Source organism: Salvia miltiorrhiza, chromosome 8, assembly GCF_028751815.1.
Source record: "Salvia miltiorrhiza cultivar Shanhuang (shh) chromosome 8, IMPLAD_Smil_shh, whole genome shotgun sequence".
Classification (NCBI taxonomy): domain Eukaryota; kingdom Viridiplantae; phylum Streptophyta; class Magnoliopsida; order Lamiales; family Lamiaceae; genus Salvia; species Salvia miltiorrhiza.
In genome coordinates this window covers 46,731,798-46,875,976 of record NC_080394.1, presented here as the reverse complement: position 1 = coordinate 46,875,976, position 144,179 = coordinate 46,731,798, and the positions used below count along the sequence as shown (strand labels likewise).

Below are 144,179 nucleotides of genomic sequence, written 5' to 3'. Positions count from 1 at the left end.
ACAAGGCGACCAAACACATAGAGAGAAAGTACCACATCATACGAGAAATCGTAAGCAGAAGAGATGTGCTAGTTGAGAAGATTAACACTTTGGAGAATTTAGCTGATCCTTTCACGAATAGCATACCGCAAAAGGCCTACGAGAAGCATGCTCGAGGAATGGGGCTGCGGTTGATGCCACCCACTTAGAGAAAAACTTTCAGTATAAGTGGGAGAAGAAGTAAAGAGTGAAGTGGATGTTGTAATAGCTAGTATTTAGACACATTGTATACTAAAAGTTTTGCTTTAGTATAAGTGGGAGATTGTTGGATTTGTATACTGAAAGCAAGAACGTTTTATGCTTGTATACAATGATTCCTGTTTTCACTATTTAATCTCCTATCTGATTGGGTTCATGATTGCATATGTATGTTCTTTATCTCTATATAAGTAGATTATATGGTGTGTTGTAGATCACAGAAGACCATATAATTGGATTAACCTTAAGAGATATAATATGATCACAACCGAAATAACTCTAGGACAAGTTATTGGTTTAGGTTGCTGTATAGATGGAAGTAGTTTGTCTTGACTACTTATCTATACTGGTACGTAATACGTATTGATAGGACCACAGTGAGATATATTCTTCTATCTGACTTAAGTGAAGAATTAGAGATCTCGGTGACTTATAAGATCTTAATACTAATAAGATGTCAGATATATATGTTGATTTGTCTATCACTTTGACTTACTATGAGCAAGAGTTATATAGTAACTTGAGTACTCTGTATCTTGGGTGATAGCAGTTAATATATGATATCTGATTATCTGTATTGGTACTCGTATCTGTATAGGATAATGACATCCCCTTAAGGAGCTCAATAATGTTTATTGCGCTAAACCCTGCAGGTTGATTAAGTTCAGGCGCGATAATAAGGTTTGAGTGGTACTGCTTAAGGATTACAAAGAGATTAATTAATTTAGGCTGTCAGAGCTCTAATTAATTAATGGATGTCGGATATTTTAAATACGAGGATTTAATAAGTCTAAATACAAGCCCCGACTCATCACCGGTAATAAAGGGGTAAGTCAATATTTGTTCTATAGTGGAATGAACTAATATTTATAAATTAATTATGGTCTGGGCTGACCATAGATAAATTAATTTATTTGAGGCCCATCTTTATTCCTTGTATTTGGTCCCTGGACTGGCCCAAAGTCTCCCAGCCCAGAGAAAGGCAGAAATTGCCCAACACCCTAGAAACTGGCGCCTCCCCCCTTCTGTATTTTTTAATACAGCTGTCAGTTCTCAGGAAATACACACACTGATAATTATTAGGGTTTTGAGAACTGAGAGAGGCGCAGGAGACGTGAGAAGCTTTCTGTCTTGGGTTTTCTCACAGTTCGTTGTCCATCCAACGGTGAGACTAGAGCGGGATACAGTCTAGAAGATTAGAACTAGAGTTGTTCGATACGATCATCAATCATCTTTGAATCCAATTCACAAGTAAGTAAATCCTAACACCTGTGTGCAGCTGTTAAATTCATAGGAGCATGTTAGGATTAATCGTTGTATGATAGATTAATAATAATCCAAGAAACGATCATCGGGCAAACGGAACGTTAATTCAATTTAATATTCCTTCAACTATTACATCGCCGACCTCGAGAGGCAGTGGGCCGCCTTCTCCTTGCAGAACCAGGACCAGTTCCGGCACCCCCGGGCCCCCATCGGGGCCCCAACTGAGCGTCATTTTTTCCCACTTTTGTACATATTTTCTTTGCTTGCTTTTCTTTCTTGTTTTATGCTGTTTTCTCTTGTGGGTTTTTGTGGTTGCTCGTTTTACAGGTTTGGGGTCGCCGCCCTCTCTACCGCCGTCGCCGTGTTGGCTGCACTTCGATTCAGGGATGTTCTGAAACTTTCTCTTTTTTGTGCCCTGAGGATAGTGCAAGTCTTTCTCTGTGGGGGAGGGGCGTTATTTATTCGTTGTGGGGGTCTTATGGTTTTGTCTTAGTTGTGTTGTTGATTGTGCTGCATGCGGAGTTTATGATGCTCTATCACTACGTTGCATGCTTGGTTGTGGTGCCCTGTTTGCTTGTCTTGGGGCGAATGGTCCCCTCCTCTTGTTTTCTTGCCGGTTTTTAAGTACATCGCATGATTGATGGTGATTCACTGGCGATTCTGGATTGTGTCTGTGTGGTTTGTTATCCTTGTTTTTCTTGATTGATTTGTTCCAAATTAAGTGTAATTAGTTTAAGGTTTTGGTGTAACACCCTGATGAGCAACTCTTGACGTGATTTGTCCGGTAGATGCTAAGGGGAGTGTTTTCATTGCAATTTCCTAATATCTTTCTCTGTGTTGAAATGTATGGTTGGTTGTTGAGTTTCTGATAGCTCTGGGTCTCTGCTCCTCTGATGACATCATTATGAGCATGGGAAACCACACGAGAACATTTTGGATCACCTCCAAAAGCGCAATTTCGTGAATTATGGCCCATCTATTAAGAGCGAAAATAACTTGACCCAAAAAAAAAGAGAAGTGTAGTGTGAAAAGTGAAAGAATATGAAAAATGAATGAGATATGATTGTAAAGGAAATTGCATTAGGAAATTCACCCTTAGCGGAGAATTGGGTCTGATCGGATTGAGTTGTATCACCTTGTTGTTGCACTTTTAAATCTTAGCTTTGAACACTTGATTGGGGGGCATTGATGTCTTGAAGGACTAGGATTGGTTTATGTTTGTTTGGTGAGAAGAATCGCTTGTGGATTTTCCTTCGATTTTGTGATTGTTGCTTGAGGACAAGCAAGGATTTAAGTGTGGGGGGGTTGTTTACCTCGTTTTTGGGTAGTTTTTGCGTGTGTTTCTGTTGTGCATTCGAGCATGTTTCATATATTTTTGCCCTATATTTCACGTGCTCGATGATCTTTTCGGGTGTACTATTGTCGTGTGCAGGATTCGTGATGTTGTCAAGCATTTTCGACATCGTTTGGGGCAGTTTCGAAGGCAGGCTCACGGCGGCCGCCGTCGAGACGGCGGCCGTGGCCCCACGGCGCGGGCCGTGCAATGTTTGGAGAGGATCTACGAAAGGCACTCTCGGCGGCGCCGTCCCACGGCGCCGCCGTCCCTGGCATTTTTCGGCAATTACGGATTTTCCGTATTTAAGCCCATTTTAGGGTTTTTCTTCACACCTTCGAACACAGCAGCCTCTAGGGCGAATTTCCACACTTTTTTATGGTTTTTGGAGTTTCTAAACATTTACTTTAGCTTTTGGAATCATTGGATCGATTTTGATGTCAATCAACATTCACCGGATTAGTTTTCTCGGATCACTACGTTTTTGTAAGAACTCACTTTAATTTCTTAGTTTATTTGAATCCTTGGTTATTTGAATTCCTTCGTTTATGCTTTTGATGAATGAGATGATTTGACATTGTTGTTATTGAATCTTGATAAATTACGTGAATCGATGCTTCGTTATTGTTGCCTACGGATTTCTCTTAGTGATGAATGTTTAGTACTTTCTTTTATGGTGATTTAAGCTTTCTTTGATATTGAATTGATGCTTGATTTAGTTTCATGCCTAGGTAATGATTAATCGTTGATGATTCATGAGTTTATGTTCGTTTGGTTAGAGTGCTTGATTGAAACCCTAGTTAATATGCTTAATGTTCAATCACGTTGTTCCTAGTTATTATATCTCTACTGCTTTAGTTGTTGTTTATTGCTTCCTTTCATTTACGTCTTGGTGATAGAGTGTGAGACAGTGCCAGACCCAACTACCCGATTAGAGTGTTTAGGTTTCTTTTCCGTTCGAGTGAGTAATACAATTAAAGCCCTGCTAAGCCTTCCGTGTGAGACGACTTGAGTCACCTTACCGCCCTAGGAAGACCTCGTATAAATTCGAGTCCATCCGCTAGGTGTTTTTGGATGAGTCAGCATGTCCAAAACTACGAAATCTGCAGGAAAAATAAACTGCTCTACCTGCACTAGAACATCCTCCACAATTCCCTTGGGATAAGTAAGGGAACGATCTGTCATCTGTAAAGCAATGAAGTAGGCTTGATTTCTCCAATCTCCAATCGATTGAAAATAGAGAGAGGCATCAAATTGATGCTTGCCCCTAAATAAAAAAGAACGCGGGAGAAATTCCGCCCTCCAATCACACAAGCGATAGTAAAGCTGTCGGGATCCTTCTGCTTCAATGGCAGCTTTCTTTGTAGCACAACACTGCATTCCTCGGAAAGATTAATCGTCTCATACTTCCGCAACTTCTTCTTGTTGGAGACTGCATCCTTAAGGAACTTGGCATAGCCTGGCATATCTCTCAAAGCATCAAGTAAAGGAATGTTAATATGCAGCTTTGAAAACATCTCCATAAACTTGGCTAACTTCTCATCCATCTTTGGCTTTGCCAGGCGACGCGGGAAAGGCGCTACAGGCTTGTACTCTGGCCTGGGAAACGTAGAAGTAGGAATAGGCTCCTTAACAGCAGAAGTAGGCGGCGAATCGCACACAGTCGTCTTCAAGTCATCCTCCTCCACAATTTCTACACCTTTTTCCTTGCCATCCTGCAGCTCTGGATGATTCTGATACTGAGTCCCGCTCCTTAAATGAATTGCATTACACTAATTTTTTGGATTGACCTCAGTGTTGCTAGGGAATTTTCCTGGTGTGTGCTGCGCAGCTGCTTGGTTGCCCATCTGACCAAGTTGAGTCTCCAATATCTGCACTTGCTTGGACAGTGTTGTATTAACAGTTGTTTTCATACTAGACACCTCTGTTAACACCTCCTGCATCATATCCTCAAGCGATCCCTTCTTCGGCTCATTTATAACTCCTCCACTAGACACAGAAAACCCAGGTGGAGGCTGCACAACATTGTTGGGATTTGAATAGGAAAAATTTGGATGATTCCGATTATTGGGATGATACAGTGGATTTCCGCCCTGGTGTCCCTGATAATTAGCATCTTCAAACTGTGACACATCAGATAAAATCGGCTGCTGAGGAATTTTTGCTAGCAGTGCTTTTCTCTCCAACTCATACTACTTTTGAAGAGCTTCATAGTTCTCCTTAAAATCATCTCTCTCCTCATGCATAGCCGCAATTCTTCTCGTAGAATTCTGTCATTCGGCCATTGATAACTATTGGAGGCCATCTCTTCTATCACACGATAAGCCTCATTTGTATTTCTATGGAGAAGACATCCACCTGCAGTAGCATCCACCATACTTTTTGTTAGACCAGTCAAACCATTATAAAAATGAATGATCTGCTGATCCTCCGTGAAACCATGTTGTGGACAGTTCCTGAGCAGCACACGAAATCTTTCTCAGGCATCATGAATGGTCACATCTCCTAGTTGGGAAACGTGAGAAATCTCCGCAATGATTTTCTGAGTTTTAGAAGCAGGAAAGTATTTTGCCAGGAAAGCTCTACACAAATCCTCCCATCCAGTAATAGCACCTCTGTCCAAACTCTTGAACCACTCATTCGCTCTGTCCCTGAGAGAGAATCCAAACATCTTCATTCTGATGGCATCTGGTGGCACTCCATTCTGCTTAATAGTGTCACAGATATCTAGAAACTGAGTAATGTGAGCATGCGGGTTTTCAGAAGCCGTTCCACTAAACTGTTCTGCTTGCACCATGTTTATCAATCCCGGCTTCAGCTCGAACGTGGTAGCCTACACAATTGGTCCCCATCTACCTTCTTGAAATTGATCAACCCGAGGCTGATACATGTGATTCAGTGGTGGCTCTGGTGGAGGAGCCCGGTTGCGCAAGCTCTCCTCTCTCTCTTCATCTAGCTGCCTCTGAAGGTCTGTCACTGTTCGCATAAGGGATTCAAGATCCAAGTTATTACGTTGCTCTGCCATTGCTTGCTTCTTCTTTTCGCGATTGTCTTTTTTATATTGCTTTTCGATTTCCAAATTCAAAGGTACAAGATGTTTCTTTCCTTTGGATCTCGTGATCATACACTCCTGAGACAACAAACGAAAATCAGAAACAGAAAATTAAAGCTAAAAAAACCAAAATAAAACTTATAACGCCTGAAATAATGCTTAAGTCTAATCAGAAATATTAAAGTAAATTCTAAATAGTCCCCGGCAACGGCGCCAAAAAGTTGATCGCTAATTTCTTAACAACAATAACTGCAACTAAACAGTATAATTGTAGCACGAAAACAGTAAGTAGAGTATCGTATCCACAAGGACTATTACAACGAATCACTTTAAGTAATCCTAAATAATCTCTAGTAATATTCAGGCAAACTCAAATAAGAATGAAGAATAAAACTTAAATAAAATCAAAGCAAATAAAATAGGATAAAAACTTAAATAAATAAAGACTCTGACCCTAGGGATGTACTTTTACTAATCAATTACATGCATTTAATCTATTGATTCAATTACCAATTTAATCCAACTCTGATGAAAGATCACTATATTATTCACAAGCTTCTCTAACGAACACCTATGAATGTAGATTAATTTACCCATTTTCACATTCAAGACTCCAAGGAATAAATTAACTCCAAATAGCACACAAAGAATAGCTTTCTATAGCTTCACCTGTCGCATTCAAGACTCAAGGCTAACACTATATCATGCATTCCTGAATCGGCTGAACAATTATCACATTCAAGACTCAAACTAAACAGCTAGACATGTAAATTATTGATCAAGTGATTCACAAGAAAACAGTCACAGGAATCATGAATCACAAGTTGGAAGGCAAATTGATATCAATAAATCATACACACATAATTAATCAGCTATGTACAAACCCTAGGTTCAGATTAATGAATTAGCCAGACATCATAAAATAAAACATAAACATAGTAAATAAAAGAACAATTGCAAAAACTAAATTATATAAAACCGTAGTAACTGAATGTAACAACTCGAATCTTCACTCTCGCAGAGATCAAAATCCAGCGCTCTAGGAATTGAAAAAGCAATGAAAACTAAAGCTATGAAACTCAAAAATAAAAGTTGGGAACCCTAGATAGGTCAAAAGAGGACCTATTTATAGTCTTAGGGTAAAACAAGAGTTTAAAAATTGAAAATAACATTGAAAAGCGTAAAAACGCGGAAACTTCAAAACACGCGGTCAATTCGGCGGCCCGTTCGGCGGCCGCTGAACAGGTCACCGAATTTGGCCTTAAAATCACCTAAAAATGGCAGTCGCCGTTTTTCCTCCATCAAGTATAAATCCGATCCAGGGATTTCGGCGGCCAACTCGGCGATCGCCGAGTTGGTCGCCGAATTTGCTCTTCAAAAGCCCAATTTTCGGTTGTCAACTCCTTTGATCGCCGAATTTCCTCCTTCTCGCCCTGACTTCAGAATCTTCGTCTTTTCTCAATTTTTAGGCTCAATTCTCTCAAAACTCTTCTCTTAAACGTATTCCTTACGCTCCATGCTCCAGTACCACTCATTTCTGCATCAAAACAACCAAAACTACACCCGACCGTGAAATCATGAAATAATAGTCAATGAACTCCAAAGGATAATAAAATGGGCGTAAAATCGACTTAAACCGCAGAATATAAACCATAAAAACCATGCAAAATGAGTGTTTATCAGTTAGTACCCATTTTTGTTCGTTGTGCCTCCTTTGCTCGTCTAGCATGTATCTGGGACCGCATTATTGCTCACTTCCCTAGATGGCAGGGCATGCAGCTGTCCATGGCGGGCCGTCTTTGTTTGGTTACCTCGATTATTGAGAGTGCGGCGGTACATAGTATGTTGATCTACAAATGGCCAGCGAAGCTACTGCATGATTTGGATCGTGTTTGTCGCTCCTTTATTTGGACGGGCAACACTACTTCCAAGCTGAATTCCTCTGTGGCTTGGAATCGAGTTTGTGCTCTTAAAGCCCAAGGTGGGTTGAACATCAAATTCTTCACTCATATCAGTCAAAGCTTCATGCTTAGGTTGGGTTGGTTGCTGATTACTTCAGATTCCATGGGCTTTCAGTTGTTCCGACATCGATATTTGGATTCTTGCTTCCGGCCTCATTCTCCTTGGTTTACCTCCACGATTTGGTTGGGTACGAGGGATTCTATTACTTCCTTGGTTAATGATACTCATTGTTCCATCGGCTCGGGCTCTTCTGTTTTATTCTGGATGGATAACTGGTTGGGTAGGCTCATTGACAGAATTGGGATTCCCAGTGTTGTCCATCCATATCTCATGCAGCCGATCTCTGACTCTTTCTTTGGTACGTCCTGGCATTTCACTTTAGATTTTTTGCAGGCCTTTCCGGATATTGCTTTTGACATTGTCTCGGTTCCTATTAGTGGTGTGGAGGATCGTCGGCCTTGGACCCAATCGCACTTTGGCGAGGTCTCTTATTCTCTGGCCATGGACCATCTGCGTCCTAGCTTTTCGATGGTGGATTGGGGTAAATGGATTTGGGCGCCGTTTATCCCGGTTCATAGATCTATTGTTACTTGGCGGGTTATTCTGGGTCGTTTTCCAACAGCCAGCTCGATGCGTCGCCATAGGTTTATGGGTCCTGGGTGGTGCTCGCTCTGCAGAGATGCGGGGGAGGACATTGATCACCTTTTTGGGGAATGTACGGTTGCTAGACATGTTTGGCGCTCCCTCTTCTCTTGGTTTAGTGTGGATGGTTATTCGATCTTAGATATTGGGAGTCTGGTCATCTGGGCGATGAGAGTGCCTGCCAGCAAGCAGGTGACCATTCTCTGGCGTATTGGTGTCATGTCTTTCTGTGGAGTCTTTGGAATCTTCAGAATAGAGTGGTGTTTGAGGAGTCTCCGATTTCTGCGGTGGCTCTCTTAGATATTGGGAGTCTGGTCATCTGGGCGATGAGAGTGCCTGCCAGCAAGCAGGTGACCAATCTCTGGCGTGTTGGTGTCATGTCTGTTCTGTGGAGTCTTTGGAATCTTCAGAATAGAGTGGTGTCATGTCTCCGATTTCTGCGGTGGCTCTGACCATGCAGGTCAAAGCTTTCATTTTGGAGGCCTCTTATTTCAATTTGGGCGAGATGGCTAATTCGGTGGAGGATCTGCTTGTTCTTCACGGCCTTGGGGTGCCGGGCAAGACTCATCGTCATACTTCCTACATCTATGTTTTCTGGCTTTCCCCTCCCCATCCTTGGCGGAAGATCAACATTGATGGTTCGGTTCATGGTTCACCTCCCCATATTCATGTTGACAGGATTATCCGAGATTCTAGCTCTGTGATTGGTTGCTTTCACTTCTTTGCTGTTCGTGGCTGGGCGTTCGAGGCTGAGCTTCTCGCTCTTATCATTGCCCTAGAGCAAATTGTGGTTAATGATTAGGATTACGTTTGGATTGAGACAGACTGCACTTACATGGTTGATCTCTTTCATTCTCGTTCGGATGCTGTCCCTTGGAGGTTTTTCAGCCGCTGGAGAAAGGTTATTCTTGCTACTGCTGATCTTTATACTATTATCAACATTTCCAGGGAAGGGAATCGAGTCGCAGATTTCATGGCCTCTACGGTTGTTGAGGAGGGTTTTTGGCCTTTTGCGATCCTTGATATTTATCAGCTGGTGTGGGACGACAAGCGGTCCCTTTCTTATGTTCGAATCGTCCCTTGAGGGTGCTCTCTTTGCAGCGAAGTTCCTGTCCCCTCCCTTTTCTTTTCCTTTGCTTAGGGGTGGGGGGTCTTTCCTGTTTTTATCTGTGGGTGGTATTTTCCCTTCCTCTGTTTCCTTTCTTGCTCCGGCGCAATTCTTTTGTTTAGTGTTGGTTCACTCGCAGTTCTGGTTTGTGACTGTCTTTGGTGGTTGTCCTTGTCGTTCTTTTCCTGCAATTTTCAGGTCGTGTAAGGGGTTTAATGTTTTGGTTGCAACATCTTGATGAGCTTTTTATGACGTGATTTGTCCGGTAGATGCTAGGAGGAGTGTTTTCATTGCAATATGCCTAATATCTTTTCTCTGGTTTGAATTGGTTGGTTGATCTTTATTTTTGATAGCTTATGGTCTCTGCTCCTCTGATGTGCTTTTCATTATGAGCATGGGAAACCCCGCAGGAAGACTTTGGTTACCCCCAAACGTTTTCATCCTGTGAAGTTGGCCTAACTGTTGAAAGCAAAGCTTTTGATCATATATATATATAAAGAATGAGATTTGATTATAAAGGTAATTACATTAGGAAATTCACTTCTAGCGGAGAACTTGGTCTGATCGGATTAAATTGTATCATTTTGATGTTGCAGCTCAAAGCCTTAGCTTTGCACACCTCTTGGGGATTGTAGTTTCTTGAGGGATTTGGTCTGGTTTGAGACTTGTTTGGTTGTTGGAACCACTTGTGTTCTTTCTCTGTTCTGGAGGTGGTCGTTGGGAGCTTGTATTGGTCTTGTTTGGAAGGGTCTTTACCCTCAACTGCTTTTCTGGGGTTTGTGGTCGAGCTTGTTCTTGTGTTTCGCTTGGCTGCTTGTGTTTCTTTTTTGGTTTGCAGGTTTCGGGAGTGTTACGCTTCGTAGTTGGTGTTTCTGGCTCCTGCTTCTGTGGTTCTTTGGTGGTCTGTGTGTGTTTTGGGCGGCTTCTTGGAGCGTCGTTGTGCTGTTTCTGGTACTTCTTGTTGCAGCTGGTTTCCAGGGTACTTGACTTATAGGCTGGTGATGCGTCTTCGACTTTTGGGCCATTTGGCCCTATTTTTCTCTTTATTTGTGTCGTACAGGTTTGTCCAGGGGGAAAACGAAGTTGTTGAGGAAGGAAGGTCCAGTGGAGCGGAAACGGAAATAACGTGGTCGGAATGGGCATTACCAAGTCCAGATTGCAATGTTATGTTTACCAGCATGGAGCTTCGGCCAACAAGTACCTCCCAGTCTAACTTGGGGCATGGGAACCTGAAGCAACCTATCTGGTATGAATCACACCGAAGAAAGCAATCCGTCTGATCACTACCATGAGAAGCAGACAGCCGAAGCCAAGAAAGGAAAGTGAATCTCGGAGATTTTGAAGCAAGCGGAAGCAAGAGGAAGGAACTGGAAAGATCTGAAGAATGGGAAAGGTTGACTAAAGCTTGCAGCTGGAAGCCATCTTCAATCGGATCAATCAAAGATTGAGCTAAAGAAGGAAAGAAGATCCCGGCGAAGATATGAAGCTGGCGCAGCTAGGGTTAGACCTCGACCATTCGGCAGTATAAAAGATTGATGATGTGCAGCGTGCACAAACTCTTGGCACCTTTTGGAACTCCTGTTTTATTTTAGTTTACTACTATAATTCACCGAAGTGTGGCACCCAAACAATTTACATTCCCATACTGTTTTCCTATTTTCGTTGTGTTTTGCATTCGAACAAGATTGAAGGCTCGAAACCTTAGCTATTATTTTATCTATCTAAGTATTTCCTTTTGTTCCATAATGTGTTTAATTCATTTCATATTTATGAATTCTGCTATGTGTGAGTAATTCCGTTGGTGAGGTTTTAGGGGTGGAAATAATTGTTGTTAACATGTAAACATTCGTGAGGCATTTGTTCTTTCGGTTGAATCTCGTGGTTCCGGAAGGATCTGTTCGACACCATGGGCAGTAGGGACCTAACGGGTGATCTCCGTTCGGTAAAACGCTGTCCATGTCAAGCAAAGGGCAGGGTGTACCAAGGTATAACAACCGGTGTACCCAAGACCGAGTAGCTGAGCAGCATCAACAAAAGGCGTTGTAGATCCGGAAGGTGGGGAAAGGATTGATGGGATACACTGTCCTTCCTCAGTCTTGGGCTTCTCTAGAGACTATCCATCAACTGTGACGAGGCATAAAGCCATGGTTATCAAACGAGGAAAGCAATCTCGGCGCCGTAGCATGTCTATGACTGGTCGGCTGACAAGCCGGAAATGGTTGTGTCCAGGAGGCATGTGTCACTCAAAGTGCGGAGTTGGGGACCTCGGGAGAGAAGGTTGGTGAGGGTCATACTTGGTGAGTAACGGGTATGACTACCATCTAAGGGGAAGTGAAGCACTGCCTTGTGACCGGGGAATGTGTGACCTTCGGACCAAGTGACCACAATGGGATCAACCATCCTAAATGTGAAGTATAACCCCTTGAAATGCCCCAATGTCTTTGGGCCACGCCTTGGGTTTATATGGATCATGGACGGATTATCAGTATGCCTATGACCGAAATGAATGTTAACAACAGTTATGACCTAACCGAATAACCTTACCCCTTTGTTATTATTGATCTTGTTAATTTCTTGTGCAGAGTATATAGATTGAGACTTGTGACACCTCCGTTTGTCGTAGGAGAACAAAGTGGTTCCTCACTCCTTGCGGGATTCGACCCTACACTTACCACTAAGACTGAGTTCTTGTTGTGGGACGTAGGAGCGTGTATTGTCTGTACTGGGCATACACAAGTATTTTGCCCACACCGCACGATGGGTGTGTGTCAGCTGGCTCCTACTGCGTCTGGCGTTTCTCTGCTTCAGCTTCTCTGGCTGTTGGCTTCTCTGTGGTTTCTGTTCTTCTTGTTTGGGTTTCTATTTCAGGGTCTGGGGCTGATTTTCCTAGGGGCAATGGTTCGGCCGGAGCCTCTGAGGTTTACTTTTCCACCCCACCCGTCTTGTTCTTTGTTGTTTTTCGCTATGTTTTTTGTTTGTTCGTTTGAGTTCTCTTTTCTGAGGCTCTTTCCTTAGTTTGCTCATGTGCTCTCAAGGGTTTTGAATTTTCTTTTTTCAATAAAATTTCTATTTCAGCATAGCCCCAACTCAAAATTTAAATACATCATCAACCGAACATACTTCATTTAACTTCCAAGAATTTAGTTTTTTCTCCTTTCTCTGTGAGCACACACAAATTCTCTCTCTTATTTCTCTCTGTCTAGCAAATCTAAAACTTTTTTCTAAATTCTTTTATTCTCTCATGAAGATGAAATTTCCACAATTTTCAAAACTTTGAAAATTCCTAATATTGTTCATTCCGATTATTTATGACCACAGAAGTCTAGAGGTATGGCGCCCAAATGTAAATTTCCCAGCACCACCAGCAGCTCCGACGATGACGCTCTAGACGTAAACATATCAAGTATTCAAAATGTAAATATATCGGATTTAGTTGGAAGCTGCGGCTGCCCGATCTCAAAGTTGGAAGGCTGGGGCCCTAATTGCGGAGAGGAGCTTCAAAACATGACTTAAGTGATGCATGGATTTATTTTCTCAAGAACTGGGGAGAAAATGAGAAGGTGCATCGTTTCTTGGATGCAGCAGACTCTGTAAATGCAGATCATCCTCCTCTACTGCATTACATCACTGCTCCCACCAGGAATGGGATCTTCGACCGAGAAGTGGTGGAACATGAAATCAAGGTCATTATGAATATCTGGAATTTCACCGAGAAATCTCAACCAAAGTAGGCGGAAGTTTTGAGAGAAAGAATTTATCGGATCTACGGACAGAAACCATAGAACTATCTTTCTTGTCTTATGTTCTTTCTCCTTGTTGTGAATGTTATCTGAAATTGATAACTCATCAGTTTCCTTATTTTATGAAATGACATCTTCTCTACATCCTAAAGACAATCACTAGTTGTCCAGGCACTGTTCATATCTTTACTCTTTTCATGCTTCACTCTTATGTTCTACTCTCAGTCGTTTTCTGATTGCAGGATAAAGATTATCGTGTTTGGGGGGATTTGGTGTACTCTATTTAGTTTTGCATTCCGAAATTCATGTTGTTTTCTTCTTCTTGCCTTAGGTACTCAATTGTAAGGTTTTGGCATCATCAAAAATGGGAAAATTGTTGGGACACAAAAAGATATATCCAACCTCCTTATTTTGATGATACCAAAACTGATAGAAAGTGTCTCTAGACTAATTGATATGGTATAGAAGTGGATGAAGGACCAGTTGGATACAATGACCCACGAACCCAATGTATGTGAGTAGTCAGCGGTCTCCCTAGATAGAGAATCTAGTTTGATCAACCCCTAAGAGCATAGAAACGTCAACCCGTTGGCTATAGAATCAGCCAAGAACCTCGGTATGGATGAACACCACAAGACCTTGCTCAAGTGTCTTGATAAGTTCTAAAATAAGTGAAAAACTCAACAAAGAGAATTCAACTCACTAAGCAAAATGCTAATTTTCGTTTATATATTGGGTGTGTGAAATACAAGTGATTACATGCCTATTTATAGGCTCACAAAGGTCTCTTGAGAGCCCCACTCCCTTACCACTACTTCAAACCATTAAAAAGATACATAATATCACAAATGTAACTCTCAAACACTTGGTATGACTCTTGGACACCAAAAGTGACTTACTCCCTCCGTCCATGAAAGAACTTCCTAGGAGGGAGTGGCACGGGTTTTAATAAAATGTTGTATAGTGTATTGAGAGTGGAGAAAAGGTTGTAAAGTGAATTGGGAATTGTGAAAAAGTATTAATAATTTATTGTGTTGTTTTAATTAATGTTATTTGAGTGGTGGGAATTGTCTTTGGTGGGGTATTGTCCCAAAATAGGAAAAAGTAGGAAGTTCTTTCGTGGACGTCCCGAAATAGAAAAATAGGAAGTTCTTTCGTGGACGGATGGAGTATTAAATATAAAACATATAACTTAAAATGTACTTTTTGTGGGCTGCACCCATTTAGACGAAAATGTAGTGTTTATTCTTCAATTTGGGCCTCCTTATTATAATGTGATATTAGTCCACACTTCAAGTAGCATCAAGCCCATCAACTTGAATAATATTCACCATTTGGCCCAAGCAGAATTGTCTTGGACTTGGGCTTTAATTTCAGCAGCTAAAAGCATCATGGACTCATTTATTCTTTTGGCTCTAGCTCTTGTGATTGTCCCACTTTGAATAATAAAAGGGTCCATCTTGTCCTTGGTCAGCTTGGATGCTTCTCCATCATTCCCTTCTTCTTCAAGTGGATTCGTCCTCGAATATAATTCACCAAAATAAGGAGACAAATCATCAACATTGAAAGTAGCACTTACATTATACTCACCCAAAAGGTTTAGTTTGTAAGCGTTATCATTCACTCTTGCGACCACTTGGAACGGTCTATCTCCTCTTGGCTGCAACTTAGATTTTCTTTTCGAAGGAAATCTCTCATTTCTCAAATATAGCCACACCCAATCTCCCGGCTCAAATATGACTTGCTTTCGGCACTTGTTGGCTTGCTTGACGTATTGCTTCGTTCTTTTTTCAATAGTGAGTCTCACCTTCTGATACGATCCTTGTTGGACCGTTTAAACGAACACGCTTGCGGAAGACTGAAGAACAAACTAACGAACGATAGATGATGGAAGATCCCAAAACCTCTGAATCTAAGCCATGAAATTATATAGGCGAATGAATTCCCTATATCCCAACGTGACATTGACGCAGCAACTCGGGGACAATGAATGACACCCGACGAGGGTTGGTTGATTCGCCATTAAACCGATAGATGAATTCGACTTAAAATTTCAAGAAGAATTCGAAAAGCTCTCAACTGAGAATAAAACTCATAGTTTTGATTAATAAAAGGTTCAATTTTTGTCCAACACTGATATGCCATATATATAGGCAAAAACTAAACCTAGTCTAAAAAGGAAACAACTTAAAACAAACCCTAATCAGCCAAACAAGGCCCTTATTCCCTAATTTTCGTGCATAACAAGCCCAATATATAGGGCATGTGAAAACCTAACCAAACTAGGAGAATAAACATGGAAAATAACTCCTAGTCTAATAAAGAAACAAGTCCTTGGTCAAAAAAAGGTATAAAACTCAAAACTGACTCAACTAAGTCCTAATTTCAGCCACCCTAATATAACACACGAAACTAATAAAATAAAAACAAATAAAAGACTCGATTAAATCAGCCCACATATGCAACGTAACTTGGGCCTCCATGGCATGCATCACCTTCTTATCCAACTTTTTCACCATTTCAGCTTTGGCTTTCCCGTCAAGACTTGCACGCTCCTCAATTGATATTGGAATTAGATAAAGTGGACTCAATGGATTAAAACCATAAATAACTTCAAATGGAGAAAAGTTAGTAGCAGAATGAACACTTCGATTGTAAGAAAATTCAGCAAAAGGTAAGCAATCTTCCCAAGTTTTCAAGTTCTTTTGAGACAAAGTTCTATTAACTACTTCAGTTTGCCCATCAGTTTGTGGATGACAAGTAGTTGAAAACAGAAGCTTAGTTTCCAATTTCTTACAAAGCACACACCAAAAATGACTCACAAACTTAGCATCATGATCACTCACAATTGTTCTTGGAACTCCATGCAGACAAACAATTTCTTTGAAAGATAAATCAGCAATGTGAGTTGCATCATCACTCTTTTGACATGGAATGAAGTGTGCCATTTTTGAAAATCTATCAACAACCACAAAAATTGAATCCTTACCCTTCATGTTCTAGGCAAACCCAAAATAAAGTCCATGGAAATATCCTCCCAAGGTGCACTAGGAATAGGTAAAGGCTTATACAAACCATGTCGATGTGATTTTGATTTAGCTTGCATGCAAGTTATGCATCTTCCACAAATTTTCTCAATATCAACATGCATTTTAGGCCAAAAGAAATGTTCATGTAAAACTTCCAAAGTCTTATGACCACCAAAATTCCCCATTAAACCACCCCCATGAGCTTCACGAATATGCAATTCACGCATGAAACACTTAGGAATGCACAACTTATTTTCCCAAAATAAATAGCCCTTATGCTTATAAAACTTATTAAATGCAGCATGCTCACAAGCTAAATTTATAGAACCAAAATCAAAATCATTGGCATACAATTCCTTAATTGACTCAAAACCAAGAAGTTTAGAACTCTAAGTAGTGATCAAAGCGTACCTTCGAGACAATGCATCAGCCACAATGTTTTCCTTCCATTTTTTGTACTTGATCACATATGGAAATGATTCAATGAATTCCACCCACTTAACATGTCCCTTGCTAAGCTTACCTTGACCCTTGAGGTATTTGTGAGATTCATGATCTGTGTAAATTACAAACTCTCTTGGCCACAAGTAATGCTGCCATGTTTTCATAGATCTCACCAAAGCATATAACTCTTTGTCGTAGGTTGGATAGTTCAATTGAGCTCCTTTCAACTTTTCGCTAAAATAAGCAACTGGCTTTCCATCCTGCAACAAAACAGCACCTACTCCTACTCCAGAAGCATCACATTCAAGTTCAAACATTCTATCAAAGTTAGGCAATGCAAGAATAGGAGCAGAAGTTAGGTTTTCTTTAAGGAAGTTAAAAGCATGTTCTTATTTTTCCCCCAATGAAAACCAACGTCTTTTTTCACAATCTGATATGGATAAAAATGGACGAAGGACCCGGTAGATATAATGACCCAAGAACCCGACGTATGTGAGTAGGCAACGAACTCCCTAGATCGAGAATCTAGTTTGATCAACTCCTAAGAGCGTAGAAACCTCGGCCTGAAGGAATATTAAATTGAATTAATACTCGATTGCCCGATGATCGTTTCTTGGATTATTATTAATTCATCATACAACGATTAATTCCTAACATGCTCCTATGAATTTAACAGCTGCACTTAGGTGTTAGGAAATACTTACTTGAGAATTGGATGCACAGATGATTGATGATCGCGTTGAATGATTCAGACTCCAGCTCTGATCTTCTCGACTGTATCCCGCTCAATTCCCAACGTTGGATGGACAACGAGCTATGAGAACTCCCACGACAGAAAGGCCAATCACGTTCCTGCGCCTCCCTCTGCTCTCAAAACCCTAATATTTTATCAGTGTGTTTTCCTGAGAGCTGACAGCTGTATTAATAATACAGAAAAGAGGGAGGAGGCACCACATTAGTGAGAGGGCCGAAAATTACTGTCTTCTAGGGCTTGGAGACATTGGGCCAGCCCAGGGACCAGATACAAGGAATAAAGATGGGCCTCAAATAAATTAATTTATCCATGGTCAGCCCAGACCATAATTAATTTATAAATATCAGTTCATTCCACTAGAGAACCGATACTGACTTACCCCTTTATTGCCGGTGATGAGTCGGGGCTTGTATTTAGACTTATTAAATCTCCGTATTTAAAATATCCGACATCCATTAATTAATTAGAGCTCTGACAGCTTAAATTAATTAATCTCTTAATAATTCCTTAAGCAGTACCACTCAATCTTTATTATTACGCCTGAACTTAATCAACCTGCAGGGTTTAGCGTAATAAACCTTATTGAGCTCCTTAAGGGGATGTCATTATCCTATACCGGATACGGGTACTAATACAGATATTCAAATATCATATATTAACCGCTATCACCCAAGATACAGAGTACTCGAGTTAGTATTTAACTCTCGCCTATAGTAAGTCAAAGTGATATACGAATTAACATATATATCTGAATACTTATTAGTATTAAGATTTATGAGTCACCGAGATCTTGATTCTTCACTTAAGTCAGATAGAAGAATACATCTCAACTGTTGGTCCTATCAATACGTAATGACGTACCAGTATAGACAAGTAGCCAAGACAAACTACTTCCATCTATACTGCAGCCTAAACCAATAACTTGTCCTAGAGTTATTTCGGCTGTGATCATATTATATCTCTTAAGGTTATTCCAATTATATGGTCTTCTGTGATCTACAACACACCATATAATCTACTTATACAGAGATAAAGAACATACATATGCAATCATGAACACAATCAGATAGGAGATAAGAATAGTGAATAACAGGAATCATTGTATACAAGCATAAAGTTCTTGCTTTCAGTATACAAATCCAACAATCTCCCACTTATACTAAAGCAAAACTTTTAGTATACAATGTGTCTAAATACTAGCTATTACAAGACTTCACTTCATCTCTCCCACTTATACTGAAAGTTTTTCTCTAAGTGGGTGGCATCAACCGCAATCCCATCCCTCGAGCATGCTTCTCATAGGTCTTTTGCGGTAAGCTTTTCGTGAAAGGATCAGCTAGGTTCTCCAATGTATCAATCTTTTCTACTAGCACATCTCCTCTGTTTACGATTTCTTGTATGATGTGGTACTTTCTCTCTATGTGTTTTGACGCCTTGTGGCTCCTGGGTTCCTTAGAATTTGCCACTGCACCCGAGTTATCACAATAAATTATGATACTCTTAGGCAAATTAGGGACCACTCCTAGATCCAAGAGGTAGTTCCGGAACCATACAGCCTCCTTAGCAGCTTCCGAAGCAGCTACATACTCGGCTTCCATGGTGGAGTCTGCAATGCACTTCTGCTTTGCACTCCGCCACGATACGGCTCCACCTCCCAAGGTAAACACATAACCAGAGGTAGATCTCTTCTCATCCCGGTCAGCCTGGAAATCCGAATCGGTGTAACCCAAAGAAAATAGACTGTCTGACTGGTAAACTAGCCTATAATCTCGAGTCCGTTTCAGGTACTTGAGAATATGCTTTACCGCAGTCCAGTGTCCTGGTCCAGGGTTCGACTGATATCTTGCAACCATGCCAACGACATAGCAAATATCAGGTCTCGTGCATAGCATCGCATACATGAGGCTACCTACGGCGGAAGCATAGGGTATCTTCCTCATCTCCTCAACCTCACTAGGCGTCTTAGGACACATGTCCTTAGACAGAGGAATGCCATGTCTAAAAGGTAGCAAGCCTTTCTTGGCATTTTGCATGCTAAAACGAGCAATCACAGTATCAATGTAAGACGCTTGAGATAAGCTCAACATCCTTTTCTGGCGATCACGAACGACCTTGATCCCCAGGATGTACGCTGCATCTCCTAAGTCTTTCATTTGAAACTATTCGGATAACCACTTCTTTATGTCCGATAATAGCTCAACATTGTTGCCAATGAGGAGGATATCATCTACATAAAGTGCAAGGAAAACCACGTCACCATTGGCATCTAAACGGTACACGCAACTTTCGTTCTCACAACGAGTAAATCCGTAGGATTTAATGACCTCGTCAAAACGTTTGTTCCATGACCTCGAAGCTTGCTTAAGTCCATAAATGGACTTCTTAAGCTTCCACACAAGATGCTCTTCGCCCTTCTTCACAAACCCTTCAGGTTGCTGCATATAGATGTCCCTTCCTTCTTCAAGGAAACCGTTTAGAAAAGCGGTCTTGACATCCATTTGCCAAATCTCAAGGTTCATGTGGGCTGCTATGGCAAGGAGTATTCGGATAGACTTGAGCATGGCAACCGGCGAGAAGGTCTCATCATAATCTATACCCTGTTCCTGGGTATAACCTTTCGCCACCAGTCTAGCTTTAAAAGCTGCGACTTCGCCATCCGAATCTCTCTTTCTCTTGTATACCCACCTACTACCTATAGCTAAGAAGCCATCTGGTAGTTCGGTCTTCTCGTATACATCCATAGCACCCATGGATTCTATTTCAGAAACCATGGCCTCGTACCAAGAATCTGCATCTTGATCTTTCATCGCTTGTCTAAAGTTGTCAGGGTCGATATCCTTTTGTTCATCAACAGGGAGAAGATCCGAAGATTCTCCCAAGAACATAAATCGATCGGGTTGAACTACAACCCTCCCACTACGACGAAGCGGTGGTGGTACAGTTGTGACAATGGTTTGTGCAGTGTCTTGTGGTGCATTCACTTGCACACTTGGCTGGGGTGATGGAATCGCCTGTCCATTGCCTTCGATTTCTTGAAGGACAATCTTGGACTTAGACTTGTGATTACTTTCATAATCGTGTTCCAAGAATCGTGCGTTGGTGCTAACAACCACTTTCTGATCCTTTGGATTATAAAAGTAACCACCTTTCGTTTCCTTAGGGTATCCTATAAACAGCATTAGTTCGCATCTCGGCTCCAATTTCCTCGCTTCCTTGTCTAGCACGTATGCAGGACAACCCCATATCTTTATATGATTCAAGCTGGGCTTACGCCCTGACCATAACTCAATAGGAGTTTTAGGAACCGATTTGGACGGTACCCGATTCAGCAAATAAACCGCTGTTTCCAAGGCATATCCCCAAAACGAAATAGGCAATGATGCATAGCTCATCATAGATCGTACCATTTCCATAAGAGTCCTGTTTCTTCTCTCTGCTACACCGTTCTGTTGGGGAGTACCCGGTGCAGTCAATTGGGATGTAATCCCAAGATCTGACAAGTATTGCAGAAACTCGTTCCCGAGGTATTCGCCACCGCGATCAGACCGCAATGACTTGATAGATTTACCCGTTCTCTTCTCCACTTCCGCCTTGAATTCTTTGAATTTCTCAAAGCATTCAGACTTGCGTTGAAGTAGGTAAATATACCCATATCTTGAGTAATCGTCAATGAAAGTAACGAAGTACTCATACCGTCCACGAGCTCTAGTGGACATTGGTCCACACAAGTCAGAGTGAACCAATTCTAACACATCCGAGGCCCTATTCCCCTTTGCCTTAAAAGGCCTTGCCGTCATCTTTCCCTCTATACAGGATTCGCAGGTTCTAAATGGCACAGCTTGAAAATCTTTCAAGATTCCATTTGAAACGAGCCTTTGGATCCTATTTAGATTGATGTGGCCTAATCTTAGGTGCCAAGTATGTGTATATTGTTCATGAGAATAATATTTTCTCTTATTTGGATTTGGAAGAATTTGTGATGTAGATGCAACATGGACAGAGTTATTCATTGGACATGTAATAGTATAGAGAGAGTTGTTCAAAATTCCAGAACAAATAATCTTGTTATCTCTCATGATAGAGACACCCCCATCAAAAGTAACAGAATATCCATTCAAAAACAACTTTGAAACAGAAATTATGTTCCGCCGAAACTCCGGCACATATAAAATATCTCTCAAAACTAAAATGTCATCACCAAAACATAAAGATAAATCTCCAATAGCAACAGCTGCGACCTTCGACGTATTGCCCATGGAGATGGTGATCTCATCACTTGCCAGCTCCCTTGTTGGGTTGAACCCCTGCAAGGTGTAACAAACATGGTCAGTTGCCCCCGTATCCACTACCCACGAATGAGTAGAAAACGAAGCTAAACATGTTTCTGTTACTAAAACTTGTGACGTACCTTGTCCCTTTGCCTTGAGCACTGGACAATCTTTCTTCCAATGCCCAACCTTGCCGCACTTGAAGCACTTTCCCTTGGCTGTCGGCTTGTTCACGCCGCCGCTAGGGCCATCAACTTTGGCTTTACCGCTCCCACTAGCCTCATGGTCATGCTTGCCCTTTGGACCTTTCCACTTCTTTTTCCCGCCTTTCGACGAAGAAGTAGATCCCTTGGCAGCAACAAGGACCTCTTTCCCATTGCGCGTGCCCATGACTCCCTCTGCCGAAACTAGAGCATTCAACAACTCATTAAGAGTATAGTTGGCCTTGCTCATAACGACATTGAGACGGAAATGCTCAAAAGTCTTGGGGAGAGTATTGAGGATGATATCGACCTTGGCTTCGCCTTCGATACCCCCTCCTAGCAGATCAAGCCTGTCAAACAGATTTGTCATATGCATGACATGATCGTGCACCGAGCTGCCCTCGCTCATTTTACAAGATAAGATTTCTCTCATCAAGTTAAAACGAGCAGACCTCTCGGACTCCCCATAAACCTCGCTGAGGTTTAACATGATGGTCGCTGCGTCATCCATGACCTGATGCTGGAGTTGCAAATTTTGCGACATAGTCATCATAATATAGCATTTGGCCATATTATTCGACTTGTGCCACCTTTTATGCGCCTCACGTTCCGCATCAGTCGACTCATCAGTTAAGGCCGCGGGACGTGGAGTGGTAAGCACAAAACTGTGCTCATCAGCGTCAAGAATATACATAATATGGCGTTTCCATTCAGTGTAATTTGGACCGGTGAGAGGATTGTTTGCTAGAATGTTAATAATCGGAGACATAGACATATCTGAAAGTAAACAAATAAACATGTAAGAACATGAAAAAACATATAGTTCGTAACAGTAATATTGTAACCTTTTGATAAAACAATATTAATGAAACCTCCAACGGCTCAAAGAATCCCATGTGCAAGCCACGTTGGGTGGACGTTTACACATGAACTCCTCAACCAGACTATTTACCTAGTCATTTAATTTCCATCCATGTCAACTTAACCTTTCGACAAAGGAAATTAATAGTTGGCACCTTAACTAGACCATATCATCATCAAGAAGGGATTCCTTTGGGAGTTGTACATTGTACTTGATATGATATCTAAGCAATGACCACATTTTAACCTTGAAAATTAAATTCTCGAAATTAGCATACTCACTAGGACCATGCCGCTTTCAATTTAATTTTCTTGGTTATCTTATTTAATTCCATTCTCCAAAGTACTTGTGAAAATTACACAAGTAAGCCACGTTTTGTGGACGTTTACTGCATAACTCCCACTACTTTAATGGTTTAAATATTTTTTATAGAAACCTCTTCTGACAAACTTATGAAAAACAAATATGAAGTAAGCCACGTTGGGTGGACGTTTACTCATATTGCTAATCACTTTGTCTAGAGACCGCATGTGGAGGTCTAAAATAATTTTTAATTACTATAAAAATTATTAAACTGCTTAGTCTTTTTCTTTCAAAAGGTTTGCTATGCTCAAGCACATAAACCTAAACATGCTTCTCTAGAACGCAACATGTAAATCATGCTCACAGAATTCTAAAACATGCTTAAGAAAACGGAAAACCTACTAACATGCTCGTCTAAGCGCAATTAATAAACAAATATTAACAAGCAAAGACGTGCAAAAAGGCAGGTAAAGAGCATAAGGGATTAACAACCACGACATGCAAAGAACAGTAAAAAAAGAATTAAAATTCTTCGTGACCCATTCGTGGAAACCCAACATCTATTCTATTACAAAATAAAATAGAAAAACAAGCCCAAAAACTGAAGATAAAACTCGGCCCGAACACATGGGCCCGTCAAGCTAGGGTTTGGGCCCCCTAGGGTTTGTAACGCAGCCACCTAGGGTTTGGAACCCTAGGCGCCGCCGCCTCTCTGCACAGCCGCCCCGGCGCGCGCGGCAGACCGGCGTATGCCGCACCAGCAGCCCGGCGAGCGAGCAGCCCAGCGGCAGCAGCCTCTGCGCGGCACCGGGCGAACAGCAACAGTCGGCAACAACCTCCGCGCGCCTCTAGCGCGCCTCCAGCGCACGCACAGCGGCAGCAGCATCAGGCCCTCGGCGATCTCGGCGGCAGCTGCTCCAGCGGACGTCAACAGCAGCAGCAGCAGCGGCAGCGCGCAGCGCGCAGAGCGCGCAGACGCAGCCCCGGGCGCACACCGCCCCTGCCCGCTGCTTCCAGCCGTTCGCCCAGCCCTAGCCGAGCCCGCCTCGGTCTGCCTCGCCTCGCCTCGCACGCAACAGCGGCAGCGGCAACCGCCCTCGGCATCTGCGGCACCCGGCGCTGCTCGGCAGCCCGACCAGGCGCGCGCGGCACAGCGCGCAAGCGCTCGTGCGCGCGCCGCCCTCGGCGCCGGCAGCCCGTGTCGCGCCGTGCAGTCCCGCCCTCCTTACACCTTCCTCGTCGTTGATTCGTCGTCATCCTTGTTTCGTTCCTCGATTTTACAGATTTACAACGGAAAAACAAATACAATTGAAATCCTAATCTAACCACGGATTTTCTCGTGGTGAAAAACGATTACAACGTCAAAACGACGTATTCCACGAATCAACGAATCACGAAGAACAACAGCAGTTAAAAACAACGCACATTATTAATCGTACACAAATTAATAATAGAGCCAAGAAATTAATCCTGGGCTCTGATACCAATTGAAGGAATATTAAATTGAATTAATACTCGATTGCCCGATGATCGTTTCTTGGATTATTATTAATTCATCATACAACGATTAATTCCTAACATGCTCCTATGAATTTAACAGCTGCACTTAGGTGTTAGGAAATACTTACTTGAGAATTGGATGCACAGATGATTGATGATCGCGTTGAATGATTCAGACTCCAGCTCTGATCTTCTCGACTGTATCCCGCTCAATTCCCAACGTTGGATGGACAACGAGCTATGAGAACTCCCACGACAGAAAGGCCAATCACGTTCCTGCGCCTCCCTCTGCTCTCAAAACCCTAATATTTTATCAGTGTGTTTTCCTGAGAGCTGACAGCTGTATTAATAATACAGAAAAGAGGGAGGAGGCGCCACATTAGTGAGAGGGCCGAAAATTACTGTCTTCTAGGGCTTGGAGACATTGGGCCAGCCCAGGGACTAGATACAAGGAATAAAGATGGGCCTCAAATAAATTAATTTATCCATGGTCAGCCCAGACCATAATTAATTTATAAATATCAGTTCATTCCACTAGAGAACCGATACTGACTTACCCCTTTATTGCCGGTGATGAGTCGGGGCTTGTATTTAGACTTATTAAATCTCCGTATTTAAAATATCCGACATCCATTAATTAATTAGAGCTCTGACAGCTTAAATTAATTAATCTCTTAATAATTCCTTAAGCAGTACCACTCAATCTTTATTATTACGCCTGAACTTAATCAACCTGCAGGGTTTAGCGTAATAAACCTTATTGAGCTCCTTAAGGGGATGTCATTATCCTATACCGGATACGGGTACTAATACAGATATTCAAATATCATATATTAACCGCTATCACCCAAGATACAGAGTACTCGAGTTAGTATTTAACTCTCGCCCATAGTAAGTCAAAGTGATATACGAATTAACATATATATCTGAATACTTATTAGTATTAAGATTTATGAGTCACCGAGATCTTGATTCTTCACTTAAGTCAGATAGAAGAATACATCTCAACTGTTGGTCCTATCAATACGTAATGACGTACCAGTATAGACAAGTAGCCAAGACAAACTACTTCCATCTATACTGCAGCCTAAACCAATAACTTGTCCTAGAGTTATTTCGGCTGTGATCATATTATATCTCTTAAGGTTATTCCAATTATATGGTCTTCTGTGATCTACAACACACCATATAATCTACTTATACAGAGATAAAGAACATACATATGCAATCATGAACACAATCAGATAGGAGATAAGAATAGTGAATAACAGGAATCATTGTATACAAGCATAAAGTTCTTGCTTTCAGTATACAAATCCAACACGGCCCGCTAGCTATATAATCAGCCAAGAACCTCGGTATGGATGAACGCCACAAGACCTTGCTCAAGTGTCTTGATAAGTTCTAAAACAAGTGAAAAATTCAGCAAAGAGAATTCAACTCACTAACCATAAGCTAATTTTCATTTATATCAATGGTGTGTCAAATACAAGTGATTACATGCCTATTTATAGGCTCAAAAAGGTCTCTTGAGAGCCCCACTCCCTTACCACTGCTTAAAACCAAAAGGCACATAATATCACAAATGTAACTCCTAAACACTTGGTATGACTCTTGGACACCAAAAGACACTTATTAAACACAAAAAAGTAACTTAAAATGAGGCTTTAGTTGGCTGCACTATTTTGCACAAAAATTGAGGTGTTTATTCTTCAATTTGGGCCTTCAAAATATGATGTGATATGAGCCCAAACTTCAAGTAGCTTCAAACCTATCAACTTGAATAATATTCACCATTTGGCCTAATATAGAGTTGTCTTGGACTTGGGCTTTAATTTCACCAACTAAAAGCATCATGGACTCCTTTTATTCTTTTGGCTCTAGCTCTTGTGATTGGCCTATTTTGAATAATCAAAGGATCCATCTTGTCCTTGGCCAGCTTGGATGCGTCTCCATCCCAATCTCATTCAAAGGTGCAACAATCGTGCTAAAATCCTTAACAAACCTTCTATAGAAACAAGCGAGACCATGAAAACTTCTAACTTATGCCACATTTTGAGGAATTGACCATTCTAAGATAACTTTCACTTTCTCTTTTTCCATTTCAATTCCATTAGTACTTACAACAAAACCTAGAAAAATAACTTTATCCATGCAAAAAGAACACTTCTTAAGATTAGCATACAATGATTCTTTTCTTAAAGTGTCTAAAACAACACGCAAATGATCAAAAAGTTCTTCAACATTTTTGCTATAGATCAAGATGTCATCAAAGTAAACAGCCACAAATTTTTCAATGAAATTTTTCAAAACATGATGCATCAATCTCATGAAAGTACCAGGTGCATTAGTTAACCCAAAAGGCATGACTAACCACTCATATAACCCATACTTTGTTTTGAAAGCAGTTTTCCATTCATCTCCTTCTCGAATTCGAATTTGGTGATAACCACTTTTCAAATCAATTTTACTAAACACAATTGCCCCATGTAACTCATCAAGCATATCATCTAGCCTAGGAATATGATAGCGATACTTTATCGTGATCTTGTTAATTGCTCGACAATCCGTGCACATTCTCCACGATCCATCTTTCTTGGACACAACAATCATCGGTACAATACATGGACTCATGCTCTTACGAATCTTTCCTTTCTTCAACAACTCTTGGACTTGTGTTTTGATGGTGTTTCTTTTGGATTGATGGAATATTTTGCAACTTGATATCCTCACGAGTCTTTCCTTAAGTCTGATAGTGGGAGGAGGAGGTGCAGTAGCAGGAGGAGGAACTGGAGCGGCAGTTGGTTCATAGAGCTTCAGTTGCTTTTTGGCTCATGGCTCTTTCTCATCAGTCCTTAGCCTCTTTCGGTACTCCTTTGACTGGGACGGAGAGACTGAGTTGCCTTTAGTTGCTCCGATAGATCCGACTGAAAGTTCAGCAGTTGGAGGAGCTTGAGATGGACCCCAGTAGTCTTTCCCGTTTTTGGCATCATCACCAGGGATTATGCCAAGCTTGTCCTGCATATCCTGAAGATCATTGAACATCTTCTGGATGACGACGGGTGGCTCCATTCATGAACTTCACGAAGTTTGGACTCTAGTTGATTTAAACGCACATTGACCGGCTGAAGTACTCCTACGACAATTAACTTCATAGCAGTTTCTGTCATGTATTCTTGCATAATTTTAGTTCGAAGTTTTTCAATTTTGATGGTTGCGTCCTTGAATCATTCCTTGGCTTGGAGCTCAGCTATCTTCATTAATACTTGAAGGACGTTGATGGCATTCTGCAGGGATGGAAGGGTGGCAATAACTGGTAGGGCCATTCGAGCATGATCGAAAAAACTACTGGAGAGACTTATGAACTTAACATTTAGGGTGGCAAGTTTAACTGAGTGCTCAATCATGTCATCAGTGAGAGTAGATTCAACTTCCTTCAGTTTCTTGACATATTTGTCTGCGTAAATATCTCTGCACTCCAGTTGGTGCTTCAAATTCTCGATCTCTGATTGTTGGTTGGCGACCAATACGAGCAGCACCCAGTTCTGTGTCTTCGATGGTCTCTGGCAACTCGAAAGAGATTCCACCCGGAGTTTATGCTTCTAGGCCGTGAGACGTACATCGATCTCTTCATCCGAATCATACTCTCGGATTGGTGGCCTAGTGATTTCAATAATCGGAATAAGCTTCTGAGGTTGAGAAGAGGATGGTCCAACCTTAGATGATTTTACTTTTGAAGAGGAAGCACCAGAAGAATGATTTGGAGTTTGATCAGGAGTGGGTGCAGCTTCAGTTGTCTCATGTGGCTTAACTGGAGGATCAGTTACAGTTGCTTCCTTGGCACGTTTAGTGGAAACGACGGCATTAGTAGCTTCAGTCGATTATTGAGGCTCGACTGGAATGTCAACTGTCTTCTCAGAGACTTGAGAATCAGTTGAATGGGCTAGAACCGTTGAAGCTTCAGTCGACTGGAGGGGCTCGACTGGTGTATCAGTTGCCTTCTCAGAAGCTTGAGATTTAGTGGCAGAGGCATCTTTCTCTGGTTCAGTGGGAGCAGGATGATGAACTTCTTCAATTGAAGCGGGAACAATACTATATATCTTGTCGGCTTCAGAAGTTCCTTGATCCATTATTTGTGGAATAGTAGGGGCTACGTCCGAGGCTTCAGTAATAACAACTTTCGGAGTTGCCTCAGGAATAGGATCAGCTGCTTCAGTGGCGATTTCCCAAGACGTTCCCGTTGCAGGAATAACTTGAACTTCATTAGTTGGGATATCTGGAATTAATCCCATAGCAGCAATCTTGGTTGTGTTGCCAGCCACGTCCATCGTATCAGCTACTTCGGACTCTTAAGGGGTTGTAGATTTAGCTGGCTCATCAGTGATATCTTCAGCATGACCTTCTGAAGATGGTGGACGTTCAGCTGTCATTATCTCCATCGCGGGAGCTTCTTCCCTAGCTTCAGTGAATGAAACTTCTTGTTGAGGTTCAGAAGTTTCATCAGTGGGGCCCAAGGTATCAACCGCCAGTAGTTGGTACTCTTCTTCAGATGCACGACTGAAGGGTTCAGTCGTCGATTGCTCTGATTGAGCTGTTGCTGCAACAACATCGGTTTCTTGAGGAGCAGGCTCAGTTGATGGTAGAACGAGAACTTTATCAGTGGCTTTGAATCCTGAGGATCCTGCACCTGCATCAGTAACTATCGGGACCCTCATGAACCCTTGTGACTTAAGATAGTCAAACGCTATCTTGTCAAAGTCATGTATGACATTCCAAAGTTTGGAAATGTCAAAGATATTGTACAGTGCTGCCTCTTCATAGACTAGAGTGTCTGTAGATTCGACGACATTGAGGTCGTCGATCTGAGAGCACAGAGCTATTTTGATGAAGGTGAAGGTGAGTAGACGATGGAGATTGTGGTATACTTTATAGGCAGGGTTAAGGCCATGGATGAGAAGGTCGAGGTAAGTAGTGGCCTGTTTAGACAAGTCTTGTCTGAAAGCTTCAATAGCTTTTTGTTGTTTTTTCAGTGCCTGAAAGAACTGGCACTAAAGGGAAAGAGGGTTGGATGGCTTTTACTTTGGTGGGAATCTTTATGGAGATTCTACCGGATTTGGGTAATGGTTTGGACTTTTTAGGTATGGTGCGAGGACGACGAGGAATGTTTGTGGGAGCAATGTGAGGAATATCTGAGGGGATTTCTGTTGTGGGAGAATAGGGTTTTGATACATCAGTTGGAGACGATTGAGCTTCAGTCTCAACTTATTTCGATTCAGAAATAACCTTCAACTTGATCTTCTTGGAGGTTTTAGAGCCTCATTTTACCTGCTTGAAGAGGCGGTAGTGATCTGTGACTGGAATTTGTTCAGGCCAGAACACAGTAACATGACTGGTGGCCTCGAGGATGATTTCAGAAACCCTATTCCCTTATCGGAGCATCGCCTCGAACTTTGACTGGAAACTTCTGAATGATTTTGGCCAAGATCTTGTGGCCAAGCTTGTAGAGTGCAAACTTTAAAGTCCCTTCAGGGGGTATCCTTCCGAAGCGTTGTCGCCTTCAGAATTTCATTTGCCTCCTTGTCTGGGATGGAGGAGGGCATATGGCCATTGTTTGGCAGGTTTTATAGCTTGCGGACTGTTTCAGAAACATTGATCCTCACTTTCTCTTGTTCCTTGTAGTCCGGAGACGTGAAAACATTGATTTTGGTGACAAAATCACAGGCAGTATCTATGGCGAGCTTCTCATAGAATTGGTTGATGGGAGTCTTTAGGATGAAAGGTGCTTCGGCAACGACGAGTGTCAGCCACCCATGTCTCGCTAGGATTTCATTGGCTTCAGTGTATCCCTGCTATTGTTAAAATGTTGGTACATCCAGTGATTGTTCATATCTCACTTGCTTCTCGCTGTAGCTAACGGATGCCATTTTTGTATGATCTGGAAGTACATGAGATGAAATTTCTCACAGAGGATGGATGTGGAACTTTTAGGGTTAGAGGCATGAGAGAATGAAGAAAATGTCTAAGTATAGAACTCAATATTTACGAGTTCTACACTGTATTTATCTCATGTACATATAGGTCCGCTTTTGACTATTTAGGGTTCCCAACACTACTACAGAAAAGCTAATAGACAATGGGCATTGCCTATTGTCTATTAGAGAAAATGTCTGTTGTTATAGGTGGTAGTGTCGTAGGTGCTTGAAAAAATGTTGTCAAATATTAGAATAAATGCTTCACTATGAAAGCTCGTGTTCGAACTTTGTGATTTCACTTCTGGTGATTCGCTACCAATATATAAACTATCAAAGAAACTTATAATGTAACATGCAAATACTTACCAGTAGGCCTTCTTGAAGAGCCAATTGCTTTGCAATTTCTATTGCTTCATCGCCCGATATCTAGCATTGACAAAAGTACTAACAAGAAATGAGGAATGTTAATATAATTAAACCAATAGTATACAAATAATTTTCAACTGACGCATAAATGTTTTTAAGTCATAAGGACTACTTATTATGCTTATGCATCTTAGATCAACAAACAAAATTGCACGGCTACTTGGCAGTTGACACCCATATATCGTGCACACATGCAGTGTAGAAGCTACGGAAAATGGTTGGGGTAAGAAGCAGACCGCTATAACTTCATCCACAACTTGTAGATCTAATTTTTTTGGCATAAAACCAGCTCCAAGATAATTAGCTAAGTCAAAGACTAGATCCTCACAAAAGCTAGGCAAAGTACAGCATATAATTTAGACAAAAGTACAGAAAAGTGTATAGATTCGCCAATCAGCTAAAATGAGCAGCATAAATAAAGAACTCCATTAAGGGGGAGTCTCTTCTCACCATAAACTGTCGTGCATCAGGCTAAGCAGACCTATTAAAAAATGTTATAGATTCATGCTATATAGCTTCAAATATTTTGCAATACAATCATAAAAGGCAGTACAAGATTCTAGATCTCTCATACATAAAAGCAAAACAAACTATCCTCTAAAAAGTTCAAGCTTTAAGTGAACCCCAGTACCCAACAACACTCAATATGACATAGTTTTGCACATAAGCTAGAATGTTTTTGCTTTTAAGAATAATCAGATAGCAGCAAACTAGACAAACTGAGCTTCAAGTACAAAACAATACAACATTGTTAAGCTAACTTTTTGACCCACAGTTTAGCCATGAGCACATTACTATCTGTAAACTAAACGGTATCTTCTACAAATTCATAAATTATCGCTATAATCAATTATAGGTTACAATACATCATTTATAGTGAGATTTTATACCAGTCCGTACTCTGGTGGAGTAAATGCCAAGTTTGTAATGTAGCTTTTCCCATCTCTACTATTCTTCATCAATCCAAAGCACGACAATCTGAGATTGCTATCCTATAAGATACAAAACACCCCAATAGGAGGAATAATTTCTTTCAAGCAAGTCATCAAACAGTTTGCAGGCATATACCAATAATAAAGGAAATAATGAACTGACCTTATAAGCACGATGGAAGTGACGGCAGGGCACGGTGGCGGCACAGACGGCGACGGTGAAGGCTGGGCAAGGTGACGTCGTCCAGGGCACGGTGGCAGCGACTCAAAGCTGGGCGAGGGCTATGTGAGACATAGTGAGAGAAAGAAAGAGATCTAGATAGGAGAAAATCAAATCCCTTACCTCTCTAGCAATGATTATCGGACAATGGTCTGGCAGCGGAGAGCTTCACCGGCGGTCGCGAGGAAGTGGAGCGGGAATGCTAGGGCAGTTTCTAACATTTCATTTCTGACGAGAACTCACGAATATTCTATAGGAAAAAATAAGTTTAATTAAGAAAATAGTACTATGCGTTTTCCTTCCATTTGAATTTACATATTGTTAGTCGTTAATTTTAGGAGAAAACAAGTTTAATAATTATTGATTTGGTTCGAATTGGATTAATATAAAAACAGACATGAATAATCATTTTTTTTTAAAATAGAAAGCGAGAGAATTTTATGATAGTTTTTCTTTTTAAAGGGTGTAATTTCATTATTTTTTAATTAATTTTTTTTAAATAACATTATACATATAACCATGGACGATTGGGTCCAGTGTTATAGATTATTTTTAACATTCCACCTATAACCACAGACACATGAGTCTAATGTCTATTAGCATATTTTCATGCTAAAAGACCACAGACAAACATAAGACCACAGACAAAATACTTACGACCACAGACTTTGACAAAAACCATTGTCGTATGTGTGATTTCGTATCCAATTTTTGTTGTAGTGCAACTTTAGTTTTTCAGTTTCATAACTTTAGATTTTTTATTGCTTTCTAGTTTTTAGAACTTGAATTGGATTTCTGCGAAGATTGAAGATTCAAGATTTTTCATTCAGTTTTATTTAATTTAGTTTTTATAATTGCGTTCTTTTTAATTATGTTTTTTATTCATTTTGCTATGTCTGACTAGTTTTCTTTATTTGAATCTAGGGTTTGTAAATAGTTAATTGAATTCATGTGATTAATTTGTTAATACTTATTTGTCTTCCAGTTTGTGATTATAATTCCTGGTGCTTGAATTCTTGTTAATTATCTGGCCAATAGTTTGCGTGTTTAGATATTCGGTTTGAGACCTAGCGGAGATAACTGTTTAGCGGATTCAGGAATGTATGATATGATCTAAACCTTGAGACCTATCAGAGATAGGTGGATCATAGAGAACTATTCTTATGTGCTTTTGGGAGTCAATAGATTTTCTCGAGGCCTAGCGGAGATAGAGAATTTAATAATCTACGATCGTTGCTGCTCTAGCGAGAGTAATTGATTAATTAAGTGAACTCTCATCATAATTGGATTAAACTAGTTAATAGGATTAATAGATTGATTATGTGGATTTAGTTAATGAATTTACTACCCTAGGATCGGTCGTTTTCATTATTTGAATTTTTCTCTTGAATTTTATTTGGTGCTATTTGAATTTAGCTTTACTTAAATATTCTTCATATTATGTTTGTTTGTCTACTGTGATAGTTTGTTTAGAGAGTAGTTATGGTTATTTCGGTTTTCAATCCCTGTGGATATGATACTCGGTTACTGATTATTTGCTACAATTGCACCGTGTTAGTTGCGGTATTTTGTTGCTAAGAAATTAGTGATCAACTTTTTGGCACCGTTGCCGGGGACTGTGTAGAAATTTCTTTAATATTTCTTATAGAACTGAGCAGTACTTTAGGCATTTACTGTTTTATTTTTATTTTTTTTAATTCTCATTTTTTTCAGGCACACTGCATACTATGGCTACTGCCGAAGACGTTCATGCTCTAAAGGAGCAGCTGGAGAAATTACTGGAAGTTCAGAAAAATCTGGAGGAGCAGAAATACCCTCCAATTAATGAGGCATTCATACCACAATATCACTACCAGGAACCTCATCGCGTCAATGCAAATAATTTCGAGCTGAAGACTGGTTTGATCACAATGGTCCAGCAGAATCAATATGGAGGACACGCGATAGAAGATCCTAATGCGCATCTGGCGCATTTTTCGGAGCTATGCAGCATGGTGAAGATGAATGGTGTTTCTGATGACATTATCCGTCTTCGTCTATTCCCTTTCTCACTGCGAGATAAAGCGAAGTCGTGGTATTATACGCTGTAGTTAGGAGAGACTACTATGTGGGAAGACTTGCCTCACGCGTTCCTATTCAAGTTTCATCCTCCTAGCCTCACCTTGAAATTGAAGATGAATATTGTGAAGTTCCAGCAGTTTGAGGGAGAGAAGCTGGCAGAAACGTGGGAGAGGTATCAAGAAAAGCTTAGGAAGTGCCCGAGCCATGGATTCGATGAAGGCACGCTCGTAATTATGTTCTACAATGCTTGCGGGGAACGTACACGGATGCATATAGACACAGCTCCAGATGGTTCTCTGCTCCAGAAAGGCAGTTACGAGGCGTGGGGCATCATTGAGAGTATGGCTGCTACGAGCTATCATTGGCTATCAGAGATAGTACAATTGAAGAAGGTGGCAGCTGTTTCCAGCTCTGATCCTATGGCAACGATTGCTACCCAGCTGGCAGAGTTGAATGCGAAGATAAATGCGTTGACTGTTGGCAACCTGAGCAAGTTGTGAAAGACCCATCCGACGTAGAAGACGCCAATTATTTCAATGGCAGAAATTATGGGAATTTCCAGTGGGGACAGCCAGAAGTGTATAATAGAGATCAGTAGTTTCAGCCAGGAGAGCGCCCACATCTAAATCTGACATATGGAAATCCGAACAATGCTGTGCAACCTCCATCGGGTTTCTCAGTTTCTAGTGGGGGAGTCATTCAAGAGCAAATGTAGGGGTCGTTGGATGAGACATTGCAGCAGATTCTGGTAAAAATATCTAGTGTGGAGACAACTGTGGGAACTAAGATTTTCAATCTTGAGCATCAAGTGGAGCAGATGGCGAACATAGGGAATATTGTTTCAGCGTTGTCTAAGCAGGTTAAGATGTTGGAGAATCAAGTTGGGCAGATGACCAACCAAGCAGCTGCGCAGCACAAACCAGGCCAGTTCCCAAGCAACACGACTGTCAATCTAAAGGGACAATGCAATGCGATTTTCGATGGCGCTCTGTCCCCAGAAGATGAGGAGACGATCGAAATCTTTCTGGCAAGCTGTGAGGAGATGAGCAAGGAGAACGAATGTCCAATTGAGGAACCATACAATGCTCATGTTCCGCTTATGGAATACATCCCTAATGCTCTATTCCCCCATAGGCTAATGAAAAGGGATGTGCTCGAAGAGCAATGTGTGATGAAGCCTGGTAAAAAAGTAGACGCCGAGGGAGCCAAGCTCGAGGTTTTACATGGTAAGAAAAAGAAGGTAGTTGTCCACACCGAGAAGATAGGTGATGAGAAAGAGAAAAGTCCGCTACCAAAAGATGTGTGCACTGAGCTGCCAATGAAGCTACTTTCGAAGAAGAAAGATCCGACTAGCTTCACCGTTGAGTGCGTGATTGGCGGGGAACTTTTTCCCAAAGCTCTTTGTGATTAGGGGCTAGTGTCAATGTGATGCCCATCTCTGTTTTAAAGCGTTTGGGAATTGGAGATCTCAAGCCGACCTCGATGGTGATTCAGATGGCAAACCGATCAAGAGTGAAGCTGAGAGGCAAGCTTGAGGACATCTTTGTGAAGGTTGACAAGCTCATCTTTCCAATGGATTTCTTGGTCTTCGAAATTCCTAAAGATACAAATCCGTCGTTGATTCTTGGTCGGTCATTCTTAGCTTTGGGGCGAGCTATGATAGATGTGCCGAATAGAAGCTTAATTTTTCGCGCAGCTGATGCACATGAGTCCTTTACCTTTGTTCGTGTTGGGCGGTCTGTCACGCCCCCTGCATTTGATGTTCATTGAGGCCATGAGGTATCGTCGAGCTCTAGACGTTAAATTAAGCAGTTGTTGGGAGGTAAGCCAACCGTTTTCTTTGTTTTGTTTTTCTTTATATTAGTTTCTTTATATTTCTTCATTTTCTTTTAATGAGGAGTAAAATATGCGTAATACAAATATGACAGCACCAGGGCCGCCAGCGCTGGGAACAAAGGCAAAACGAAGGGTCTGAATAAGGTGCTTCGAAGAAAACGTGAAGGATAAAAGCATCAGGGCCATTTTGGGAAAATTCAGATACTACATGTGATAGGGCTGAAGAAAAGATAAGATGAGCAGCGCTGGGGATTGAGCAGAGCAAGTGCAATTCAGATAAGGTGCACCGCTGGAAAACCAGTGGTCGACAATAACTTCGGAAAGATTCTCTCTAACCAACAGGGTGTCGGTATCAGTCGTGTAATCACTATTTTACACTTGTATTAGGCAGTTATAAATAGAAGGAACACCGGTCATTGTAAACACATGCTATTTGAATTTCAATACAATTCTCACTTTTTTTTCTCTTGCTTCAACTGCTGTCGCTTTTTCTACCGATTCATCAACACACTGAAGGTCATGGAGGACACAAACATCATCAAAAATTTGATGGGAGATTTCGCAGGAGAGGGTAGAGCCCCCGCTCGTAACACAACTACTACCGTCACCAATGAGGGAATCAGGGTTGAAGACTCCATGCCTATTGGTCCGCTTAGGCCCATACTTCCAGGGCTGCAAATGACCTCTACTGAACATGGTTCAACTGCATAAGGAACGGGGCTGGTTAACGTTACTATGACTGAACAGATGTTGTCTTTTCTGAGCTACGCCTGTATGAGACAGGTGTTGGGAACGTCTACACAACTGCTGAATTTAGGGCTACCGTTAGGGCTGGGGACATCAGAGCTGCCGATTCAAAACTGTCGCAGCCCGATCCCCGATGCTAGTGATAGCGTGGACCGAGTATCGATACGACTATTTTTGAAAGAATAAAAGACAAGAAGAACTAGATTGAACGTCATGCGGAAGCTCGCATCAAAGTATGCTAAGGAAAATCATCACGAATTAACTCAAGGGTAAAAACGTCAACGTCATCATAACTTCATAAATATCAGGAATTTCACGAACAAAAACAAAACGGGTATAGCTCATTTTTCATAAGGAAGAATAATATTCAGAGTATCGCAGCAAAAGGCAAACCGATTATATGTATGAAGACACATAACCGTAAGTAAATTGCTTGATTTTAAAAGAAAGCAAAGTATCTCAATTATCATGACTCTATTAACATAAAAGTAAAACGGAAATATAACTACGTCGATTGAAACGTTCCCCCACCAACTCCAGACCAATCTCGCTCCTCGCTTAGCCTGCACATTTAGAAATATATGCAGGGCGTGAGTACATAATACTCAGTGGGCAAACAAGAAAGGCGCTCTTAGAGCTATATAGGTTTGAAGCTTGCCACATCTCAGCAATACACAGGAATAAATTTAGCATAAATGAACCTGTGTAAGCAGTTTTAATAAACATCATAAAGAAATGAACGAATGACAGCTGTCAAAGATCTTAACATGCATGCACCACATCTACAACTCATCATCATCAAAGGTACTGAGAAGTAGGCCTCCCTCTCAAGTACCGCGACGGGCCGACCCGAAGACGGCTCACAGTCACCTCTGTGTACACAACCGCGCTTGTAGCAGGATCCGAATTCGTCTCATCTCATCAGTAGAGGGTAACATACAAGCTCAACATCAAAAATTGGCAAGTCAAACAGTTCTCAAGCATCATTTATCTTAAAACATTTGATAAATTCATAACATCATCAAATCATTTTAGAAAGCTCGAATGATATACGTATACTCAAAATATTACCCACCTAAAGAAATCAGGCGACTTACTTCTTCGTCTCGCTCGGGCCTTCAAATATCATCATCATCGTCATCGAAGGTTTATGTGATAAAACAAACCTTAGTCAGAAACTCATTTACTAAACCAATCTCGTCTCAAACTATAATTTCTCACTCAACGTCTATTTACCCAATAAAACTCAATCCCTAGGTATACCTAACTTCTAAGGATTCACACATCCTACTCTCGACTTAACTCTCAACTCGGATCAAACTCATAGCAATCAAGCACATAAACAAGCATAAACACTTAAGCATATGAAATTCACACATAGTCGTAACCTATACCAAAAGAAACCTCTTTGAGTCTAGTTTCATTTTAAAAAAAGTAAGATAAAAAAATACAAGTATTTTAGGATATATGACTGTTTGACTACAGTCTACCATATTCGGCAGTTTTTGGCAATCGAAAGATTCGATTTTTGAAAAATAGTAAACGTTGCCGAAAAGGTTTGAAATTTAGTGGGTACATATATAAGACACTCGTGTCTTAACAATAAAAATTTGGTTTCCAAAACGTTAAGGAAAGATACTGAAAAAGGTGACTCTATTGGCTACTCACCGAACATTTTGGCAGAACGTAGCAGTTTTGGTTTTACATTTTATAAAAATAGTAAACAAAGACTAAATGACTTGAAATTTTACTAGTGTACTCAAGACTCTCAAATATACTAACCATAAAATGTTCATGGTATTTGGGTAACAAAAAACCCCCCGAAAACAGTAGGTCAGTGCGTCACAAAAATGACTCCGAACTCAATCACACAAGCGAACATGCTCAACTCAACATTCCTTCAAAGCAAACGCATCAAAGCTCATTTTAAACACTTATAGCACTCAAAAACATTCAAGCACAACATAATACTCATCATACTCAATCTCGACTCTTCTCTTACACTTAAACTCAAATCTCAAGGAAAACGTTTCAACGAACGCATCATTTCAATTCTCTTCTCATTTTTATGCTCAAAATTACTCAAATACTCAAACATGATCTCATACATCATATAACTCATTATGCACACATAGATTCTCTTTTTATCATGCAAACTAAACTCTAACAAAAACTCACGTATCAACATAAATTCTTAATAAAGCATGACAAACGTTCACATAATGGTCATAAAGCAATTAGACCTCATTATATCATTCATCAACTTCTCAAAATATGAAAACTCAAAAACTCATATAAACTAAACTAAGTCAAATTTTTACTTAGCCCACAAAAGACCTAATCAAGCATAATTAGACACTAATACCATGCTCAATTACATATATCCTAAACCAATTCACTTATTAACACATAGGCAAGAAAGTCCTAATTTTTATTAAACTAAACTCTTTGAAATTTTATAAACACACATGAAACCTTAATCTAATCATAGATCTATCAATTTTAACCATTTAAACTCACATATAAACCATCAATTTACAATTTAGGGCATAGATACACAAATCCCTAATTTTATTAAACTAACTCACCTCAAATTCGTCAATTAACATCATATACTCAATCTACTCCATCAATCATCATCATAAACATCTCATAGACTCATTCTCATCATCAATTCATCACTTAATATATCAACTCACAAATTCCCAAATTTTGGGTAAACTAAACTCATCCAACTTTCACATCTCAAGGCATAGCCTTTCACAACACACGTCAACCATCACCAAACATCACATAGATCTCATTTTTCACCTCAAATCAAGGAAAGAAAAAGAAAAAATTTTGAAGGGTTGAGACCCATTTTTTTTCGAAAATTTGGAAAACAAAGGAAGGGGTGATTTCTTGTTTCAATCTTCCAAAAATACTCACATATAACATCATACAAGTTATATCTATGGATTTACAGATCACTTACCCAAACTTACACAAAAACTCACACTTTCTCTTTCTAACTTTGAAACCAATCTTCAAGGTGTTTAGGTAAAATTTTGAAGGTGATTTATGTGTTTGGCATAATTTTGTGAAGCTTCGAAGGTTTCATTAATGGTTGACAATGGTGGAAATGTGAAAGATGAGGGAGAGAGAGAGAGAGCTCGAAAATGGGGTGGAGGGAGAAAGAGAAATATTTTGCAAGATTTGTGAGGATTTGGTAATCTTAGAGAGATTTGGCAAATCTTAAGGAATATTTGGCATTAAATGCCTTGATCTCTCTCTCTAATCTCTACACTCTCTCAATTAATCCACTTGGCAAGTGGGTAATTAGGCACATGCTCAAATGAATAAAATAATAATGTGAGAAGGGTGATTGAATAATAACCATAATAATTATGGAAATGTTACTCATTAATAAAATACCATAGCATAATTATTCATGTGACCAAATAAAATAATTATAGTACTAATATTAGTGCACTCGCTCAATTATAATATTCCTCTTCAGAGTAGACGTGCAGCGCTGTCCTTCTTCAGAGTAGAAATTCAGGTGTAGCCAGTGTAGAGCTGGCCTTTTCCGCGCTGGCGGCAAAGTCAGAGTAGAAAATGTAGCGCTGAAAACAAAGACATTAACACCCAAAAATCAGTGTATCCGCACAAGCAACCAAAACTTAGATTAATTAAAATGCGATTTTATTAAAAAAGAAAAAGAAAAAACCTAAAGAAACCCTTGAAAGCACAAGAAAAGTAGACTAAGGGCCGAGCCTCATTAAAACCTTTCCACGGAAAACCCAATGGGAAAAACCGCAGAAAGGAAAAAGAGTACTCGTCAAGAGAAAAAACTGAAAAAAGGAGAGAGCGGAAAGGAAAGTTTCCGGAACTCCGGCCTAACCATCGTCCCCAAACAAACCCGGCTCACCTCCCAACAAAAGAAGCAAGGGCAACAAGGCCGGTGAAACGCCGTCGCCAAATGCCCAGAGCCGAAAACCAAGTGACACGGCCGGTTATACGCCGTTGCCGTAATCACCATCACAAACCACGACAGGGAGCAATACGGCCGGTGAGACGCCGTCGCCGTAAACTCCCAACAGAGAAGCTCACCAACAGGAATCACACGGCCGGTTAGACGCCGTCGCCGAGAGATCCCGTCCAGAAACATAAACCACGACAGGGAGCAATATGGCCGGTGAAACTCCGTCGCCAAAAACTCCCAACAATGAAAGAAGAGTCCACCAAACAAATCACACGGCCAGTTATACGCCGTTGCCGATAGATCCAATCGGGGGGGCTCGAAAGTCTGAAAGTTTTGGTCGGTGAGACGCCGTCGCCAGAAACTAACAAACTCAAAAAAATCATACCAGAAGAAGAAACCAAACACAGAAAATGGAAGCAAAAACCGTTCACCCAAACGAAGAGCCAGTGCCAAAGTCTCGACGAAAGAAAAGCAGCGCACCAACTACTCGACCAAAAACCAGAACGCCACCCCAAAACAGTCCAACCCTGTGAACTAAACGAAGAGCAGGCGCCAACGTATCGACAGAAGACACCCCAATAGAGCTCCAAACACCAACAGCTTGACAAACCAGAAACATCCGCGCACCAAACGCTCGACCGAAAACCATAAAGGAGCAGCACACCAACTGCTCGAAGAAAGGTTAAAAACAGCAACTCCAACTGTTCAGCCCGAGCAGGCCAGAAAATAGCCCCAACCCCTCTCCTAGCAAACCAATCAACGTTTGATTCGAACATGGCTATGAGTGGCCATGTCTAAAACAGCCGCTTGTTTAATCTCATTCAACGCAAAAGGCCACCATCCCTCCAAACGGTCCTGGTTCGCCATTAAGTCCGCGACGCAATTACCTTCGCGAAAAATATGCGAAACTTGAATTCTAAAATCCGAAAGAAGAAATAAAGTTCTCTTCCAAGTTGCCAAAAACCTCCACGGAACCTCCACAGAGCGCGAATTCAGGAGACGAACAATATAAGCTGAGTCCGATTCAATCCAAAGCCAGAGCCACGCCCTTTGGTGCGCAATATTGACAGCATAAATGACCGCTAGGAGTTCTGCTTCAAACGCAAAACCGATTCCACCCTTGAAGTGGAAGCACCCACGGATCCAACCACGGCAGTCTCTAAAGACCACTCCAGCTGCGATACTGCCCGGAGCCCCTAAAGCCGAGCCATCAGTATTGGCCTTCATCCATTGTCCAGCAGGAGGCCACCAATGCACTTCAATCATTTCCGGAGGAGGCGCCGCACGCGAACTCACGCCGATACGTCTCAAAATGAGATATTCAGTCCAAGAATTATTTGAGGTACCCAACTTCGAGAAATTATTGTCCATTTCTTTGAAAGCAACCTTGACAAAGTTGGTGATACTTCGAGGCTGGTGATCCCGATCATTGAAAACCACTTGATTCCGAGCATCCCAAGTTTTCCAAAGGAGATTAATAATCCCGGCTTTCCAAAAGGAAGCCACTTGAGTGCTGAAGTCCGAAGTCCAAGCAGCGACAAGAGCACTATGAATATCCGCGCAAAGCAAAAGCTCTTCTTTATTAAACCAGCTCAGAAACTCCTGCCAGGAAATTTTCGCCGCCGCGCAATTCCAAAACAGATGATCTATAGATTCCTCCGCTGAACAACAAAAAGCGCATCTGTTAGGCCCCACCAGGGTGCCATTACGAATAAGATTATCTTGCGTGGGCAATCTTCTATGAATAACTCGCCAAGCGATCAAGGATCGTCGGTCAGGGATGAAGCGTTCCCAAATCCACGAGCCCCAACTAACATTAGGGAAACGACCACCATTAGCAGCATAAGCCGAAGCAGCAGTAACTTTACCAGAGATAGACGATTTCCAAAATCTCGAATCAGCTCCTCCCCCAATCGGCAGAAGCAGGATGTCAATCACAATATCCGGAAAGGTGATGACGAAATCCTCAGTGAAGTGCCACACTCCATCATAGAAAAGATCGTCCACCGCTTGGTTCAGGAACTCATGCATAAAGACGGGAATGTGAAGTTTATCAATCAACTTGTATCCGAGCCAGTCATCCTTCCAAAAGTAAGTATTGGATCCCGTTCCAATATAAGAATAAGAATTGTCAACAAGCTTATTGACATGCCTCTTCATACCAGTCCAGATCGGGGACGCCGCGAGGCCCGACTTAGCATAACCAAAAATATTGAGATAACGAGTGCGAAGGATAGCCGATGCGAACTCAAGCCCCTGCACCATCTTCCATGCCATCTTCATCAAGAAACTATCGTTCATAAGGGAGAACGAGCGAATACCCAAACCTCCTTCCTTTCGCGGCGCACACACCCGAGACCAACTCACTGGACAAGAAGGTCTCTTATCGACGTTACCAGTCCATAAGAAATTTTTACATTTTCTGTCCAGACTATAAATAAGAGACTTAGGCCAGCGATATATCATCATAGAATGCGTGACCGAACTTTGAATCACCGAACGAACAAGACAGATGCGTCCCGCCATGGAGAGATGCATCCCTTTTCCAGCGAGCAAATTTGTTAACAATACGATCATGTATGCTCATGAAATACGAGGCTCTAGTTCTACCAGTGAACAGAGGCACACCAAGATAAGTGACCGGGAGAGAACTAACCGCGAACCCTAAAGCATTCATAATCCTGTTCCTGGTGGCATGCGCCACCTTAGAAGAGAAGTAAAGATGGGACTTCTCGGGATTGCAAACCTGCCCAGACAACTCTGCATAGAGATCCAAAATCTGCTTAATCTTCATGGCATTTTTCACAGACGCTTTACAGAAAAGCAAAATATCGTCTGCATATAATAAGTGCGTGGGAAAGTTGGAGCCGCGACTGTAACCCATAGGGATTAAATGCCTAGAGTGAACACAATTCAAAACAGGTGGCTAAGCACATCTTCAGCAATACCAAGCAGGATAGGCGAGAGAGGGTCTCCCTGACGCACCCCTCTCGAACATTCAAAGTAACCACTGAGCTGGCCATTATAGAGAATGGAAATGCGCGCAGAGCTAAAGATAACACCAATCCATCTGATGTAACTCTCCTGAAAACCCTGAACACGAAGCACCTGTAGAATAAACTCCCAACTCATCGTATCGAAAGCTTTGCGGATATCAATCTTGCAGGCAAAGTTAGACTCGTGGCCTGTATGATTCATGCAATTGAAACCCTCCGATCCAAGAGCAATGCAGTCATGGATATTACGGCCATTGATGAAGCCGAATTGATTCTTGGAGACGCAAGCATCCGCCACCACACTCAATCTAGTAGCCAAAATCTTCGAAATAATTTTGAAGAAGAAGTTCGACAAAATGATAGGACGAAGGTCAGCCATAGAATCCACCGTATCTTTCTTCGGAATCAAAATTAATAAGCAACCAAAACTTAGAAAAACACAAAACAAAAACGTAAAGTAAAGAACGAGAAAAACAACAAAAACTAAACCAACGGTAGGTTGCCTCCCACCAAGCGCTAGTTTTAAAGTCGCCAGCCTGACTTCAGTTCTGACCATCAATCAGGATTGTGCAGAGCTTGAGACTCCACCACCAACAGATTACTCAAGTGCCCATAGGAGGATTTCATGCTATGATTGTCTCCTCCAAAATTCTCCTTAGCATTCTTAGTGTACAGCTCGGCTGCACCAAGGTCAAACACGTCCTCGAGCAACACATCGTCTTTCTCCCGAAATAGCTCTGCCGAGCTGAACATCGACCTCTCTTTTTGCTCTTCTGGGCAGGTGCTCATCAATTGTTTACCTCATTTTTGGGTTGTATTTGTGGGTCTTTTTGTTGTGCATTCGAGCATGCTTCGTATCTTTTAGTTCTATTCTTCACTTGCTCGATGTTATTTGGTGGTGTAATTGTTGTGTTGCAGAAATCGGGATCAATCGAGCTTTTTGGCATCATTTGGGATCTTTTGTCGATGTTATTTGGTGGTGTAATTGTTGTGTTGCAGAAATCGGGATCAATCGAGCTTTTTGGCATCATTTGGGATCTTTTGTGAAGTAAAGCGGACAGCCACCGCCGTCCCACGGCGGCCGCCGCCCCCACGGCGCGCGCCGTGCACTTTTTTTGTAAGAGCCAGCGAAGGGAGTATACGGTTGCGCCGTATCACGGCGCCGCCGTCCCACGGCGACCGCCGTCCCTGGGCATTTTCGGTAGTTACGATTTTTCCATTTAAAATCCCATTTTTAGGGTTTTCACCCCATTCTCGACTCCAACAGTCTCCTAGGCGATTTTTACCTTGTTTCCTTAGTTTTAGAGTCATTAAAAACATCATCAAACTTCTTTTGGATTGTGGATTGAAGATCATGTTAACTTTTATTTCGTTGGATTAAAGTTTTGAATCGTACTCATTGTAAGAACTTGATTGATGTTTTCCATAGGATTGAATGTTTGTTTAATTCCCTTACGTAGATTATTGATGCTTAGTATTCAATTGATTAGATGTCTATTCTTTTATCTCGCTTTGATGATCGTTGTCTATGGCTGTTGATTTAATTACTGCTTTCTAGATTGCTAGTTAGAACCCTAGTTTTATTTGCCTTCCTGCATTCTATCTTTTGCCTAGTTAACTTTATATGCTTTATTTTAATTATGCATTAATTAATCGGAGAGTGAATGACAGACCCAAACTTCTGATTAGAGTGTTTAGGATTTCTTCCCGTTCCTTGTGAGTAGCACAGTTAAAGCCCTGTTAAGCCTTTCGTATGAGACGACTTGAGTTACCTTACTGCACTAGGACGGCCTCGTATAAATTCGAGTCCATCCGCTAGGTGTTTTTGGATTAGTCAAATTTTGGCGCCGTTGCCATGGAAGGCTTTAGGCGTTTAGTTGTGTTGCATTTATTTTTTGTGTTTATTTTGCTTCTTTCTTTTAACTTGGTTATTTTCTCCCTGCGGTGCGTTTGATTTGGTTTGCTAGTGTTATGTATGCAAGGTCGCCGCAGCTTGAAGAGAAAGCTAGTGCCTTACTTCGACAACATTGACCGACCTCGTGAGGTCCTGGCTAGCCTGGAGGAGGAGTCCGAGTCCAGTTCGAGAAACTTTGTGGAATCGCAATATCAAGAGAAAGATTGTGAAGAGGGAATCGTTTCCAACTTCATTCAGGAAGCCATTGAGGATACACGTTCAGTATACTCTGAAGAAGAAGAAGAAGTTCATTCCGATCCGGACCAAGAAGTCATGGCGGAACAGAATGTGCAGTACATGGGAGACTTTTGCAGGCCTGTTATTGGGAACACTAGCACTTCAGCGATAGTGCTTCCCACGGCAATCCGAACTTGTAATCTGAAGCCCAACGATTCAAGCTTGCTACCGCTCTTTCATGGGATGCCGAGTGAGGATGCTCTACAATTTATCCGAGACTTCTGCACTCAAGTGCAGACCTTCCCATTACTGGATCTCACCGAGGACCAGTTGAGACTCAAATGCTTACCTTATGCACTCAAGGACCGGGCTAGGACGTGGTTGTTGTCCCTGCCGCCAAACTCCATAACCACATGGGGAGAGGCATGTGAGAAGTTCATGCTCAAGTACTACCCTAATCACAAGACACAGGAGATTAGGACCCAGATAATGTACTTCATGCAAGGAGCCGATGAACCTCTCCACGAGGCTTGGGAGAGATTCCAAGAGCTCCTCCGCCAGTGCCCGCAGCACCAATTAGCACCTGTGATGTTGATGCAGTTCTTCTATGACGGATTGATACAGACGGCACAGTTCATGGTGGACAGTACAGCAGGGGGTAACATTGCCCGGAAGACAGCCGATGAGCTCAAGGAGATCTTCAACACACTTGCCGCGAGTTCCCAACAAAAGTCGACGAGAGGAAGGAGAGTTGAAGCTAATGCAGTAGCTCCAAACAATGAGCTTCAGAAGCAAGTAGAGGACTTGATGAGGCAAGTACAGCACCTCAGGATGAACCAGGTGGAGGCTCCACCCGTTCGCGCGCCACCAGCAGAAGGTTGTGGCATATATGGCGAATTTGGCCATGGAACCAACGAGTGCCATCGAATGGGGAAATTCACACATGAAGGAATGGCAGAGGTCTATGCTGCTGAGGGCTACCCAGGGAGGCCTCAATTTGAACAGAGGCCCGTGTTTAATCAAGGGCAACAAAGCTCTAACTCGGGTTGGAGAAATTAACAGAATTCGGGATGGAGGAACCAAGCTCCTGGCTAAGGGTCAGGATCAAACCAAGGCAATCAGTTCTGCCGACCTCCACAGCAATTGGGGTATCAGAACCAGCAGCAGTTCTACCCATGTCAACAACAGTTCTCCTTCCCTCAGCAGTATAATTACCCTCAGTCATACCAGCAACAACAACCCCCGCAGTATCAACAGTACCAGCAGTTCCCCATGCACCCACCGATGTAGCAAGGGCAATTCCAACAACCGCAGCAGCACCAGAATGCACCTCAACAGTTTCAAAAAGCAGTGCCACTGCCACCCCAAAAGCCGTTTCTCGAGGATACTATGCAGTCCTTTATGAAGATGACCAAACAGAGCATGGAGTCTCAGTCTGCCACTATCAAGCGTCTTGAGACAACCGTTGGGCAGCTCTCTGGGACATTGAATCAGATGCAACAGCAGCAACAGCCAGGGAAGCTCCATGGCCAAGGATTGCAGCCCCACCAAGCTCAAGCAGTTACTGTCTTACGTAGTGGAAAGGTGGTGGACAACAAAATGGAAGCCCTTGTGGAAAAACCCCCAAAGGAAGCCCGCATGAAGGAGCAAGTTAAGGAGCCACTGCAGCTAAGAGAAGAGGAGAAGGAGAAGGAGTCCGAAGTGAAGCTCCACAAGGCTGTCAAGCCATCTAAACCACCGATCCCTTACCCGAGCCGGTTGAAGAATGAGAAGCTGGACCAACAATTCACCGATTTCTACAACATGCTGGCAAAAGTGAATGTGAACTTACCTTTGCTGGATGTGATCAGGAACGTCCCAGCATATTTGAAGTTCTTCAAGGAGTTGGCCTCCAAGAAGAGGAGGTTCGAGGCCAACAAGAAGATTTTGGTGTCCGAGGTTGCAAACTCCGTAATGCAACAGCCCTTGCCGCCCAAGTAACGAGACCCAGGTAGTTTTGTGATTAGTATTGCCTTGGGAAATTGTAAGGAGGCCTCGGGGATGTTAGATTTGGGGGCTGGAATCAATTTAATGCCTTACTCTATTTTCAAACAACTAGAGTTAGGAAACTTGAAACCCACTCGCATGTGTTTGCAATTAGCCGATAGGTCTGTGAGGTATCCTCGTGAGGTAGTTGAGGATATCCTTGTTAGAGTGGGTGGTTTGATTGTGCCCGTTCATTTTGTTGTGTTGGAAATAAGAGAGGTACATGAAAATGGCAAAGAGCATACTCTATTACTAGGAAGACCATTCATGGCCACTACTAACACGTTGATATATGTTAAAAATGGCACCATTAAAATGACCGTGTTAGGAGAGTCAGTGTCTTTTTCCGTACATCATAATCGTGCTACGCCATCATCTTCATGCACTAATGAATGTTCTTACATTGATGCTATTGATGGCTTGGCTGAGATGTTCTTTGTGCAGGAGCAAGAAGTTGTTGAGGTTTTTGCAGGGTGAGCGGACATGGAGGAGTTTGCCCGTGAAGCCGAAGAAAGAGAGATGGCTCACAAGGCTAAGCTCCCCATCGATGAGGCCGTGGTGATTGATTATGCCACAAAGAGTAAGCTGAAGTTGGAACTCAAGTATGTATATTTGGAAAGAGAGGAGGAAAAGCTAGTGATCATATCTGCCGAGCTCACTCACGAGCAAGAGCTGGCGTTGATAGAAGTATTGCGGAAAAATAAGGCAGCTTTCGAATGGGGTCTTGCCGACATCAGTGGCATTAGCCCCGCCACGTGCATGCATAGGATCCACCTGGAGGAAGGAACGAGGCCCAAGACAGATGGCCAAAGGAGATTGAACCCCGTCCTCATGGAGGTGGTGCGCAAGGAAATACTCAAGCTATTGGCGGAGGGGATCATCTACCCCATCGCCGATAGTAAGTGGGTAAGTCTGGTGCATGTGGCGCCGAAGAAAGGAGGGATCACGGTCATCCTAAATGACGATCAAGAGTTGGTGCCAACTCGCCCCGTGACGGGTTGGCGCATGTGCATCAACTACAGGAAGTTGAATGCCGCCACCAAAAAGGATCACTTTCCTCTCCCTTTTATTGATCAAATGCTTGATCATTTAGCCGGTCATAATTTCTATTGTTTTCTTGATGGCCTATCAGGTTATTACCAAATAGCTATTGCGCCAGAGGACCAAGACAAGACAGCATTCACCACTCCTTTTAGCACCTTCGCTTGGAAGAGGATGCCGTTCGGATTGTGCAATTCACTGGGGACTTTCCAACGGTGCATGATGTCGATCTTCGCGGAAATGATAGGTGATTTCGTTGAAATTTTTATGGATGACTTTTCCGTGTTTGGTTGCTCTTTCAGTGATTGCTTGGCTAAAATTGATATGGTATTGAAAAGGTGCATAACTAGTGGTTTGACCTTAAGTTGGGAGAAAAGTCACTTCATGGTGACTAGTGGCATTGTACTTGGCCACGTCGTGTCTAAAAATGGTATAGAGGTCGATAGGGCCAAGGTAGAGGTCATTCAAAAATTACCTCCACCTATTGATGCGAAGGGTATTAGAAGTTTCCTAGGTCATGCCGGGTTTTACAGGCATTTCATTAAGGATTTTTCTAAGATTAGCCAACCTTTATGCCGTTTACTTGCTCAAGATGTGCCCTTTGAATTTAATGATTCTTGCATGCATGCTTTTGAATTGTTGAAGCTTAAGTTGAGCACGGCTCCAATTGTGGTTGCACCCGATTGGTCAATGCCATTTGAAATTATGTTTGATGCATCTAACTCCGTCGTGGGTGCAGTGCTTGGTCAACGCACTGATAAAATGTTGCGTGTGATTTACTATGCTAGTTTGACGTTGAATAATGCACAAGTAAATTACACTACTACGGAAAAAGAGTTGCTCGCTCTGGTGTTTGCTTTAGATAAATTTCGTGCTTATATCATCATGTCTAAAGTAATTGTACATAGTGATCATGCCGCTCTTAGGTATTTGTTGACCAAGTCTCAAGCCAAACCACGTCTTATTCGTTGGATTTTGTTGTTGCAAGAATTTGATGTAGAGATCAAGGATAGGAAAGGGAGTGAAAACTCTGTGGCCGACCATCTGTCTAGACTTGAGCATAATGTGGTTGAGTCAAACGATGTTACCATTCGCGAGTCTTTCCCATTTGAGCATGCATATGAATTGACTTCGGTCCCTTGGTTTGCGGACATTGTTAATTATCTTGCTTGTGGAGAACTTCGACCTAACCTTACTTCCCAAGAGAGGAAGCGTTTTCTGTCTCTTTGCAGGCAATATTATTGAGAGGATCCCTACTTGTTTAAGTTAGGAAATGACGAAGTGATAAGAAGGTGTGTGCCCAACGAGGAGCAACAACGCGTCTTACAGTGGTGTCATGACGCTCATTGTGGAGGCCACTTTGGCAGTCAAAAGACGGCTTACAAAGTGCTTCAATCCGGTTTGTATTGGCCAACTTTCTTTAAGGATGCCCATTTGTTCTATTTAGCTTGCGACCGTTGTCAACGAGTGGGAACCATTGGCCGTAGGAATGAGATGCCCCTAACAAATATTTTAGTTGTGGAGATTTTCGATGTGTGCGGCATCGATTTCATGGGGCCGTTTCCCATCTCTTATGGTTTTGAGTACATTTTATTGGCGGTTGATTATGTGTCCAAGTGGGTTGAGGCAATCCCCACGAGGACTTGTGATGCTAATGTCGTCCTCAAGTTTGTGTAGGAGAACATTTTGTGTCGATTTGGGTTCCCCCGTGCTATCATTAGTGATGGGGGAAAACATTTCTGTAACAAATTATTTGAGAAGCTCATGCGAAAAAATGGCATCACTCATAAGATTGCAACCCCTTATCATCCACAGACCTCGGGGCAAGCCGAAACTAGCAACCGACAAATAAAGGGCATACTTGAGAAGACCGTGCAACCATCTCGCAAGGATTGGTCCATCAAGCTCTCTGATGCCTTATGGGCATATCGGACCGCTTTCAAAGGTGTTCTTGGGATGAGCCCCAACCTCCTTGTATATGGCAAAGCTTGCCATTTGCCGGTTGAGATCGAGCATCGCGCGTATTGGGCTATCAAGGCTACAAATTTGGACCTTCGGACTGCAGGGAAACACCGAGTTTTACAAATGGAAGAACTTGATGAGTTGCGTAATGAGGCATATGAGAATGCATGAATCTACAAGGATAAAGTGAAGAAAATGCATGATCGTCGCGTTGTGCAAAAGGACTTCCACCCGGGCATGAAAGTGTTGTTGTTCAACTCAAGGTTGAAACTCTTTCCGGGAAAACTCAAGTCCCGTTGGATTGGTCCCTTCATCATCAAAGAAGTACTCCCTTCGTCCGCCAAGATTATGTCACAATTACTATATTGGGCGTCCGCCAAGATTATGTCACTTTCCTTTTATGGCAATGGTCCCACCATCCTCTTTAATATTTTATCCTTACTAACACTCTTTATTTACAAAAAAATCACTCAAAATTCAATCTCAACCACTTATCTCATAGAGTGGTGGGACCCTTTCTCCACTACATCAAAATCATCACCAATTTTATTAAATCTCGTGCCCAAGCAAATTGCCATAATCTTGGCGGACGGAGGGAGTACTTAACCATGGAGTCTTGGTGTTGACCAAGGAAGGCACCGATGAGCATTTTACAGTCAATGGGCATAGGGTGAAGCCCTATTTGGAGCATGGAGTTGTTTCCGTTGTAGTGGAGTTTCAAGCACTCCATGACCCGACGTTCTAACGAGCTATACAGTGTCGATCTCTCGACCTTAACTAGAGCGCTTCGTGGGAGGCAACCCATGTTTCTTTCTTTCCCCTTTCTCTTTCGTGTTGTGTGGAGTTGTGTTCTTGGGGTGTTTTATCTCGTTTTGCTGGTTTTATTTGGGTTATAAGAAGTGTTTTATTATGGTGGTGTAGGAAGTAGGCATGCCGGACTCTCACCGGATTGAAAAGGAGGCGAGAATGCGCTGCTGGATGCCCAGACACACCCGCCGCTGCCCCACGTCGGCGGCCGTATCACAAAAAAAAAAAAAACCGTAGTGTTTCTGTAAGTAGTGACGCACATATCTTCATGCCTCCAAACATATTTTGGAACTTATGTTCTGTAATAAGTTTGGGAGAGGGGGGTGAGATATATGTGTATCACTTTTATCTTTTTTTTGTCTTTATTATTTTATCTTGCTTGGTTGGTGATGTGTCATTTTTTTTTTTAGATGATTATTGCTCAATTAGATTTCTGGTGAGATGTCTATGATGATTTCTTTTGAAAATTCATGATTTTCAATTTTTCTTGATTATTAGAGCATGATTTGAACTAATTTGCATGATTGAAAAGTGATTGTTAGGTTCGGAGGGTCTCGAATAGGTGTATAGGGGGGGAGAATACACCTATAGGCTATTTTTGAAAAAGAAACTTGAACCACAAACTATTTGTCACAGCCCACTATCCCAATGACGGGTTAACAGGGGTTATGACTTGGGGTGAACAATAAGAAATGGAAATGGACAATTACTTAACATTAAAGTATATGGAAATGTCACTCATAGATAAAATGCTAGGATCATATATGATTATTTGGATACTTATAAAACATACACATAAATGAGAACTGATTAAGGTGGGCTACCCAATAACACGTGTCACAATTTCATAACATAAAGTTATCCTAATCAAAGTGTTTTGCAGCGAAAACGTGTGAGATATACATATGAAGATGTATACTCAAGGTTACATTTCTTGAAATGTCAAAGGAACACCCGCTCAACATCATTCCATTCCATCAGTTGCTCAACCTGCACATTTAGAAATACATGCAGGGCTGAGTATAAAAATACTCAGTGGGCATAGCCGAAAATACAACATGCATACATATATAAATTGAACTGCCATAACAGTAACACACAGGGGTTTTCTTAAATGACCTGCGCTTACTAAAATATTTCTTTCATTTTCATAAAGTCGATCGGCCGATCATTTTCCTTCTTATGATCCATATCTGTTCCTTTCTGTCACGCGCCGGGAAGGAGGCCTCCTTACCACGGACGCCAAGACCGGTCGCAAGCGACTCGCGGTCTCCATAAGTGTACACGTTAACCCTAGCTAGCGACCTTTGTCTAGCATAGGATCCCAATTGGATTTCCTTTAAAGTTGGCGAACCAACACAGATAGGATACATATAAAAACATAAACATTTTGGCAGTCAATCATTTCATAAACATTTCATTTTCATAACATTTTCATTTTCATAAAGGGCAATAAACATATAAGCATTTCATAAGAACTGAATAAATAGTCAAAACATATCATGCATATATATTCGCATATGAGGCCTACGTCACGCAGGGGATCTCTATATACGTAATAATAAAATAATGCCCACCTGTATAGGCAAAGCCTGTCGTTTAACCTTATCTCTGAATCGGAATAGCAGTGCTAATCCTTCTGATGCTCGAAGCCTACAAGAAATCTATTCTCAATAGGTCTCCTTGTATCTAATCTTAAGTCATGGTGTAGTGCTTAACATTCTATGATTCACTTAGCCGGGTTTTCAAAATTTAATAAATAAATACTTGAAAATATTTCTCTTGAGTTAAGAACACCAACAATATTCTTACTCATCTTTCTTTAATAATTGGAATTATAATTAAAACCAATTAAATACTTTTATTCTTATTGCAAAATATAATGCAAATCATGTCATGTTTAGCATATAATAAGTAATTTACTTAAAATATGCACATAATAATAATATAATATTATTATGCAAACTAAAAATAATTAATCAAACTTAATAAGTCTAATTAATTAAAATAGTGCAGTTCATTTAAATAAAATCTGCATAGCTCATTTAAATAAATAATAAAAATAAAAAAAATACAAGGGCCAACCATTTTTTTTTTTTAATGCAGCCCAACAAAAGAAATAAATAACCCCAACCCAATAACTAAATAAAAATCGGCCCAGTTGATTAAATGAAAATGGCCCAATCAGAATAAATAAAAAAAATCTCGGCCCAAAACTAATTAAAACCCAGCCCAACACTAATTAAAACCCGGCCCAACACTCAAGCCCACTCCAAAGCCCAACCCTACATTCCACCCCCTTTTTCTTTCCCCCCCTCAGCCGCACACACACACGCATACAACTACATCTTTTCCATCTCACTCTCTCTTCTCTCTCCATTCACGCCAAAATCTCTCTCAAAGCTCGGCCGCCGCAGTCTCTCTTCCGGCGAATTCACGGCTGGAAGGCTGCCGTCTCTCTCTCTCCCTCGAATCTCCTCCGGTCTCCCCCTGCCGCTGCCAAGCCGCGGCCGCGTCTCCGGCGAAGGGCGTCATCTCTGGTCACTTCTTGTCACGACCGGACCTAATTAAGGATAATTAAGCCGGGGAAACCGTGACTAATGGAGGGAGATTAGAAGCGGGGTAGAAAGGGAAATAATCAAACAAGAAAGGATCGCATTTCATCATTATTAACAACATGGATATTTATAATATAACGGAGTTTTAGTCGTATAGACTCAAATAACTAGTAAGTTCGGATAACTCCGACTTATCCAAAATAGCATAAAACTTCTGAGTACGCAGCGGAATAAGGTTCTGATTACATGTATGAAGACATGTAACCCTAGAGTTCATTAATACATAATAAGACAAAAGAGTCCCGCTCGTCACTTCATCACCATTGGCAGCTGCTCAACCTGCACATTTAGAAATATATGCAGGGCTTGAGTACAAAAGTACTCAGTGGGCACGTATGCCTAAGTATAAAAATACATGCTTCAAAACTGTAAATTGTCATGCCATCATAAACAGTACAGCAAGGGAGTTTTTCGCTAAAAGGCCCAAGCTTACTAAATTCATTTGTGATTCTTAAAGTTCGACTGCAGTCTAAGTTCTCTTGTAATCTATCATATCTGGAACTGTGTGCCGGAGAGGTGGCCACCTCTCACGGTCACTTGACCGGCCAACCCGCTAGATGACTCACGGTCACTGGTGTACACTAGCCCTGGCAGGATAGCTATCAACTGCTCAGGACCCGAATTCGATTGAATAATAACTGGCAAAGCCACATCAGATAGATATCATACCAAACATTGAAACATTTATGGCAAGACAACAGTTGAAATAATTTTCAGTTCAAGAATTTTGCAATGAAATAACTGTTCAAACATAACATTAAACTCATTTGATAGATATATAAAACTGAAATTAACAGTTAAATTATCTCATGCATTCATTCGTATAAGAGGCCTACGACACGCAGGGGATCTCTATATACGTATAGTAAAAGTAATGCCCACCTGATAGCAAAGCTTTGCTACAGATTAGTGACTCCTTGATGAGCTCTTATTCTTGCGCTCAACCTTTAATCCGGAAAAATAACGTAAGACTTTAAATCGAGGAAAAATTCTCAATTAAATGAGAATGCGTAATTTAACTATGCATGAATCTCGTATGCATGAACTATTATTCTGAGATAATAATCAGGGAATTTCTATTGTTAATCCAGGCTATCGGATTTAAACAAAAGCTAAGTCTCGTCTCATGAAGCCGGATAATTAACAAAAATTAATCCGTTTTCTTCGGGGTGTTCTAATCCGTCAATTAAATAAACCCCGCTCCTCGTAGTCAATAGAAAATAAATAAATACTTCAGCTTATTCGCTTTATAACCTCATAATTAATCGGGCTTAATAAATAGGAACAAGTAATGTTATAAGATTAAATAAATAAAAAGGCTCAACATAAGGTAGCCTAATAATTAATTAAGTAAAAGTGGGCTTGAATAATTAACATGAGAGGCCCAATTGAAATAATTCATCAACTCAAGTAATTAAATAAATCTTGGCCCAATAATTAAATAATTTGATTAGCTGGGCTCAATTAAATAAATCAAACGAGGCCCAACGAAGATAATATAACAGCCCAAATAAAATAGATGGGCTTCAATTTAAATAAATTCGGCCCAATGAAATAATGTAATAAAATACAAGACCCAAATGAATTAATAAAAGGCCCAAATCACAGCCCAAATACTAAAATAAATAAAGCCCAAAGAATTGGCCCAACTCCATCTCCTTCTCCCTCAAACACGGTCCATCCTATTCTCTCACCCACACAATTTCAGATCTCTCTCTGTCTTCAAAGAAACGCACACACAGACGCACATCTCACCCTCTCACGCGATCTGCCGCCGCCGCCTGAGACCCGCGAAGGATCCGGCGCAACCGTCGCCGACAGGTGTTGCTGTTGCCGCTGCTGTCTGAGATCGGTGGTCAAAATGCCTGCTGGAGGAACGCCGCTGCCGTTAGCTCGTTCGAAGTCGCCGCCAACTACCGCTGCTGTTTCGCCGGAGTCGCGGCCTGGAGCTGCTGCAGCTCGTTCGGTGGTCAGTGGCTCGTTGGAGGAGCGCCGCCGTCGTCCGATTCAGAGCAGTCGCCGACTCCTCTCTCAAGATCTGTTCGTCTCTCTCTCTCTCCCGAAGTCACCGCCGTCCGAGCTCGCCGGAGCGAGCGGCGACAACCACTGCTCCTTGGTTCTCTCTTCTTTCTCGCTGAAACAGGCCCGACATCTCTCCCTCCGCCGACCAGCCCCCGCGTCCAGCCGCCGTCCACCCACTGCTCTCTCTGAATCGACGGGCAGCAGGAGCACCTGGCCACTGCCGCCGTCGATTTCCCGAGCCCCGACGCCGCTGCTACTGGAAGGCCGGCTTCGCCGTTGTTGTCGCTGTTCCCGACGAAGGGTGTCGCCTCGCCTACTCCTCGGAGCCGTTCAGTCCTCCTCCCTCTCAGAAGCTTAGTTCCCTACTCTCACTTTACAACTACTGCGTATGAATTTCTGAGGTATCTTAATGTACATGGTTTATCAGTTGTGAGATGGTAAAGCTATAGTGTGAAGGTCAAAATCTGTTAAAGGTTATATGTTGCTGGTTCTTCATGCTGCTATGTTCATTCTCACATATTGGTTTTGTTTGTCTATCATGCTTGGATGCAGAAAATGTGTGATGGAATACAGTATATGGGGCTAGGTAAATACCTTAAAATGTGTAGTTGGCTATTGTGGTTGAGCTAGTGAATCAACGTGCCAAAGCTCTTGGAACTTTCGGCAGAGAGTGAATGACCTGGGAACTTTGGCAGAAACAGGGCAGGGGCTGCTCTTCGATAATTGCAGGATGGTGGAGATGATGATTAATAGAGGATTGGCAAATTATAGTGGTGGGCAAAATATAGTGGTGGGCAAAGTAGTGGGAGATAAAAAAAATAATAATAATGTAGTGTAGGATTAATGATGTATTTTCTATGTCTCGGTGATTCTGTAACTGTAAAATGGATCGCGTGCTCGTATCTGCTTGGTACTGTTTATTTAAATAAATCTTGTATTTCGACATGTGATTTTTCGCTAAAATCGATAAGTTATAAAATGAATCTAAATTAAATCCGTAGATTTAATTCGTTCGTTGTTCTGATATCTAAATTAAATCCGCAGATTTAATTAACTTCTTGAGTCGGAAATAATTCACGATCTGAGTAAAAATAAAATCTAATTCCATCTCGCTTAAATAAATAACGTGACTTTGCTAAGTCAGTTATAACTCTGAAATAATATCATTGACTGCTTTAACAATATAAATTCAGGATCATAACCGTTTTCATTCACTGATGAACAAAATAAACACGCTTTACTGGATTTAAAACATATAAAAGAGCGGGTCACTACATACTACCCCTCTTAACAAAAATTTCGTCCCGAAATTTACATATTTCTTCTAAAACAGTTCGGGGTATTTCTCCTTCATTTTGTCTTCAAGCTCCCACGTGGCTTCCTCTTGTCCGTGGTGTCTCAATAAGACTTTCACTGATGTGATTGCCTTAATCCTGAGTTGTTGTACTTTTCGATCTAGAATGACCTCTGGTCTCTCTTCATAGTTCAAGTCTGGGCAAAGGATCATCTCTTCTTGGTGGATTATGTGCTTTGGATCGAAAACGTATTTTCTGAGTTGTGATACGTGGAAACATTGTGAACGTTTCCAAAACTTGGCGGTAACGCCAACCTATAGGCTACTGGGCCTATTCTCTCCAAAATCTCATAAGGTCCTACGAATCGGGGTCTAAGTTTTCCCTTGACACCAAACCTAGTTATCCCATTGGTATGAGATACCTTTAGGAAGACCTTGTCTCCTATTTCAAAACGTAACTCAGTTTGACGTGCATCAGCGTAAGATTTCTGTCTATCTTGTGCCTCCTTTATTCGCCCTCTGATCTGGCGGACTATCTCAACCATCTCATTGACCATGTCTGGTCTTAAAACTTTTCTCTCACCCACTTCATCCCAATAAAGCGGTGATCTACATTTTCTTCTATATAATGCCTCATATGGTGCCATATCGATAGTCGCCTGGTAACTGTTATTATAGGCAAATTCAATCAACGGCAACACTGCTTCCTAACTTCCACCCCCTGTCTAACACCACTGTTCTCAACATATCTTCGAGGGTCTGAATTGTCCTTTCAGACTGCCCATCTGTCTGCGGGTGGAAGGCGGTGCTGAAATTTAGCCTCGTGCCTAACTCCTTTTGTAAACTCATCCAAAATCTAGAAGTAAATTTTGAGTCTCAGTCTGAAGTGATCGATACAGGCACGCCATGTAAGCGCACAATCTCTCGAACATACAACTGAGCTAGCTTGTCTGACCCGTGTGTGATCGTTATCGGTATAAAATGGGCACACTTCGTGAGTCGATCCACTATTACCCAAATGGCTGTGTTTCCTTTCCTTGTTCTGGGCAAACTAGTCACAAAATCCATTGCTATGTGCTCCCACTTCCATTCTGGGATTTCCAACGGTTGTAGTTTTCCATGTGGCCTTTGGTGTAAGGCCTTCACTTGCTGGCATGCTAGGCACCTCTCTACAAATGATGCTATGTCTCGTTTCATGCCTTCCCACCAAAAACACTTCTTCAAATCTTGGTACATCTTAGTATTGCCTGTGTGGGCAGTATAAGGGGTATCGTGAGCTTCACTCATGATTTTATCTTTAAGCTCCTCGTTAAGGGAAATACATATTCTTTCCTCAAAGAAGATAGCATTATCCGATGCTTCTCGATAACCCTTGACTCCTTCTTTCCTTATTGCTTCCCGTAGTTTCTCCATTTTCTCGTCTTTTCTTTGTGCTTCTACAATCATCTTTCTCAAGCTAGGTATCGTTGCAACAACGCTTGCTATCGTCCCTGGTGGTTTAACCACTTCTATGCTCATTTTTCCAAACTCTTTGATGAGCTCATTCTTTTGGGTGACGAGACATCCCAACCTAGATTGAGTCTTACGGCTCAATGCATCAGCTACTACATTGGCCTTACCCGGGTGGTAGTTAATACCACAGTTATAATCCTTCACTAGTTCGAGCCACCTCCTTTGTCTCATATTAAGGTCCTTTTGCTCGAAAAAGTACTTCAGGCTTTTGTGGTCTGTGAATATCTCACACCTAACTCCATATAGGTGGTGTCTCAAAATCTTCAGCGCATGCACCACTGCAGCTAACTCCAGATCATGAGTCGGGTAATTCAGTTCATGTGGCCTAAGCTGTCGTGACGCGTATGCTATCACTTTTCCTTCTTGCATTAGTACACAACCGAGTCCATTTTTGGACGCGTCCGTGTAGCTCACATATTCCTTGTCAGCTGTTGGGACTGCTAACACTGGCGCAGTAGTCAACTTCTCCTTAAGTTCTTGGAAATTCTTTTCGCACTCTTCTGTCCAAGAGAATTTTATTCCCTTCTTGAGTAATTGCGTCATTGGCCTTGCAATTTTGGAAAATCCTTCTATAAACCTCCGATAGTAACCTGCCAATCCTAAGAAACTTCTTATCTCATCAGGGTTAGTAGGTGATCTCCATTCGCGCACCGCTTGCACTTTCTCAGGGTCCACTTTAATCCCTTCTGATGACACAATATGTCCTAAAAACGTGACTTCGCTGAGCCAAAACTCGCACTTGCTGAATTTGGCATAAAGGCGCTCCATCCTCAACGTTTCTAGGACAATTCTCAGATGTTCCTCATGGTCTTTCTCGTTCTTCGAGTAGATCAGAATGTCATCTATGAATACCAAGACAAATTTGTCTAAGTACGGATGGAATACTCGATTCATGAGGTCCATGAACACAGCTGGCGCATTGGTTAGCCCGAATGGCACAACTACAAATTCGTAGTGACCATACCTAGTTCGAAATGCTGTCTTAGGTACGTCTTCTGGTCGAATCTTCAGCTGGTGATAACCAGACCGCAAATCAATCTTCGAGAACACGCTTGCTCCCTTGAGCTGGTCGAAGAGGTCATCTATCCTTGGTAAAGGATATTTGTTCTTCAGTGTCACTTTGTTCAGTTCCTTATAGTCTATGCACATTCGCAATGTGCCATCCTTTTTCTTCACGAAAAGTACGGGTGCACCCCAAGGTGATATACTTGGCCTAATGAATCCAAGTTCCAAAAGTTCTTGCAGTTGTATCTTGAGTTCTTCCAACTCTTTAGGAGCCATCAGGTACGGTGCCTTTGAAATGGGAGCTGCCCCGGGCTCCAAATCAATGGTAAACTCGATTTGTCTGTCCGGTGGTGGTCCAGGTAAGATTTTTGGAAATACATCTGGAAATTCCCGCACGATTGCTACATCGTCTATGCTCTTCTCAGCTCCAAGTTCTCCGTGTAAATACACGAGGTAGGCTGGGTGTCTTTTCTTCATCATTCTCGTTGCTTGTAGAGCGGAGATGATCATCTTTCTTCTTCCCATGCTAATTCCGTGGAAATGTGACGGCTCCCTTCCTGGGGGTCGAAATGATATCCGTCTTTCATTACATAGGATGGTGGCGTAATTTTCAGCCAGTCAGTCCATTCCTAGAATTATGTCCACGTCTCTCATCGGTATAACATATGAGTTGTGCACCACCATCTTGAGTGATCCTATGTTCAATTCTAAGTTCAAGCACACATGTTTGACTATCGTCATCCCTCCTATAGGTGATGATATACTCAACTCCTGGTCAGCTCTTTCCATTTTAAGTTTTAAGGTGTCGACACATGTACTTGAAATGAAAGTATGCGATGCGCCCGTATCAAACAGAAGTACGACATGGGTATTAAGTAGCATGCCCATACCTGCCAGGTTTCCCTGGTTGTTCTCGGGCTGCTTCTGCCTCATAGCATAGGCTTTAGCACGACGAGGCTTTTCATGTTGTTTCTGTTGTCGCTGCTGTTGTTGGCGGGCCTGTTGCTGATACGGTTGTTGAGGTTGTGGTTGGTACGGTAGCTGTTGGTGCTGCTGTGGCTGCTGATACTGTGGTTGCTGCCTTGGGTATGGTTGGGGCAGAGCTTGGATTGCTCGCAGATGCGGAGCCTGGATAGGTGGGTTCGGCCTTGAACCCGTTCCATGTTGCTTATTCGGGCATCAGTTGGCATAGTGCCCCTTCTGGTTGCAGATATAGCAACTATCACTGCCGGTCTTCTAGATTCCCACATGATTTTTGTTACATTTGGGGCAATGTGGGGCTCTCTGTTGGTTATTTCCCATCTGTTTCGGTGCACTCTGGCCTCCATAGCCCTGTGACTGGAAGACCCGTCCCTGCCATGGCCTCTTCTCGCCTTGGTTCGGGTTACTGTTATCCCATCTCCTCTTTCCATTGAAATTCTGATTATGATTTTGATCATGTGGAGGTGCTGGCGCAGGTGCAGTTGCAGTTGCAGGTCTTTCTCCTGGCATGGCTGCCTCAATGTCTAACGCTCGGCTGAGCGACTCAGTGTAGGACAATCCTCCGTGACTTGCCAAAGCCATCCTAATTTCGTGCCTCAGACCGGCACAAAACTTTTCAGCCATCTTCTCATCTGTGTCAACTTGTTCCGGCGCATATCTAGACATATCGCAGAACATCCTGTCGTATTGAGTTACCGACATCTTCCCTTGTTTCAGATTGTAAAATTCAGCCTCCTTTTTCTTGCGGTAGCTCTTGGGTATATACTTGTCATATATACCGGCTTTGAATTGTTCCCAAGTCAGGTTTTCTAACTGCTCTGCTGTCATCGTTTTCATCCTTGCTTCCCACCAGAAATCAGCTGACCCAGTCAACTGAAAGGACATACAAGTCAGGCGCTCTTGGTCGGTGCAACGCAGGAAGTTGAAAATGCGCTCAATAGCGCGAACCCAAGTTTCAGCTTCTACCGGGTCTCCTGTCCCGTTGAAGGTAGGTGGGTTCTGTCGCAAGAATAATTCCTCAATCCGCCGTTCTGGCTGAACAGGTGGTTGAACTATTTCTGATTCTGACCCTGTTTCTGGGCCTCCTCCTTCATTTCGGGGAATCCTGCCCCCTCCTCTTGGTCGTCCTCGTTTTGGCGGCATTCTATTAGGTCAAAACACAAGTTGTTAATGCAACATCACAAGGCAGACTATCGTTCTTATCGTTCTATCCAACTTCTCTCGGACGCCTTTGCTTTGTTGGCATTCCGATGAGTCGACATATAGTCACCAATGTAATACACAGATGCATATCATCGATTCTGTAAATTGTTTTCTTGATTCTCAAATCTCGCTCATACTCTTCCTCATGAAAGTATATAAATAACATAGCGGAAGTGACTTGCCGCAAAAGACTGATAGGGTCGCTACATAGACATGGGAAATTAGTATCAATGAGGACTATTTCATCAACAATTGAATATAGATCTGGTGATCTATCCAAGCATTATACACGATGAACTAGCTATCTAGCAAGGTCATCATGAAAGAGCTCAGTTCCGAAATGCCCTATGAACCAGCATTTTCGTACTAATACTTATCAAAATAACTAAGCCAACATAGGGGCATACAAAAGCATCGAAATGATCATCGTTTTTTTTAAATACACAAATAACGTCCTACTAAATGCACAAGAGAATGTCTGTATGCATTACGTGCTTGACCCTTGGATTGAAGCATACATGTTTGACTGATTTAATCTGATGAGTATCTGCTTGTCCTTGGGTCACAGAAAATCTACCAATAGCTAGTATATCGCAATGATTCAAATCACAAATGGCAATTAAGCAAAGTGTTTCAATAATTTGCCAAATAATTGAAAATGAATAACCATAGGGTAGAAATGAATTGACTGAAAGGTCGAACGAAATGACCTAATAGTCTGAACCCGTTTGGCTTTTCAGATGAAGGTTTAAAATATATAGGTTTAAAGACCCATATATGACGACTACTGAGATTTTGGCCATGTGGACTGGCCAGGTCCGACACAACTACTTCTCAATCACTCGGAAATACTTTTCCGAACTTGGTAACTCTTGTTCCTTGGCTGCAAAAGGTATATTTGGTCTAAAATCACCACTTTCTTCTTAATATCTTGAACATGTCCTTGAGAATATTCTAGAGCTTCTCAAACTTGGAGTCTGCCTCCTAATTTAATGCAATCCTTGAACATCTTCTATAGGCGAAATAAGATAGGTTCAACCTTACTCAACAATCTTCCTCTACATGCTCTTAATGTAGTACTTCTAGTACTTAATGTTCATTCACATAGCGCTTGAAATGCAACCATATAATTCGAAGCACTCTCACGCTTTTACAGTAAATTGATTTTGCATCTCTGAGCATCTTTGCAAGGTATGTGTCACCACACAAAATACTAAGTCATGGAATGACCTTAGTCAATGCTTGCATTCTGGCTACTAAACTAAATGTTTAATCTAAAATGTTCTAACTGAGGAATGTCTCTGATCGATTAAGGTATGCATACTTAACCTGCTTAGTCTCTCATCATAATCTCAATCTCTTAACTTTAACATCGAACCGTTGTCGATATTTCTAGCTCTTGTTAAACTCCAAACCATCTTCAGGAACTCCTCCCGTCTTACGCACTTGTATAGATTTTTCTAGTCAATCATAATGGTTGGTAACTTCTAGTTACCCATGGCACCTATCCTCCTTTCGATTTGTAGCAGGTGATCGTAATCAATAGGGATTCTAAATCATGCTCACGTGTAATATAATAAGTAATTGTAATCATAAAGGTTCTGAATATCTGAAACTGTAAGCTGGCAGTTCTAATCGCGATGCTATAACATCATACACAAAGTGTTATAACTGCATATGAGTCCGACTCTGAAGTTCAAACATAAATCATGAAGGTTCTCTTCATGCCATAACTGGTGATAATCGAGAGTTAGTAATGAGTCTTAGCTCATTATGCGATAGCTAGCTGATTACATAAGTCACACTCGTCGCTACGAGCAATGACTCACGTGATCTATCATCAAATAAGGCAATAGTCGATTCGGTGTTCTGTCACTCGTGAACAACCTGAATGAAGAACTATGCCTGCTTCAGTGATTCGTGCGTGGCACTCCGCTTGCACTGCTTTCATTGGATTCTTTTTTTTTTTTTTTTTTTTTTTTTTTTTTTTTTTGCTCTTCACCATGGCTATAGTGAAATATAAATGAGTTTCTAGCTTCTATTGTTCTTCTCGTAACAGTGATCATGCATTCTTAACGCATCTAAGTTCATTGAGATATCTAATCAATCAATAAAGCATAAAACTTGAATGTAAGCATCAGTACATTCATATAAAACGTGAACTTCTCAATGTTTTAAAATCATTACCACCTTCTTTCTTGCTGAGCCTGACAATGTGATGAAGTGATGAGCTTTGGTTGACTGACTCATATATACTAGTGATCATACTAGAAAAATGGGCTAACTCTAGGGTTCAGAGCAAATAAACTGCTCTGATACCACTCTGTCACGACCGGACCTAATTAAGGATAATTAAGCCGGGGAAACCGTGACTAATGGAGGGAGATTAGAAGCGGGGTAGAAAGGGAAATAATCAAACAAGAAAGGATCGCATTTCATCATTATTAACAACATGGATATTTATAATATAACGGAGTTTTAGTCGTATAGACTCAAATAACTAGTAAGTTCGGATAACTCCGACTTATCCAAAATAGCATAAAACTTCTGAGTACGCAGCGGAATAAGGTTCTGATTACATGTATGAAGACATGTAACCCTAGAGTTCATTAATACATAATAAGACAAAAGAGTCCCGCTCGTCACTTCATCACCATTGGCAGCTGCTCAACCTGCACATTTAGAAATATATGCAGGGCTTGAGTACAAAAGTACTCAGTGGGCACGTATGCCTAAGTATAAAAATACATGCTTCAAAACTGTAAATTGTCATGCCATCATAAACAGTACAGCAAGGGAGTTTTTCGCTAAAAGGCCCAAGCTTACTAAATTCATTTGTGATTCTTAAAGTTCGACTGCAGTCTAAGTTCTCTTGTAATCTATCATATCTGGAACTGTGTGCCGGAGAGGTGGCCACCTCTCACGGTCACTTGACCGGCCAACCCGCTAGATGACTCACGGTCACTGGTGTACACTAGCCCTGGCAGGATAGCTATCAACTGCTCAGGACCCGAATTCGATTGAATAATAACTGGCAAAGCCACATCAGATAGATATCATACCAAACATTGAAACATTTATGGCAAGACAACAGTTGAAATAATTTTCAGTTCAAGAATTTTGCAATGAAATAACTGTTCAAACATAACATTAAACTCATTTGATAGATATATAAAACTGAAATTAACAGTTAAATTATCTCATGCATTCATTCGTATAAGAGGCCTACGACACGCAGGGGATCTCTATATACGTATAGTAAAAGTAATGCCCACCTGATAGCAAAGCTTTGCTACAGATTAGTGACTCCTTGATGAGCTCTTATTCTTGCGCTCAACCTTTAATCCGGAAAAATAACGTAAGACTTTAAATCGAGGAAAAATTCTCAATTAAATGAGAATGCGTAATTTAACTATGCATGAATCTCGTATGCATGAACTATTATTCTGAGATAATAATCAGGGAATTTCTATTGTTAATCCAGGCTATCGGATTTAAACAAAAGCTAAGTCTCGTCTCATGAAGCCGGATAATTAACAAAAATTAATCCGTTTTCTTCGGGGTGTTCTAATCCGTCAATTAAATAAACCCCGCTCCTCGTAGTCAATAGAAAATAAATAAATACTTCAGCTTATTCGCTTTATAACCTCATAATTAATCGGGCTTAATAAATAGGAACAAGTAATGTTATAAGATTAAATAAATAAAAAGGCTCAACATAAGGTAGCCTAATAATTAATTAAGTAAAAGTGGGCTTGAATAATTAACATGAGAGGCCCAATTGAAATAATTCATCAACTCAAGTAATTAAATAAATCTTGGCCCAATAATTAAATAATTTGATTAGCTGGGCTCAATTAAATAAATCAAACGAGGCCCAACGAAGATAATATAACAGCCCAAATAAAATAGATGGGCTTCAATTTAAATAAATTCGGCCCAATGAAATAATGTAATAAAATACAAGACCCAAATGAATTAATAAAAGGCCCAAATCACAGCCCAAATACTAAAATAAATAAAGCCCAAAGAATTGGCCCAACTCCATCTCCTTCTCCCTCAAACACGGTCCATCCTATTCTCTCACCCACACAATTTCAGATCTCTCTCTGTCTTCAAAGAAACGCACACACAGACGCACATCTCACCCTCTCACGCGATCTGCCGCCGCCGCCTGAGACCCGCGAAGGATCCGACGCAACCGCCGCCGACAGGTGTTGCTGTTGCCGCTGCTGTCTGAGATCGGTGGTCAAAATGCCTGCTGGAGGAACGCCGCTGCCGTTAGCTCGTTCGAAGTCGCCGCCAACTACCGCTGCTGTTTCGCCGGAGTCGCGGCCTGGAGCTGCTGCAGCTCGTTCGGTGGTCAGTGGCTCGTTGGAGGAGCGCCGCCGTCGTCCGATTCAGAGCAGTCGCCGACTCCTCTCTCAAGATCTGTTCGTCTCTCTCTCTCTCCCGAAGTCACCGCCGTCCGAGCTCGCCGGAGCGAGCGGCGACAACCACTGCTCCTTGGTTCTCTCTTCTTTCTCGCTGAAACAGGCCCGACATCTCTCCCTCCGCCGACCAGCCCCCGCGTCCAGCCGCCGTCCACCCACTGCTCTCTCTGAATCGACGGGCAGCAGGAGCACCTGGCCACTGCCGCCGTCGATTTCCCGAGCCCCGACGCCGCTGCTACTGGAAGGCCGGCTTCGCCGTTGTTGTCGCTGTTCCCGACGAAGGGTGTCGCCTCGCCTACTCCTCGGAGCCGTTCAGTCCTCCTCCCTCTCAGAAGCTTAGTTCCCTACTCTCACTTTACAACTACTGCGTATGAATTTCTGAGGTATCTTAATGTACATGGTTTATCAGTTGTGAGATGGTAAAGCTATAGTGTGAAGGTCAAAATCTGTTAAAGGTTATATGTTGCTGGTTCTTCATGCTGCTATGTTCATTCTCACATATTGGTTTTGTTTGTCTATCATGCTTGGATGCAGAAAATGTGTGATGGAATACAGTATATGGGGCTAGGTAAATACCTTAAAATGTGTAGTTGGCTATTGTGGTTGAGCTAGTGAATCAACGTGCCAAAGCTCTTGGAACTTTCGGCAGAGAGTGAATGACCTGGGAACTTTGGCAGAAACAGGGCAGGGGCTGCTCTTCGATAATTGCAGGATGGTGGAGATGATGATTAATAGAGGATTGGCAAATTATAGTGGTGGGCAAAATATAGTGGTGGGCAAAGTAGTGGGAGATAAAAAAAATAATAATAATGTAGTGTAGGATTAATGATGTATTTTCTATGTCTCGGTGATTCTGTAACTGTAAAATGGATCGCGTGCTCGTATCTGCTTGGTACTGTTTATTTAAATAAATCTTGTATTTCGACATGTGATTTTTCGCTAAAATCGATAAGTTATAAAATGAATCTAAATTAAATCCGTAGATTTAATTCGTTCGTTGTTCTGATATCTAAATTAAATCCGCAGATTTAATTAACTTCTTGAGTCGGAAATAATTCACGATCTGAGTAAAAATAAAATCTAATTCCATCTCGCTTAAATAAATAACGTGACTTTGCTAAGTCAGTTATAACTCTGAAATAATATCATTGACTGCTTTAACAATATAAATTCAGGATCATAACCGTTTTCATTCACTAATGAACAAAATAAACACGCTTTACTGGATTTAAAACATATAAAAGAGCGGGTCACTACACTTCTCCCTTGAATCCCCCTTGGCGACGACGAGCGCCGCCGCCTCCCTCGGTCTCTCTCTCGGCGACAGCAGCAGCCGGAGCCACCGTCGCCGACACCCTCAGCAATACCCAGCCCAGACCACCTCTCTCTCTCCAGCTGTGGCCGGGCAGCAGCGGCACCACCATCGCCGCCCTCAAATTCCCAGCGAGTAGCAGCCACCAAGCTGCCACCACCGCCGCCCATTTCCCTTCTGTTCTCCCTCGTCTCCGGCAGTGGTCGAGCAACAGCGGCACTACCGCCGTGCCCTTCCTCTCCTACCCTTGGCCGGATGGCCGGCAGCGAGCTCGCCGCCATCCCGACGCCGCTCGACTCGGCCCACCACACATACGATACCAACAACAAAAGGGAAAAACATAGTTCTACTTCTTCTCTTTATTCTATTCTTTTTAAATAAACATGCTTCATATATGTATATACAAAAACAGGTTGTTTGCATATGTATTTTGTAATGAAATTGTCATTTGTTCATTCAAATATTTGCATATGTATATATAAAAGTATACACAATATATACACTGAATGTATGAGTATTTTGCAACTAGAAGAAACTTGACAGTCAAATGGTGTAAGGGAAATAATGGAAAAGAATGGACCTTTGGAATTATAAATTGAGGCGTGCGGCTGTTGTCATATGCTTCCTGTTGTTCTTGGCTAAACTTGAACTCTGAATGAGTATATGTTGAGCTAAACTTGAACTCTGAATGAGTATATGTTGAGGTTGGTGACTTGTGAATTATTGGCGTAGGAGAAGAGTGGAAACATGACTACAATATTTGCTTTCCATCATGGTTTAAAGCTGGAAAGAGAGTAAGTACAGGGTGGGAGTAGGTGGTGGATGGGAATTTAGCTAATTTTTAGTGTTGTAAAGTGGAGATAGGTGGTGGATGGGTGGAAGACAAAAGTAACGTGTGAGTGGAAATAGGTGGGAGTAGTGGGAGGAATAAAATAATAAAATAAAAAGTCTTCCCAGTTGTACTATGAAAATTGTAATAATTCTTCAGTGTTTGCTTAAATAAAAGCTCGTGAAAATGCTTTGAATGCTAAATTAAATAAATATGCAATGCATATAAATTTAATAACTAAATTTACAAATGTTTTTGTAAATCATTTTTGTTGGAATTAAAATAAATTCTTTTTCTCAATCCGGCGTGAATCATCTTAAATCTTAAGTTCAAAATAAATTCTAAATTTATCTCAGGGAAACGGGGTATTACATTCCTCCCTCCTTATAAAAATTCCGTCCTCGGAATTGCATATCTGGTATTCTATCTTGTGATACTAGTCATTCGTTTCATTCATCTCTTTTGTGGCCTTTTCCATCCTGTGATGGTTCCACTACATGACGAGAACAATATTATTGCCTCGTAAAACTTGAATCTTGCGATCAAGTATCTGGACTGATTTCTCATCACAACTTAGGTCCTGGCTAGGACTACTTTATCTTGCTTAATCACATGCTTTCTTAATTGCGAGGTGCTATACGTATTGTATACATCCACAATGCTTGGTGGCAGAGCCAACTTATAGGCTACAAAGGCCTAACTTATCTAGGATCTCAAAAGGTCCTATATAACGGGGTCGTAACTTGCCCCTATTTCCCGAAACGTATAACTCCCTTTGAGGGAGAAACTTTGAGGAAAACTCGATCCCCAACATTGAATTCTAATTCCAATCGGCGTTTATCGGCGTAAGACTTTTGTCTATCTTGAGTTTCTTTGATTCTTTGCTTGATGTGGTCGACTTTCTCAATCATCTGTTGGACCAGTTCAGGACCTAACAACATTCTTTCACCCACTTCATCTTAGTAAAGTGGTGAACTACCTTAATTGTTTCCTTCGTCCTAAGTCACCTTCTCAGATTTGACTAGGGAATTCTAATATCAAACTTTTCTCATCATCTTGGTAACTTTCACTTAAAGATTAATGGCACTCCTTCTGCCATGTAAACTCATTTTCTCATTTTCAAATGATTATTTAATGGGGGTTTCTAAGTTTCTATTGTGGTGGCGTTCCAACTTTATTCTTGCTGTAGCTTCTGGCACTTTAGCCAAAGCATTCACTCTCTTAACTTGAGCCTACTAGCCTTGGGGTTGGGTTATACCTTAAGTTTAGTTCTAGTGCTTTCCTTCCATTTCCTTTTTCTTTACCTCCATCTTGAGGTGATGTACATATCTTGTTTGTGCGTGAACTTTTTCCTTCTCCAATTGTTGTAGTGACTCGGTGGTGAGAGTCTCGTTCATTGCTTGTTCCTTCATAATATCTCCTTAGTTTATTAGGGAAATTGAAAATCTCATGCCGCGATTCATTTACGAACTTCTTTACTCATTTCTCATTATTCATTTATAAATGACTTAAATAAGCATTTTAAACTCCATTAAAATGGAATTGATTTAAAACATTTTAATCCTTTTAAAATCCATACTCATAAAGCCTTAACTCATGCTCTATCTCATATTCTATCTCTTTACTCAACTTTATATAAACTCTCCACTCATCTCAAATTCTTAAGTTCAAGGATGAGTTTCAAGAAAATATGGTACTAAGTCTCGATTTATCTCTCATATAAGGCTCGTTCAATCTCGTTCAACACATAGACAACACAATCACATAAGGCACATAAGAAAACACAATCAAACATTATCAAAACATGCTCTGTTTTTACACTGACTCAACTTCAAAATCTAACCTGTTCTTACTCCGACACCTCCTGGACTCGAGACTCATACCAAAAGAAAGGTCATCGAGTCTATTTTCATATAAAAAAAAGTAGAGTCAAAAACTCGAAGTATTGTAGGAGATATGACTGTTTTCCTACAGTCTACCATATTCGGCAGTTTTGAGCAATCGAAAACTTGGATTTTTCAAAAATAGTAAATGTTGTCAAACTGAGCTCAAATTTTGTGGATATCTAGCTAACACAATAAGGTTAATACCATAAAACTTTGGAAAGCTAGATCACACAGGAAGCTACTGAAATGAATGACTCTTTCCCCTGCTCTCTGAAACTCTCAGTAGTAATGTGCAGTTTCGGTTTTGTATTTTATAAAAATAGTAAACGAAGTCCAAATGACTTGAAATTTTACCGATGTTCTCAATACTCATGCAGAGACTTGGTATAAAATTTTCAAAGCTTTTTAACATTGAAAAACCGTCGATCACAGTAGGTCAGTAGGCCTACGAAATTCACCACAATCTCATCTCAAACTCTTAAAATACTCAACTCAACATTCCTTCAAGGAAACTCATCAAAGCTCATTTTAAACACATATAACACTCACAAACATTCAAGCACATTATAATGCTCATCATACTCAAATCTTGACTCTCTTTTTACATCATAACCTCAAATCTCTAGTAAAACGTTTCAATGAACGCATCATTAAAATTCTCTTTTCATTTTCATGCACAAAATTACTCAATTATTCAAACATGATCTCATTCATCATATAAATCATTATACACATATAGATTCCCTTTTATCATGTACTAAACTCTAATGAAACTTCATGTATCATCATAAAACTCTTAATAAAACATGACAAACTTTCACATAATGGTCATAAAGCAATTAGACCTCATTTTATCAATCATCGACTTCTCAAAATATGAAAACTCAAAAACTCATACAAACTAAACTAAGTCAAAAAATTTCTTAGCCAACAAAAGACTTACTCAAATATAATTATACACTAATATCATGCTCAAATACATATATCTTAAGCCAAAATTACTTTAATAACACATAGGCAAAAAGTCCTAATTTTTATTAAACTAAACTCTTTTGAAAATATCACTAATCATGTATAACCTATTGATCAAATCATAGATCTAACATCCTAGGTTACCAATTAGCACAAATCAACATCATAAAACAAGATCACATATAGATACATATGTATGTCATCTTCTTCCTCAAACTAACACTTTTCATTTTTTATTTCTCAACCTCAAGCTTCAATCTCATCCATCATTAATCATCTAGATCATCTCATAAACTCAAATCCATCATCAATACATCAATTGATTCATAGGATCTCAACATCCCAATTTTAGGTAAACTAACCTAATAGAAAAATCTATATCTCATGGCTAATCATCAAGATATTCATATATATTAACTCAATAATCATCAATCATCATATAAATCATCGACTCACAATTTCCCAATTTTTTTTTTGTAAACTAAACTCAATCGACTTTCACATCTCAAAGCATATACTTTCACAACACACATCAATCATCAACAAACACCACATAGATCTCATTTTTTTTTTTTTTCCCCAAATCAAGGAAAGAAAAAGAAAATTTTTGAAGGGTAAAGACCCATTTTTTTGAAAATTTTAAGAACAAGGGAGAGGTGATTTTCTTTCTTCATACAACATCATTCAAGCAAGATTTATGGAATACATGACCACTTACCCAAATTTCTCACCAAAACTCACATTTTCTCACTCTAGCTTGGAAGCCAGCTTTCTTCAATGATTCTCTTGAATATAAGTAGCTAGGATGTGTTTATGGAAGATTTTAGAGTGGATTGAGGTGTTTTGTAAAATTTTTGGAAGCTCCGAAGGTCTCTTCAATGGAGGAAAATGGAGGAAAGTGAGAGAAAGAGGGAGAGAGGTGTTGGTCGAAAATGGTGAGTGAGTAGTGAGAGAGGATTTTGCAAGATTGTAAATGATCTTGTGATCTTTAAAGATGATTTTGTAATCTTAAGGAAATATTGGCAATTAATGCCTTGATCTCTCTCTCTCTAATCTCTACACTATCTCTCTAATCTCTACACTCTCTTCAATAATCTCTACACTTGGCAAATTGTGGTATTTAGTCACATGGTAGGGAAATTAAAGTATGTCACAGCCCGCCCTAACTATGGATAGTTAGGCCGAGTGATCCACGACTAGGGATGGGGTTAAAGAAGAAGGGGAAGAAAAGGGGCGTCATTTATAGCCGTAAAACTTACTCATCTTAATAAAACTCGTCATTTTTATTCATTAATACTCAATTGAAAACAGTCTATGAAAGACAGCATAAAACTTAATTAATATCATTAATCAAGTTATACATCGTATGAAACCATTCTCTTAAGACTCAAAGTATGACATAACATACTATAACATCAACAACATCTTGCAGCGGAAAGTAGCTAGACATATGTATGAAGACATATTCTAGACAGGTTAACTATTTATTAACAACCCTGGAGACTCCGCTCATTGCAGCACCATCATCACATCAGCTCAACCTGCACATTTAGAAAACATATGCAGGGCTGAGTACAAAAGCACTCAGTGGGCACGTATGCCTAGGTATAAAAATACATGCTTCAAAACTATAAATTGTCATGCCATCATAATCAGTACAGCAAGGGAGTTTTTCGCTAAAAAGGCCCAAGCTTACTAAGTTCATTTGTGATTCTTAAAGTTCGTCTGCAGACTAAGTTCTCTTGTAATCTATCATATCTGGAACTGTGTGCCGGAGAGGTGGCCACCTCTCACGGTCACTTGACCGGCCAACCCGCTAGATGACTCACGGTCACTGGTGTACACTAGCCCTGGCAGGATAGCTATCAACTGCTCAGGACCCGAATTCGATTGCATCATTGGCAAAGCCAAAGCAGATAGATATCATACTAAAATTTAAACATTTTATGGCAAGACAATACTTGAAATAACTTTAACTCAAATATTTTGTAACGAAATAACTTGCTCAAATGTAACATTAAACTCATTTGATAGATATATATAAAACTGAAATTAACAGTTAAATCATCTCATGCATTCATTCGTATAAGAGGCCTACGACACGCAGGGGATCTCTATATACGTATAGTAAAAGTAATGCCCACCTCGTTGTGTCTCTGTATCAATGAGTAACGTCACTCTCTCCCTCAAGTCGTTACTTCCCAAAAGGACCTTCATCGTTATGAAGAATTGGTGAGAAGTTATAAAAGAAACCTCGATTAATAATCTAATCTCTTTTATGAAACATTAGTATCTCTAATGTTCATCTCGCTTGATTGTTAATCAATATAACAATTATTATCTCTCGTCATTACTCATTAATTATAACATCCTTATGTTATAATTAGCAGCGCTTCAATTAAAAGAAATATTTAACACATCGAAAAGTCCACTTTCTTAGCAGATATATTCGCTCTCATCTCGTCTAATTAACCAATTAGAAAGTTAAACTTTCCATTAGGCATGTATTTGAGTCACGGGTCAACAAGAATTTACTATGCTCAAATTCTAATTTCACTAAAAATTTCGGCATGACCTATTCATATATAATGTCAGCCACGAGATTTCAATGCGTGAATCTCACTACGTGAACTCGTCTCTCGACTCAAAACTTAACATCTTGACATCTTTTCAACGCAAACCAAACAATTCAAAATCATCAAAACTCTTTATCAGTAAACTATCATTTATACTCGACACCAATTGTTCGAGTGTCAGATACCAACATTTATGTGCGTTAATCATAACTCTCACAACTCACACCATTTAGTCATATCGTATCATCCATCAAAACAAATATAATCAAGTTGTTTTCTAGAAAGTTTTGCTGTTTTTGTGTCATCTTTAAAAATTCATAACAACCAACTCAATCATCATAAACTCTCATACCAATTGCTCTCAAAAACTTCATGAAGTGTAGTTCACTCTAAAAATGGTAGTTAACCAAAAAGGTTAAAGGTTTTTGGAGATATTGCTCTTTTAGTGCAGGCTGTCAAAGATTGACAGTTTCTGCCAATTTTGTTTAGGCCATTAGAAACCAAGGCAAACCTTAATAAAATTCCATCAAATTTAATCATCCAAAACTAAAGGTATCCTTGAAGATTTGGTTAAAATTTCACAAGAGAAAACGTTCATATGATCTGCCAAATAAACAATGAAACTCATACACTTTTACTGTTGGACAAATATGACAGCAGAACAGGGCATTTTTGAAATAATAAACTGCTCTGTTTCAGAGGTCATAAAAATCGAAATCTTATGTTTTTAGAAAAGTATTGAAGTCTAGTTTCGTTTAAAAAAAACGGTGATGCAAAATCCTTCATGGATTAATAGATATAAACGTTTTTGTGAAGTCTACCAATAGTTGACAGATTCTGTCAAGGACTTTTCAAAATATCTTTAAAATAGCAAACATCATCCAAAAGACATGAAATTTTGCAGCAACGAAATACACATATCATAGATAAACATACTAAAATTTCAGAGCCATCAAGTAATGAAAACTCATCGAAACATAAGCTTGAAACTGCTGTAAAATTTTGACAGAATTCCAGTTTTAATTTCGTTCAACAATTATCATCCATAAATTGTAAATCAATTAGCATGCTCAATGTGATATCGTAGAACACATATACGCAATAATATTCATTATGCAACGTCTCTAACTTCACGAATTTAAATAATCATACTCTAAAAATTTATACAATTTTCGTGCTTGGAAAAATACGAATTTAATATATATCGATTCTAGCATACCCCTAAGCACAAATATCAAGTCAAAACGATCAAACAAAAATCGAAAGACAAGCTAATATGTGAAAAACGGGGCTGCCCTCATGGGTTTCATAGCTACGGTTCGTTCCGTTCTTACTCCCTTCATTAAACATGCTCAACATCTACCCAAGAACAACATACTAAAATTTCACGACGATCCGACGTCGTTTCAAAATAAAGTCGAGAATCGACGTTTTTCGACGTCGACGAAAATCGAAAAGAAAACCATCAAAACGTAGGTAGAGATCTTACCTACTTAGATACGTGATCGAAAAGATGATCGGCGCTCGTCTCGGTGCTCAAATCGGAAGTCAAAAGCTCTAAGCTAATGTTTTCGTATATTTTCATATATCGATTCGTAAGACCAAGCTCCCTTATTTATAAGCGAAGAAGACAATTCTAAATTGTCTTGTCTTCCTTAGTCAACAATTACGACTAAGGAATTCACACTTGAGTCAACAATTACGACTAAGGAATTCACACTTGAACTGTCTTACTTAGTATTAGAATATATCAAATATATCCTAATCTAGTCCATAATATCTTTCAGTTTTGGTGGGGTAGCCTTAGATATTTAAGATATTAACCCGTTAGTCGTTAAATATCCCGTTTCGTCTCGTTTTAACGACTAATTACCCACATTCTTCGTTACTCACCCTCTTAACTCCTACTCATTTTCATTACACTCGTAATTCTATATAAATATAGAAAACGCAAGCTCGTTCTCGAAATTCTGATAACGAGCTCGGTTCGTTTATCGAGAAATCCCGATTTACTATTCACTCGTCGTCCAAAAATAAAAACTTTCATTATTGGACTCGTATCGAAAAATTAAGAATATTTCTCGACGACATGCACGTAAGATTTTGAAAGTCGACAAAAAGACGAAATAGCAGTATTTTACTATTCATCGTCAAAAAGTCAAAAATTTCAAAAACGTCTTAACGGACTCAGATCTCACTTCCGAGTTCACCGTTCTCAGTTCAAATAATTATCTCGAATTATTCAAATACTCAAACTCAATTACGGATATAAAATCACACATCATCCTCACATCATCAAAAGAACATCTCAACATCTTTAAAATATAACAACAAAACTTCATATAACTCCTCATCTCTATACAAAGTAATCAAACAAGGGATCTTATACCCTACTTACTCAAACTTAAGCAATTAAACACGTCATCAAAAGCCCGGGTATTACAAAGTAATAGTGTGAGAAGGGTGATAAAAAAAAAATCACAAAAACTATGGAAATGTACTAATTAATAAAATACCAATACATAATTATTCATGTGACCACATAAAATAATTATAGCACTAATATTAGTGCACTCACTCAATTATAATATTCCTCTCATAGGAAAAATAATTTTAAAACAAAATATATGCTTGGAAATATTTTCATAAACCGGCATTCTTTGATTTCTCGGTAAAAATAAACTGCACTTGCTTTGAAAACTTAATTAAAATTCCAAGTGCTAAAATCATCAAATAAAAATCATAATAACTTGCTCACAATGACATACGTAACAAAACTTCACATAATCAATCAGTCACGTAATTTCACATAATATCACGTCAAAGCAGTCGACAAACACAGACAAACTAGACGTCTCTCCGACCGGCTTTTTTTTTTATCAAGGTTTTTCACTCTTTCTTTCTCGACTCTATTTCCAACTCATTATTCCTATTTTCTTAATAGGACAGTCAATCTCTCTGACATCTCAGTACTCTCAATAGTGTTAAGACACTATCTCACAACATAGGGAAAAGTACGGGGTGTTACATGTACTATCAAATTTAGATAAAATTCATGACTTCATGCATAATTTAAAATTCATGTGGCTCATATAAATACACTTAACTCACCAATTATAACTTATGCACCACATTTATAAAAATTTCCTTTAACTAAGCACATTAAAACACATATATAACGATTAAATCACATCAGATAAATCAAACCAGTTTTTATTATTAACGGATGTCGAACCCTAATTATTAATAATTAAGCCCTTAATTAGGGATTAAAAGTCGGGGTATGACATACTATCCCCCTTAAAAGAAATTTCGTCACGAAATTTGTACCACAGAAAATAATTCTGGGTACTTCTCCTTCATGCTAGAATCGAGTTCCCACATCGCCTTTTCTTGATCATGGTGCTTCCAAAGAACTATTACTAAGGGTATCGACTTATTCCTTAATTAGTACTTTAACTTTCCGATCTAGAATAGATTCGGGTCTCTCCTCATATCAATTGGATTCCTAATTCCAATTTATATACATGAGATTTACTTGAGAATAAGTTCCCTCGTCCTTTTGCGGCGGTTCATTACTCCTACCTCATTCCTAGGGCTCATCTACGGAGTATCCTATTTTCCAAAGACCAAAATGGTCATCAACCCATTTCTTGTTACCTATCACATGCATAATACTTTCTTATGAATCTATCTTAAAACTATCATAGACCAATTAACTTAAGTCCTCGTACTCGAACACTATATTACGGTCTTAGCTTGAACTCTGAATTTCTATCATAATGAGTGGTCGATATCATTTATAGGACAAAGACTAATAATCTCAACTAATTACAATGAGACACAATTATACGAAGCCATAATTTGGGTAGTATACTATATCGGTAGACTAACACTTCTTGGTCTTATCAAACAAGGGAATCTTATTATGACAACTCACGAGTTGCAAGGCTCAAACTCAACACAACATCAAAGCAAGGTGTTGTAGAAATTGTTCAAGAGAATCAAAAGAATGACCAGAGGGTATGAAATGATTAACTACTAGGTCGAACAAAATGACCTCGAGTAAGAGCCCATCTGGCTTTTCAATCGAAAGTTGAAACACATGGGTTTTCAACCCAAAAGACGTCTACTGAGATTTGGATCATGTGGACTGGCCAGGTCCAACATCATCACCTCCCAGTCACCCGAGAAACATCGTCCCGAACTTGAAGAGCCATGAACATATTATACATAACAAAACATAAGCTCATTATGACAACTAAACTTATCTTAAAGTTCTCTATCCTATTGATCTCAAACCCCAAACCTCTCTTAAGACATATACACACAGACATACGTACAAAGGCAAAACACACTATTCTTAAAATCTGTCCTGTAGCAAAAGTCGATTCGATGTTCCGTCGCACTTGAACATTCGAACGTAGAGACTATGGTTCAACCTTTGATGCAACGTTTACCTTGAATTCGTCTCGTATTTTCATTCTGTGTTTTTCCTTTACCTCGTACATATCTTTTCATTCCTCTTTGTAGTTCAAAAGAACCATCATTTTCTTAAGGGAGCTGAGACGTTCTAAGTTCTCTTTCATTCTTCTACATCATCACCTTGAGAATCTAGATTGTAGAGATATCCTACTAATCTAGTAGTCTATGTTCTTTTAAAATTGTGATCATGCAACTTATAGCAATCTATGTTCTCCGGGAAAACATATGTCAATTTTTCTATCATTCGTCTGATCATAACATCATAGATTGCGAAAATATGCCATGAAAGGCAAAACATTCAACATTTCATCATAACCTGCTCTTCACATAAACATATTCATGAAGCATTTTAGAACATTAACATCTTTAAAACGTTGAAACTGCAGTTACCTTTTTTTCTTGATTGAGCACGATGCAATGGAGTGTTGAGCGGTGCCATATGAACCCGTGTAAGTCTAAAGAATCAAACTAGACTCGACTCTTTAGAATAAGGTTTCTAGGGCCAGAGCGAACGAACCGCTCTGATACCACTCTGTCACAGCCCACTATCCCAATGACGGGTTAACAGGGGTTATGACTTGGGGTGAACAATAAGAAATGGAAATGGACAATTACTTAACATTAAAGTATATGGAAATGTCACTCATAGATAAAATGCTAGGATCATATATGATTATTTGGATACTTATAAAACATACACATAAATGAGAACTGATTAAGGTGGGCTACCCAATAACACGTGTCACAATTTCATAACATAAAGTTATCCTAATCAAAGTGTTTTGCAGCGAAAACGTGTGAGATATACATATGAAGATGTATACTCAAGGTTACATTTCTTGAAATGTCAAAGGAACACCCGCTCAACATCATTCCATTCCATCAGTTGCTCAACCTGCACATTTAGAAATACATGCAGGGCTGAGTATAAAAATACTCAGTGGGCATAGCCGAAAATACAACATGCATACATATATAAATTGAACTGCCATAACAGTAACACACAGGGGTTTTCTTAAATGACCTGCGCTTACTAAAATATTTATTTCATTTTCATAAAGTCGATCGGCCGATCATTTTCCTTCTTATGATCCATATCTGTTCCTTTCTGTCACGCGCCGGGAAGGAGGCCTCCTTACCACGGACGCCAAGACCGGTCGCAAGCGACTCGCGGTCTCCATAAGTGTACACGTTAACCCTAGCTAGCGACCTTTGTCTAGCATAGGATCCCAATTGGATTTCCTTTAAAGTTGGCGAACCAACACAGATAGGATACATATAAAAACATAAACATTTTGGCAGTCAATCATTTCATAAACATTTCATTTTCATAACATTTTCATTTTCATAAAGGGCATTAAACATATAAGCATTTCATAAGAACTGAATAAATAGTCAAAACATATCATGCATATATATTCGCATATGAGGCCTACGTCACGCAGGGGATCTCTATATACGTAATAATAAAATAATGCCCACCTGTATAGGCAAAGCCTGTCGTTTAACCTTATCTCTGAATCGGAATAGCAGTGCTAATCCTTCTGATGCTCGAAGCCTACAAGAAATCTATTCTCAATAGGTCTCCTTGTATCTAATCTTAAGTCATGGTGTAGTGCTTAACATTCTATGATTCACTTAGCCGGGTTTTCAAAATTTAATAAATAAATACTTGAAAATATTTCTCTTGAGTTAAGAACACCAACAATATTCTTACTCATCTTTCTTTAATAATTGGAATTATAATTAAAACCAATTAAATACTTTTATTCTTATTGCAAAATATAATGCAAATCATGTCATGTTTAGCATATAATAAGTAATTTACTTAAAATATGCACATAATAATAATATAATATTATTATGCAAATTAAAAATAATTAATCAAACTTAATAAGTCTAATTAATTAAAATAGTGCAGTTCATTTAAATAAAATCTGCATAGCTCATTTAAATAAATAATAAAAATAAAAAAAATACAAGGGCCAACCATTTTTTTTTTTAATGCAGCCCAACAAAAGAAATAAATAACCCCAACCCAATAACTAAATAAAAATCGGCCCAGTTGATTAAATGAAAATGGCCCAATCAGAATAAATAAAAAAAATCTCGGCCCAAAACTAATTAAAACCCAGCCCAACACTAATTAAAACCCGGCCCAACACTCAAGCCCACTCCAAAGCCCAACCCTACATTCCACCCCCTTTTTCTTTCCCCCCCTCAGCCGCACACACACACGCATACAACTACATCTTTTCCATCTCACTCTCTCTTCTCTCTCCATTCACGCCAAAATCTCTCTCAAAGCTCGGCCGCCGCAGTCTCTCTTCCGGCGAATTCACGGCTGGAAGGCTGCCGTCTCTCTCTCTCCCTCGAATCTCCTCCGGTCTCCCCCTGCCGCTGCCAAGCCGCGGCCGCGTCTCCGGCGAAGGGCGTCATCTCTGGTCACTTCTCCCTTGAATCCCCCTTGGCGACGACGAGCGCCGCCGCCTCCCTCGGTCTCTCTCTCGGCGACAGCAGCAGCCGGAGCCACCGTCGCCGACACCCTCAGCAATACCCAGCCCAGACCACCTCTCTCTCTCCAGCTGTGGCCGGGCAGCAGCGGCACCACCATCGCCGCCCTCAAATTCCCAGCGAGTAGCAGCCACCAAGCTGCCACCACCGCCGCCCATTTCCCTTCTGTTCTCCCTCGTCTCCGGCAGTGGTCGAGCAACAGCGGCACTATCCGCCGTGCCCTTCCTCTCCTACCCTTGGCCGGATGGCCGGCAGCGAGCTCGCCGCCATCCCGACGCCGCTCGACTCGGCCCACCACACATACGATACCAACAACAAAAGGGAAAAACATAGTTCTACTTCTTCTCTTTATTCTATTCTTTTTAAATAAACATGCTTCATATATGTATATACAAAAACAGGTTGTTTGCATATGTATTTTGTAATGAAATTGTCATTTGTTCATTCAAATATTTGCATATGTATATATAAAAGTATACACAATATATACACTGAATGTATGAGTATTTTGCAACTAGAAGAAACTTGACAGACAAATGGTGTAAGGGAAATAATGGAAAAGAATGGACCTTTGGAATTATAAATTGAGGCGTGCGGCTGTTGTCATATGCTTCCTGTTGTTCTTGGCTAAACTTGAACTCTGAATGAGTATATGTTGAGCTAAACTTGAACTCTGAATGAGTATATGTTGAGGTTGGTGACTTGTGAATTATTGGCGTAGGAGAAGAGTGGAAACATGACTACAATATTTGCTTTCCATCATGGTTTAAAGCTGGAAAGAGAGTAAGTACAGGGTGGGAGTAGGTGGTGGATGGGAATTTAGCTAATTTTTAGTGTTGTAAAGTGGAGATAGGTGGTGGATGGGTGGAAGACAAAAGTAACGTGTGAGTGGAAATAGGTGGGAGTAGTGGGAGGAATAAAATAATAAAATAAAAAGTCTTCCCGGTTGTACTATGAAAATTGTAATAATTCTTCAGTGTTTGCTTAAATAAAAGCTCGTGAAAATGCTTTGAATGCTAAATTAAATAAATATGCAATGCATATAAATTTAATAACTAAATTTACAAATGTTTTTGTAAATCATTTTTGTTGGAATTAAAATAAATTCTTTTTCTCAATCCGGCGTGAATCATCTTAAATCTTAAGTTCAAAATAAATTCTAAATTTAACTCAGGGAAACGGGGTATTACACTATTACAACCTTTTCAATTAAAATAGTTTTAGCAAGGTTCAGGTTGTTGACTGATACTGAATACTCTTCAGTAAGGAGTTATCAGTTAAGTCAGAAACTTTAACTGATACACGTAAAGCTTCAGTCAAGTTTGTTGAACAGAGAGATGTTATGAATCTTTCTGACTATCCGGAGATAGATCAGTTAGACTAATAACACACGCAGCAAAAAACTTTTGTTTCGAAATAGCTTGTGAGATTAATCACGTTGTCAGAAGTTTAGTTTCTCTTTGTAGTTAATCAGTTTTCAGTTTAAGAAAGTTTGAACACAAGTAAGAAGGTAAATACTGAAAGCTGTAAACAATACAGAGATTTTTACGTGGTTCGGAAAACACTTCCTACATCCATGGTCAGTTGATCAGACCGACAACTTCACTGGGCATGTGCTTACGGGTGCACAGCAAACCTGGGCGTGTGCTTACGGGTGCACAGCAAACCTGGACAACTGAAGATCCTATCTTCAGTACCAACACACCTGGTTGGATTTCTCACTCTTAGCGCACACTGGGCACTAAGATCTCTTCGGAGACAGAGCACTGGTCTGAACTCCTTAAAACTCAAACTCTCGATTTGGTCGATTGAAAAGAGGTTCGAAAACTTGCCAACTAGATTACAAAGAACAGGTTCTCTGTAATCAGTTATACCTAGACTTTGGGTATTGTCGCAGCCCGATCCCGACACTAGTAATAGCGGGGATCGAGTATCGATACGACTAATAAAAGAAAGGGGAAAGATAGAAAGAATACATAGATCAACAGCGGAAGCTCACAAAGAAACGTGCTAAGGAAAGATCATCATAATTCATCAAAAGGGTATATTCGTCAATATCGTCATAACTCGATAAATATCAGGAATCTCAACATGAAAAGCAAAACAAGTATAGCTCGATTTTTATATAGAGTCATAATATTCAGAGTGTGATAACAAAAGGTGAACCGACTATATGTATGAAGACATATAATCGTGAGTAAAATGCTTGATTTAAAACAACATAACTTTATATTAAAACTCTATCGACCAAACGAACATTCGATAGAGTAAGAAAATGTCAACCCGAGACATTCCCCACCAGCACCGCACCATACTCCCCTCCGCTTATCCTGCACATTTAGAAATACATGCAGGGCGTGAGTACATAAATACTCAGTGGACATATCGCCGAAAAACAAAGCTGCTCATAGAGCTATAAATTGAACTTGCCACACTTCAGCAATACACATGAATTATATCTTAAAGGAACCTGTGCAAGCAGTTAAAACTCAACATCATTAATAAATGAATGAAATGACTCAAATGACTGCAGTCAAAACTCAGCAAGTAAGTACCACATCTACGACTCATCATCATCTCATCTCAGGTACTGAGAAGTAGGCCTCCTTCTCAAGCACCGTGACCGGCCGATTCGCTCAACGGCTCACAGTCACCTCAGTGTACACTAGCCCTGGCAGGATAGCTATCAACTGCCCAGGACCCGATCGTCTCATCTCAACAGTAGAGGGTAAACATACAAGCTCAACATCATCATAAAAATATTGGCAAGTCAATAATTCTCAAACATCATCATAATCTCAAAACATCAAAACATCTCATAATTTCATCATTATTTAAAACAGTTTTAGAAAAGCTCTTAAACTGTATACTCAAAATAATGCCCACCTGAAGACCTTACTCAAAATCTCCCGTCAAAGTGGAGTTACTTACTACCTTGCTCTGCTCGTGTCTTCAGGGATCATCATCATCATCGAAGGTTCATGTCATAAAATGAATCTCGATTAGAAACTCTTTGACTAATTCTCAAGCTTTAACCCATGCTCTATCTCATATTCTATCTCCTTACTCATCTCTACATAAACTCTCCACTCATCACACATCCTTCAGTTCAAGGATAGGTTTCAAGAAAATCATGGTTCTAAGTCTCGATTTATCTCTCATATAAGGCTCGTCTAATCTCATTCAAACACATAGGCAACACAATCACATAAGGCACAATAGCAATCACAATCAAACATCATCAAAACATGCTCTGTTTATACACTGACTCAACTTCAAAATTTAAACTGTTCTGACTCCGACATCTCCTGGACTCGAGACTCATACCGAAAGAAAGATATTCGAGTCTAGTTTCATTTAAAAAAAAGTACAGTCAAAAACTCCAAGTGGTTCGAAAGATATGACATTTGTACCACGATCTACCATTTCTGGCAGTTTTGTGCACCGAAAGTTACAATTTTTGAAACAAAATAGTAAACGTTGTCAAACTGGGCTCCACTTTGGTGGATATCTAGCTAACATAATAAGGTTGATACCATAAAAATTTGGAAAGCTAGATCACATAGGAAGCTACTGAAATAAATAACTCTTTCCCCTGTTCTCTAAAATTCTCGGTAATAATGTGGAGTTTAGATTTTTCATTTTCAAGAAACATCAAACGAAGTTGAAATGGCTTGAAATTTTACCAGGGTACTCAAGACTCATGCAGGGACTTGCTATAAAATTTTCAAAGCTATTAGACATCGACAAACAATCGATCACAGTAGGTCAGTAGGCCTACGAAATTTCCCCAATTTGGACTCAAAACTCATATATCTCAAAAACATCTCTATCTTGAATACAACATCATAATTCATCAACAACAAACTCATACCAAAACTCATTTCATCACTTCTAATCATCAATCTAAACCATCACTTAACATCAAAGCATGCTCAAGAACTCATATAACCACTCAAATCTTCAAATCAACTCAAGAACTCATATTCGTTATCACTCATTTCTAATCATCATTTTAATCCATCAACTATCATAACTACAATCTCCTAGGCTCATTTTATACTCGAATCCTCACTTTCTTCATGAACTTCAACTTGAATTAGGAGTTGTTTTAATACTCTAATCATCTATATACATGCTCATAAAGCTTAGATATAAGTAGATTCATGTGTTTAGAAGCTTACTCTTATGTTTTGTGTAGAGAAAATTATAACTCCATCTTCATGATTCCTAGCTCAAACCTTCAACCCAGCTTTTGTTCTATGGATTTAAGAGTGTTTTCAGCTAGATTTAATCGATGGTTATGGGATACAAGTAGCTTACAAAGCTTTTTACTAGCTCATCAATGGCGTTGGATAATGACAGTCGAGAGAGGAGAGAGAAAAGAGAGAGGAGAGAGAGGAAAGGGACGTCTGTTATGGGGGATGAAAGAGAAAGGTGTTATTTATATAACCCCATTTACTTAGCCATCAAGTATTGGATAATTAACACATACTTAATTATCCACTTGCATAAAATATATTATCCGTTAACAATGTTTATCCACTTGCTTTGACTCATCTCTCTCAAAAGTATGTTCCGCACTAGAGCAGAGAAATGCTCACCAGAGGAATGCATTCTCTGTCAGGGCAGAGGAATGACTTCCCCTCTGTCTGGGCAGACGAATGCCTTCGCCTCTGGCATAGCAGAGGACTGACTTCCCCTCTGTCTGGGCAGACGAATGCCTTCGCCTCTGGCATAGCAGAGGACTGACTTCCCCTCTGTCTGGGCAGACGAATGCCTTCGCCTCTGGCATAGCAGAGCTCGCATCCCGAGCAGAGCTCGCAAGCCAGAGCAAAACTCCCAGGCCATAGCAGAACTCCAAGGCCAGAGCTCGGCTACAAACCATCGAAAGAAAAGACATTTTTAACTTCATCAACGTTCATCCATCATCTCTATACATCCTTATTTCCTTATTTCATTCACTAGTTCTTCAACGAAAAATACAATAGCTCAAACTATTGGAATATCTCATCTCATCATAAACTTATTTATATATATATATATATATATATATATCTCAGTAAAATATTTCTCATAAAATACTGATATGCAAAAATTATAATAGATGTATGCTATTTCCCGATTTAAAAATAATCTCGTTCTCCAAAATCTCGAATATAATCCTGTGTTAACATAACACAAAACAAATCATACTCACATCATCATAACAAGTAGTCACGCAGACAATCACTCAAACCATCTCAGGTAAAGCAATCAACAATCATCTCTCAATTAGATCATCTCTCAGATCGACTCTCCCTTCTATAGGGTTTCTCACTCACTTATCTCAACTCTATTCTTAATCAGATGTTCTTATTAACCATAGGACAATTAATCTCACAGATACCTCTGTACCCGTTATCAGGACAATTAATCTTACAGATACCTCTGTATCCGTTATCGGGAAAAATAAAATATGCTCTTTTCTCAATTCAATCAGCAACTCGTTTTCTCAAACTGCTCACTCTCTATCATCATCATTGATTCTATCAGACTCATATCTCCATCTAGAAGAATAATTCGTCTCATCAAAAAAATGTAACTCTAATACTCAATATCTCTATTTATCATCATACTCCATCTTATTTTAATTATAATCTCATATCTCAGCACCGTAGTACTCTCTGTAGTGTCTCGACACTACTACTACTCATAAAAGTACGGGGTGTTACATCCTACCCCCCTTAAAAAAATTTCGTCCCGAAATTTGAGTTATTCACTTTCGGGAAAAAGCTCGGGATATTTTTCTTTCATCTTCTCTTCAAGTTTCCATGTCACTTCCTCTTGCTCATGATGTCTCCATTGGATTTTCACCAAAGGAATTGACTTGTTTCTCACTTGCTGGATCTTCCAGAATAGCATCGGGCCTCTCTTCGTAGCTCAAGTCCGGCTCTAGGGACACTTCTTCTTGATGAATGACGTGTCTTGGATCAAACACGTATTTAATTAAATGTGAAACATGGAAAACGTTATGAACGTTCGCGAAGCTCGGAGGCAACGCAAGTCTATAGGCAACAGGGCCTACTTTCTTAAGTATATTGCAGTGTCTAATATATCTCGGTTTGAGTTTTCCTCTAACTCCAAAACGATGTACTCCTCTGGATGGGGAAACTTTAAGAAAGATTTTGTCTCCTACATCAAAATGAATCTCTGTTCGCCTAGTGTCTGCATAAGACTTTTGGCGATCTTGTGCTTCGTTAACTCTCGGTTGAATCTGTCGCACAATGGCGATTATTTCTTAAATGGCTTCTGATCCAAGCACTTCCTCGTTCTCCAACGTCATCCCAAATAAAGTGGGGATCTACATTCTCGTCCATACAAGGCTTTGTATGAAGCCATGATAATAGTCAATTGAAACTATTATTATAAGCAAACTCGATCAGGGGCAAAACTTACTCCCATTGACTTCCTCTATCTAGCACAACAATTCTAATTACGTCTTCTAATACTTGTATAGTCCTTTCGGACTGTCCATCCGTCTGCGGATGAAAGGCTGTACTAAAATTCAGTTTAGTACCTAATTCTTTTTACATGCTCGTCCAGAAACGTGAAGTAAATCTGGAACCTCGATTCGATGTGATCATCATCCGTACTCCATGCAGTCGCACTATATCTCGTTTCATTCCTTTTCACCAAAATTTCATTTTTAAGTCTTGGTACATTTTCGTACCTCCTGGGTGTGCTGTATAAGGGGTGTCATGAGCTTCACTCATGATTTCATTTTTCAACTCTTCTCTATCAGGCACACACGTTCTTCCATCAAATAATATGGCTTTGTCTGTCGTTTATTGATAATTCTCCATCTTTCCATCCTCTCTTTGAGTTGTGATTATCCTTGACCGTAGGTCAGATGTAACGTTCAGTGTAGCAATCACTATTTCCGTCGTTTGAGGTGGTATCACTACCTCCAATCTCAATCTCTCGAATTCTTTGATCAAGTTTTCTTCTTGAGTAAGGAAAAATCTTAACTCTCCTTGATTCTTTCTACTCAACGCATCAGCGACAACGTTAGCTTTTCTGGGGTGATAATTTATCCCGCAATCGTAATCTTACACCAACTCTAGCCATCTTCTCTGTCGCATGTTCAGATCTTTTTGCTCAAAGAAGTACTCGAGACTTTTGTGATCGGTGTATATCTCACACCGTACTCCATAAAGGTGGTGTCTCCAAACCTTTGAAGCATGCACTACGACTGTTAACTCTAAATCATGCGTCGGATAATTCATCTTATGCGGCCTGAGTTGTCGTGAGACATATGCAATAACTCTTCCATCTTGCATCAGTACACCTCCCAGTCCATTCCTCGATGCGTCTGTATAGACTGCATACTCTTTGTTCTTCTTTGGAATAGCTAAAACTGGGGCAGTGGTAATTCTCTTCTTCAGCTCTTGAAAACTCAACTCACACTCGTTCGTCCACTCAAATTTAACTTCTTTCTTTAGCAGGTGCGTCAATGGCTTAGCGATTTTTGAAAAGCCCTCAATAATTCTTCGGTAATACCCTGCTAATCCCAGAAAATTATGGATTTCAAGCGGTGTAGTTGGTGCTCTCCATCCTATCGCTTGAACTTTTGCTGGGTTTACTTCGATTCCTCTCGTAGAAACGACATGGCCAAGGAAATTGATTTCTTTAAGCCAAAACTCACATTCGCTGAACTTAGCATATAGCTTTTCAGCTCTCCATTTCTCTAACACGATTCTCAAATGCTCTTCGTGTTCTCGTTTACTCTTTGAGTAAATCAGAATGTCATCTATGAACACTAACACGAACTTGTCTAAGTATTCGTGAAAGACTCGGTTCATGAGATCCATGAACACTGCAGGAGCATTCGTCAATCCAAAAGGCATAACTATGAATTCATAGTGCCCGTATCTTGTACGAAATGCCGTCTTCGGAATATTTTCCGATCTTATCTTCAGCTGATGGTACCCCGTTCTCAAGTCAATCTTTGAAAAGGTACTTGCTCCTTGGAGTTGATCGAATAAATCACCAATCCGAGGTAACGGATACTTATTCTTCAGTGTCACCTTATTCAACTCACGGTAGTCAATGCATAACCTCAAACTACCGTCCTTCTTTTGATAAAGAGAACCGGTGCTCCCCACAGGGAAAACACTAGGTCGAATGAAACCCAAATCTAGCAGTTCTTAAAGTTGCAGCTTCAACTCTTGCAACTCTGCCGGGCCATTCTATATTGTGCCTTTGACGTCGGTGCGGCTCCGGGCTCAAGATCAATTGTAAACTCGAGCTATTGATCTGGGGGTAATCCCGATAAAGCTTTTAGGAAAAACGTCTTTGTATTCTCGCACGACTGGCACGTCATCTATGTTTGTTTTGGACTCCTCACTCTAATTCAGGCATACAACATACTCGGTTGTATCCTTTTTCTACAAAAGCTTTCAAGCTTGAAGCGCCGAAATTATTGGCGGTTTTCTCCATTTTCTCTCAACGCCAATAAACGAAGTAGGCTCTTGTCCTAGGAAATTGAAACGATATTCGTCTCTCATTGCTTTGTATCGTCGCATGGTTCTCCTCTAACCAATCCATTCCCAAAATAATACCTATGTGCCACATAGACATCATCCTTAGGTTTTTAGCCTTGAGCTTAATCGATTCTAGCTCGAATTCTAAGTCAGGACATACGAGTGGGATCGTAGTGGTTCTGCCTATAGGAGTCATCACTCTTAGATGTTGCGGAGCAGGCTCTATGTTCAATTTCATAGTATCGACACAAGTATGGGGAAAATAAAAGAATGGGGTGCTCCCGTATCAAACAGTATTACTATGGGTACACCCTTCAACTCACCAATACCTGCTAGATTTCCTCGATTCTTGTCCTGAGCCTTCCACTCATACCCAAACACTCTCTGATGATGGGGTTGATTCGCCTGCGGGGCTGGCGGCTGCCTTCCTGACTGACGTGGTCGATAGGCTGGCTGTTGTCGCTGTGACAGTGGTAGCGGTAGGACTCCTTCCATCGCTTTAAGCTGTGGTTGGTACTGGTTCGACCTTCCTCTGCCTCCGCTTTGCTGGCGATTTGGACACTGATTGGAGTAGTGTCCGACCCTTCCGCAGGTGTAGCAGCTGTTTTGTCCCATCTTGCACTCTCCCAAGTGTAGCTTATTGCATTTCGGGCAAGGAAGTATTCCTCGCGATCCTTGTGGAGCTGCTGCTGGTGCAGTCTGGCCAACGTAAGGCCGGCTATCTCGGTTCTGATAGTGTGGCGGTGCATTCTGATTCTGCAACGACTTCTTGGGACCTTGACTTCGATCGTCCCATTTTCTCTTGCCTTTCTGGCCTTGGCCAGAAAAAGATTGGCTTCCCGATTGAAAATTCGGAAGCTTGACTCGTTTTCTCTGGCTGCATAGCCAATTCCATATCTAACGCTCTGTTTAGCGCTTCAGCATAAGTTAGCGCACTCTGGCTTGCTAACACAACTCGTATCTCTTGCTTCAAACCAGAACAAAATAGTTCCGACATCTTTTCGTCCGTGTCCACTCGATATGGGGTATATCGAGCCAAATCACAAAATTGCCGGTCGTACTCGGCTACTGTCTTATTGCCTTGCTTCAAATTGGCAAAATCTATTTCCTTCTTTTTTCGGTAACTCCGGGGTATGTACTTCTCATACAGAGCTGCTTTGAACTGATCCCAAGTAAGGGCATCTAGTTGCTCTGGGGTCATGGTTCTCTATTTAGCTTCCCACCAGAAATCTGCAGATCCCTTGAGCTGATAGGACATGCATGTAAGACGCTCGTGATCATCACATCTCAAAAATCTAAAGATTCGTTCCATACTCCGGATCCACTCTTCCGTCTCCGCAGGATCTCCAGATCCATTAAACACCGGTGGATTTTGTCTCAGGAAAAATTCCTCTATTCTCCTCTCTGGTGGTGGAGGAGGTGGTGGTGTAGGATTTCTCTGTTCCTTCTCTTCTTCTCGGTTTCTGTTTCTCCTTCTCGGAGGCATACTATAAGGGTAAGAAATATATAAATATATCAGCCTCAAAGCTAATCTTTTTGTCATCGCAACATACAAGTTCTATTTTCCCAACTCAAATATACGTCTCAACTCGGTTCTATATATTTCATATAGAATTCTCATCTCAGTTCTCTATATCTCAACTCAATTCTATATTTCTCATATAGAATTCTCATAGTTCTCATCATCTCTATCGTTCATCTAACATCATGCATCAAATCATCAATCTCAAAACTCTGATGTGACATAAAGCTTTCTAGTCATCAACGTCATCTCTATATCATAGGGAAAATTGCCTCTCTTTTGAGGTCTTACACAAAAGCGAAGGTTCTCTGTACAAAACGCCCTATACTATAATGATGCTTTCGCTATGCAAGCATCATAGGGACTAAGCGTCATATATGTTCTATGCTATGCTTCTAGCTATGTACATTGACTATGCATCACTATATATATACATATACATATACATATCTAGATAGTCTCGGTCGTCATCTATCAATCTCCTATCTCGTCATTGTCATCGTCATTACCTGATGTCCTACTCCCAACATCATCAGTTGGTGCATCCTCACTCGGCTTCGACTCTACATCATTATACTCGTCTATGATTCGATACACGCTATCGTCACTCGGCTCATCCTCGACATCCGTGTCATACATCGGATAGTAAACCGGCACCTCGGGAATAGAAACCCATGTCTCGATGCCGTCGTCCGCAACCTGATGCCGTAAAGGCTGGGTTCGCCCGCGTCCAACTTTCATATCCGGAGTTTCCTCATCCGGATCCTCCTCATCGCTGTCTGACCTCGCAGATCGAGATCCTCCCTCTTGGGCGCCTCGATAAGGTGGATAGTGGAGCTGGTGCGTGTAAGGCTATAAAGCCAAAACGTCAGAATCTAGCACTAGGGCAACTCTCGAATCGGATGGCCTTGATACCCGCTGAATCTGAGGTTCTGTAAAAACAAACGGCAGTGCTGATCTGATAGGTAGCATTGGCAAGGGTGCCGTCACCGGGGTCAAATCCCACAATGGTAAGTCGGCGCTAGGATCTGTGATCATCGCCAAATACGAAAACGGATCGTGCTCCACGACCGGTGAATACGTCTCGAAACTATCGAATCTGAATCAGCCTGGTCAGGTATAACCGGCATTGCCTCACTAGGGGGTGGTGGTACAACCACTAACTCTCCACTCTGGACTGGCCCATCGGGCACTTCGTACGGCGGTGTAGGGGAATCGCCGAACGCAAAATAACGATGGCTGAGCGTCGCGATAAAACCGCTAATATCACCATACCTCACTCCTCCCAACCATGTAGTGCCCACGAATAAGGGGGACTAAAGTTGTCGCCCAAACTCCCCCTGTGGGTGGTAATCACGGAATCAGAAGGTCGATAGCTTCCGCTTCGTCGATTCCGTAGGGAATAACCTTCTGCCAGCGTCGATGGTAATGCGCTAGAAACTCTCCTAGCGTATCGTCCTCATCTGGCTCGTACTCTCTAAACCAGCATTTCGTTGCTTCTTCAATAATACGCTGCATCATAAAAACACAAGCATCGTGTTTCTCAAAAGTGGATACGAAACTTACTTGGTATTCCACCCCAATCATCAACATACTCTTTCTCATTTGGTATGGTGGGGCAACGGCTATACTAGCCTCAAAATGACTCCCAAATATTCCTCAACTCATGGTTCTCATCACGCTCAGATAGTTCCACCATCAAACATCACATAACTCATTAGTGGGTAGTTAAAACTCAGCATGAAAGCGGAAAAAGAAAACATCAAAAGCTCTTACCTCGTTAAGTCGGAGGAGATGGGGTGCTGGGGTTCTGTTTCGACTGACTCTCAAACCAGTCTAAGAACTCAAGTTAGACTAGTACTCAACTCATAATAAAAGCTCAACTCAATCAAGCATTAGACTCAGAGCAGACGACCTGCTCTGATACCACTCTGTCGCAGCCCGATCCCGACACTAGTAATAGCGGGGATCGAGTATCGATACGACTAATAAAAGAAAGGGGAAAGATAGAAAGAATACATAGATCAACAGCGGAAGCTCACAAAGAAACGTGCTAAGGAAAGATCATCATAATTCATCAAAAGGGTATATTCGTCAATATCGTCATAACTCGATAAATATCAGGAATCTCAACATGAAAAGCAAAACAAGTATAGCTCGATTTTTATATAGAGTCATAATATTCAGAGTGTGATAACAAAAGGTGAACCGACTATATGTATGAAGACATATAATCGTGAGTAAAATGCTTGATTTAAAACAACATAACTTTATATTAAAACTCTATCGACCAAACGAACATTCGATAGAGTAAGAAAATGTCAACCCGAGACATTCCCCACCAGCACCGCACCATACTCCCCTCCGCTTATCCTGCACGTTTAGAAATACATGCAGGGCGTGAGTACATAAATACTCAGTGGACATATCGCCGAAAAACAAAGCTGCTCATAGAGCTATAAATTGAACTTGCCACACTTCAGCAATACACATGAATTATATCTTAAAGGAACCTGTGCAAGCAGTTAAAACTCAACATCATTAATAAATGAATGAAATGACTCAAATGACTGCAGTCAAAACTCAGCAAGTAAGTACCACATCTACGACTCATCATCATCTCATCTCAGGTACTGAGAAGTAGGCCTCCTTCTCAAGCACCGTGACCGGCCGATTCGCTCAACGGCTCACAGTCACCTCAGTGTACACTAGCCCTGGCAGGATAGCTATCAACTGCCCAGGACCCGATCGTCTGATCTCAACAGTAGAGGGTAAACATACAAGCTCAACATCATCATAAAAATATTGGCAAGTCAATAATTCTCAAACATCATCATAATCTCAAAACATCAAAACATCTCATAATTTCATCATTATTTAAAACAGTTTTAGAAAAGCTCTTAAACTGTATACTCAAAATAATGCCCACCTGAAGACCTTACTCAAAATCTCCCGTCAAAGTGGAGTTACTTACTACCTTGCTCTGCTCGTGTCTTCAGGGATCATCATCATCATCGAAGGTTCATGTCATAAAATGAATCTCGATTAGAAACTCTTTGACTAATTCTCAAGCTTTAACCCATGCTCTATCTCATATTCTATCTCCTTACTCATCTCTACATAAACTCTCCACTCATCACACATCCTTCAGTTCAAGGATAGGTTTCAAGAAAATCATGGTTCTAAGTCTCGATTTATCTCTCATATAAGGCTCGTCTAATCTCATTCAAACACATAGGCAACACAATCACATAAGGCACAATAGCAATCACAATCAAACATCATCAAAACATGCTCTGTTTATACACTGACTCAACTTCAAAATTTAAACTGTTCTGACTCCGATATCTTCTGGACTCGAGACTCATACTGAAAGAAAGATATTCGAGTCTAGTTTCATTTAAAAAAAAGTAGAGTCAAAAACTCCAAGTGGTTCGAAAGATATGACATTTTTACCACGATCTACCATTTCTGGCAGTTTTGTGCACCGAAAGTTACAATTTTTGAAAAAAATAGTAAACGTTGTCAAACTGGGCTCCACTTTGGTGGATATCTAGCTAACATAATAAGGTTGATACCATAAAAATTTGGAAAGCTAGATCACATAGGAAGCTACTGAAATAAATAACTCTTTCCCCTGTTCTCTAAAATTCTCGGTAATAATGTGCAGTTTAGGTTTTTCATTTTAAAGAAACATCAAACGAAGTTGAAATGGCTTGAAATTTTACCAGGGTACTCAAGACTCATGCAGGGACTTGCTATAAAATTTTCAAAGCTATTAGACATCGACAAACAATCGATCACAGTAGGTCAGTAGGCCTACGAAATTTCCCCAATTTGGACTCAAAACTCATATATCTCAAAAACATCTCTATCTTGAATACAACATCATAATTCTCAACAACAAACTCATACCAAAACTCATTTCATCACTTCTAATCATCAATCTAAACCATCACTTAATATCAAAGCATGCTCAAGAACTCATATAACCACTCAAATCTTCAAATCAACTCAAGAACTCATATTCGTTATCACTGATTTCTAATCATCATTTTAATCCATCAACTATCATAACTACAATCTCCTAGGCTCATTTTATACTCGAATCCTCACTTTCTTCATGAACTTCAACTTGAATTAGGAGTTGTTTTAATACTCTAATCATCTATATACATGCTCATAAAGCTTAGATATAAGTAGATTCATGTGTTTAGAAGCTTACTCTTATGTTTTGTGTAGAGAAAGTATAACTCCATCTTCATGATTCCTAGCTCAAACCTTCAACCCAGCTTTTGTTCTATGGATTTAAGAGTGTTTTCAGCTAGATTTAATCGATGGTTATGGGATACAAGTAGCTTACAAAGCTTTTTACTAGCTCATCAATGGCGTTGGATAATGACAGTCGAGAGAGGAGAGAGAAAAGAGAGAGGAGAGAGAGGAAAGGGACGTCTGTTATGGGGGATGAAAGAGAAAGGTGTTATTTATATAACCCCATTTACTTAGCCATCAAGTATTGGATAATTAACACATGCTTAATTATCCACTTGCATAAAATATCTTATCCGTTAACAATGTTTATCCACTTGCTTTGACTCCTCTCTCTCAAAAGTAGGTTCCGCACTAGAGCAGAGAAATGCTCGCCAGAGGAATGCATTCTCTGTCAGGGCAGAGGAATGACTTCCCCTCTGTCTGGGCAGACGAATGCCTTCGCCTCTGGCATAGCAGAGGACTGACTTCCCCTCTGTCTGGGCAGACGAATGCCTTCGCCTCTGGCATAGCAGAGCTCGCATCCCGAGCAGAGCTCGCAAGCCAGAGCAAAACTCCCAGGCCATAGCAGAACTCCAAGGCCAGAGCTCGGCTACAAACCATCGAAAGAAAAGACATTTTTAACTTCATCAACGTTCATCCATCATCTCTATACATCCTTATTTCCTTATTTCATTCACTAGTTCTTCAACGAAAAATACAATAGCTCAAACTATTGGAATATCTCATCTCATCATAAACTTATTTATATATATATATATATATATCTCAGTAAAATATTTCTCATAAAATACTGATATGCAAAAATTATAATAGATGTATGCTATTTCCCGATTTAAAAATAATCTCGTTCTCCAAAATCTCGAATATAATCCGTGTTAACATAACACAAAACAAATCATACTCACATCATCATAACAAGTAGTCACGCAGACAATCACTCAAACCATCTCAGGTAAAGCAATCAACAATCATCTCTCAATTAGATCATCTCTCAGATCGACTCTCCCTTCTATAGGGTTTCTCACTCACTTATCTCAACTCTATTCTTAATCAGATGTTCTTATTAACCATAGGACAATTAATCTCACAGATACCTCTGTACCCGTTATCAGGACAATTAATCTTACAGATACCTCTGTATCCGTTATCGGGAAAAATAAAATATGTTCTTTTCTCAATTCAATCAGCAACTCGTTTTCTCAAACTGCTCACTCTCTATCATCATCATTGATTCTATCAGACTCATATCTCCATCTAGAAGAATAATTCGTCTCATCAAAATAATGTAACTCTAATACTCAATATCTCTATTTATCATCATACTCCATCTTATTTTAATTATAATCTCATATCTCAGCACCGTAGTACTCTCTGTAGTGTCTCGACACTACTACTACTCATAAAAGTACGGGGTGTTACAGGTATACAATATTTGCCTAAGTTCTAAGAGAATGTATGTAATCAACAGTGACTGATTTTTGGCTTTGTGATTCTCTTCTTCTATTCAAACTTTAGAATGTCTTTGAATGCTGAGTTACGAATTCAGCAGCGTTTCAGCTTATCTAGTTGAATCGGTGAAGATTGAAGTGATCCTCGATCTCTATTTATAGGAGACGTCTTGAATAGATACGTTGGCTTAAATGGTCTTCAAGAATTCTTCCGTTAGAGAGTAATTTGAACTTGGGTAAAGCTTCAATCTTTGAGGTTCCTTTGTTTGGTGAGAACGGCTACTTTGATGGGCAGGAGATAGGACATCTCAGAAAAGGTAGTCACCAAAAGGAGTGGCCTCTTCAGAGAAAGGACGATCCTGAGATCTCTGCATTTAATGCGGCTGTACTTCTAGAGTGCGTGGCTTCCTTTAAACTTGTAGAGGTTCAGTCCGAGGAAGAATGTTTAATTGATACTTGACTTTAGTATCAGTCCGCTGAATCCATGTGGCTCGCTTTAAATAATCAGTCGTAACTGATTCTTGGACTAGTTAGTCAAATATCAGTATTTGACTTTGCCTTAATCGTTACATCAGTCAGCATCTTCAGTCTTTAGTCTTCAAAACAACAACTAAACTAGAAAAAGAACTCTAACACTTGAGTTCGAACAGTTCTAGTCTATTACAAGTGAAACCTATTGATTTTGGTATCATCAAAACTAGGATTAGAATATTTCATTAAGTTCCCAACAATTTTCCCCTTTTTGATGATGCCAAAACCATCAGTATTGATGGTGTTATCTCGGAGGACCCGGCTACCATGGCGGCTCATGTGATTCATTTCTATGAAGATCTTTTTTCTGAGCCGGACTCTGGAGTGGTGGACAGGTCCTGGATTTCTGGTAACATTCCCTCATCTGTCTCCTCCACTCAGGCTGACTTGTTTACTGCTCTCCCCTCGGCCGATGATATTCGTTCGGTGGTCTTCTCCATGGATAGGACTAGTGCTCCCGGTCCAGATGGTTTTTGATGGTGTCTTCTTTCAGCATTCTTGGGAGGTGGTGGGAGAGGACATGGTGGCCGCAGTGAGACGTTTTTTCTCTCATGGTTATCTTCCTCATGGTCTTAATTCTAATTTGTTTTGTCTTCTCCCCAAGAAGGTCGATGTTGTTCTTGTGTCTGATTACCGCCCTATTGTGCTTGGAAACTTCTTCTTCAAAGTCATCACCAAAATTCTGGCCTCTCGGTTGAATGCAGTGGCGGCAGAGATTATTTTGGCCAATCAATTTGGTTTTATCTTGGGTCGCTCTATTCAGGATTGTATTCTGCTTGCTTTAGAAGGTGTCAACTGCATGGAGCGTTCGATTCAGGGAAGGAAATTGGCCCTGAAGGTCGATATCAGGAAGGCTTTTGACACTCTGAGTTGGGAGTTTGTTGATGTTGTCCTGGACAATTTTGGTTTCCCTCCTCTTTTCCGGCAGTGGATCAGAGTCATTTTCAGTCGGCTTAGATTTATGTCCTCTTCAATGGGGAACAGCATAGGTTCTTCAGCTGCTCCCGTGGGGTCCGACAGGGTGACCCTTTGTCTCCTATTCTATTTGGTTTGGCTGAGGACGTTTTGAGCCGCCTTCTCTTAGATGCTGCGGATAGGGGCCTTATTGCTCGTATGCGGATGTCCCGATCCCTGCTCTTTCCTTCCCATCTTCTGTATGCTGATGATGTTCTGTTATTCTGCAAGGCTGAGAGGCGCAGTTGCAGGATGATTGAGTCTATTCTCCAAATTTATGCTTCCGTCTCTGGTCAGTTCTGCAATAAGGCCAAGTCCACTGTTTACTTTGGCAAAGGCGTTCCCCTTCAGTTGTGTCGTCGGTTTCAGCGTGAGTGGGGCTTTTCCACTGGCTCTCTGCCTTTCGTTTATTTGGGAGTCCCTATTTTTGCAGGTCGGGCCTCATGTGCCCGACTGGCTTGCATTAGAGACCGCATTATTGCCCATTTTCCTAGATGGCAAAGCATGCAGTTGTCCATGGCGGGCCGCATTTGCCTAGTCATATCGGTCATTTAGAGTGCGGCAATTTATAGCGTGTTGATTTACAAGTGGCCGGCTAAGCTGCTACATGATTTGGATCGTGCCTATCAGTCTTTTATTTGGACGGGCAGCACCACTACCAAGCCAAAATCTTTGGTGGCTTGGAATAGGGTCTGTGCTCCTAAGAACCAAGGTGGGTTAAATGTCAAGTCTTTCTCCTACATCAGTCAGAGCTTCATGCTTAGGTTGGGGTGGTTGTTGATTACTTCGGACTCCCTGGGTTTTCAGTTGTTCCGGCAACGTTATTTAGATTCTTGTTTGCAGCCTCGCTTTCCTTGGTTTACTTCCACGATCTGGTTGGGCACGCAGGAGTCTGTTTGTTCTTTGGTTTACTGACACGCACTGCTCCATCGGCTCTGGCTCTGCTTTTCTTTTCTGGATGGATAGCTGATTAGGCTATAGGCTCATTGACAGGATTGGGATTCCGGTCGCGGTTCACCAGTTTCTCATGCAGCCGATCTCAGACTATTACTTTGATGTCTCCTGGCATTTCACCCTGGATTTCTTGCATGCTTTTTCGGACATTGCTTTTGACATTATCTCTGTTCCTATCAGTGGTGGGAAGGATCTCCGGGCTTGGATTCATTCTCATTTTGGGGAGGTTTCTTCTTCGCTTGTCATGGATCATGTTCGTCCTAGTTTTCCGGCGGTGGATTGGGGCAAATAGATTTGGGCGCCGTTTATTTCGGTGCGTAGGTCTATTGTTACTTGGTGAGTTATTTTGGGCCGTCTCTTTACAGCCAGTTCTGTGAGTCGCTCTAGGTACATTGGTCCAGGGTGGTGCCCTCTCTGCAGGAAAGCGGGGGAGGATATTGATCATCTTTTTTGGGAGTGTGCTATTGCTAGACATGTCTGGAGCTCCCTTTTCACTTGGTTCAGGGTCGATGGTTCATCGATCTATGATATTGGGAGTCTGATCATTTGGGCAATGAAAGTGCCTGCTAGCAAGCAGGTGGACAATCTTTGGCGTGTTGGTGTTATGTCTGCCGTTTGGAGTCTCTAGAATCTTCGGAACAGGGCTGTGTTCGATGAGGCTCCGGTTTCTGCAGTGGCTCTGACAATTCAGGTCAAAGCTTTCATTCTGGAGGCTTCTCGTTTCAGTTTGGGTGAGATGGCTAATTCGGTTGAGGAGTTGCTTATTCTTCATGGTCTTAAGGTGTCGGGAAGACCCCGTCGTCCGACTTCCTACATTTATGTGTTCTGGCTTCCTCCTTCTCCTCCGTGGCGGAAGATCAATATTGATGGCTCGGTTCATGGCTCACCTCCTTTCATTCATGCTGGTGGGGTTATTCGGGACTCTTCGTTTGTGGTGGGTTGCTTCCATTTCTCTGCTGGTCGTGATTGTGATGAATGGTTGGGATTATGTGTGGATTGAGACGGACTGCGGCTTACATGGTTGATCTTTTCCGCTCTCGTTCCAGTACCGTCCCTTTGAGGTTTTTCAGCCGCTGGAGAAAGGTACTCTCTTCCATTGCTGGTCTTCGTATTATTATCACTCCTATTTTCAGGGAAGGGAATCGTGTTGCGAATTTCATGGCTTCTTCGGCGGCGAACGAGGGTTTCTGGCCTTTTGCGATCCCTGATATCCTTCAGCTTGTGCGTGATGACATGATGTAATACCCGGGCTTTTGATGACGTGTTTAATTGCTCGAGTTTGAGTAATTAGGGTTTAGATCCCTTGTTTGATTTACTTTGTAAAGAGATGATGAGTTATATGAAGTTTTCTTGTTTTATTTTAAAGACGTTGAGATGTTCTTTTGATGATGTGAGAATGATGTGGGATTTTATATCCGTAATTCAGTTTGAGTATTTGAATAATTCGAGATAATTATTTGAAGGAGAGCGATGAACTCAAAAGTGAGATCTGAGTCCGTTATGACGTTTTTGGAATTTTTGACTTTTTGACGATAAATAGTAATATATTGCTATTTCGTCTTTTTGTCCGACTATCAAAATCTTACGTGCACGTTGTCGAGAAATATTCTTAGTTTTTCGATACGAGTCCAATGACGAAAGTTTTTATTTTTGGACGATGAGTGAATAGTAAACCGGAATTTCTCGATAAACGAACCGAGCTCGTTTATCAGAATTTCGAGAACAAACTTGAGTTTTCTATATTTATATAGAATTATGAGTGTAATGAAAGTGAGTGGGAGTCGAGAGGGCGAGTAACGAAGAGTACGGGTAGTTAGTCATTAAAACGAGACTGAAACGAGACGAAACGAGATATTTAACGACTAAGTGGGATTAATATCCAAATATCTAGGCCTACCCTACCTTAACCACCCCCCCAACCGCCCAAAAGCTTCCCCTCTCTATAAAAAGTTGTTGTCGGTCAGCCCACACACCCATCACTCTCACGCATACACGCACAAACACACACTACTTTCACACATTCCTCCATTAAAGCTTGTTCGAGCTTTTGAGCTCCGATTTGAGTGTCGAGACGAGCGTCGAGCACCTTTTCGAGCACGTATCTAAGTAGGTAACATCTCTACTTATGTTTTGATGGTTTGCTTTTCGATTTTAGTCGACGTCGAAAAACGTCGATTCTCGACTTTATTTTGAAACGACGTCGGATTGTCGTGAGTTTTTAGTATGTTGTTCTTGGGTAATTGTTGAGCATTTTTAATGAAAGAGTTAAGGATGGTTCGAACCCTAGCTATGAAACCCATGAGGGCAGCAGTCCGTGTTCTTCGTCGTAGCTCGTCCTTCGATATTTGTTTTTAATCGTTGTGACTTGTTATATGTGTTTAGGAGCATGCTAGGATTGATATATGTTAAAATTGTATTTTTCCAAGCATGATAGTTGTATGATTTTTGTGGAGGATGGCTGTCAAATGTGCGTGAAGTAGGGAAATGCATGTTAAGGGTTTTCTTTGAGTTTTTGTGTTCTAGATGTCTTGTTGAGCATGTTAGATTAATTTTGATGTCTTGAGAAATGATAGGAAGTATGTAGGATGATCGGATTGTGTTTTGCTGAGCATGAGTGGTGAGTGTTGAACTTTTTGAGTTGGTGCGTGAATTCCAGCTCTGCCGAGCTAGTTAGCTCTGGCGGCGTGAATTCCAGCTCTATTGGGTTGGTCAGCTCTGGCGGTTGAGTTCAGCTCTGCCGGGTTGGTCAGCTCTGACGTGTGGAATTCAGCTCTACCGAGCTTGTCAGCTTTGGCAGTTGAAGTGCTGTTGAAGTTCAGCTCTGACAGTTGAAGTTCAGCTCTGTCGGGTTGAGTTCAGCTCTGGTTGTTGAGTTCAGATCTGCAGAGTCAGCTCTACGAGTGGTCAGCTCTGCAGAGTCAGCTCTGCAAGTGGTTAGCTCTGCCGAGTCAACTCTGCCGAGTGAGTTTCAGCTCTGCCGAGTCAGCTCTGCGGAGTGATGTTCAGCTCTGCCGAGTCAGCTCTACAGAGTGAGTTTCAGCTTTGCCGAGTCAGCTCTGCAGAGTGATTTTCAGCCCTGCAGAGTCAGCTCTGCCGAGTGGTCAGCTCTAGCTGCCAAGTCAGCGCTGGCAGGGCTACTTGAGTTTGAGTGTTAAGTTTTATTTTCCTATGTGAGTTTAAGTTAGTGAGTTTTCTGTTAGGATGACCCTTCTTCTCATCGATTCTTCATAACGAGGAAGGTCCGTTTGGGAAGTGACGACTTGAGAGAGAGAGAGAGAGTGACGTTACCTGTTTGCAGAGACGCAATGAGGTGGGCTTTTCTACGCTAAAATCAAGATGTTTACGCGTTTAAATTATTGATGCATGATGAACTGAAAACCTATTTTCAAGATGTTTACGCGTTTAAATTATTGATGTATGATGAACTGAAAACCTATTTTGAAGTTATTGCATTGCCAAATATTTGAGATTTTAGTATGTTATCTATTTGTATGAGAAATTATATCGGTTCTACGCGAGGTAGAATTAGTGTACACAATGATCGTGAGTCAGCTTTCAGGTTGGCCGATTGCAGTGCTGGAGAGGGAGGCCTCCCTCTCAGTACATGAGTTAACAGATATGATACTTACTTGAGAACATAGACTGGGCAGTCAACTTTGAGAAACGAAAATGAGTTTAGCAAACATAAGGCTTTTGATAAATCCCTTATGCTTTCTTTAAAGTATGGCAATGACAATATTTATAGCTTTATAAAGCATGTGATGATATGTTTGGCATGTGTTCATGCACTGAGTGCTTTTATACTCAGCCCTGCATATGTTTTTCAAAAATGTGCAGGTTGAGCCGGTGTGATGATGGTGCTGCATTGAGCGGAGTAACAGGGTTGTTAATAAATATGTAACCTGTCTAGAATATGTCTTCATACATATGTCTAGCTACATTTCCGCTGCAAAACACTTTTGGTACTGTTATGTTGTACTTTAAGTTTAAGAGGATGGTTCCTGTTGATGTATTAACTTGATTAACGTTTTAATTAAGTTTTATGTCTTCTTTCTTTAATGCTTTAATTGAGTTTTACGTTGTCTTTCATAGACTGTTTTATTAAGCATTAATGAGTATTTATGACGAGTTTTATTAAGATGAGTAAGTTTTACGGTTATAAATGACGCCCCTTTCTTCCCCTTCTTCTTTAACCCCATCCCTAGTCATAGATCACTCGGCCTAACTATCCCTAGTTAGGGCGGGTTGCGACACATGAGGCTTCTACCCTATGTTCGGATTGTCACCTCAGATGATGCTTTCCAGGGAAGTTTCTGTCCCTTTTTTTTTTGTTTTTGTTTGTTGTTTCTCTTGCTTTGGAGGTTGTTTATCTTGGTTCTGCCTGTCTTGGGTGATTACCCTTCCCTCTCTGGCCTTTCTTGCTTGTCATGTTCCTTTGGTTTAGTCCGTTTCCCCTGTGGCTCTGGTTTGTGTTCGTCTTGGTGGTTGGCTTGGTCCCTCTTGTTTTGCGGTTCTTGAGATGGGTAAGGAGTCTAAGGTTCTGGTTGCAACATCTTGATGAGCAATTCATGACGTGATTTGTCCGGTAGATGCTAGCAGGAGTGTCTTCATTGCAATAGGCTTAATATCTATTCTCTGGATTCTTTGGGGTGTTTGAAATTTGAGTTTTTAATGGCTCCATGTCTCTACTCCTCTGATGGCCTCCTCATTATGAGCATGGGAAACCTCGCGGGAAGTCTTTGGTTACCTCTAATTGCTTCATCCCGTAAAGATGACCTTTCTGTTGAAAGCAAAGCTTTTGATCATAATTATAAGGAATGAGATTAGATTATAAAAGTAATTGAATTAGGAGATTCACTGCTAGCGGAGAATTGAGTCTGATCGGATTAACTTGTTTCATCTTGATGTTGCTTCTCAATGCCTTAGCTCTGAACTTTTCTCGAGGGTGGCGGTTACTTGAGGGTATATAGGTCTGGTTTGAATTTGTCTGGTTGTTGGAGCCACTTGGGTTACCCTGCTTTTCTGGAGGTGATCGTGGGGGTTGGCTGGGCCTTGATGAGAAGGGTTGTTTCCCTTGGGGGGCCGTCCTAGGTGGGGGTCGTTCTAGTCTGTTGGCCTTTCTCTGGTTTGCTTTGGTTCCTCTGTTTTCTCCTTTGTTTTCCTTGGTTTTTGTCGCAGCCCGAAAACCCGACACTAGTGATAGTGGGGTACGAGTATCGATACGACTATTTTTAAAAGAATAAAAGATAAGAAGAATAGGTCGAACATCAAGCGGAAGCTCGCATCAAAAGGTGTTAAAGAAATCCTTATAAATGAACCCAAGGGTAAAATCGTCAATGTCGTTATAACTTTTTAATTATCAGGAATTTTACGAACAAAAACAAAACGGGTATCGCTCATTTTTCGTAAGGAATCAGAATATGCAGAGTATCGCAGCAAAAGGCGAACCGATTATATGTATGAAGACATATAACCGTGAGTAAATTGCTTGATTTCAAAGAAAACAAAGTATCTCAATCCTCAAGACTCTATTAACATGAAGGCAATACGGAAATATAATTACATCGATTGAAACGTTTCCCCCACTAGCACCAGACCAATCTCGCTCCTCGCTTAGCCTGCACATTTAGAAATACATGCAGGGCGTGAGTACATAATACTCAGTGAGCAAACGCCGAAAAACAAGAAAGGTGCTCCTAGAGCTATAAATTGAACTTGCCACAGTTTTAAGCAAATCACAGGGATTTTAGTATAAATAAACCTGTGAAAGCTGAATCTCAAACATATGCATCATAAATATTCAAATGAACGATTGCGCAATCAAAATACTCAACATGTAAGTACCACATCTACAATTTATCACCAAAGGTACCGAGAAGTAGGCCTCCCTCTCGAGTACCGTGACCGGCCGACCCGAAGACGGCTTCACAGTCACCTCTGTGCACAAAATCCCGCTTGTGGCAGGACCGAATTCGTCTCATCAGTAGAGGGTAACATACAAGCTCAACATCAAAAATTGGCAAGTCAAACAGTTCTCAAATATCATTTATCTCAAATCATTTGATAAACTCATAACATCATCAAATCATTTTAGAAAGCTCATACGATATATGTATACTCAAAATATTGCCCACCTGAAGACCTTACTCAAAAACTCCCGTCAAAGTGGAGTTACTTACTTCCTTGCTCTGCTCGTGTCTTCAGGGATCATCGTCATCATCGAAGGTTCATGTCATAAAATGAATCCCGATTAGAAACTCAACGACAAAAACTCATGCCTCAACTCATGCTCTATATTATATTCTATCTCCTTAACCAACTCTACATAAACTCTTCCCTCATTTAAAATCCTTAAGTCCAAGGATAGGTTTCAAGAAAATCATGGTTCTAAGTCTCGATTTATCTCTCATATAAGACTCGTCTAATCTCATTAAAACACTTAGGCAACATAAACACATAAGGCACATAAGAAAATACAATCAAACATCAACAAATCATGTTCTGTTTTCCCACTGACTCAACTTCAAAATTTAACACGTTCTGACTCCGACATCTCCTGGACTCCAGACTCATACCAAAAGAAAGGTATTTGAGTCTAGTTTCATTTAAAAAAAGTAGAGTCAGAAACTCCAAGTGGTTTGGGAGATATGGCGTTTTTACCACGGTCTACCATATTCGGCAGTTTTGAGCAATCGGAAACATTGATTTTTGAAAAATAGTAAACGTTGTCAAACTGAGCTCAAATTTGTTGGATATCTAGCCCATACAGTAAGGTTGATACCATAAAAATTTGGAAAGCTAGATCACACAGGAAGTTACTGAAATGAATGACTTTGTCCCCTGTTCTCTGAAATTCCCGGTAGAAATGTGCAGATTTGGGTTTGCATTTTATAAAAATAGTAAATCAAGTCCAAATGACTTGAAATTTTACCGGTATGCTCAAGACTCATGTAGGGACATGCTGTAAAATTTTCAAAGCCATTAGACATCGACAACCCGTCGATCACAGTAGGTCAGTAGCCTACGAAAAATCACCAAAAACTCATCTCAAACTCTTAAATGCTCGATTCAACATTCCTTCAAAGAAAACCAATCAAAGCTCATTTTAAACACATATAACACTCAAAAACATTCAAAAACATTAAAATACTCATCATACTCAATCTCAAATCTCCTTTTTCATCATAAACTCAAATCTCAAGGAAAACGTTTCTACAAACGCATCAATTTAATCCTCTTCTCAATCTCATGCTCAAAATTACTCAAATATGATCATTTACATCATATAACTCCTTATTCACATATTCATTCTCTTTTTATCATAAAAACTATATTTTAATAAAAATCCATGTATCAACATAAAACTCTTAGCAAAACATGGATAAAATTCTCATAAGGATCATAGAGCAAATTGACCTCATTTTATCAAGCATCAAACTCACATCATACAAAACTCAAAACTCATACAAACTAAACTAATCCAAAATTTTATTTAGCCTACAATAGACTTAATCAAACATGCAAAGACACTACTATCATGCTTAAAAACATATATTTTAAGCAAAATCACTTAAATAACACATAGATCAAAAAGTCCTAATTTTTACTAAACTAACTCCTTGAAATTTATAAACACATATGAATCTTTAATCTATTCATATATCTTTCATTTTTAACCAATTAATCTCACATAAAAACCATCAATTTACATATAAGGGCATATATACACATATCCCTAATTTTAGTAAACTAACTCACACCAAAAACTCCAATGGACATCATATACTCAAATTACTCCATCAATCATCATCATAGACTCATTTACATCATCAATTTATCTATTATCTCATTGACTCAAAATCTCCCAATTTTGGGTAAACTAAACTCATTCAAAATTTGAATCTCAAAGCATAGCTTTTCAAAACACACATCAATCATCACCAAACATATCATAGATCATTTTTCTCACCCCAATTCAAGGAAAGAAAAAGAAAATTTTTTGAAGGGTATGAGACCCATATTTTCGAAAATTTAGAGAAAAATGAAGGGGGTGATTTTCTTGCTTCAATCCTTCAAATACACTCACATATAACATCATACAAGTCTAATCTATGAATATGGAGATTACTTACCCAAGTTTACACCAAATATCAAATTTTCTCTCACTATCTTCAAGATTGAATCTCCATGGATCTTCTTGAATCTAAGGAGATGGAAGGTGTTTAAGGTGGGATTTTATTGGTGATTTATGTGTTTGACATATTTTGGTGAAGCTTCGAAGGTGCATCAATGGAGGAAAATGGTGGAAAGTAGAGAGATGAAGGGGAGAGAGGTGGTGGTCGAAAGTTAGGGGAGAAGGAGAGAGAGGAATTTGCAAGATATGAAATGATCTTGGTAATCTTATAAAAGATTTGTGAATCTTTAAAGAGGATTTGATGATCTTGAGAATATTTGGCAATTAATGCCTTGATCTCTCTCTCTCTAATCTCTACACTCTCTCTAATCTCTACTCTCTAAATCTCTACTCTCTCAATCTCTACACTTAGTAAATTTTAGTAATTAGTCTCATACTTGGGAAATTAAAAATAAATCATGTGAGAAGGGTGATTAAATAATAATCACAAAAACTATGGAAATATTACTCATTAATAAAGTACCATAGTATAATTATTCATGTGACCAAAATAAAATAATTATAGCACTAATATTAGTGCACTCACTCAATTATAATATTCCTCATCATAGGAAAAATAATTTAAAAAAAAATATTATGCTTGGAAAAATTTCCATAAACCGGCATCATTCGATTTCTCGATAAAAATAAACCACACTTGCTTTGGAAACTTAATCAAAATTCCAAATGCTAAAGTCTCAATTAAAAATCATAATAACTTGGTCATAATGACACATGTCACAGAAATCACATAATCAATTAGTCACGTAGATTCACATAACATCACATCAAAGTAGTCGGTAAACACAGACAGCCTAGACGTCTCTCTGACCGACTCCTTTCATCAAGGTTCTCACTCTTTCTTCATCGACTCTATTTCCAACTCATTATTCCTATTTTCTTAATAGGACAGTCAATCTCTGATATCTCAGTATCCGGTATCTCTATTCCCGGTAGTTGGAAATAAAAAAAAATCTCAGCTCAATTCAATCAGCATCTCTATCTCAACTCATTTCTCAAATCTCATCACTCTAATTCCATCGTTGGTTTATTCACTCGTATTTCTATTTAAAAGACAATCAGTCTTATTTGGTCATAAAAAAAAAGTAGTCTCGTAATTCGACATCTCAGTACTCTCAATAGTGTTAAGACACTATCTCACAACATAGGAAAAGTACGGGGTGTTACATCCTACCCCCCTTAAAAAAAATTTCGTCCCGAAATTTGAGTTATTCTTCTTCGGGAAAAAGCTCTGGGTACTTCTCTTTCATCTTCTCTTCAAGTTCCTATGTTGATTCTTCTTGACCGTGAGGTCTCCTTTGGATTTTTACTAAGGAATCGTCTTGTTCCTCAATTGTTGGATCTTCTGGTCCAGCATAGCATCAGGTCTCTCTTCATAGCTCGAATCTGGTTCCAGGGACACTTCTTCTTGACAGATGACGTGTTTTGGATCAAACACGAACTTTCTCAATTGAGAAACATGGAAAACGTCATGGACGTTCGCGAAGCTCAGAGGCAACGCTAGTTTATAGGCTACATGGCCTATTTACTCTAATACATATCATAAGGTCCCATATATATCTCGGTTTGAGTTCTTCGTTAACTCAAAAATGACATGCTCCCCGGGATAGGGAAATACTCACACAAACATCATTTCTAACGTTGAAAGAATCTATCAGTGATTACTCAACTGTTTGATTTTCTTCTCTCGATTTTGCTAATCGATGCCATAATTCATGGCTATGTGGTTCCACTTCTATTGTGAAAGTCTCTAATAGGTATAATTGTATAAGGTTGCCAAAGTGGCACCTTCACGTGTTAACACGTTAAACATCCTTCTACGAATGATGCCATCTCTCGCTTCTTATTCTCCTATCAAAGCGTCGTTTCAGTCTTGGCACGTATTCATACTTTCCGCCTGTGCGGTGTAAAAGGTATCATGAGCTTTGCTCGAAATTTCGTTTTTCAGCTCTTCTTTATCAGGCACACACAGTCGCACTCTTAAAACTAAAATGGCATTATCTGCCGCCTCTTGATAATTCTCTATTTTCTCGATTCGAATCTTCATTCGCAATCTTTCCATCTTCTCATCCTCTCTCTGAGCTGTGACTATTCTCGATCGTAAGTCAGGTGTAATGCTCAGTGCAGAAATTATTATTTCTGTCGTTGGTGGTGGTATCTCTACCTCCTAATTCATCTTCTCGAATTCCTTGATTGGGTTCACTTCTCGTGTAAGGAGAAATCCTAACTCTCCCTGATTCTTTCTGCTCAATGCGTCGGTTACAACGTTAGCTTTTTCCAGGGTGATAATTATCCCACAATCGTAATCTATCACCAATTCTAACCATATCCTTTGTCGCATGTTCAGATCTTTTTGCTCAAAGGAAAATTTGACACATTTGTGTTCGGTATATATCTTGCACCGTGCTCCTTGGAGATGGTGCCTCCAGATCTACAAAGCATGCACTACGGCTGCTAATTCTAAGCCATGCGTTGGATAATTTATCTCATGCGGTCTTGGTTGTCGCGAACTATATGTTATAACTCTTTCGTCTTGCATCAGTACACAACCTAGACCATTCTTCGTTGCGTCTGTAAAAACTGCATACTCTTCTTCTTAACGAGGAGAACTGGTGCTCTTCATGGGGAAGCACTACATCGAATAAAACACGGGAACATAAGTTCCGAGTCTCGAGCCCGATTATTACTCAAGTTGACGACCCGATGGTAATTTCGATAAACGTAATCTATATCTTTATATTTTTCGCACGACTGGCACGTTGTTTATATTCGTCTTAGGATCCTCACTCTGGTTCAGATATATAACGTATGCGGTTGTATCGTTTCTTTGTAAGAGCTTCCTGGCTTGCAGTGCCGAGATGATTGGCGTCTCCTTCCATTTTCCGTCAATACCAATGGAGGAAGTAGGTTCTTGGCCATGTGGCTGGAAAGATATCCGTCTCTCCTTGCATTGTATCTTCGCATGGTTTTCCTCTATCCAATCCATTCCCAAAATTATATCCAAGTGCCACATAGGCATCAATCTCAGGTTTCTAGCCTCGAGCTTAATCGATTCTAACTTAAATTCTAAGTTGGGGCACACGTACGAAACCGTAGTAGTTCTGCCTATGGGTGTGGTTACTCTTAGACGTTGCGGAGCAGGCTCTATATTCAATTATAAGGTATCGATATAATTATGAGAGATAAAAGGATACGATGCTCTAGTGTCGAACAAGATTACTATAGGTACGCCTTATAACTCGCCTATACGTATCAAATTTCCTTGATTCTTGTCCGGTGCTTTCTGCTCAAGCGCGAACAGTCTCTAGTGATGGGGTTAATTCATCTGCGGGGCTGGTGGTTGCCTTCTTGACTGACATGGTCGATAGGCTGGCTGTTGTCGCTGTGGTAGAGGTAGCGGTAGAGTTCCCTCCATTGCTTTGAGTTGCGGCCGAAATTGACTCGGTCGTCTTCCGCTTCCACTTTGCTGACGATTCGGACACTAGTTCAAATAGTGTCCAACCCTTCCGCAGGTGTAGCAGGTATACTGTCCCATTTTACACTCTCCCAAACGTAGTTTATTGCTCTTCGGCAAGGCGATATCCCTCGCGGTCTTTGAAAAACTGCTGCTAGGGCAGCTGGGCCAACATAAGGCCGTTTATCTCTGTTCTGATATTGCGGTGGCGCATTCTGACTCTGCCACGGCTTCTTGGGACCTTGACTTCGGTCGTCGATCCCATTTTCTCTTTCATTCTTGCCCTCGTCCAAAAAAAGGTGGATTTCACGTTTGAGTGCTCTAATTCGATTGGGGTACTGAAGCTTGAATCGCTTTCTCTGGTTGCATTGTTAGTTCCATATCTAGCGCTCTATTTAATGCTTCAGTACACATAACCGCATTCTGACTCGTTAAATCGTCTCGTACCTCTTGTCTCAAACCCGATCGAACAATTCTGACATCTTCTCGTTCATCTCTTCTCGATGTGTGGCATACCGAACCAAGTCGCGAAACTGACGTTCGTATTCAGCTACGGTTTTATTACCTTATCTCATATCATCAACTCTATTTCTTTCTTCAATCGGTTTTTCTTTCTCGACAAAAGTCTAAGGGAATATATGTCAACCTTAGAACTAATTCTCATAACTCACAAATCATAAGGCTCTTACTCAACATCATATTATTTCCTCAATTCTCATAACTCAATATCAAAGACATAGTTCATGCCTATCATTGCAACATCAGATTAAAGCTCTACTCAAGTATAGAGACTCTCTGGTCATCGTTATATAGATATATAAGGAAATTTTCTCTTTCGAGAACTCTTACTAATTGCGGGGCATAACGAAAATAAAACATCCCCTAATACTACGACGATGCTATCTATACTAGTCGTCATCTCAGTCTGCTATCATGGAATACATTATCTGCTCTAACCTGTCATCTCGATCTCCTTGAATCTGCTATTGCCTACTCTGGCTTAGCATCACTTCTTCTCATCCTCGAAATGGTTAGCTTTCTGCATAACTGGCTAATAAAAGAAAATTCATGGTCGAAAAGTTGTGCTCGTCCCGTAATAATTACATCCTATGACTGCTCCCATAAATCGTGTTTTTCCCAAACACTCTTCTTGTTGTGCCATCCTAGTTACCTAGACATTCCTAACTCTTGTCGGATGTGGTAGGGAATAGGATGTGATGAATAAAAATGTTTGATCTTTGGTACAAGACGAGCTCAAGTAATGGAATGATTCCATAATAGCCAGTGCTATTTCAAGGATAATGAAGAAGTTACAATCAAGGTAAGATCAAAGATTAGAACAGAAGCTAGAATAAAACTGAGATATGATATGATTGGGGTAAATCAATACTGGGAGTAGAAGCAATCCACTAAGTGGAAAATGAATGAATAAATTGTCCACTGTTAAAGCAAAGGGGTAAGGATTTCCAACACAAACGGCTCAGGCTCAAACACAGTGGATCTGAAAAAATTTCTTAATAGCAAATAGTTCATCTCATGTTGGAGTTCAAATGGATGCAGAAAAATTTAAATACGACCAAGCGGGATAGGGACTCAATAAGTCTACTCTCATGACTACTCTAGCGATAATACGCGCGGTCCCGGTAAAAGTACCTCTATTTCAAAGTACAATTGGTCAATAGTATCTATGCATCCCATGAGGTCTCCATTATACGTTCGTCCTATTAGGGTCGTGTCTATAAGTCGCGATGAAATCTCTAACTCTCGTCGTATTATCTCAACGGTTGGTTTCTCTGTTCCTTTTCTTCATCTTCTTCATCTTCTTCTCGGTTTATGTTCCTTCGGTTCCCTCTTCTTCTCGGAGGTATACTATAAAGGAAAAAGAGTTATATAACTATCGACTTCTAAACTAACCGTTCATCGTTACGAAATACAAATCCTCGTTTCTCATTTCACTTCTATATCTTATTTGTGATCTCAAAGTTCTCAAAACTCTCATCCAGTCTATTTCTCGTCTATCATCGTTCGTAATTCTCATCAATCTCTATTTCTCATTTATCATCATTCTCAAAGCTCTGATAAAGATAGTGAAACTCACTAATCAACTACATCTCTGTATATACATATATAAGGAAAATTGCCTCTCTCTCGAGGTCTTTTACAAAAGTAGGATCCTATGTACAAAGGTCCTAACACTAAAATGATGCTCTAGTTATACAAGCATCATAGGTACTAAGCACCTATAGATATATACTATCTACACATACTTACTATACCATGCCTTTCTACCTATATATATATATACCAACTATGCATCTATACATATGTACGCGTCTACCTAGACACACGTGATCGCTAGTCATCGTCTCCTGAAATCCTGCTCGTCGCATCGTCGGCCTCCATATCCTCACTCGGCTCTATCTCCTCGCTCGGTTCTGACTCTTGACTCTCGTATTCGTTGATCAGTCGGTAGACGCTATCATTGCTCGGCTCAACCCCGACGTCCGTGTCCACCATCGGACCATAAACCGGCACCTCAGGAACAGGTACCCATGTCTCGACTTCGTCGGCAGTAGTATGACGCTGCAATGGCCGGGTCCGTCTATTTTCGATCATCAAACAGTACATAACTCATTAGTAAACCAAACTCAACTCTCAACAAGAAAGAAACAAGAAACAACATCAACCTCTTACCTCGTTAAGCCGGAGGAGATGGGGTGCTGGGGTTTCGTTTCGAACTGACTCTCTCAAACTAGCCTAAGAATTCAAATTAGACTAGTGCTCAATCTTAAAAGAGTAGAAGCAATCAAAGGTTCAACTCAGTCAAGCAATAGACTCAGAGCAGATGACCTGCTCTGATACCACCCTGTCGCAGCCCGAAAACCCGACACTAGTGATAGTGGGGTACGAGTATCGATACGACTATTTTTAAAAGAATAAAAGATAAGAAGAATAGGTCGAACATCAAGCGGAAGCTCGCATCAAAAGGTGTTAAAGAAATCCTTATAAATGAACCCAAGGGTAAAATCGTCAATGTCGTTATAACTTTTTAATTATCAGGAATTTTACGAACAAAAACAAAACGGGTATCGCTCATTTTTCGTAAGGAATCAGAATATGCAGAGTATCGCAGCAAAAGGCGAACCGATTATATGTATGAAGACATATAACCGTGAGTAAATTGCTTGATTTCAAAGAAAACAAAGTATCTCAATCCTCAAGACTCTATTAACATGAAGGCAATACGGAAATATAATTACATCGATTGAAACGTTTCCCCCACTAGCACCAGACCAATCTCGCTCCTCGCTTAGCCTGCACATTTAGAAATACATGCAGGGCGTGAGTACATAATACTCAGTGAGCAAACGCCGAAAAACAAGAAAGGTGCTCCTAGAGCTATAAATTGAACTTGCCACAGTTTTAAGCAAATCACAGGGATTTTAGTATAAATAAACCTGTGAAAGCTGAATCTCAAACATATGCATCATAAATATTCAAATGAACGATTGCGCAATCAAAATACTCAACATGTAAGTACCACATCTACAATTTATCACCAAAGGTACCGAGAAGTAGGCCTCACTCTCGAGTACCGTGACCGGCCGACCCGAAGACGGCTCACAGTCACCTCTGTGCACAAAATCCCGCTTGTGGCAGGACCGAATTCGTCTCATCAGTAGAGGGTAACATACAAGCTCAACATCAAAAATTGGCAAGTCAAACAGTTCTCAAATATCATTTATCTCAAATCATTTGATAAACTCATAACATCATCAAATCATTTTAGAAAGCTCATACGATATATGTATACTCAAAATATTGCCCACCTGAAGACCTTACTCAAAAACTCCCGTCAAAGTGGAGTTACTTACTTCCTTGCTCTGCTCGTGTCTTCAGGGATCATCGTCATCATCGAAGGTTCATGTCATAAAATGAATCCCGATTAGAAACTCAACGACAAAAACTCATGCCTCAACTCATGCTCTATATTATATTCTATCTCCTTAACCAACTCTACATAAACTCTTCCCTCATTTAAAATCCTTAAGTCCAAGGATAGGTTTCAAGAAAATCATGGTTCTAAGTCTCGATTTATCTCTCATATAAGACTCGTCTAATCTCATTAAAACACTTAGGCAACATAAACACATAAGGCACATAAGAAAATACAATCAAACATCAACAAATCATGTTCTGTTTTCCCACTGACTCAACTTCAAAATTTAACACGTTCTGACTCCGACATCTCCTGGACTCCAGACTCATACCAAAAGAAAGGTATTTGAGTCTAGTTTCATTTAAAAAACGTAGAGTCAGAAACTCCAAGTGGTTTGGGAGATATGGCGTTTTTACCACGGTCTACCATATTCGGCAGTTTTGAGCAATCGGAAACATTGATTTTTGAAAAATAGTAAACGTTGTCAAACTGAGCTCAAATTTGTTGGATATCTAGCCCATACAGTAAGGTTGATACCATAAAAATTTGGAAAGCTAGATCACACAGGAAGTTACTGAAATGAATGACTTTGTCCCCTGTTCTCTGAAATTCCCGGTAGAAATGTGCAGATTTGGTTTTGCATTTTATAAAAATAGTAAATCAAGTCCAAATGACTTGAAATTTTACCGGTATGCTCAAGACTCATGTAGGGACATGCTGTAAAATTTTCAAAGCCATTAGACATCGAAAACCCGTCGATCACAGTAGGTCAGTAGCCTACGAAAAATCACCAAAAACTCATCTCAAACTCTTAAATGCTCGATTCAACATTCCTTCAAAGAAAACCAATCAAAGCTCATTTTAAACACATATAACACTCAAAAACATTCAAAAACATTAAAATACTCATCATACTCAATCTCAAATCTCCTTTTTCATCATAAACTCAAATCTCAAGGAAAACGTTTCTACAAACGCATCAATTTAATCCTCTTCTCAATCTCATGCTCAAAATTACTCAAATATGATCATTTACATCATATAACTCCTTATTCACATATTCATTCTCTTTTTATCATAAAAACTATATTTTAATAAAAATCCATGTATCAACATAAAACTCTTAGCAAAACATGGATAAAATTCTCATAAGGATCATAGAGCAAATTGACCTCATTTTATCAAGCATCAAACTCACATCATACAAAACTCAAAACTCATACAAACTAAACTAATCCAAAATTTTATTTAGCCTACAATAGACTTAATCAAACATGCAAAGACACTACTATCATGCTTAAAAACATATATTTTAAGCAAAATCACTTAAATAACACATAGATCAAAAAGTCCTAATTTTTACTAAACTAACTCCTTGAAATTTATAAACACATATGAATCTTTAATCTATTCATATATCTTTCATTTTTAACCAATTAATCTCACATAAAAACCATCAATTTACATATAAGGGCATATATACACATATCCCTAATTTTAGTAAACTAACTCACACCAAAAACTCCAATGGACATCATATACTCAAATTACTCCATCAATCATCATCATAGACTCATTTACATCATCAATTTATCTATTATCTCATTGACTCAAAATCTCCCAATTTTGGGTAAACTAAACTCATTCAAAATTTGAATCTCAAAGCATAGCTTTTCAAAACACACATCAATCATCACCAAACATATCATAGATCATTTTTCTCACCCCAATTCAAGGAAAGAAAAAGAAAATTTTTTGAAGGGTATGAGACCCATATTTTCGAAAATTTAGAGAAAAATGAAGGGGGTGATTTTCTTGCTTCAATCCTTCAAATACACTCACATATAACATCATACAAGTCTAATCTATGAATATGGAGATTACTTACCCAAGTTTACACCAAATATCAAATTTTCTCTCACTATCTTCAAGATTGAATCTCCATGGATCTTCTTGAATCTAAGGAGATGGAAGGTGTTTAAGGTGGGATTTTATTGGTGATTTATGTGTTTGACATATTTTGGTGAAGCTTCGAAGGTGCATCAATGGAGGAAAATGGTGGAAAGTAGAGAGATGAAGGGGAGAGAGGTGGTGGTCGAAAGTTAGGGGAGAAGGAGAGAGAGGAATTTGCAAGATATGAAATGATCTTGGTAATCTTATAAAAGATTTGTGAATCTTTAAAGAGGATTTGATGATCTTGAGAATATTTGGCAATTAATGCCTTGATCTCTCTCTCTCTAATCTCTACACTCTCTCTAATCTCTACTCTCTAAATCTCTACTCTCTCAATCTCTACACTTAGTAAATTTTAGTAATTAGTCTCATACTTGGGAAATTAAAAATAAATCATGTGAGAAGGGTGATTAAATAATAATCACAAAAACTATGGAAATATTACTCATTAATAAAGTACCATAGTATAATTATTCATGTGACCAAAATAAAATAATTATAGCACTAATATTAGTGCACTCACTCAATTATAATATTCCTCATCATAGGAAAAATAATTTTAAAAAAAAATATTATGCTTGGAAAAATTTCCATAAACCGGCATCATTCGATTTCTCGATAAAAATAAACCACACTTGCTTTGGAAACTTAATCAAAATTCCAAATGCTAAAGTCTCAATTAAAAATCATAATAACTTGGTCATAATGACACATGTCACAGAAATCACATAATCAATTAGTCACGTAGATTCACATAACATCACATCAAAGTAGTCGGTAAACACAGACAGCCTAGATGTCTCTCTGACCGACTCCTTTCATCAAGGTTCTCACTCTTTCTTCATCGACTCTATTTCCAACTCATTATTCCTATTTTCTTAATAGGACAGTCAATCTCTGATATCTCAGTATCCGGTATCTCTATTCCCGGTAGTTGGAAATAAAAAAAAATCTCAGCTCAATTCAATCAGCATCTCTATCTCAACTCATTTCTCAAATCTCATCACTCTAATTCCATCGTTGGTTTATTCACTCGTATTTCTATTTAAAAGACAATCAGTCTTATTTGGTCATAAAAAAAAAAGTAGTCTCGTAATTCGACATCTCAGTACTCTCAATAGTGTTAAGACACTATCTCACAACATAGGAAAAGTACGGGGTGTTACAGTTTTGCAGGTTCTTATGTTCTCAATCTTCGTGTTGGGTACGGTTGGCTTCTGCCTTACTTGGTTTGGTGGCGCTCTGGTTCGGGGTTGGTTGTGTTTGCTTGTCGTTCCCGTGTTGGTGCTTTGTCGTTCGTCTGTCGGTGGTTTCCCGCTTTGGGTCTGTTTTCGGATTTAAGGGTCCGGGTTGCCTAGGGGCAATGGTTCGGCCGAAGCTTTTGAGGTTGCCTTTCCTACCCTTTCCCGTATAGGTTCGTTGGTTCGATTCTTCTTCTTTTAGGTGTTTTTGTTCCCTTTTGTAAGGATTTTTTGTTTTTTTTTTCTTGAGCTTTCTTTCTTGAGACTCGTCCCTTAGTCTACGCCTATGCTTTCAAGGGATTTCAAATTTCTTTTTTCAATAAAATTTCCATTTCAGCAGATGATGCCAAAACCACACAACAGTTCTAAGACTGAACAAGAACAACAAGTTACTAAACAGGGTGAATACTATTCCCCCTTAACAAGATACCTATTAACTTGCATTCTCGAAGGAAAAACAAAACAGTTCAAACGAACAAAACGAAGACATAACTGAAGTAAATAATCAGAGCCTGGACAAAAAGATATTGTCTTCTGGTTGAGATCAAAGAAGTTCTTTTTATTTCAAGAGAGAAATCAGTTAAGGTACAAGGTACAGAGCAAAACATACAATGAGGTAAAAAGAAAAAGAAAAACACATGGACACCACCCATGGACTCCAGTTGTTTGCCTGTTTGCGCCTTTGAACTTCGTCTTTGATCTTCGTCTTCATCTTCATGTTCCTAAGCTTGTTTCTTTTACTCTTGTTTTCCATTGACTCGGGGTCTTACTGGTTCGTCATCCTTGAACTTCCGGTGATCCTTTTGTTTTACCAACTTCAGTCTTTCGAGAAGATGCAGAGAACCAACTTTGAGAAGGTTTTTCTCTGACTTCTACTTTCCCCCTTTTTGGCAACATCAAAAAGAGAGGGCTGATGATGGAAGCTATGATCAGAAGGTACCCAACTCCGAGTCTCAGAAGCTCGTGAGAAGATTCGAGATGAGTGTGAGTACAGAGATGTAGAAGAGGAAGACGCCAGTGGGAAGGGAAACGGAGAAGAGGAGCGTGGATGCGGGGAAGAAGAGTGTTTGTGAGGAAAAGGAGGGTGGGGAAAAGGTAGGTATGCACTACTCTTTGGAGATATTCATGTAAAGTAGCTATGCATACGGACCTCAAAGGGAGGATGAGAGGCTTAAGATAGAGAGAGAGAGAGGAATAGGTTGGAGAAAAAGGGAGAGTACGGGAGAGGGATGTGAGAAGAAAAAATTGAATCAGTGACAGTCGTGAGGACTAACACTGTCGATTTGTCGGCACGAGGTCTTAGTTGAAAAGACCATGTGCGGCTGGGGATGCCAGCAAACAACTAGAGAGAGCTCGTTGTTGTTGCATGCCATGGAGGTCAGCAAGATATGTGAGATGAGCTTGATGACCTCCTGAAGCTTAGAAGGTTCTTGGCGCCTGGCATTAGGATGGAAGACACTCTTGTCGCTGAATATAAGTGATAGTAGAAACAAGCTTGACGTCAAAGAAACGTTGAGATCCAGTAGAAAGGGCCTTTGAAGACTAAGAGTGTGAGCATCATTCTCCCACTCCATGACTGTGTTGTCATTGATCTCTGCTTTGTAGGAACAAAAGTTTTCTGTAACTTTTGAAAAGTATTCTCACAGAAGTGTCTGTGGAAATTTGTTAGTTGTGATGAAGAAAAGTTGCAAGCGTAAGGTATTTAAAAATACAGAGGAAGATGAAAAGTTGTTCGATTTCCGTGCCTAAAGACATTGTGAAGAAATTTTTCACGTCGGTCGTCACTGCAGAGGATGGAAGCTTCAAAAATGTAGAAAAAGAATAAAAATCATTGCAATTTGTCAAATCAAAGAGATTTTCAAGATTTTTATTTCAGAGGCAAGGGAGTTGGAAATAAGTTAAGTAAAGGATCAGGACAAGTTAAAACATTTTTAAGTCCCATTAAAAGTACTTGTCCTTCACGGATATTTTAATTTTTGTTTCCAACGTTGAATAAACATGTGAGGATTTGAGTCATAATTGTTTATCATACACAGTTTATTCTTTATTGTGAGTTTTGTCATACATGTGGTGATCTTCTAGAACTTGTCATGGTTTCTGTGTTGAGGTTGTTGTTGTGCCCAGGATTAGGAGATGATTTTAGGCCTTCTTTTGTTAGCCACATTATTATCCCAAATATTGTCCTTAACCAAAAAATTATCCTTTGTTATCCACTTTGAACATAATTAGCTTTTATTCTTTAGCCGGATGATAGGGGGTGATGTAGTATATGGGGATCTCTGTGTGGTGAATGTTCATAGTGGGTCATGAAAAAGAAGGGGTGATTTTGTGTTACTCTTTACTCTTATAAGCTCTAGAAAAGTTGTGAAAAGAAAAGAAAAAAAATTGTTAAGAAAAAAAAAGAGAAAAAAAGTATGAAGTCGAGTGTTTATTGAGAGATTTGTTAGAAAATAGACTTTGTTTGTTGGAAATAAGTTGAGAGCATAAAAGAGTACTAGTTCTTAAGTTATGTTGATTATGGTGGCATAGTTATGCGGAAGATGAAATTTATTCCATACTCGATTTGTGAAGGTATAAGGTTGGTGTTCTTGATTTAGTTGAGTCACTTAGTCTATATTTTCTCTACCTTAACCAATGTCCTTACATTATAAACCGAAGAAAAATACATTTTTGATCTTAATCCTGGCACACTTTTAGCGATGGAGATTGTAGACAATTGGCAAGCTTATGGTAAGTCATCTATGTTTAGCCCTATTTTGTGATGAATTTGCATGTTTTTCTGCTGTGCATTCGAGCATGTTTCGTACCTTTTTGCTCTATTTTTCACGTGCTCGATGACTATTTGGGTGTCCTACTGTCGTGCGCAGGTTTCGGGAGTTTTCTGAGCGTTTTGGCATCGTTGGAGCATGTTTCGAAGTCGAGCTCACGGCGGCCGCCGGCCCACGGCGCGCACCATGCATTTTCTGGAGAGATCGGCGAAGGGCGCTCACGGCGGCGCCGTCCCACGGCGGCCGCCGTCCCTGGCGCTCGGCAGTTACGATTTCTTCCATATTTAAGACCATTTTTAGGGTTTTTCACCGCAGACTCGACCCCAGCAGCCTCCAGGCGATTTTCCCTTGTTTTTCCTAGTTTTAGAATAGTTTAAATACCAACAAACATCCTTTGGCTTGGTGGATTGAAGATTATGTTAGCTTTCATACATTAGATTGAAGATTCGGATCGTACTCGCTGTAAGAACTCAGTTTATGTTTTCTATATTTTTGAATGCTAGTTTATTTTCCTTGCCTATATAATCGTTGTTTCGAGTTCAATTGATGAATCATTTTTCATTTATCTCGCCTAGATAATCATTGTTTATGATTGTTGATTTAATTATCGTTTTCTAGATTGCTAGTTAGAACCCTAGGTTTACTAGTTTCCTGCGTTCTTAATATGCTTTCTGTTGATTCTGCACTAGATAATTTTACAAGCTTTATTTAATTACGCCTAGATTTAAAGAGAGAGTGTCAGACCCAGCTACCTGATTAGAGTGTTTAGGTTTTCTTTCAGTTTCTTGTGAGTAACACAATTAGAGCCCTGCTAAGCCTTCTGTGTGAGACGACTTAAGTCACCTTACCGTCCTAGGACGACCTCGTATAAATTCGAGTCCATCCGTTAGGTGTTTTAGGATGAGTCAAATTTTGGCGCCGTTGCCGGGGAAGGCTTTAGGCATTTGATTGTGTTGCATTGTTTTCCATGTTTATTTTTGTTTCTTTCTTTTGACTTGGTTATTTTCTCCCTCCGGTGCGTTTGATTTGGTTTGCTAGTGTTGTGTATGCAAGGTCGCCGCAGCTTGAAGAGAAAGCTAGTGCCTTACTTTGACAACATTCATCGACCTCGTGAGGTCCTTTCTAGCCTGGAGGAGGAGTCCGAGTCCAGTTCGAGAAACTTTGTGGAATCGCAGTATCCAGAGGAAGATTGTGAAGAGGATTATCCCAATCCCGACCAAGAAGTCATGGTGGAGCAGAATGTACAGTATATGGGGGATTTTTCCAGGCCTGTTATCGGGAACACTAGCACGTCGGCGATAGTGCTTCCCACGGCAGTCCAGAACTATAATCTGAAGCCGAACGATTCAAGCTTACTACCACTCTTTCATGGGATGCCGAGTGAGGATGCTTTACAATTTGTCCGAGACTTCTGCACTCAAGTGCAGACCTTCCCACTGTTGGGACTCACCGAGGATCAGTTGAGACTCAAGTGCTTACCTTATGCACTCAAGGACCGAGCTAGGACGTGGTTACTGTCCCTGCCGCCGAACTCCATCACCACATGGGGAGAGGCATGTGAGAAGTTCATGCTCAAGTACTATCCTAGTCACAAGACACAGGAGATTAGGAGCCTGATAATGAACTTCATGCAAGAAGCTGATGAGCCTCTCCATGAAGCTTGGGAGAGATTCCAAGAGCTCCTCCGCCAGTGTCCGCAGCACCAGTTAGCACCCGTCATGTTGATGCAGTTCTTCTATGACGGATTGATTCAGACGGCACAGTTTATGGTGGACAGTACAGTAGGGGGCAACATTGCCCGGAAGACAGCTGACGAGCTCAAGGAGATCTTCGAAACACTTGCCGCGAGTTCTCAACAGAAATCAGTTAGAGGAAGGAGGGTTGAAGCCAATGCAGTAGCTCCAAACAATGAGCTTCAGAAGCAAGTAGCGGACCTGATGAGGCAAGTACAACACCTCACGATGAGCCAGATTGAGGCTCCACCCGTTCGCGCACCATCAGCAGAAGGTTGTGGCATATGTGGCGAATTTGGCCATGGAATTAACGCGTGCCATCGAATGGGCGAATTCCCACCCGAAAGACAAGCAGAGGTCTATGCTGCTCAGGGCTATCTGGGGAGACCTCAATTTGAACAGAGGCCCAGCTTTAATCAAGGGCAACAAAGCTCCAACTCGGGATGGAGAAATGAGCAGAATTCAGGATGGAGGAACCAAGCTCCTTGCCAAGGGTCGGGATCAAACCAAGGCAATTAATCAGTTCCCACGACCTTCACAGCAATTGGGGTATCAGAACCAGCAGCAGTTCTACCCATCTCAACAACAGCTCTCATTTCCTCAGCAGCAGCATTACCCTCAACCATATCAGCAACAGCAGCCACCGCAGCAACTCTACCCACCTCAGCAGCACCAACCTCCAGGCCCCTTATTTGAAGATCAGATGCAAGCTTTCATGCAAGCTAGCAAACAGGCGATGGAGGTTCAGAGTGCTACCATCAAGCGCCTCGAGACTACAGTTGGGCAACTAACAGGAACCTTGAATCAGCTGCAGCAAGAACAGCCAACTGGGAAGTTCCCAAACCAGGACCAACAACTGCATCAAGCTCATGCCGTGGCAGTGATCAAGGAGAATGGCCCAATAACCACGGGGAAATGGAGAAGCAAAACCGTGCAAGCAATCAAAGCTACCCAATGCCCCAGTGAGCCACTGCCACCTGTCACTGTTGCACCAGAACAACCACCACCCAAGCAAGGAGACCCAGGTAGTTTTATTTTTGATATTAGCTTAGGTGGGGTTGAAAAGGCTTTAGGAATGCTTGATTTGGGCGCGGCAGTCAATTTGATGCCGTTTGATATTTTTGAGAAATTGGGAAATAAAGAGCTGAAATGCACGAATGTTAAGATAGAGCTAGCTGACGGCTCCATTAGCAGCCCACGAGGCCTTGTCGTGGATGTTGAGGTGGTTGTGAGGGGGATTAGTGTTTTAGCTGATTTTGTTGTTCTTGATGAGGGAAAAGGGATTAGAGGCGAGAATGGGCATCTCGTGCTACTTGGCCGACCCTTTATGGCTACCACCCATACTCGCATCGATGTGGGTACGGGAACTGTAAGTATGGTAGGGGCAGGTAGAGCGGTAACATTCTCTGTTTTTGATCAAAAACCTACTACCCCCACTCGCTTAATTCAAACCTGCTCTTATGTTGAAGCATTTGATGTTTTGGATGAGAACTATATTGTGCAGGAATTCCTTAATCAGCTGCAGGAGGAGGACGAGATCGTGGAGGAATTCCTTGCTAACCTGCAGGATGAGGCTGACATTGAGCAGGAATTGCTGGAAAAGCTGCAAGAGGAAGATGATAAAGAGCAAGGCCTTCTGTGTGCTTTGCTATTGGAAGAGAAGCTTGATGAGGTTGAGTCACTCAATTCCGTTGGATGTGTGGATAGAGGGCCATTCCAGGATATGAGTATGGAGGACTCATTTGGAGGACCCGCAGCTGCAATTCAAGAAAATGTGTTTACAAGGGCGCTAAGGCAGCTGGAGCTTCAATCGGATTTTGGTTAAGGGTTTCTCTTAGTCGGGCTGGCAACTTAAAAACTAGCGCTGCATGGGAGGCAACCCATGTTTTCTTGCTTTTTCTTGTTTTCAGTTTTTTCTTTCGTTTTATTTGTGTTGTGTTTTGTTGCTTCTGTTGTTTGGTGCAGGTTGTTGCGTTGGAGACTGCCTGTTCTAGGGATGAGAGTTGGGCAGACATCGTGGGACACTACAGACTCACCACTGGATCGGTATTTAGGGAAGTTTCCTCTTTCACCCCTCTTTTTGTTTGCACTGAGGACAGTGCCAGATTTTAAGTGTGGGGGGTGTTTGTTGGTATTTGTAATTCCTGTGGGTGTTTTTCTTGTTGTGTTCTTGGGCTTTCGTGTGTTGGGGCGAATGGTCCCCTTGTCTTGTTTTCTTGTTTGTTTTTAAGTGTACATCGCATGATTGATGGTGGTTCACTGGCGATTCTGGATTGTGTCTGTGTTGTTTGTTATCCTTGTCTTTCATGATTGATTTGTTCCCAATGAAGTGTAATTAGTTTAAGGTTTTGGTGCAACACCCTGTTGAGAAACTCTTGACGTGATTTGTCCGGTAGATGCTAGGGGGAGTGTTTTCAGTGCAATTTCCTAATATCTTTCTCTGTGTTGAATTGTTTGGTTGGTTGTTGAGTTTTTTATAGCTCTGGGTCTCTGCTCCTCTAATGGCTTCATTATGAGTATGGGAAACCACACGAGAATATTTTGGATCACCTCCAAAAGTTCAATCTTATGAATTATGGCCCATCTATTAAGAGCGAAAATAACTTGACCCCAAAAACAAAAAAAGAGAAGTGTAATGTGAAAAAATGAAAGAACATGAAAAAGGAATGAGATATGATTATAAAGGAAATTGCATTAGGAAATTCACCCTTAGCGGAGAATCGGGTCTGATCGGATTGAGTTGTATCACCTTGTTGTTGCATTTTTAAACCTTAACTTTGAACATCTGATTGGGGACATTGATATCTTGAAGGACTTGGATTGGTTAGTGTTTGCTTGGTGAGAAGAATCGCTTGTGGATTTTCTTTCGATGTTGTGATTGTTGCTTGAGGACAAGCAAGGATTTAAGTGTGGGGGGGTTGTTTAGCCCTATTTTGTGATGAATTTGCATGTTTTTCTGCTGTGCATTCGAGCATGTTTCGTACCTTTTTGCTCTATTTTTCACGTGCTCGATGACTATTTGGGTGTCCTACTGTCGTGCGCAGGTTTCGGGAGTTTTCTGAGCGTTTTGGCATCGTTGGAGCATGTTTCGAAGTCGAGCTCACGGCGGCCGCCATGGGGCCGCCGTCCCACGGCGGCCGTCGTCCACGGCGCCGCCGCCCCACGGCGCACACCGTGCATTTTCTGGAGAGATCAGCGAAGGGCGCTCACGGCGGCGCCGTCCCACGGCGGCCGCCGTCCCTGGCGCTCGGCAGTTACGATTTCTTCCATATTTAAGCCCATTTTTAGGGTTTTTCACCGCAGACTCGACCCCATCAGCCTCCAGGCGATTTTCCCTTCTTTTTCCTAGTTTTAGAATAGTTTAAATACCAACAAACATCCTTTGGCTTGGTGGATTGAAGATTATGTTAGCTTTCATACATTAGATTGAAGATTCGGATCGTACTCGCTGTAAGAACTCAGTTTATGTTTTCTATATTTTTGAATGCTGGTTTATTTTCCTTGCCTAGATAATCGTTGTTTCGAGTTCAATTGATGAATCATTTTTCATTTATCTCGCCTAGATAATCATTGTTTATGATTGTTGATTTAATTATCGTTTTCTAGATTGCTAGTTAGAACCCTAGGTTTACTAGTTTCCTGCGTTCTTAATATGTTTTCTGTTGATTCTGCACTAGATAATTTTACAAGCTTTATTTAATTACGCCTAGATTTAAAGAGAGAGTGTCAGACCCAGCTACCTGATTAGAGTGTTTAGGTTTTCTTTCAGTTTCTTGTGAGTAACACAATTAGAGCCCTGCTAAGCCTTCCGCGTGAGACGACTTGAGCCACCGTTAGGTGTTTTAGGATGAGTCAATCTACATTGCATTGAATTCGATGAGAGCATACACGTTCTATTCCATCAATTGAGAGTTTAGTGATACACATACCTTGTGAGATTCAATTGTTTGGAATGTCAAGGTTAATTTTGCTTTAAATTGTGTTTATTGGTGATTCTTGTGTTTAATTGTTCAAAGCTTAAGGTAATCTTTTTATTTATTTTTCAGAGGCATCAATGAGCTAGATTTCTACCCATTCGTGTTTATTGATTTTATTCTTCTCATTATTCGAGGACGAACAATGGCTTAAGTTTGGGGGAGTTGATAACACTCATTTTTTCATGGTTTTTAATGTTCTTATGATGTTAAATTGTTAATTTTATAGGGAATTGAGTGTTTGATGATTATTTTGTACTTAAATTGCTTTATCTTGTGCAATATGATACTTGCTCATACTTTGATGAATTTCACAGAAATATGGAGTCTGAATTTAGACGAATGGTCTTAATCAAAGTTGTAGATAATCACAATACGAGTTCGTAGGCGCAAACGGTTCACAAATCCGAGTTCGGACGACGAAGATATGGTCAAAACAAGAAAGATGCGCGCATCAGTAAATAGTGCCCGACGGGAATTTCCGAATTTTCGGGATTTTGTGGGATTTTCGGATTTTCTCAGTATTTTCGAGTTCTACGCTGTATTTATCTCTTGTGCCTATATATAGGTCATGTTTTGACTGATTTAGGGTTCCCAACTTTAGTTTTTCAGTTTCATAGCCTTAGATTTTTAGGTTAAGTATCAATTTGGCCCCTAACGTAGAGGCCCCTGTAGCTATTAACACCCTATGGGCAGGGGTGTGTCAACTAACCCCTTGAAGTACCTAATTTTCGCCAATTAACCCCTCCAACTTAACGGACGGTTAACACCGTTAACTATTTTAATTTTTTATTTTTTTTTATTTCTCTCTCACGCTCTACTCTCTCTCACGCTCAGCTCTCTCTCACCTCTCACACCTCTCACTCCTCCCTCTCGGCTCACGATCTCTCTCCCTCGCCGGACGACAGCGGCGCCGCCAGTGAAGAGCGCCGTCTCGCCGGCTGCTTCTCTTCCCTCCCCTGTACTCTCTTTCCCCTTAGATTCCTTCCCCTTCGTCCGCCTCTCTCCCCAGAACAGCCGCACGCCGCCTTCCTCGTGTGCTGCCTGCCGCCTCCTCCGCCGTGGCAGAACACAGCCGCCTGGTCTCCTTCTTCCCGACCGCCAGCCGCCGTTTGGACTCGCGGTGGAGAGCCGAGCGCCGCCTCCGTCGTCAATCAGCACACACAACACACTAAACACACACCACCTCACACCTCTCACTCCTCCCTCTTGGCTCACGATCTCTCTCCCTCGTCGGACGACAGCGGCGCCGCCTCGCTGGCTGCTTCTCTTCCCTCCCCTGTACTCTCTTTCCCCTTTGTCCGCCTCTCTTCCCAGAACAGCCGCACGCCGCCTTCCTCGTGTGCTACCGCCGCCTCCTCCGCCGTGGCAGAACACGGTCGCCTGGTCGCCTTCTTTTTCGACCGTCAGCCGCCATCTTGACTCGCGGTGGAGAGCCGAGTGCCGCCTCCATCGTCAATCAGCATAAGGTGAGCCCTAATCTTTGCAACGAAAGACGAGATAGATCGTAAGCCGAGAGGCGGCGCTCGCCACTGGCGGCGCCGCTGTTGTCCGGCGAGGGAAAGAGATCGTCAGCTGAGAGGGAGGAGTGAGAGGTGTGAAAGGTAAGAGAGAGCAGAGCGTGAGAGTGAAATAAAAATAAAAAATAAAAAATTAAAATAGTTAACGGTGTTAACCGTCTGTTAAGTCGGAGGGGTTAATTGGCGGAAATTAGCTACTTCAGAGGCTTAGTTGATACACCCCTGCCATAGGGTGTTAATAGCTATATGGGCCTCTACGTTAGGTGCCAAATTGATACTTAACCCTAGATTTTTTATTGCTTTCCAATTTTTAGAACTTGAATTGGATTTCTGCGAAGATTGAAGATTCAAGATTTTTCATTCAGTTTTTATAATTGTGTTCTTTTTAATTATATTTTTTATTTATTTTGCTATGTCTGGCTAGTTTTCTTTATCTGATTCTAGGGTTTGTAAATAGTTAATTGAATTCATGTGATTAATTTGTTAATACTTATTTGCCTTCCAGTTTGTGATTTATAATTTCTGGTGCTTGAATTCTTGTGAATTATTTGGCCAATAATTTGCATGTTTAGCTATTCGGTTTTGATGGGGACGCATCCAAGCTAGGCCAAGGACAAGATGGATCCTATGATTATTCAAAGTGGGCCAATCACAAGAGCTAGAGCCAAAAGAATAAAGGAGTCCATGATGCTTTTAGTTGGTGAAATTAAAGTCCAAGTCCAAGATAATTATACATTGGGCCAAATGGTGAATATTATTCAAGTTGGTGGACTTGATGCTACTTGAAGTTTGGGCTCATTAAGCTATCATATTTTGGAGGCCCAAATTGAAGAATAAACACCTCATTTTAGTCCAAATGGGTGCAACCAACTAAAACATAATTTTAAGTTACTTTTTTATGTTTAATAAGTGACTTTTGGTGTCCAAGAGTCATACAAAATGTTTAGGTGTTATATTTGTGATTTTATGTGTCATTTTAATGGTTTTAAGTAGTGGTAAGGTAGTGTGGCTCTCAAGAGACCTTTTTGAGCTTATAAATAGGCATATAATCACTTGTATTTCACACACCATTGATATAAACGAAAATTAGCATTCTTGCTTAGTGAGTTGAATTCTCTTTTGTTGAGTTTTGTAATTGTTTTAGAACTTATCAAGACACTTGAGCAACGTCTTGTGGCGTTCATCCATACCGAGGTTCTTGGCTGATTATATAGCCAACGGGTCAAGGTTTCTACGCTCTTAGGGGTTGATCAAACTAGATTCTCGATCTAGGGAGTCCGCTGCCTACTCACATACGTCAGGTTCTTGGGTCATTATATTCAACGGGTCCTTCGTCCACTTCTATCCATATCTTTTGGTATCAGAGCAATCTGGTATTGATCCAAACTCTATCTTTTATTTTCTTCATCCTTTCATATATCTCTTATGTTAATTCTCATTGTCCAACAAAAATAGTCGCCAAAAAAAATCTGTAAATTTCCAATCTTTTCATTTTCCATTGTTGTTGCTTCTTATACAAAAAAAAGAGAGAAAAAAAATGAAAAAGAAATATATATATATATATATATATCCAAAATTTCTATTTCACTTATATTTCCTTAGGAGTTTCACACACTTGTTCCAAAATTCCAATTCTTGCATCCAAGGGCTGAAGTTTAGTGAATTTTACTTGTCTTGTTCTTTCTTGATTTGTTTTAGTTCATTTGAAATTCTTACAAACGAGAATTGGAAAAAGGCATTGAGTGGTGAGTTTATTTGAGGGGAGGTAAAAGCCTACGAGTGATACACGAGTGTTTGTGTGAGGATATATATTTTTGTGTGATACACGAGTGAATTGTGAGGTCATGGAAAACACAAATCCTATTGAATTTGCATTGCAAGCCATGCAACAACAATTTGCAAGGTTTGAAGCTGGTATGGAAAATGTAACAGAATGATTGGAGAGGCTGGAATTTCAAGCACCACCGAGGAATGAGGAGAAAAGACAGAGCGAATGAGAAGATGATCGTGCATCAACACATCGAAATGAAAGGCGAGGAGGAGGTAGAAGAAGAAGAAGGCATCAAAATGAAGTTGATGGTGACTTGGGAAGCATCAAATTGAAGATCCCAACATTCTAAGGAAGGAGTGATCCTAAAGCCTATTTGGAGTGGGAGAGAAAGGTGCAGCTCATCTTTGATTGCCACAACTACTCCGAGGAAAAGAAGGTTAGACTTGCTGTAATTAAATTAACTGATTATGCTATAGTTTGGTGGGATCAATTGACAACAAATAGAAGGCGCTATCGAGAGAGGCCAATTTCCACATGGGAGGAAATGAAAAGCATAATGCGTAAGATATTTGTACCTTCTCATTATTTTTGTGAATTGTATCAAAAATTACAATCTATGAATCAAGGTACTAAATTTGTTGATGAGTACTACAAAGAGATGGAGATTGCCATGATTAGGGCAAATGTTGATGAGGATGGAGAGGCAACCATGGCTCAATTCCTATGCGGGCTGAATAAGGAGATTGCAAACATCGTGGACCTACAACACTATGTGGAGCTGGAGGATATGGTTCACATGGCCATAAAAGTGGAGAGGCAATTGAAGAAGGGAACCTTTCAAAGGAATTTTCCAACAAGTTCTCAATCTTCAAAGCCGAAGGAGTGGAGTTTGTCTAAGTCAAATTTTGGGGCAGCCTCTAAACCTCAAAATGAAGTGTCCAAATTCAAGTCCAATGAAGGCGAAAAGGACAAAGGTATCTCTAATTCTACATCTTCTATTAGAAATAGAGATATCAAATGTTTTTTATGTTAAGGTGTTGGACATATTACATCTCAATGTCCAAACAAAAGGGTGATGGTCTTGAAGCCGAATGGAGAAATCGAATCTGAAAGTGAACATGATGATGATGATGATGATCATGATGAAGATGATGAACAATTGGAGGAGACTATACCGGAACATGGCGAGCTTTCGGTGGTTTGAAGGGCTCTAAACATGCAAATCAAACATGAGGTTACAAAGGGAGAACATCTTCCACACAAGATGTTTAGTCCAAGGTAAAGTTTGCATGTTAATTATTGATGGTGGTAGTTGTACCAAGTTGCAAGTGGCGAGATGGTGGAGAAATTGAACTTAAAAACTGAACGACATCCTCATCCATATAAGCTACAATGGCTTAATGAATGTGGTGAAATTCGTGTGACCAAACAAGTTCTAATTCCATCTTCTATTGGCAATTATAAAGATGAAGTTCTTTGTGATGTGGTGCCAATGCATGCTAGTCACATTCTATTGGGGAGGCCATGGCAGTTTGATCGAAGAGTGACCTATGATGGATTCCGCAATCACTACGCCTTCAAGCACAACGACAAATCCATCGTGCTTGTTTCTTTGACATCTCAACAAGTTCAAGAGGACTAGCTGAAATTGTCTCAAGCAAGGAGAACTCGTGAGGTTGAGGGCAATAAAAGTGAGGTAGTAAAAAAAGAGTCGAGAGAAAAGCAAGAGTGAGGAAAAAGAAAAATAGAATTTTTATGTGAGAGCAAAAGAAATAAAGAGTGCAATAGTCGAATAAAAGAGTGTGTTCATTTTGGTGTAAAAAGAGTCATTCTTTAGTACTAACGAACTAACCCCATCTTTGCCTAGTACTTTTGTGTCTCTTTTGCTGGAGTTTGAGGACGTCTTTCCCGAGAAAGAACCAAGTGGATTACCTCCTTTAAGAGGTATGAGCATCAAATTGACTTTATTCTCGGGGCTGTTCTATCAAATCGACCAGCTTATAGAGCCAATCCGGAAGAGACTAAGAGATCCAAAGGCAAGTCCAAGAGTTGTTGGAGAAAGGAAAGATTCGTGAGAGCATGAGTCCATGTGTTGTACCGGTGATTGTTGTGCCCAAAAAAGATGGATCGTGGAGAATGTGCACGGATTGTCAAGCAATTAACAAGATCACGATAAATTATCGCTATCCTATTCCTAGGCTAGATGATATGCTTGATGAGTTATATGGGGCAATTGTGTTTAGTAAAATTGATTTGAAAAGTGGTTATCACCAAATTTGAATTCGAGAAGGAGATGAATGGAAAACTGCTTTCAAAACAAAGTATGGGTTGTATGAGTGGTTAGTCATGCCTTTTGGGTTAACTAATGCACCAAGTACTTTCATAAGATTGATGCATCATGTTTTGAGAAATTTAATTGGAAAATTTGTGGTTGTTTACTTTGATGACATTTTGATCTATAGCAAAAATGTTGAAGAACATCTTGATCATTTGCGTGCTGTTTTAGACACTTTAAGAAAAGAATCATTGTATGTTTATCTTAAGAAATGTTATTTTTGCATGGATAAAGTTATTTTTCTTGGTTTTGTTGTGAGTGCTAATGGAATTGAAATGGAAAAAGAGAAAGTGAAAGATATCTTAGAATTGTCAGTTCCTCAAAATATGGCACAAGTTAGAAGTTTTCATGGTCTCGCTAGTTTCTATAGAAGGTTTGTTAAGGATTTTAGTACGATTGTTGCACCTTTGAATGAGATTGTGAAAAAAGATGTTGATTTTCATTGGGGGGAAACACAAGAACATGCTTTTTAATCTCCTTAAAGAAAAACCAACTTCTGCTCCTATTGTTGCATTGCCTAACTTTGATAGAATGTTTGAGCTTGAATGTGATGCTTCTGGAGTAGGAGTAGGTGTTGTTTTGTTGCAGGATGGGAAGCCAATTGCTTATTTTAGCGAAAAGTTGAAACGAGCTCAATTGAACTATCCAACCTATGACAAAGAGTTATATGTTTTGGTGAGAGCTTTGGAAACATGGTAGAATTACTTGTGGCCAAGAGAGTTTGTAATTCACACGGATCATGAATCTCTCAAATACCACAAGGGTCAAGGTAAGCTTAGCAAGAGACATGTTAAGTGGGTGAAATTCATGAATCGTTTTCATATGTGATCAAGTACAAAAAAGGGAAGGAAAACATTGTGGCTAATGCGTTGTCTCGAAGGTATGCTTTGATCACTACTTTGAGTTCTAAACTTCTTGGTTTTGAGTCAATTAAGGAATTGTATGCCAATGATTCTGATTTTGGGACTATATATTTAGCTTGTGAGCATGCTGCATTTGATAAGTTCTATAAGCATGAGGGCTATTGATCACTATTTTATTAGCAACAAAAATGCCGCAACTAACACAGTGTAATCGTAGCACAGAAATAGCAAGCAGAGTATCGTATCCACAGAGACTGTAAGACGAAATTACTTTATCTATCTCCTAAACAGACCCTCACAGTATGCAGGTAAACGAAAGCAGGAAGGTTTAATTAACTTAAACTAAAACGCAAATAACGATAAATAAAAGCACGTAGGAAAAAATTCAAATATAAAAGACAACTGATCCTAGGGTAGTAAATTCATTAACTAAATCCACATAATAAATCTATTAATCCTATGTACCAGTTTAATCCAGTTATGATGAGAGATCACTTAATTAATCAATCACTCTCGCTAGAGCAGCAACGGTCGTAGATTAGTAAATTATCTATCTCCGTTAGGTCTCAAGAAAATCTACTAACTCCCAAAAGCTCCTAAGAATAGCTCCCTATGATCCACCTATCTCCGCTAGGTCTCAAGGTTAAAATCATATCATACATTCCTGAATCCGCTAAACAGTTATCTCCGCTAGGTCTAAAACCGAATAGCTAAACATGCAAACTATTGATCAGATAATTCACAAGAAATTAAGCACCAGGAATTATGAATCATAAACTGGAAGGCACAAATGTATTAACAAATAAATCACATAAATTCAATCAACTATTTACAAACCCTAGAATCAGCTAAACGAAACTAGCCAGACATAGCAAAAGAAAGTATAAACATAATTAAAAAGAAAGCAATAATAAAAACTGAATTATATAAAAACTGAATAAGAACGAATGTAGCAGCTTGAATCTTCAATCTTGATCCAAGCCTTGAAAACTAGAAAGCAATGAAATTCTAAAGCTATGAAATTGAAAAATAAAAGTTGGGAACTGAAAAAGGAACCCAAAATAGGTCAAAAGAAGACCTATTTATAGTACCAGGGTAAAATACAGAGTTTGAGCTCGAAAAGGACTTGAAAAACGCATAAAAAACGCAAAAATACGGAGGCGCGGCGGTCTGGCGGCGATCGGACGGCGCTCACCGCGCGGGCGCCGCTGGCGCCGAAAACTCGGCGGGCTGCCCGGCGGTCGCCGCCTGGTCGCCGGCTCCTTCACAAAATTCCTTCTTCAGGCGGCGGTCGCCGCCCGGTCGCCGCGGGGTCGCCGCCGTTTCGCTGCTGCGCGCGACTTTCTTGTTTTGGTCATAACTTTTTCGTCCGAACTCCGATTTATGATTCGTTTGCGATCACGAACTCGTATCGAGATGATCTAAAACTTCTATTTAAGATAAGTTTTCCAAATTCGAACTCAATAAACCTGAAATTTCCTTCAAAGTTCGAGTAAGAATCATGTTTCAAAAGATAAAGCAAATTAAGCATAAAACAATCATCCAACACTCAGTTTCCTATAAAATTGACATCATATGAACACTAAAACCATGGAAACATGAGTGCTATCAGCTATTTATTTAGAGAAAATAAGTTGTGCATTCCTAAGTGTTCCATGCGTGAATTGCTTGTTCGGGAAGCTCATGGGGGTGGTTTAATGGAGCATTTTGGTGTTCATAAGACTTTGAAAGTTTTGCATGAACATTTCTTTTGGCCTAAAATGTGTGCTGATGTTGAGAAAATTTGTGGAAAATGCATAACTTGCATGCAAGCTAAATCAAAATCACATCGACATGGTTTGTACAAACCTTTACCTATTCCTAGTGCACCTTGGCACGATATTTCCATGGACTTTGTTTTGGGTTTGCCTAGAACACGAAGGGGTAAGGATTCAATTTTTGTGGTTGTTGATAGATTTTCAAAAATGGCACACTTCATTCCATGTCATAAGAGTGATGATACAACTCACATTGCTTATTTATTTTTCAAAGAAATTGTTCATTTGCATGGAGTTCCAAGAACAATTGAGTGATCGTGATACTAAGTTTGTGAGTCATTTTTGGCGTGTGCTTTGGAATAAATTCGGAACTAAGCTTCTGTTTTCAACTGCATGTCATCCTCAAACTGATGGTCAAACTGAAGTAGTTAATAGAACTTTGTCTCAATTACTTAGAATTTTGATTCAAAGGAACTTGAAAACTTGGGAAGATTGCTTATCTTTTGTTGAATTTGCTTACAATCGAAGTGTTCATTCTGCTACTAACTTTTCTCCATTTGAAGTTGTTTATGGTTTTAATCCATTGAGTCCGCTTGATCTAATTTCAATACCAATTGAGGAGCGTGTAAGTCTTGACGGGAAAGCCAAAGTTGAAATGGTGAAAAAGTTGCATGAAAAGGTGAAACTCAACATTGAGAAAAGAACGGAGCAATACGTCAAGTAAGCCAACAAGGGCTGAAAGCAAGTCATATTTGAGTCGGGAGATTGGATGTGGCTACATTTGAGAAAAGAGAGATTTCCTTCAAAAAGAAAATCTAAGTTGCAGCCAACAGGAGATGGACCATTTCAAGTGGTTGCAAGAGTGAATGATAACGCTTACAAACTAGACCTTCCAGGTGAGTATAATGTAAGTGCTACTTTCAATGCTGCTGATTTGTCTCATTATTTTGGTGAATTAGATTCGAGGACGAATCCACTTGAACAAGAAGGGAATGATGGGGACGCATCCAAGCTGGCCAATGACAAGATGGATCCTATGATTATTCGAAGTGGGCCAATCACAAGAGCTAGAGCCAAAAGAATAAAGGAGTCTATGATGCTTTTAGTTGGTGAAATTAATGCCCAAGTCCAAGACAATTCTACATTGGGCCAAATGGTGAATATTATTCAAGTTGGTGGACTTGATGCTACTTGAAGTTTGGGCTCATTAAGCTATCATATTTTGGAGGCCCAAATTGAAGAATAAACACCTCATTTTTGTTGAAATGGGTGCAGCCAACTAAAACATCATTTTAAGTTACTTTTTTATGTTTAATAAGTGACTTTTGGTGTCCAAGAGTCATACTGTCACGACCGGACTTAATTAAGGATAATTAAGCCAGGAAATCATAACTAAGGACGCCGTTATAAACGGCGATAAAAAGAGAGTGAACAAATAATAGAGGATCGAACTAGAATAATTGTTAAAGAATGGAAAATTCATAATATAACTGATGTTTAGTCATAAAGACTCAAACAGACTTGTAAGTTCAGATGAATCCGACGTAAGTAAAAGGACATAAAACCTAAGAGTACGCAGCGGAATAATATAATCTGACTACATGTATGAAGACATGTATCCAAGATTTCATTTATTCAACCTAAGACAAAAGTTCCGCTCGTCACTTCATCACCATCAGCCATTGCTCAACCTGCACATTTAAAAATATATGTAGGGCTGAGTACGAGAGTACTCAGTGGGCACGTATGCCTAATATACACATCATTGCATAAAAGCTATAAATTGTCATGCCATCAAGAACAGTACAGCAATGGAGTTTTAGCTAAAAGGCCCAAGCTTACTAAATTCATTTGTAATTCTTAAAGTTCATCTGCAGACTAAGTTCTCTTGTAATCTATCATATTTGGAACTTGTGTTGGAGAGGTGGCCACCTCTCACGGACACTTGACCGGCCAACCCGCTAGATGACTCACGGTCACTGGTGTACACTAGTCCTGGCAGGATAGCTATCAACTGCTCAGAACCCGAATTCGATTGCATCATTGGCAAAGCCAAAGCAGATAGATATCATACTAAAATTGAAACATTTATGGCAAGACAACAGTTGAAATAATTTTCAATTCAAGGATTTTGTTAACGAAATAACTTGTTCAAATGTAACATTTAACTCATTTGATATATATATGAAAGTAAACTCACCTGATAAGCGAGCCTTTGCTATAGCTTAGTGACTCCTTATTAGCTTTTACTGTCGCGTTTGACCTCTAATGCGAGAATATAATGTAAGACTTTAACTTGATGATAATTCTCAAATGAATGAGAATGCGTAAAAGAAAAATGCATGACTCTTATTCTGATAATTATTATTCTGTGACAATAATCTGAGAAATTCTAATAATAATCCAAACTATAGGATTAAAACTCGTCTTATGAGGTTGGATTATTGATCTTAATTAATCTGCTCACCCTAGGGTATTATAACTCGTTTTCCAATTAATAACATCATTCTAACTTAATCCATAATTAGAAACAATTGAGTCTAATTAGTCGATTATAAAATCCAGAACTAGTAATTAATCGAGCTTAACTTAATAATAATAACAGCCCAATCATAGATCATAATTTTGAAACACTTAAAAAAATAAAACCAGCCCATCATAATTAAATAACTTCAGCCCGAATTGATTAGCAGATGGCATCAACCCAAGTCTCATAAATAACTCCCACTCCAAAAGAATTTCAGCCCAAGAAATAGTCAAAATCGGCCCATCCCTCTCTTCTCAAATTAACGGCTGAAAACAGTCCTTTCTTCACATCTCACGCTGAGTTTCAAACCAGCGTCGCCTACCTTTGGAATCTGGCGATCCGACGCCTCGTCCGGTCGGTGCCTCCTTCGCCCCCCTTCCCCTCTCGCCAGACTCTCTCCCTCCATCTTTATTCTTCTTATCGATCTCTTATAATTTCAGGAAACACACTCTTACATGAGAATCGAGCCCTAGCTTCTCTTCAAAATTGCCGCAGCCGTGGCTCCTCTCCGGTGAGACGGCGCCACCGTCTGCTCTCCTATCTCTCTTCTCTCCTCTTTTCTCAATTACATCACTCCCTCTGAACTTTGAATCCATCGCACATAAAGGGCAATGCCGAGCCGTAGGTTCTCTCGGCTTCGGCGACATCGCCGCCGCAGCTGCCTAGGCTCGCTCACTGCGTCGTCGCGCCTGGAGTCAGCGTCTCCTTCCTTGATCCTTCGGTGGGCGGTTAATTAGGGCAGGGCGGCGTCCGTTGCTCCCTCCCCCTTTTCACTCGCGTACACGAACGAGGGAAAGGCCAAACCCTCAGTCCTCTTAGCTCTGGCGAAAGAGTCACTGCCGTCTGCCCTCTGGTTCAACGGAACAGACAAGTCGCCCCCTTCTCGATTTATTGAATCAGGTACAGTCAAATACCCCCCATTCCCCTTAAAATTCTAAGTTCGGTGTTACACAACGTGAAGGGAATTCTCATACTATAATATATGTATTTTGAGTTATTAGAGCAAGGGGAAGTGTGACAGGCTGACATTCTAATTCTGTAAACATGCTGGATTAAACATACTACAGGACTCATGGTTTGCTATGTTCATATGCGTATGCTTGTTTACACATTCTGTATTTCTATACAACATGTATGAAGTATGAATTGGATTTGAATAAACTAAGCTTAGTATTTACCTTGCAATTGTTTGGTGTTTGGCCGTATGTTGTTGCTGTTGAATTCATTGGGGAAGAAGCTGAAAAGAATTGTGGGTTCATCTTAATAAATGCAAGTTGATTAAGAATGGAATGGGGAGTTAAAGCCAAAGCTTACCCTCCCTTGAAGTTTGGTAGCAGCAGCAAATTCTTCTGCTCTCTCTCTCTCTTTCTTCAAATTCTTGTGCACTAAGGAAATTTGAAGGGATTGTTGGGTGTAGTATAAAGGGGTAGACGGGCTGTCATAGGGTGGCTGATAGAGGGTGGTTGAAAGACCCCTTACTGCTCCAGCCGCAAGCTACAGGGGAAAGGATGGGAACTACTGTTGTTGCAGCTATTCTACGTGCACACACGCACATTTCTCTTTCCCTTCCCGTTTTCCTTTTCTTTGTTGCTATATGGTAGGAGTAAAGTGAAGAAAATCCTTCGGTCTTCGGTAAATCTATATCTTCTGTATCTGTAATACTAATCTCGAATTTTGCTAATAAAATTGCGTGTTTGCAATCAAACATTGATTATTCCCATTAATCACGTATCTTGATAATCGATCTCTAGTCTTGCTAATATCATGTGTCTCATTTAATAAATCTAAATTAAAAAAAATGTAGATGTAATTTGCTTCCTAAGTCAAAATAAATCCACGGCTCAAGTAATAATAATAATAATAATAATAATAATAATAATAATAATAAATAGAAATAATATTTCTATTGCAGATATTAAATAACATAACTCTGTCTCTAAGAATATATAATTCAGACTCATAAGCTGAATTCATAGCATAGGTCATTACTGGATTTCATTTACTAAAAGATGCAATAAATAATTATCGCAAGTAGTGGTCTTATTGATAAATAAAAGAGCGGGCTACTACACATACCAAGTGTTTAGGAGTTACATTTGTGATTTTATGTGCCTTTTTAATGGTTTTAAGTAGTGGTAAGGGAGTGAGGCTCTCAAGAGACCTTTTTGAGCCTATAAATAGGCATATAATCACTTGTATTTCACACACCATTGATATAAACGAAAATTACCATTCTTGCTTAGTGAGTTGAATTCTCTTTTGTTGAGTTTTTCAATTGTTTTAGAACTTATCAAGACACTTGAGCAAGGTCTTGTGGCATTCATCCATACCGAGGTTCTTGGCTGATTATATAGCCAACGGGTTGAGGTTTCTACACTCTTAGGGGTTTATCAAACTAGATTCTCGATCTAGGGAGTCCACTGCCTACTCACATACGTCGGGTTCTTGGGTCATTATATCCAACGGGTCCTTCGTCCACTTCTATCCATATCAGGTTTGAGACCTAGTGGAGATAACTATTTAGCGGATTCAGGAATATATGATATGATCATTGCTAGACCGTTCAAACGAACACGCAAGCGGAAGACTGAACGAACGATAGATGATGGAAGATCCCAAAACCTCTGAATCTAACCCACGGAATGATTTAGGCGAATTGAATTCCCTAAACCCCAACGTGACGTTGACGCAACAACTTGGGGACGATGAATGACACCCGACGAGGGTTGGTTGACTCGTCGTTATGCTAATAGATGAAATCTCTTGGAATATTCAAGAGAGAAAAAAAAAAAACTCAAAGTTTTTTATAAAAAATATTGTTCAATTTTCGTGGGCTACATATCAGCCATATATATAGGCCAAAACTAAACCTAGTCTAATAAGGAAACAACTTAAAACAAACCCTAATCTAATGTTGGGAACCTTGTGGAATATCCTAATCCTTGTTTTGATGATACCAAAATCCATAGGTCTTAATTGTAATAGACTAGAACAGTTTTGAACTCAAGTGTTAGAGTTCGTTTCTAGTTTAACTTGTGGTTCTGAAGATACCAACTGAAGTATCAGTTGAAGAATCAGTTCGGAACTGATTACTTAATGCGTGCCGCGTGGACTTCAGCATACTGATACTAAAGTCAAATATCAGTTAAACATTCTTCCTCAAACTGAACTTCCAACGTTCAAAGGAAGCCACGTACTCACAAAAGTAAGCCGCATTAAATGCAGAGATCTCAGGATCTCCTTATCTCTGCAGAGGTCATTCCTATTTGGTGGCTACTTTATCAAAGACGTCACATCTCCTGTCCTTCAAGAGAGCCGTTTCCACTAAACAAGGAACCTCGAAGATTGAAGCCTCAGCACAAATTCGAAATGCTCTCCAACGGAAGAAATCTTGAAGACGTTCTCCGCCAACGGATCTATTCAAGACCTCTCCAATAAATAGCGCTCGAGGATCAACTTCAATCAAAACCGATTCAACGACATAAGCTGAAGCTCTGCCAAAATCGCTACTCAGCCTAAAGCTTAACCTCTCCAAAGCTTGAATCGAAGAAGAGAATTCCAAAGCCAAAATCAGTCACTGCTGATTACCTACATTCTCTTAGACCTTAGGCAAACCTCTGTTTACCCAGAAGCCAAGGTCAAACTTGCTCCAAAGAACTTGTTCTTTGAAGTACAGTTGGCAACCGTTCAAACCTCCTTTCAAGAAGAAAGAGTAGAGTGTTTGAGTGATTTGGAGTTCAGGAAGGTACTCTGACTCTGAGAAGTCTTAGCGCAGGTTGTGCTAAGCGAGAGAAATCCGACACGAGTGAAGTGTGGGTACTGAAGAAGTGGTTTCTTCAGTGGTACGGTTGTGTGCACCCGGCAAGCACACGGTTTGATTTGCAGTGCACATGTTAAGCACTTGCGGAGTAGATTGTTGGTCTGATCAACAGACCGTAGATGTAGGAAAGGGTTTTCCGAACCACGTAAAAGTCTATGTGTTATTTACAGCTTTCAATTTTACATTCTTACTTGTGTTGTTTCAATTGATAAACTGAATACTGAATAACTGCAAAGAGTGTTATCATCTCTGTTTTAGCAAACTCGACTGAGGCTATTACGAAACTAAGTTTATTTCCGCTGCGTATGATATCAGTCTGACTGATCTATCTTCTGATAGTCAGGAAGAGTGTTATCATCTCTGTTTTAGCAAACTCGACTGAAGCCCTTACGTGCATCAGTTAAGTTCCAGTAACTTAACTGATAACTCCTTACTGAAGAGTTTTCAGTATCAGTCGTCAACCCTGTTTGGTCAAAACTCCTTTCGGTTAACAGGTGTATTAATTTACGTGTAAAGTTTCGCTTTGATCTCTATCTTGAGATCCCTCAGTTTGAGAGAAGAAAAATAGCCCATAGGTCTATTCCCCCCCCCCCCCCCCACACACACCTATTTGAGACCCTCCGGACCTAATAATTGGTATCAGAGCAGGTTGTTCGCAAGAACACTCTGTTTCTGATTAGGTTCTAATTGAACTAGATCCTTTTTCTCAAAGGTCTCGAAAACGTTTTCTCATCCAAATTGTGCTTGCTAATTGCTCTATATGTTGTTATCTGTTCTCTCTTTTTGATGGAGACTAACCATAGCAGATTATCTTCTCTACCTATGTTTAGTATTGAAAAATACGACATATGGAAGTTTCGGCTTGAAAGCTTCCTCACCGCCCAACATTGCCGAATGTGGGAAGTCATCACCAACGGACCAATCACCATCACCGAAACCGTCAAAAGGGTTCCTGTTGATCCACATCAGGATCCTTACGATGAGGTCCAGCCCAAGCAAAAGGCAGACTTCTCCACAGAAGAAAGGAAGCAAGATGAGCTAGACAACCTCGCCAAAAGCATCATCTCCGGCACCGTTCCTGACAAGCATGTCATGAAGATCATCAAGTGCGGAACTGCAAAGGAGATGTGGGACATTCTTGAAAGAATGTGCGTAGGTTCCGAGGAAATCAAGGAGAATAAGCTTTCCATAGCTTGCCAGAAGTTCGACTCCTTCCTCATGCTCAAGAATGAATCTGTCAAAGAGATGGAACTCAGATTCAATCAAATCCTGAATAAAGTTCAATCCATCTCTAAAGACAAGTACACTCAACGAGAAATCAACTTGAAGATTCACTGAACTGTCATTCCTAAATGAACGACGATAATTAAGGAATTTACTCCCACCCCACGAATTTGACCAAGCACCACCAACACACGTCTGAAACCCTACGACGTTTAATCTCCAACTTCAGAATCGGCGGTCCTCTCCAACTACAACAACGACGCTTGGATTTGGCCGACGGCACTTACTGAATATCGGGTAAGTTGTTCTTGCTAGGATTTAATGTTTGATTTGTTCTATTCAGTCCACATCAAGAATTGGGAACCAACCCATGCCTAAATCTCTCGCAAATGTTCCACTGACTTCCAAATCACTTTCTTTCTCATGCTCATCCTAATTGCAGACATTCTCCCTCAAGTAAGCTACTTTTTTCCCTTTTCTTTTCTGTTTCTTTGTTTTTACTGATGGGCTCCTTTGTTTTCCCCTTTATTTGTTTGAATTCGATTGGTCCGAGCTTTGTCGATTAAAAATTGACTCTTGTTCTTGAATCTTTTCAATGTTAGATTTGAGAATTTACTCTTGTTCTAGAATTTGATCAGTTTCTTCGGGTGATGTTTGAATGTCTTGTTTCGAATTGGGTTTCTTCTGTGATCTTTTGGATGTGCTTTGTTTCGTACAAGTTTATTAATTTTGTATTTTTTGAAGTTGAATTATGTATTTTTTTTTATTTGTGATTTATTGATATGGCTGCATTTGGTGTAGGGAAGAGTCTGATTCCATGAGCAAGACAAGATGACTGGTTTAGTGAAAGTTGTCGAGGTGGGATGGGTGCTCGTTCGAGAAAGGGAAATGCAAACAGAATTTGTGGCTTCAGAATGAGTTGAACAACTATTCATAGTGTTGAAGTAGATATTCGATTACTTTTGCTCACTTATTCATAACTGAATAATAGTTATTCAGAACTTATTATGTGATATTCAGTACTGAATACTCCCTCCGTCCGCCAAAAGTATTCCACTTTGGTCGGGCACAGAGTTTAATAAAATGTGTTATGATGTTGATGTAGTGGAGAAAGGGCCCCACCACTTTATGAGATGTGTGGTTGAGATTGAATTTGGGGTGGGTTTTTTGTAAATAAAGAGTGTTTGTAAGGATAAAATATAAAGATGGATGGTGGGACCATGGCTTAAAAAGGAAAGTGGAATACTTTTTGCGGACGCCAAATATAGTAATTGTGGAATACTTTTGGCGGACGGAGGCAGTAATATTTATTCAGAACTTATTCGATTAATAATAAAGTGGTATTCGATTAATTTTCAATACTATTCAGTATAATTTTAGTGAATAAAGTGAATATTATTCAATATAATTTTAGTGAATAAACTTTCAATGTTT

The 144,179-nt window shown here is 40.3% G+C and overlaps 1 protein-coding gene, 4 long non-coding RNA genes and 1 pseudogene across 7 annotated transcripts; 1 reads left to right on the top strand and 5 right to left on the bottom strand.

Annotated features, from left to right (window-relative positions):
- Positions 1-30,236: 30,236 nt before the first annotated feature.
- Positions 30,237-32,558, bottom strand: LOC130996843 (uncharacterized). Of its 3 annotated transcripts, none has more exons than XR_009092842.1 (5): positions 32,377-32,558; positions 32,197-32,304; positions 31,992-32,093; positions 31,042-31,119; positions 30,237-30,638 (listed from the first exon to the last, which is right to left on the bottom strand). It is a non-coding gene; the product is annotated as an uncharacterized LOC130996843 (long non-coding RNA). The 3 variants fall into 3 exon arrangements; XR_009092841.1 differs by having other exon boundaries at positions 31,042-31,101; positions 32,377-32,556; XR_009092843.1 differs by lacking the exons at positions 30,237-30,638; positions 31,042-31,119 and adding an exon at positions 31,138-31,582 and having other exon boundaries at positions 32,377-32,555.
- Positions 32,559-79,552: 46,994 nt separating this feature from the next.
- LOC130996847 (uncharacterized) lies at positions 79,553-82,364 on the bottom strand. Its single transcript, XR_009092846.1, has 2 exons — positions 82,035-82,364; positions 79,553-80,509 (listed from the first exon to the last, which is right to left on the bottom strand). It is a non-coding gene; the product is annotated as an uncharacterized LOC130996847 (long non-coding RNA).
- Positions 82,365-105,167: 22,803 nt separating this feature from the next.
- Positions 105,168-108,026, bottom strand: LOC130996845 (uncharacterized). Its single transcript, XR_009092845.1, has 3 exons — positions 107,804-108,026; positions 105,806-105,869; positions 105,168-105,289 (listed from the first exon to the last, which is right to left on the bottom strand). It is a non-coding gene; the product is annotated as an uncharacterized LOC130996845 (long non-coding RNA).
- Positions 108,027-114,512: 6,486 nt separating this feature from the next.
- On the bottom strand, positions 114,513-117,372 carry LOC130996844 (uncharacterized). Its single transcript, XR_009092844.1, has 3 exons — positions 117,148-117,372; positions 115,150-115,213; positions 114,513-114,634 (listed from the first exon to the last, which is right to left on the bottom strand). It is a non-coding gene; the product is annotated as an uncharacterized LOC130996844 (long non-coding RNA).
- A 5,459-nt stretch (positions 117,373-122,831) lies between these two features.
- Positions 122,832-122,929, bottom strand: LOC131002122 (small nucleolar RNA R71; annotated as a pseudogene).
- A 19,242-nt stretch (positions 122,930-142,171) lies between these two features.
- On the top strand, positions 142,172-143,789 carry LOC130996840 (uncharacterized). The gene is made up of 2 exons (XM_057922108.1): positions 142,172-143,201; positions 143,547-143,789. The coding sequence occupies exon 1, from the start codon at positions 142,308-142,310 to the stop codon at positions 142,857-142,859; it is 552 nt and encodes a 183-aa protein (XP_057778091.1). The 5' UTR covers positions 142,172-142,307; the 3' UTR covers positions 142,860-143,201; positions 143,547-143,789.
- Positions 143,790-144,179: the final 390 nt, after the last annotated feature.

Bases quoted from the DNA above. Each gene is read 5' to 3' on its own strand.
- LOC130996840 (XM_057922108.1), top strand. From the start codon at position 142,308: ATGGAGACTAACCATAGCAGATTATCTTCTCTACCTATGTTTAGTATT.